Source organism: Ochotona princeps, chromosome 27 (genome assembly GCF_030435755.1).
Source record: "Ochotona princeps isolate mOchPri1 chromosome 27, mOchPri1.hap1, whole genome shotgun sequence".
Lineage (NCBI taxonomy): Eukaryota > Metazoa > Chordata > Mammalia > Lagomorpha > Ochotonidae > Ochotona > Ochotona princeps.
Window position 1 is genome coordinate 1,520,279 of NC_080858.1, and position 132,208 is coordinate 1,652,486.

Sequence of the window (132,208 nt, forward strand, 5' to 3'; positions counted from 1 at the left end):
TGGCACTCACACACACTCTCTACACCTATCTCTCAAGCATTTTAGCCAGGCTCTGAAAAGCCTGAATTGGGCGGTGCCAACAAGCTAGAATCGTAGGACTGTAGAGATGTAACCGTCTTCACCAATCAGAGCTACGGTCCCTCATTTTGCCAATGGAGAAACCAAGGTCCAGGAAAGCTAAGCTGAGTTGAGTGATACACAAGTAGTGTAAACTTGAGCCAAATGTTTGACCAAAAATATCAGTATAAGGCATAAAGATGACCAAGTAGATGAAAGAATAATAACAGAGAAATCAAAGAATAGTTTCATATTGCAGGTATTTAATTCCGTAAGAATCCAGTGGGGAAAGGAAAGAATGAATTCCTTCCTTCCTTCCTTCCTTCCTTCCTTCCTTCCTTCCTTCCTTCCCCCTACCCCCTTCTCTTCCTGGCACTGGTTAGAGTCCTGACTGCTCCATTTCCAATCTAGCTCCCTGCTAATGTGCCTGAAAAAGCAGCAAGATACAATCCAAGACCTTGGGCCCCTGCACCACATGGGAGACCTGGAAGAAGCTCCTGGCTTTGGCCTGGTCCTGCCTTGATTAATGTAACCCCTTGGAGGGTGAGCCAGCAGATAAAAGACTGTCCTCTCTCTAGCTCCCTCTCTTCTGTCACTCTTTCAAATGGGGAAAAGAAAAAAAAAACTCCTTAAAAAAATGAAAGAAACTAATGTGGAAAAGCTACACACTGTGTGGTTCTAACTGTATACCATTCTGTGAAAAGTAAAAATTATGAAGAGTAAAAGATCCGGGAAGTGGGGAAGGAAAGAATGAATGAGCACAAGAGAGTTTTAAGACAGAGAAACGATTCTATATTGGTAGATATAATGGGTGCTGTAATGGTGGATAAAGGGCCTGGTACATTATTTGTACTAACAGAGGCCTATCAAAAGGGAACCTTCCAAGTGGGCAGTGAGTCTAGCAATTAAGTCACCAGTTAAGCATCCTGATAGCTCAATGACTAAATCCTCACCTTACAAGCACTGGGATCCCATGTGGGAGGCAGTTCATATCCCAACTGCCCCATTTCCCATCCAGTTCCCTGTTTGTGGCCTGGGAAAGCAGTTGAGGATGGCCCAAAAGCCTTGGGACCCTGCACCTATGTGGGAAACCCAGGAGAAGCTCCTGGCTCCTGGTTTCAGATCGCCTCAGCTCTGACTATTGGGGACATTTGGGGAGTGAACCAGCAGATGGAAGATCATTCTATCTCTCCTTCTCAGCAAATCTTATCTGCCTTTCCAATAAAAATAAATAAATATTTTAAAATAAATAATTAAGAGGAAAACTTTTTTAAAAGACACCAGTTAAGATGGTTGGGTCTGGGCCCGGCGTCATGGCCTAGCGGCTAAAGTCCTCATCTTGAACGCCCCGGGATCCCATATGGGCGCCGGTTCTGATCCCGGCAGCTCCACTTGCCATCCAGCTTTCCCTGCTTGTGGCCTGGGAAAGCAGTCGAGGATGGCCCAAAGATTTGGGACCCTGCACCCGCGTGGGAGACCCGAAAGAGGTTCCTGGTTCCTGGCTTCGGATCGGCACAGAACTGGCCATTGTGCTCACTTGGGGAGTGAATCATCGGATGGAAGATCTTCTTCTCTGTCTCTCCTCCTCTCTGTATATCTGACTTTGTAATAAAAATTAAAAAAAAATCTTAGAAAAAAAAAAAGATTTTAGAGCATGTTAAGCACCCACACAGATAAGATGTAATAGGGTTTGTGTTTGCCTGACTTCTGCCTTCCCTGGACCTCCTTAACAGTTTCATCAACTTCATCCTTGAGTCATAACTTACTTAATCAACAAGACAAGATCACCAACAAGAAAGCTGAAAGAATATAAATGGTTGGTGTGCACAAGAGCAAGATATTTTGCAATTCCATTGGCTAAGGGAGACATGAAGAGCATGACGAAGAGGAGTACCCCTGAACGATCATGGCGTGGTAAACAGGATGACAGATGGAGTGTGCGTCTGCTGAAGCTCAGCCTGCAGCACTCTCCTGTGACACTGGGTAACAGGTGCAGCGGGCAAACCTGCTTGGCCCGTTGATTCAGTAATGGAGGGTGGTGAGATAGCACAGAGCAAAAGGCTGTGTACAAACTGCTGTTCATCTTGATAGAGGCTTCCCTGTGGCTCAACTGAAAAACCAGAGGGCAACCATTCTTGAATTGTTCCAAGCTTTTTGTTTGTTTTTGGGTTTTTACAACAAATATAATACTTCTAGCTCCTCCGTCTCCCCCCCCCCCCCCACACTTCCTCTGTAGGCAATTGCTTAGATTAGGTTATTTTGTATCTAGGCAAGTGTTCTACTGCTGGAAGAAACGCAACCAGTAGCTGGTGGGCACTCTGGGCCTGGTTGGTGCAAAACCTGTGTTAACTATGCCAGCATAGTTGCCTGTTCTATTTTTCTTTTCCTATTGCTTAAAGATTTCTTTCTTTTTTTTTTTAAAGATTTATTCATTTTTTATTACAGCCAGATATACACAGAGGAGGAGAGACAGAGAGGAAGATCTTCTGTCCGAAGATTCACTCCCCAAGTGAGCCGCAACGGGCCGGTGCGCACCAATCCGAAGCCAGGAACCTGGAACCTCTTCTGGGTCTCCCACGCGGGTGCAGGGTTCCAATGCCTTGGGCCGTCCTTGACTGCTTTCCCAGGCCACAAGCAGGGAACTGGATGGGAAGTGGAGCTGCCGGGATTAGAACCGGCGCCCATGTGGGATCCCGGGGCTTTCAAGGCAAGGACTTTAGCCGCTAGGCCACGCCATCGGGCCCCGATTTACTTATTTTTATTAGAAGGTCAGAAAAAGAGAAAGGAGGCGAGCCAGAGAGGAAGATCTCCATCCGTAGGTTCACTCCCCAAGCAACTGCAATGGCTGATCTGAAGCCAGGAGCCCAGAGCCTTTTCTGGGTCTCCCACGTGGATGCAGGGTCCCAAGGTTTCGGGCCATCCTACTGCTTTCCCAGGCCACAAACAGGGAGCTGGATGGGAAACAGGGCTGCCGGGAATAGAATTGGTGCCCATATGGGATCCCAGTGCATTCGAGCTGAGGACTTTAGCTGTTAGGCCACTGAGCTGGGCCTGAGAATTCAAATTTATCAAGACCAGTTTGAGATGGCTTAATTTTTTTTTATCAATGTGATACATATTTACATCAAAAACTAGAAAAGTAGAATCATAGTCACTCTTTTGTTTAAATTTAAATAGCATTTTCCTATTACAAAAGTGATTTATGCTTCTTAGGAATAATCTGGAAAACAGAAAATTACAGAGGAACAATGGGAGTGACAATTATTTTTCATCAATTTATTGCAGCATTTCTTTGCTTTCTAGCCTCCGTTTCCTCTTATATCCTTATACAGATCAGAATACCACACCCATACTGGCAGGTTTGAGTCCTGGCTCTGTCTGCTGACTCTATCTCCCTCCTAATGCAATGGCTGATGAGCAGCAATAATGGACAATGGACAATGAGCAGCAATAATGTCAGCTTGCATAGCTGGATCCTTGCCACACTCATGGGAGACCCGGTCTGAGTTCCCAGCTCCCAGCTTCAGTTAGGCCCAGCCAAGCTATCACAGTATTTGAAGAATGCGCCAACACAGCTTCCTCTGTATCTGTGTGTCTGTCTCTCAAATAAATACATAACAACATAAAAAAAAATACATGGTCAACTCTTTTTTTTTTAAAGATTTTTTTTTTATTACAAAGTCAGATATACAGAGAGGAGGAGAGACAGAGAGGAAGATCTTCCGTCTGATGAATCACTCCCCAAGTAGGCCGCAACGGGCTGGTGCGCGCCAATCCGATGCCGGGAACCTGGAACCTCTTCCGGGTCTCCCACGCGGGTGCAGGGTCCCAAAGCCTTGGGCCGTCCTCGACTGCTTTCCCAGGCCACAAGCAGGGAGCTGGATGGGAAGTGGAGCTGCAGGGATTAGAACCGGCGCCCATATGGGATCCAGGCACGTTCAAGGTGAGGACTTTAGCCGCTAGGCCATGCCGCCGGGCCCCATGATCAACTCTTATGGAAGGCATCTTTTCATGATCAACTACATTTTATTTTTTTTTTAAAGATTTATTCATTTTTATTGGAAAGGCGGATATACAGAGAGGAGGCGAGACAGAGAGGAAGATCTTCCATCCGATGATTCACTCCCCAAGTGAGCGCAACGGCCGGTGCTGCGCCGATCCAAAGCCAGGAACCTGGAACCTCCTCCAGGAGGTCTCCCACGCGGGTGCAGGAACCGAAGGCTTTGGGCCGTCCCCGACTGCTTTCCCAGGCCACAAGCAGGGAGCTGGATGAGAAGTGGAGCTGCTGGGATTAGAACCAGCGCCCATAGGGGATCCAGGCGCGTTCAGGGCGAGGACTTTAGCCACTAGGCCACGCCGCCGGGCCCTCAACTACATTTTAAAAAGAGCCATGGGGTGGGCAGCACAATGCCTCGGTGGTTAAATCCTCCTTTGCCTGCGCCAGGATCCCGTATGGATGCTGCTTCGTGTCCTGGCTGCTCCACTTCCCATCCAGCTCCCTGCTCGTGACCTGGGAGGACAGTAGAGGATGACCCAAAGTCTTAGGACTCTGCACCCACATGGGAGACCTGGAAGAAGCTCCTGGCTCCTGCTTCAAACCAGCTCAGCCCCAGCCATCACGGTCATTTGGTGGCCAGGAGGTAGAATATCTTTCTCAGTATCTCCTTCTCTCTGTAAATCTGCCTTTCCAACAAAAGCAAATAACAAAATCTGAAAAAAAGAAAAGAAAAAGGTAGGTTAAAAACAACTCATGAAATAATATTGTCAGCTCTGGTTTTAACATATTGCTAGCTTCCATCTTCTTACTCAAGTAACGGTTAGAGTAGGTCCAGGTTCTGAATCACTCCCCTGTGCTAAGGGAGTGGAGTTGCTATGCAACCACCTTCCTGACCCATGTCCTGGGTCACTGACAGGCTGATGCTGAGAGCCTGCTGAGGGAGACAGAAACAGGCTGAGGTCGTAGGGTGTCCTTGCACGAGGTGAACTTCTCCTAAGTGGCACCCCTTGGGGCCAGCTGCACACCACTGCTTCTGGTTGCCGGGTAGGCTGCAGCAGGGAGGCTCTGTACCTATGAGAACTGGGCTCCTGCTCATCTCCCTCAGGCCCAGGGTGGAAAACATCTAGTCTCCCTCCTTCCACTGCTGGGCATGGCTGAGGACCAGTGGGACTTCGCCAAAGGAACTTTTCCTAAAAGTGAAGGGAAGGCCCCACAGAAAAACAGAGGCCAGCAAAAGACATGCGCAACGCCCAGGGCTTCTGAGCTCGAGCCAGGGAAGGTGCTGGTCCCACCATTCCCTGCTTTCTGAGAAACCTCCCAGGACACCTGCCTTTGCAGCTAGGGGCTATTCCTCCATGAGGGGCAGGATTGGGAGGCATGCTCCAAGCTCTATTGGGAGGCAGCATGAGGTAATGAGCAGTGCCATGCCCTTGGGTTCTCCTGGCCCCGTCTGAATATAAGCTTTCATGCTTACATTCGCTGGGACTTTTTTTTTTTTCTAGACACTTTATGAATTACATACGACGCAATTCACCCACTGAAGTGCACAATTAAATGTTCTTTACTCGATTCACGGAGTTGAACAGCCATCATCACAATGGCTTTTAGAATGTAGTTGAGGGCCCGGCGGCGTGGCCTAGCGGCTAAAGTCCTCGCCTTGAAAGCCCCGGGATCCCATATGGGCGCCGGTTCTAATCCCGGCAGCTCCACTTCCCATCCAGCTCCCTGCTTGTGGCCTGGGAAAGCAGTGGAGGATGGCCCAAAGCTTTGGGACCCTGCACCCGCGTGGGAGACCCGGAAGAGGTTCCTGGTTCCCGGCATCGGATTGGCGCGTACGGGCCATTGGGCTCACTTGGGGAGTGAAACATCGGATGGAAGATCTTCCTCTCTGTATATCCGGCTTTCCAATAATAATAATAATTAATAAAAAAAAAAGAACATTTGCATCGTTCCTAGAAGAAGTCGCTCACCTATTCAGTCACTCCGTCTTCCCCAGCTCCCCCATCCCCCTAGGTAAGCAGTCTCCTTTTTGAAGATACAGTGTTCCGTGACTGTCTGCATTGTCCTATGCCAACCAGAGCTGAGAATGCCCACACTATTCACACATGTGTAGCACACAGGAGATGTTCCGTAGAGTGTGCAACTGTCTATCTCATTTTGTTTTCATGATTCTCCTGTACTGAAACAGGGTCCAGCATCATGCTATAACTTTAAAAATCAGGATTCAAATCTCTGAGATCTGAGCTGATGTTGTTTTTTTTTTTTTGTGTTGTTCTTCTTTTTTTACTTCTTTTTATTATTATCATTTTTTTAAAGATTTATTTATTTTATTACAGCCAGATATACACAGAGGAGGAGAGACAGAGAGGAAGATCTTCCGTCCAATGATTCACTCCCCAAGTGAGCCGCAACGGCCAGTGCGCCGATCCGAAGCCGGGAACCAGGAACCTCTTCCGGGTCTCCCACACGGGTGCAGGGTCCCAATGCATTGGGCCGTCCTCAACTGCTTTCCCAGGCCACAAGCAGGGAGCTGGATGGGAAGTGGAGCTGCTGGGATTAGAACCGGCGCCCATATGGGATCCCGAGGCGTTCAAGGCGAGGACTTTAGCCGCTAGGCCACGCCGCTGGGCCCTATTATTATCATTTTGTGACACAGTACCATAGGTCCTGGGATTTCCCCCATCCCCAATTCCCTCCCCCCTCACTGAGTTCCCCTATATCATTACTACGACATAGTTCTTCATACACAGTCATATGTCTATCATTGCGGGCATGGACAATGGCAGAGAGTCCAGCATCCTATTGTCAAGATAGTTAACGGTTTCATTGGGACCCCATCTTTGTCTGGAAGTAGAAATGCATACCACATTGTGTCCTCACATCTGGATGTTAGTCTCCATTTCACAGCTACTGTACATCCCCGCAAATGAAAAGTCAGAATACAAAATCAACAACAGGAAGGAAAAAGGTTTTAACAACACCACGACGTTAAATGACATGCTACGAAATGGCTAATGTGCGGCTGAAGAAATGAAATAGAAAATCAAGACCCTTGTTGAGGAAAATGATGCCACGATATGATCTAGGAGTCACTGAAGAATTTCATGAGAAGAAAGTGTTTTGAAGCTGAGCATTCTTGCAGTAACCCATGCGATGTGCCCAGCACCCTAAGAAATAAGTGCTCCCACTGTTCTTGTTCTGTGGATAAGGTGGGGCAGAGAGGGGTTAAGCAACTTGCTCCAGTGGCAGTGGTGGAACCATGCTGTGACCCAGGTGGCTTGATTGCAGGTTTAATTACCGCCACCACCACCCCCCTACCTTTGCAGTACAGATCTTCTTTTGTCAACAACAACAGAATGGCCTGACCAAGGCAATCCCCACTTGTCAACAACCAGAATGGCCAGAGCGAGGCCTGCAAGGGCTCAGTGTTTTTCCATTCCTGGGCCTCTACTGATCAGATCCGTTCCACGGTCATGGAGTCCAGGTCACACAGAAAACATGTCATTCCCACGTGAGAGGGTAGGGGAGCTGGTAACTGTATGGAAACTTCAGCGAAGCTCTGTGGACAGGAGTCTATATCATTGTCAAGTCAGTGAGCAAACGACTCATTCTGGTGGAAAACTCTCTTGGCAAAGCACCTGCTGTGTTGCTGCCCAGGCTCACTGAGCATGTTTAAAAATTCATTTCTTGAGGGCCCGGCAGCATGGCCTAGCAGCTAACGTCCTCGCCTTGAACGCCCCAGGATCCCATATGGGCGCCGGTTCTGATCCCGGCAGCTCCACTTCCCATCCAGCTCCCTGCTTGTGGCCTGGGAAAGCAGTCGAGGACGGCCCAAGGCTTTGGGACCCTGCACCCGCGTGGGAGACCTGGAAGAGGTTCCTGGTTCCCGGCTTTGGATCGGCGTGCACCGGCCCGTTGCGGCTCACTTGGGGAGTGAATCATCAGATGGAAGATCTTCCTCTCTGTCTCTCCTCCTCTCTGTATATCTGACTTTGAAAAAAAAATAATAGTAAATACATAAAAGTCAAAAAAAAAAAAATCACCACATACCAGGAATGCTTCACTCATGTAACCCACACAACAAATTATGAAGCATTATTTCACCCATTTTATTGAGTAGTAAATAAAAATGTTCAAAGGTTCAAAAATTAGCTCAAACCAGAAAGATTGCAAGTGGTCAAATGGGACATTGTATTATTATTTTTTTATTTTATTTTTTAAAAGATATACAGAAAGGAGGAGAGATAGAGAGGAAAATCTTCCACCCGATGATTCACTCCCCAAGCGCCCACAAAAGCCTGTGATGCACCGATCCAAAGCCAGGAGTCAGGAACTTTCCTCCAGGCCTCCCACATGGGTACAGGGTCCCAAAGCTTTGTGCTGTCCTCTGCTGCTTTCCCAGGCCACAAGCAGGGAGCTGGATGGGAAGTGGAGCTGCCGGGACTAGAACCGGAGCCTGTATGGGATCCTGGCGCATCCAAGGCGAGGACTTTAGCTGCTAGGCCACCATGCCAGGCCCTTTGCCAGGCATATTAACAAGGGGCTGGATCAGAAGCGGAACAGCAAGAACTTGAACAGGTGCCCAAATGAGATACTGGCATTACAAGTGGTGGTACCACAAAGCCAGCCACTGATGAATCTTCTAATTATACAATATTATCTTCCTGTCCCCTTCTTTCCATCTGCTCCATTAGGATCTCATTTCTTCCTGCCACACAGTTACGAATTGTCTTCAGTGTATTTTCTATCTAGACTTCTCACCATTGGCTTCTTCAAGTCATTTTCTGTACTTCTGCCCATTTTGCTCATAAACACTAATTTGTATACTGCTCTTGCATAATATCTTGCAACGGCTTACCCAAACGTTTTAGCACAAAGCTTCGACTCTGAACTTAGGAACACCCGTGGATGTGTGTACCCTCCTTCCTAAGCCACAAACCTCTCCCTGTCAGGTGCTCTGAAGCGCTCGGCTCATTTATGCTACCGTCATGCTTGCTCCCCTGCCCCGATGAGTTAAGAGGGTGCCCTCTTCCTCCAGCCAGGCATCGCTTTGCTCAAGAGGCCTACCTTGGACCTCTAATCCTTGATTTATATGTTTGGCATCCTCTGCAGACTTGAATTGCTGAAGCGCATGGACCCTGGTTTATTGAACTTCATAAATCTAGATCTGGAGCCAAATGCCACACAAGCCACGGAAAAGGCCTTCAACAAATCATTTTGAGTTGGATTTTGGTTTGATATACTGGGACTAAGCCTTACGCTAGGTGCAAGGAATACAGTAATTAGCAATTCAGACCTGCGACGTATGCTGAATCAATGAAGAAATACATATCAAATGTGAGAGTGGTAAGCACAGCCATCATGCAGCTCATGGGGGGGAGAAAAGGAACACTTTTTAAAAATCTTTGCTGTTAAACTAAGGATCAAGGAGTTAAATTTATAGAGAGGCACATTCTATGTCACCACAAAAGACTCCTTCAGTAATTAGAATTGACTGCAACCACCTGGTTGAGACATCGCTTAGGGATGGCTCAGGGGGCCTTCCTCAGTGGAGAGGAGGTTGACCCTGATGCCCCATAAGGCATCTTTGGACCATGAAATCATACTGTGGTTCCAAGTTCCATTCTAGCCTGTGCTCCATCTTGTTAGCCACCTTCTATACAGCAATACTGTTTACTTCACTGGCACCTTAATTTGAAAGATTTAATGAATGTCATTTTTTCCTTCCATTTTATTTTGTTTTCTTCCATAACCTATTCCAATTATTGGCAAGTATATCTAAAAAAAAAATCACTTATACTTAGGGCCCAGCGCAGTAACCTAGTGGCTAAAGTCCTTGCCTTGCACACGCCGGAATCCCATACGGGCACCAGTTCATATTGCTGCTGCTCCACTTCTCATCCAGCTCCCTGCTTGCAGCCTGGGAAAGCAGTCGAGGAAGGCCCAAAGCCTTGGGACCCTGCACCCGTGTGGGAGAGCTGGAGAAAGCTGTTGGCTCCTGGCTTCGGATCAGTTCAGCATTGGCCATTGTAAACCAGCAGATGGAAGATCTTTCCTCCCTGCCTCTCCTTCTCTCTGTAAATCTTATACTCTTACAGGAAGATAAAGAGATCTGCCCTCTGATGCCTCACTGCCCAGATCCTGAAAACGACCAGAGCTGGGTCACGCAATGTCAGGCACCTGGAATTCAAGCTGGATTCGTTCAAGCTTTCATTCTTTCTACCAGTGCTGATTAAGCACAGAGCGTGTTGTGATTATCTACCTTAAGTATTTCTGTCCTCTTCATTTTAGCCTCAGAGATGCCAGTGTTCTGCTCTGGGGCTCACACTGTTGTGTCATGAGTTAAGTAGCCATCTATAATGCTAGTTTGAGCTCCGGCTGTATCACTTCCAAACCAGCTCCCTTCTATACGCCCAGAAAAGTAGAAGGCCGCTGAAGTGCTTAGGCCACTGCACCCTCGTGGAAGACCTGGACGAAGCTGCTGACTTTAGCGTGGGTCACCCCTGGCCATCGTGCACATTTGGGGAGTGAAGCAGGAGGTGACAGATTCTCTCTCTGTAACTCTGCCCTTCAAATAAATGAATCTTTTAAAAAGATGCTCTACGGGCCCGGCACTGTGGCCTAGCGGCTAAAGTCCTTCCCTTGAAAGCCCCGGGATCCCATATGGGCACCAGTTCTAATCCCGGCAGCTCCACTTCCCATCCAGCTCCCTGCTTGTCGCCTGGGAAAGCAGTTGACGACGGCCCAAACCTTTGGGACCCTGCACCCGCGTGGGAGACCCAGAGGAGGTTCCAGTTTCCTGGCTTCAGATCGGCGCAGCACTGGCCCGTTGCGGCTCACTTGGGGAGCGAATCATCGGGTGGAAGATCTTCCTCTCTGTCTCTCCTCCTCTCTGTATATCTGACTTTGTAATAAAAAAAGTAAATAAATCTTTAAAGAAAAATTATGTATACTTTTAAACTCTGGATAAAGATAGTCAGTTATATTCTCACCAATTCTAGACTCTTTTTCCTGGGTGAGAGCTTGACCTAGCAATTAACACGCTAGTTAAAATGACCACGTTCCCTTTCAGAGTACCTGGGGTCAGTGGGCAGCCCCAGCTGCTGCCTTAAGCTTCCTGCATAAACTGAGTTCTTAGCTCCTGGCTTCAACCCAGCTTGGTCCTGGCAGCTGCAGGAAGTTCGGGACTACACCAGCTGTTGGAAGCTCTCCTTCCCGAAGCCTCTCCCAAGCATTCTAGCTCATGCTAATTTTTTTTGTCTTCTCTGAACTCATATCTATAAAAGGAGCAATTAGACTAGACCATATCCAACACCTCTTTTTTTTTTTTAATTTACCATGATACAGTTTTGTAAGTACAGGGAGTCCCCTCTCCACCTACCTCCCCCACTTCTCCATTCTCTTCCCCCCCCATATAGCCAACAATTCTTTTTTTTTTAAAAAGATTTATTTTTATTACAAAGTCAGATATACAGAGAGGAGGAGAGACAGAGAGGAAGATCTTCCGTCCGATGATTCACTCCCCAAGTGAGCCGCAACAGGTCAGTGCGCGCTGATCTGATGCCAGGAACCTGGAACCTCTTCCAGGTCTCCCACGCGGGTGCAGGGTCCCAAAGCTTTTGGGCCATCCTCTCCTGCTTTCCCAGGCCACAAGCAGGGAACTGGAAGGGAAGTGGAGCTGCCGGGATTAGAACTGGTGCCCATATGGGATCCCAGGGCGTTCAAGGGAAGGACTTTAGCCGCTAGGCCACGCCGCTGGGCCCAGCCAACAATTCTTTAGAACATTTAGCACCATATAGAATATTTATTGTCTCTATTACACGGACAAACTATTTTCCCAGTTGCATTAGAAACATCTTGAAGCCAGAGACTAGATTTTCCACCTCAATGTCTATTTCTATGCTGAGTGAAATAAATTGGAGAGGTAGCTCAGATCCAGCTGGGCAGTGTGAGGCCGCATGTATGCAGCAATCTTGGGCACTTGGTCAAGCAAAATAATGTGACCTGTAAGCAGAGTAGAGACAAAAAAAAAAAATCCACAAGAATGACATAAGGAACTAAAATAACTAAAAAGAAAGTGAGAGAAATTAAGGATAGTAGCCCCTTTGAAAAGAGATTAAGGGACGAACTCATTAAGATTCACCATTTTCTGAATGGCACTGAGAATTGAGATGCTCCAAAGCTATTTGACCTGGTGTCAAGAACAAGAGGAGATGCCACAATAAGATAAGCCAGGGCTGGACTCTCCAGGAATTCAGAGAGGAATTTGGGAACAACCCAGGGGCAGTGAGAGCGTTGATTCTTAGGCGCTGCTGTGGGCTGGAATTGAACAAGCGCTCTTCAGCAGGCGCTGAAATTAAGCAGTCTAGTTCTAGAGTATGATCCAAACGGCTCCCTCCTATCCTTTTTGATTTTCACCCATGGAGTATTAAATAACATTTGCATTCATCTCCCTTCAGGCTGAAGGCTCTGTTAGCACAGGGTGTGTTCCCACGCAGCCGGCGGCATGCAGCTCTGGTCTTCGCTGGCGGAAGCAGGTACACAGCGGCCAGCCAACTCCCTGCTCAGGGCTAATACTCTGTGAGCTCCAGGCCCTTTCCCCACCTGGGGCAGGGGAACAGAGCATCCGTCTAAGGGCCAAAGAGAGAGCGGCTCACGTAGCAGCCTTGAGCTGTGATGAAGGTACAAACCTACAACTCGGCAGTAATGACAGACCCTGTTCCAGGGGGAGCACGGGTGGATAGCAACCATCACTCTAAGTGTGTTTCTATTCAATCTGGGCTTTCCAGGAGATTCTAGGAAAAAGGCCTATGGAAATCTCTGGAGACCTGCGGGCAGGTATATATGACAAGGAGAACACTTCATACATGGCGCAATCCCTTTCTTTCTTTTTTTTAAAGATTTATTCATTTTATTACAGCCAGATATACAGAGAGGAGGAGAGACAGAGAGGAAAATCTTCCGTCCGATGATTCGCTCCCCAAGTGAGCTGCAACAGCTGGTGCTGCGCCGATCCGAAGCTGGGAACCTGGAACCTCTTCCAGGTCTCCCATGCGGGTGCAGGGTCCCGATGCATTGGGCCGTCCTCTCCTGCTTTCCCAGACCACAAGCAGGGAGCTGGATGGGAAGTAGAGCTGTTGGGATTAGAACCGGTACCCACATGGGATCCTGGCACGTTCAAGCCTAGGACTTCAGCTACTAGGCCACGGTGCCAGGCCCAACACATAATTTATTAAGAAAGGGATTGGAGGCCCAACACATAATTTATTAAGAAAGGGATTGGAGGGCCCAGCGGCGTGGCCTAGCGGCTAAAGTCCTAGGCTTGAACGTGCCAGGATCCCATGTGGGTACCGGTTCTAATCCCAACAGCTCTACTTCCCATCCAGCTCCCTGCTTGTTGTCTGGGAAAGCGAATGGGAGACCTACAAGAGGCTCCAGGCTCCTGGCTTGGGATCGGCGCAACTCTGACTGTTGCCGGCACCTGGGGAGTGTATCAGAGGACAGAAGATCTTCCTCTCTCTCTCTCCTCCTCTCTGTATATCCACCTTTCCAATAAAAATAAAAATAAATCTTTAATAAAGAAAAGAAATAAATTTCTGTAAAGTGGAGATATTAAGGAGAAATAGAAAATCAAGTTTATGTGAAAGACTGAAGAATCATCTTAATAGTTGATAGTTAACAAGGTTACATAGTAATTAAAAAAAAGACCTGATAGTTTAAAAATGGTATTCTGCATTTTGCCAGACTTAAAAATGGTGTTTTCTGTGAATGTTAAAGAGTTATAACAAGTACACATCTATTCCACATTTTCTTAAGACCAATCGTTGGTAGGGACAGAAAGGTCGGAGCCCTGTGGATTGTTCCCAGTGGGAATCCTGGGATTTGGCCAGGGAAACAAGCAATCCTGATAAGCAGGTGAGTCGGGGGACCTCAGGCTAGAATGGTTAGGGAAATCCAAAGTGGAGCCCCAAGAGTAGGTCAAGGGGCAACCATTTGGTACATGGGTTAAAAGGTTTCGTGTGGAGTCTGGTGCAGTAGCCTATTAGCTAAAGTCCTTGCCTTGCATGTTCGGTATCCTAAGTGGGCATCAGTTCATATCCCAGCTGTTCCACTTCCCTTCCGGCTCTCTGAAAGAGGCTCCTGGCCCCTGGCTTTGGATCAGCTCGGCTCTGGCTGTTGCAGCCTCTTGGGGAATGAATCAGCAGATGGAAGAGCTTTCTATCTTTCCTTCTTTCTGTAAAAATCTGCCTTTCCAGTAAAAATAAACTAATCTTAAACAAACAAACAAACAAACAAAGAGGCTTCCTGTGCTTGAGTTCAGGTCTCCACCTGTTAATGTGTACCTAGGAGGGAAGCTGTGATGCCTCAGGTATTTGAATGAGGCCCCTGTTGCTCATGTTGAGATCTGAATTGAATTCTGAGCTCCTGACTTTGGCCTGTGGTCACGGGGCGGGGGAGTGACCCAGCTGATGCGAGACCTCTGTCCCTGTCCCTTTCTCTCCCCATGCCTTTCAAATCAAATGGAAATACATTTTTCAACAGCAGCTACTGTGGCACAGTTGGCTAAACTTTTATTTGGAACCCCTACCTCCCAGATTAGAGTGTCTTTAATTGAATCCTCCTTGCTTCCCAAGCCCAGCTTTCCACTAACACATCTGGGAGGAGCAGGTAATGACTCAAATACTTGAGTACTACCTAATAGGAGTATGAGAGCCACTGACTTTGTGGAATGAATTGAGCCCTGAAATGAGATCCCTGGATGTCCTGACAGTCTGAACTACATATCAGAGTTTCAATGATTTTCCATGTAAAAAAAGAATGTATAATAGCACATCGATTTTTTGGGGCATTGATTATATATTGAAATGATAAAATTTTGGATACATTGGGTTCCAGATTGTACCCAGGAGCGTATCCTTACACCCCCTCCAAATTAGTTCAGCAATTGACACTCTAAGTCTTACTGTATGTTTACTAAATTCCTTTTATAAATAGCCCCCTCCTTTTTATTTTTAAGATCGATTTTTATTGCAAAGGCAGATTTATGAGAAGAAGAGACAGAAAAAGATCTTCCATTTGTTACTTCATCCCCCAAATGGTCCTTCAGCCAGAGCTGAGCTGATGCAAAGCCAGAGGCCAGGAGCCAGCAGCCAGCAGCTTTTTCCAGGTCTCCCATGCAAGTGCAGGGTCCCAAGGCTTTAGGACATCTTTCATTGTTTTTCCAGGCTGCAAGCAGGAAGCTGGATGGGAAGTGGAGCAGCAGGGATATGAGCCAGAGTCCATGAGATCCTGGCATATGCTAAGCAAGGATATGGCCATTGAGTCATTGTACTGTTCCCTTTTGAAACAGGCTTTTCAAAAAAGATTTTACTTATCTGAAAGGCAGGATGACAAAGAAGGGGAGAGACAAAGAAATCTTCCATCCGTAGGCTTACTTCCCAAATGGCCATAGTAGCCAGGGCTGGGTCAGGCCAAAGTTATGGGCACACAACTCCAGCTGGGTCTCTCCAGAAGGTGGCAAGAGTTCAAGTTTCAGGCTATTTTCCATTGTCTTCTCAAGCAGATTAGCAGGGAGTTGGACTGGAAGCTGGGCAGGCCGGCCTCCAACTGCTGCTCTAATTGGGCTGGTGTGGTTGTACACATCAGCCTAACCCCTGGAACCACAACGCAGACCTGTATTAACTGTTAGTAATGAAGATTATTCAGGTTTTCCCCCCCTCCCCATTTAGCATTTTGAGTTTTAGCATGGAAAAACATCTATGTGATTTAGTGAAATGATATTGGAGCCTGGAGAGGGGATAAGCTGAAAAATACTTTTTAAAACTTTAATGGAATAATTTGGAAAATTACCAAAGAGACAGAGATTTCCTAACTGATGGTTCACTCTTTAAATGCCCACAACAGCTGGGGCTGGACCAAATTGAAAACACAAGCTGGGAACTCCCACATGGATGGCAATGACCTGAGATACATCTATTTCTTACCTCCACAGCATACATTAGTACAAACCTGAGTTGAAACTGGAGCTGGGACTCAAACCCAGAGACTCCAATTCTGCAGGATGCAGAATACTGAATAGTGGGCCTGGCGTGGCAGCTTAGTGACTAAAGTCCTCACCTTGCACACCTGGGATCCCATATGGGCAGTGGTTCATGTCTCACTGACCCCTGCTTCCCATCCAGCTCCTTGTTTGTGGCCTGGGAAAGCAGTGGCGGATGGCCCAAAGCCTTGAGACCCTGCACCCGCATGGGAGACCCAGAAGAAGCTCCTGGCTTCAGGTCGGCTCAGCTCTGGCAGCCGCTTGGGGAGTGAATCAGCGGGCAGAAGATCCTCCTCTCTGTCTCTCCTCTCTGTATATCTGACTTTCCAATGAAAATAAATAGATCTTTAAAAAACTATAATAATGAATACTGAGAAAGGCATGACTTAAAAGACTTTGAGGCCTGGATCAATATTTCAATGGCTAAACCCTCACCTTCTAAGAGCCCAGGATCCCATGTGGGCACCAGTTTGTGTCCCAGCTACTTCACTTCTCATCCAATTCCTGCTTGCAGCCCAGGAAAGCAGTAGAAGACGGCCCAAAGCCTTGAGCCCCTGCACCCATGTGCGAGACCCAGAAGAGCTCCTTGCTCCTGGCTCCTGGCTTCGAATCAGCTCAGCTCCGGTCATTGCAGCTACTTGGGGAGTGAACTAGTGATTGGAAGATCTTTCTTTCTGTGTCTCTCCTTCTCTGTGTAAATTTGATCTGCCTTTCCAATAAAAATAAAATAACAACCCCCCCCTTTTTAACAATTTTTGAAAGATCTACTGCAGGGAACTGGATGGAAAGTTCGGCAGCTGGGACACACACTGGCGCCCATACAGAATCCTGGCATTCGCAAGGAGAGGATTTAGCCATGGAGCCATCATGCTGGACCCCACATTTTGAAGTTTTAAGTTAGCCTGACGAATGGCCCTCTTTGGGAATCTCTAATGAGAAAAGCAGGATGTGTGTAAAGGGGCGTTAAAAATTTGTGAGGCACCTGGACGCCGCTGTACATATTAAACAAGCGCTCACCCAACACTGAATACTCTGTTCCAGCTTCAGCTTGATGCTGGGACCAACATGTCTCCACATCTGGCTGGCAGACTAAGGGAGAGAAAGGGCAGTAAAACAGAAGTGAAAAGCTAGAGTGGTAACTGTGATTTGGCTGGCTCATCCTGGTTAGCCAGCAATAAAAGCAGCAGCCACTTCTCCACCTCAAATCTCTGTGAAGTTCAAACCAATCAGGTCACAAGTTTTTCAGGTGACATTGTGGAACCTGCAAAGCACTTCCCAAAGAAACAATGTTGCAACTCATCCTCCAGGAAAACAATCCTGTTAGAACTGAAATTGCTCCATATTTTCCAATAGGAAATGAATTTTGCAACATTAACGAGCAATACAAAAAGAAAACCGAACTAACGGATGTGAGGTTTTTTTTTCCTAATGAAAAACATTTAATTAGTATAAAATAGAACTGAAGGTTGTGGAGAATATGAAAGAATATTTAGGCAGTTTTAAGGTCATGTGAGTTTACCATACTGGCACACAAAAGAAAAAAAAAAGGCAAGAAAAACAAAACAGAAATAGCCCAAGCTGTGTGTGTGTTTCTGAGGAAGGCGATACAACTAAAGCTTTAGAGGGTAAGAATGGGTCATGCTGGAAGAAGCCACGAGTGCACTACTACTCTGAATCAAAGAGAGAAGGGAGGAAGGGCGAGTGTCCAACCTCCAGGTGCAAGTGCCATTCGTCCAAATCCTAAGAGATCAGGCTGAAAATGAGTCCAGAAAACAGATACAAGGCTGCTAAGTCCAAGGGGAAAGGGGAGGCAAATGTTCAGATAGGGGGCAAATGTTCGATCTTGGGGTTGATAGGATGCACCCCCCATCAGTGTCTGATTTCCATTCTCAGTTCTGGCTCCCTGACTGCAGCTCGGCAGGCTCAAGTCATAGAGTTCCTGCCACCTGCCAGGGAGACCTGGATTGATTTTCCGAGTCTGACTTCAGCCTGGCCTAGCCCCAGTTAGTAAACAGAAATGCCTTCTTGTCGTCTCTCAAATTAAGATTCAGGACATTAACTGCGACAGAAGCAGAGACATGAGGCCCCCCCTCCCCCAGGATGCGCAGTTACAGCCACACCCAGCAGGGTCAGCTCCAGGGACTGGGATGGTCCCAGAGGGTAGGCAAAGACTACAGTGGGAAGGCGGGTGGAGAGTAGCTAAGTCCAAACAAAAACTATGGAGGTTCAGGTAGCATCAGAGTGATGCAAGGAGACAGATGTGTCAAGGGATGCCACAGGTGTGCGAAGGGATGTCCAGAGGCAGAGCGAGAGACCCTCAAAAGAGAACGGAGCACAGAGCACGAAACACGCCGAAGGAAGTGAGCAGGAGCCAAATCTGCCACCAGGGGGCACCTGCAGGTCCAGGACAGCTTTGTTGATCTCCAGGACCTTCAGGTGCTGGAGGCAAAGCAAAAGGACAATGGCGCAGGCTTCGCAGGCGGCCGGTGGGTGTGGGGACAAACACTACAGCAGCTGCTCTGCCTCCCACTTAGCTTGGCTAGCAGTGACAACTGCGAGGCTAGCTAAGCCTACATGGTGACAAAGGGCCAAAGGATGTGGGACGAGAACCCGCGGGCAACCAGAAAAACTGGCAAACAAAGAGTCAGAGGAGGGGTCACACTCAGATTGAGAACGTGGGAGACCAAAACTCCCCATTATAAATGATGACAGACCCAAGTCCCAACATCTAAATCCTCAGTGCTCAGACACTCACCCGTTTCACATCATGGTTATTAGTAGCTGGGTTTTATTTTGTAATTTACTTATTTTTATTGCAAAGGCAGAGAAAAGGAGAGATAGACAGAGGTTTTCAGTCTACTGGTTCTTTCTACAATGGCTGGAGCTGAGCTGATCTGAAGCCAGGAGCCAGGAGCCAGGAGCTTCCTCTGGGTCTCACATACATGGGTGCAGGATCCCAAGCAATGGGCCATCCTCTACTACTCTCCCAGGCCACAAGTAGGAAGTGGGTTGAGGAGTGGAGCAGCCAGGATAGGAACTGGCACCCATATGGGAAGCCTGTGCTTGGAGGTGGAGGATTAGCCATTTTCTTTCCCTTAGGATTTTTTTTTATTAGAAAGGTAAATATATACCAAAGAGAAGAAGGAAAAAGATATTTAGTCTGCTGGTTCACTCCCCAAGTGGCTGCAACAGCCAGAGCTGAGCCAATCCAAAGCCAGGAGCCAGGAGCCTCTTCCAGGTCTCCCATGTGGGCAGGTGCAGGGTCCCAAGGCTTTGAGCCCTCCTTTCTGCTTTCCCAGGCCACAAGCAGGGAGCTGGATGGGAATTGGAGCTGCAGGGATTAGAACATTAGAACCAGCACCCATATGGGATCCCAGTGTATGCCAGGCAATGATTTAGCCACTAAGCTATTACGCCGGGCCCAGGCACTTTGTTTTTTAAACATACAAAAATCATCCTCAGTAAGATTATAAAAAAAATAAATAAAGTAAAATGACAAAAAATCACAGCTATTTACTCGCGGGTAGCATTTAGCTATGCATGCACGCTGTGAAAGAATAAAACACGTGGTATAACTTGAGGATGAATTTCAAATCAATGAGTTCCAAGAACTAACTCTGTCGCTGTTTCTATGCCGAGGAGAGAGACAGAGGCGCTGGAAAATGCTGAATTGAGATTCCTCCATTCACAAGATACTCAGACACTTTGAGAATTTTAAGTATTTCTAAATGCTGCCTTATAAAAGTACGCCAGGCTTTATTTTTTTAAGAATAATAAAAAAGAGTATATCAGGCTGTTAGAATGATCAGAGTCCTGGGTGGGGGTGGGGACCAACCCCTTCAGAATTTGCCTCGAAGGTGCTTGCCCCTGTCCCCGCGTCTACACTGCTCACGGTCAGTCACTCCACACCGCGACCGTGTTCCTGCGGGGGCAGCGTGGCCGGGGCCCCGGGAAGAACCGGGTCTAGGCACCCAAGGCGGTTTTCCTGGCGGTGGAGGTGAATTTTTTTTTTTTTTTTGTCCTCTGGGGACATTCCAACGTCCCGCAGCAGTTAGCATTTCTAAAGCACACACCTGGAGCCGCAGCTGCCGGAGCCCAGCCCCTCGGCCACCCCGGGCCCCGGAACAGGGCTGCACCCCCTGCAGACCCCAGCCCCCTCCCGCCCTAACCGCGGGGCGCGCCCCTCCAGGCCGCGGGCACTGGCTGGGCTCCCAGCCCGGCTTCCTCTCCCTGGGGGCTGGGGGGTGTCGCCCTGCCCGCCCGGCTGCTGATTGGTGCCTCCCCCCTGCACCACCCTTCCCGCCGCACTCCAGCCCTGCACGGCTGCAGGCCAGCCGGCCCCTCCGCCCTCGTCGCGAGAGGGGCACAACAGCCACTTTCGGGGCGCCTCTCGTGCGGAATGAAAGCGCTCCAGCGCGGGTGGAAGCCGCCGCCGCCGCCTCTCCGGCGCTCCTGCGGCTGGCACGGACCCCCGCGCGACCCCCGGGCGCTCCCCTCCACGCCACGAGAGCTCCAACACGTGCACGTTGCCGCGTCGAGCCCCGGTCGCAAGCACCACCCAGCGGGCCCTTTAAAAGGACGCGACCACTAAGGCCAGCGTACGGGGGGGGGGGGTCGGGAGAGACCCTGGCCCGCGTCCTCCCTTCCAGAGCGCGCCCACTCCGCTGCGCCCGAGGCGAGAGGAAGGCTCCCGGGCGCCCGCGAGGCGACGACGCGCCGCGCTCCCTCTCCGGCCGCGGCAGCAGCCCTCGGGGTCGGGGGTTCGAGTCTCCTCAGCGCCACCCCCGCGGGCGGGCTCCGGTGCGGCCGTCCGGGGCGGGGGAGGGGGGCGGGGTTGTTGTTGTGGTGCGCGGCGGCCCCGCCCCCTCCTCGTGGGCGGCCCCTCCCCCCGCCCGGCCCCATCTGTTTTCTCCGGCCGCGGAGTCCATTATATTGTACGGGACTGGGCGTGTGTGGGGTGGGGGTGGGGGCGGCCGCGCCGCCGCCGCCGCAGCCGCGGGACGGGACCGGCTCGCCCGCCCCGAGCCGCCGACGCCACAGTGACTCGGGCCCCCGCCCCGCCCGCCCTCGGCCCCGGGGCTCCCGGCGAGCAGCGGCCGCGCCGCGGGAGGAGCTGCTGCTGAGGCGGCGCGGAGGCGCTGAGGAGGCGGCGCTGAGGCGCTTTGGAGGCGGGAGCCCGAGCCGAGCGCGGGCGGCGCGGGGCTCCCGGAGGGCGCGCGGCTCCCGGAGGGCGCGCGTCGGGCAGCTCGGGGTGGGGGGGGGTCGCCGCCTCCGCCACCGCCGCCACCGCCACCGCCACCGCCACCGCCACCGCCGCGGCCGGGAGATGTGCCCGGAGGAGGGCGGCGCGGCCGGGCTGGGCGAGCTCCGCTCCTGGTGGGAAGTGCCGGCCATCGCGCACTTCTGCTCGCTCTTTCGCACCGCGTTCCGCCTGCCGGACTTCGAGATCGAGGTGAGCGGCGAGGGGAGAGAGGGCGCGGGGGGCGCACTCGGCTGGCTCTTCTCCTCTCCCTCTTGTGCCCCCCGTTCTCTGGGGGGTTGCCGGCCTGGAGGGTGCTGGCGGGGGGTGGGGGGAGTCCCGAGCCGAGCGAAGGGGCTCGGAGGTGCCGGGCGCGCGTCGTGCGGGGCCGCTCGGGCTCAGCTGCGGGCTGCGGGCTCCGGGCTCCGGGCTGCGGGCTCCGCGCTCCGCCGGACGCCGGGCTTGGGGACATCGGTTTGTGGCGCTCGCGCTGCTTGCCCGCGCGGCTCCCGGCGGGGCCGAGGCGGGCGGCCCGGAGCGAGGGAGGCGGACGACTGAGCGCTTTTGTAGGAGCGGGACCGGGCGGCTCTCCCGGGACTTGTCGGGAGGCTGGTGGCGAGCGAGCGAGCGCGCGCTCCCTTCCCGGGGCCATGGAGGAGCCGAGCCAGCTGCCCCCGGCGGGGGACGCGGGTGCGGGAGCCGGACGGGCGCGTGCAGGGCGATCGCGCTCCAGCGACTCTCGGGGGCCGCTTTGGGCTGACTTGGCTGCGGCGGAGTGGGGGGCGCCGAGTCCTCGCAGGCGGCGGCGGAGGGAGAAACTTTGGGACTCCGTTATTCTCTCCCGGGAGCCCCCTTTTCCCTGAAGCCGCACAGCCCTCTTTTATCCCGGCAAGCTCCGGCAACTGTTTTGAGTTGGCCTCGCCACCATTATGCCGCCCTCCAGCCCCGGGGGAGAGCGTGTGGAGGGAAGGGATGGCTTTTCGGGCCAGGCTGAAGGTGCTTTCAGACGGGGGCTTTGTGATAAGGAGCTTAAAATTGGAGGGTCCCCTGTGGCAGGGGTGGTGGCGGGAGTGTGTAGACCGGAAGGCATGCGATGACCACGGCGAGCGGCCAGCAGCAGGAGCATCCTTTTATTTTGGTTTTTGGAAGGAGGGCGAAATGGTTGATGGGTTGGCAGGTCGTGGGTAGTGACTTGCCACCTTTTGCCTTTGGACAAAGGTACCTGGGAACTCTTGGCCGGTTTTTGTTTCAAGTTCTGCCGGATAGAGGGCTTGGTGCTGGAGTGATCCAACCGAGGGTCTCGTGGAGGACCTCATCTCGGGTTTTTGCCTCCCCACCCCCTACTTATGTTACTTTCTGCCATTTTCAGGTTAATTTTCGTTGGCTTATTTCCAAGCCCTTTGCTTCACTGTTACGTTTTTAGGTCCCATCGTGTTTCCTTGAAATACTCGATTCTCATGAAGTGTGAGACCGTGCTCTTAGAGGGTTAATCAAATCGGTAAAATGAAAAGATCAAAGGGGTTGGGATGAAAGAGTGAGGAGGAATGTAGACTGATAAAGTAGGGCCACTCTGGAGTGCCGGTTCCTTGAGCTGATTAAAACAACGCGATCCGTAGGCTCCTCCGGTTGGTAGGGTTGTAATGACCCAGGCATTGTGCGCTACACCGCTGCGTTTGTTTTCAAAGTTGGGAGCGTGATTTTAGCAGGCGTGATTTGGTGTAATAAAAATGTTCGCGTGACAACAGTTTGATGTTGACTGAAGCAGAGGAGCAGGCCCGCGAAATGAAAAGGACGCTTAAGATGCTTTCCCGGGATTCAGTTGTTGTGCCTTTTTTTTTCACTTGGTATAAAAGTGTGAATATATCCTGCTGCTCAAAATGGTGGCTGCCTTGAGAGGTGTTGTGTGACAGTGCCATTTTGGGTGCTGGCCAACCTGTCCCCTAGCTGTTGTTTCTTCCTTGGAAGATGGTGAAGTTTAAATGATGCTGGGTTTTACAAGTTTCTAAAAATGCTATTGGCTCCCCCCCCCCAAAAAAAAAAAAACACAAAACAAACAAACTCTCAAAATCCACGTATTCCCATTTTGTTGATGGAAAGTAGAGGCAAATCATTTTTCTTGAAGTACTTACGGCATACCTAGAATGTCCTATAAAAGAAAACTTGCGTTCTGTTTCCAAAGAGGAAATTGTTAGTATCTGTTAGCTGGTTTGTTTCCCAGAGAAAAGGTAGGCTGAATAACAGAAATGGAAAGAATCACTCTACGTAGTGAATAACTACAGCTGTTTGAAATGATTTTTGGTTCTTAGAAAAGTTTCTTTTGCTATAAGAAATATGTGCGATAAGAGCAAATATTTGGATTCCAGCACTGTACACGTTTTAGGAACCCGCCTAATTTGTTTTTATTTGAACTGAATAAAAAATAAAAGTTGTTCACAGCTCCTCCCCTACCCCTCCCTGCAGATACTACGTAATTGTTCATGTTGAACGTGTTTTGATGTGACTAACATAAGCTTCACTTAAAATTTTAGGTCTCATAAAAAAGTGGACATTTTAAAATTCTTTTCTAGACTTAAGAAGTTTGGCTCATTGACGGTACAGAATTCACTGAAAAGGCTGATAATTTTGATGATCTAAAATATGACTTCTATTTTCCCAGGTGATTTAAAAAATTACGGTCATTTGAGAAATAACTTCTTGGTTGAACTTGATGATGTAGTACAAGTCCCTCCCAGAGAAACGGCAGCAGTTGTGATGCTGAGGTGAACGGACAGTGTGCACAGACAGGCCTCCAAGCTGAGCCTGCTACACCCGGGAGGTACAAAGGATGAGTCCTGACAAGTGACAGAGGCTGGGTATCAGTGATGTTGCAGGCAGCTAGTTCTCAGCTCTGGGAAAGAGCTCATCTCACCCTTGACCGGTTGGATGAGCCATGGATTTATAGAAGCTAGGAAGGAAGCAGGAGCCTCAAGGACTTGGCTCGTGTTTATGTAATGGGAGTCCACCTCTCAGAGAGGTGCTGAGCCCGGAGGATTACTGTCCAGTTCTGTGAGAGGCCAAGACTTCCCATTTAGAGAACCTGTCCCCAAAGCAGGAGTTTCTTTGTTTTATTTTTATATATTAAAAAAAAACAAGGGCAGCTTTTTTTTTTTTTTCACTCAGCGGGACAGTCAGCATGCTTGGTTTTTGATTTAGGAGGTGTTTAAGGATTTGTGTAGACACCCCCCCCCATAAGAAGTTCTCCCAAATAGCGATCTTTTTTTTTTTTTTTAAAGATTTATTTATTTTGATTACAAAGTCAGATATACAGAGAGGAGGAGAGACAGAGAGGAAGATCTTCCGTCCAATGTTCACTCCCCAAGGGACTGCAACCGCCGGTGCTGTGCCAATCCGAAGCCAGGAACCAGGAACCTCTTCCGGGTCGCCCACGCGGGTGCAGGGTCCCAAAGCTCTGGGCCGTCCTCGACTGCTTTCCCAGGCCACAAGCAGGGAGCTGGATGGGAAGTGGAGCTGCTGGGATTGGAACCGGCACCCGTATGGGATCCAGGCGCGTTCAAGGCGAGGACTTTAGCCGCTAGGCCACGCTGCGGGGCCCATCCCAAATAGTGTTTCAATAATCATTGGACCAGAGATCATATAAATGTATAGCAGTAATTCTTTACGTTATTCAAAATTATCAGTTTTAAAAGTAGTATGCACATATTTTGTAAAAGAAAATTACAGCAAAATATACATAAAAATTAAAATCTCTCTGTCATCATCGAAGTGGTTAACACTGTATCCTGCCAGTCCGGGATAAAAACTGTTAACATATTTAGAAATTTGCAAATTTTCCCAAAAGGTTATCTGTGCAGTGGATTGGGTGGTGGTTTCATTTTTCCGATGAGGAGATTGAAGTAGAGAGAAGCAGTATTCACTCTCCGGTACTTAGCATCATTAAGCACCTATTGTGCTTAAGGTGGGACTGGGAGGGGACATTTATCAAATTCACAGTTGTTTTTTTCTCAGAAGATTATCTGTTCATATTCAGAACCAGCAATTTCTTGCGACTTAATTTAAATCAAGTATTTTATAATTGTTTAATGTTCTAGTGGGTTAGGTTGACTTAATTTTGTCTAGCTTTGAGAACCAAAGAATAGTTGATTAACCTCCCCCAAGGATTTAACACTGGGTTTTGCCCTAGCCAGGCTGGCATAGAATGCTCTCTTGCTGTGTGGTTGGATGGTAAGTACATGATGGGTCCACACTGGCGGAGAGGACTCTAGGTCGCTATTTGAGAACAGCCACGTAGAATTACTGGAGTGATTTGCGTGAGGATGTCGGTCCCACCATTCCTACCTTCCTGGTTGATGGTCAGGTCTCTGCAGGATCACGTGATGGGATCAGTATCCAGATGGTCCACTGCTCCTGGATCCAGTCCCTTCATCACGACCATCGAAGCAAGCGTTAGTGAAAAACAATCAAAACAGAGAGTTAACATTGTGAGACGTGTGTGTGCGCGCATCGTATCAGCAGTTCCTACCCTGACGCCTGGCATCTGCTCCAGGAGGCTGTGTGATGGGTTGTGTGTGCTTGTGTGTGTGCACTTGGCTGGGAGAGAGGGCCTTTCAGGAAGAGGGTGGCAGCCATGTGAAGGTGTAGAGGCCTGGTGAGCGGAGTCAGCCTGGACTCGGGGTGCCCTGGAATAGATTTGAAAATTATCCCACTGACTTCACGACTTTGGAAAGGCACAAAAGTAACCAAGTGATAAATGACATTTGTATCATATTTTGTGTATCTTCAGAATGTTGTTTGATCTCTTTAGCCATGGTTAACCGTGACCGTGACGGAGGTTTATCCTTGTGGAGGCTGAAGTTGAAGGAAGCTAAGGAGCTGGTACAGCACCTGTGCCTTGGGTCTGTGCTTGCTGCAACATCAGCTTGCTTGTATTCAGGCTACATTGTTTAAAGTGTAGTATTGGCTGGGTCACACAGTGCAAGGCTAGTTCGGGTACATATTGGGAGGCACAGAGGAGCTGTTTTCTGCTTGAAATTTCATTTGTTAGTTATTTGAGAGACAGACAGAGCATTGTCCAGGTTCCCACAAAGGCAGGAGCTGGGAACTCAAAGTTCAGATCTCCAGTGGGGGTGGCTGCGACCCAGGGTGCCCGCCTGCACTAGTGCGAAGCTGCCGTCAGGAGCTGGAGCTGAACATTGAAGTCAAACATTCTGCTAGGGGACATGGCAGTTAGGAGTAGTGTCTTAGCAGTTCTTAACTTCCCATACCTTAAAACCTGTCCTGAGGTACGTGCGGAACAAGAAGTTAGCATTCTCAACATAGCAGGAGAATGCCCACTTTGGTGAAATGAAACAGCAAATTGGTAAGAAACAGGGCACAGTGGAGGCAAGGAGGACCACGTTGAGGGGTTGGGTTATTGAAATTTTAAAGTAGAGCGGTGAGGTATGGCTTCACAGAGAGGATGGCATTGAATCTATCCAAATGCATGCTTTTTGTTTCTTTAAGGCTATGTGCATATCTTTTGAAAGGCAAAGTTACAAAGGAGGAGAGACAAATCTACTTGCTGTTTTACTTTTTCCAAATGGCTGCGATGGCCAGGCCAGCTGAATTCCCGGAGCCAGGAGCTTCCTCGGGGTCTCCCACATGGTTTGAGAGTCCCAAGTACTTTCTGCAGATTTGCCAGAACATTACCAGGGAGCTGGGTCGGAAGTGGAGCGGCCTGGGCCTCAGCTGACATCCGCCTGGGATGCCCACATTGCAGGCTGGGGCCCAGCGGGTTATACCACAGTGATTTGAAATGAACTAAACGCTGAGGTGATGGTGCTGCTCTGTTTCTTGCAAGATCCCAGGTGACCAGGCAGCTGAGCAGGGTCTGCTTCTCTTTGGAGTAGGAGAGGGACAGGTGCTGGACTCCAGGCAGCTCCAGATCCTCCAAGGGGAGTGCTAGTGTAGGATGGGACTCTGCCAGTCCCCAGGCCCCTTTCCGTTTATACCAACATCCTCAGAGGGACACTTCTTCCTGCCTTCTGCATGGAGTGCCCAGGGTGCAGTTGGGACCTGCTAAAGAGTTGTGGAAGGGACAGTACTTTGTCCTCTCTGAAGGACAGACTGTGTTGGCATCTGGCTTGCTTTACAACGGAAGTCCAGCCTTGCTTCATTTTCTGGAACACAGTTAGGAAAGCCTAAAATACAGCTTGGCAGCTTTCATGGCCACTGACCGTCTGCCCTTTGATCAGGAGTGGCTGAGGGCTGGAGTCTAGCGGTTAGACATCTGGAACGAGGAGCACTTTCGGCCGCCGGGCCTTGTGCCTGGTTTCTGTGATTAAGGTCGTTTTTTTCAAGAGGGAGCCTGTGTCCTTCACTAAAGTAGGGATCGTGGGTAGATCACTACAGGTTTCAGATGACCCATTCCTAAAAAAGAATTTGCGACTCCGAGTTCCCAGGTATTGTCAACGTCATGGCACTGTTGTCATTGAGAAAAGTCGCTTGGGTTAGATTGTGTGTCTGACAGACAATTTTCTACAGAGTAAAAGCTACCCACATAGCCATACTCGGTGTATTTGTGTATTTTTTTTGTTGTTGTTGTTTTTGCGGAATCTTGCTGCCAAAAAGTGACCTGGGAAGCAGGCTTTGAGGCTAGAAGACTGGGATTTTTACCATCTGTAGTGTCCTCAGATTGACCTGAGATTTTGAGAAATTCTGGCAGATGAAATTATGTTCTTCTATCACTTTATATCTAACATTCATAGTTAGAATAAGACTAAATCCACTTCAGTCTTCCAGCTTGGGACTAACATTTTGTTGGTTACTGTAACATTTTCAGATAGCTACAGTGTCTACCTCTTACGGGTTTTAATCCAGGTTTATTGAAAAATTTGGCCTTCCCTCCAGCTCCCCCAAATTCTCTTGGCTGCTGCAGAAATGTCCAGGGGGCTGCAGGTTCAGGTTGCTTCACTTCCGGTTTAGCTCCCTGCTGCTGTGTGTGGGAAGGCAGCCAGGTCCTGGGGGCAGTGCGGAATGCCAGGTGGAGCGCCTGGCTCGGCGTCTGCCATTGGGCCATCTGGGGAGGGCATCAGTGATGCCAGGTCGCCCCCACTGAGGCTGCGTGAAACTACTTTTGGAGCAAGTTACTGGATGTTGGGTAAGAATGCAGAACTCAGGATTCCGTGGGTTCTTTCCTCGCCAAGGCTCCCTCCGCCTCAGCACTGGTTCTATATTTAGGGCTGGGTAGTCCTTGTTGTGGGGGTTTGTATTTCTACCGTCTGGGTGCCAGGAACTCACTGTAATGAAGTAGATGAGTTTATCCTCCAAGCGCAAACCTTTACAAATTTGTGTTTATTGGAAACTGAAGTTGCGCCCAAAAGTCCATGTCATCAGAATGACATATGTCAGAAATGTGGGAAACAGATGTTTTATTATTTTATTTTATTTTTTTTTTACCTTTCGGGGGGAGTCATTTAAGGAAAGCTGGTTGTAGGAAGGGTGTCCTTGGCTGACTGAGTTTGATAAAGAAAGGCCTCCCTCGGACGGCCTGCTTGCCTGGCGGTGCTGTGGAGGAGGGGAGGCCTCTGTGCCGCAGCCTCAGGCTGGCGTCGGCCGCTGCTATTGCCTGTCAGGGCAGTAGTGTCTTCTTGACAGATCTCTTGACCGGAGGCCCAGTGGTGGACTCTGGCAGGCCCCCAAGGAGGGCGCTGGGGGGAGCGGGGAGGGTTGTCGCTAGCCATGACCAGGTCAAAAGTTCAGAGGGACGTGCGCGTGTGTGGGTGCACACACATGTGCGTGTCCAGAATGTGCAGTGCCTTGGTCCACTAGAATTTTCAAGTTAGTGTACATAACCAGAGAGCCCTTCTTGAGGATGCTGTAGATGTGTTTCAGGATTCTCCTGTTGGAGTTTGCTTTCAGGCAGTTATGTCTGGCTGTTTTGTATGTTGACTTGGTTTTGTTTGTTTGTTTGATCAGGCAGCTGAAATTTCATGGTGGACTGTGAAAGGGCTTTGGACTTCTGGGAAGAAAGACGCTGTAGAAATTCAAGGGAAGCTTATCACTTCTGTGGTCTGTGGTTTGAATGTGTCTTTCCCCTGAAAGTGTCCAGTGCCAACTCTCTCTTCAATCTTGGGCAGCCCAGCATCTGACTTTTTTTTCTTATCTTTTTGGGTGCAAACTAAGTAAGGCCTCACCACCCTTTTCTTCTCTATTCTACTTTCGTGCTTGCCTCCTGATGCGCTTAGTTTGTTTAATGCATTGGTGGAAGGTGGATGGAATTTCTGGCCTCTATCAAGGTGTTAAACCCCAGATTTTGTGCAAATAAGTTGGTGTAAAGTCAGTCACATTGGCAGCCAACAGCATTTTTCTCTTTGGTTAGAAGGAATGTGACTGCTCTGTTGTGTCCTAAGGTGTCCACCTGCCGGAGTGAAGTGTAACATGGTTTCTATAATGTGTAGAAGAAAGTATTTTATTCCCTTATTGAAAGTCCCTGACCGTATAGGGCCCTTGTCAAAGATGCTGGGTGGGGTTAAGTGGTGTCCTGTTGTTTAAGTCTCACAGGAGCATGATCAGTTCTTAGTGGAGGCTCCAGTCCACACTGTTGAGGCTTGGAGTTGGGTCTCCCTTTGTCCAGGGTAGGTTTGCTGGAGTGCTGGCTGGCTTGGCAGGACGTCCCCAGCCAAGTGGCCACCTAAGTCAGTTGTCACAGCAGAGTAGATGTGCTTGCTCTGTGAGTGCTCCCACCCCACCTCATAACCTTCAAAGTAAGGGGCAGTAGAGCAAGCCCTGGGGCCGCCATGACCCAACCTTGTCCAGTTTGCAGAGTTGAACTTGTAAACAACCTTTCATTAACACCTCCTGAATGGTTGAGAAGCTGGGAAGCAGTCTTGTTTATGCCATGGTGCTTTCCTCTGGTCAGTTTCTTCTTGTAAGCAAAACCTCTTCTTTGAGTGTCCAGTGTTTCCATAACAATAGTTCTAAGGCCACTTGATTTGCTTGACAGAAAATGTGTTAAATTAATAGATCTTCAGTAAATCCTTCCTCTCCTTCATTTTCCTGTGTGTTTCCTTTTCCTGAAAGAAATTTTATGGGGGATTATTTGTAGCAGTGTTCTGGACTTCTTTTGGGGAGCAAAAACTGAAGAAAGGTGATTTAAAGAAAAATCTCACCTTCCTCATTGAAAGATTTACTGGCATAGTCACGAACTCACGAACTCAATTCTTTGAGTTAGTATCCTTATTATTTCCTCAAAGACTTACCTTTTGTCCTTTTTCTAGAGGATGGCAGAAGGCAGATCAGATGTACAGGACTTAGAGTTTTACATTTGGTTCCCTCCCCAGATGGCCCCAACAGCCAGAGCTGAGCTGATCTGAAGCCACGGTACCGGACCCAAAACAAATAAATCTTAAGAAAAAAAAAATCTACTTCTTTTATAAAAAATTTAAAAAGAGATAAGGGAAAGGCTAATGCTACAAGCAAGTGTGTTTTCCTGGAAGGAGAGAAAAAGCTTTTGATGTTTGACATAGTTAGGACATAGTTATAACAAATTCAGATTAGCCTCAAACCTACACACAGAGCATTTTGTTATTGTATTGAAATGATCAGTGTTCGCAGCCCCGCTCTTTAAGGAACATCACCTGATTTCCAGGTTTTCCATGTTTTGTACCTTAAACCCTCTTTCTATTCTGCTTGCTAGGGAGCGGTTACTGCTTATCCTTAAATTGTTGGTTGTTCAATATTTTAGCTTCCTGTTGACTGAAGTGGAAGTAAAAATCTAGACCCAGAAATGTATGTTTCTGTCATTGTAATTTTGGATTAACCCTTCCTATAGTTAAGGTATTTGAAATACTGCTTTCTTTTTTTTTTTAAGATTTATTTATTTGTTTTTATTGGAAAGACAGCTATACAGACAGGAAGAGAGACAGAGAAAGATCTTCCATCCACTGGTTCACTCTACAATGGCCAGGGCTGAGCCAATCTGAAGCCAGGAGCCAGGAGCTTCTTCCAGGTCTCCCACGCAGGTGCAGGGTTCCAAGGTTTTGGGCCATCTTCAACTGCTTTCCCAGGCCACAAGCAGGGAGCTGCCAGGATTAGAACCGATGCCCATCTGAGGTGGCTAGACAGAGAGGTACTCAGCAACATCCGTGAGGGCTGGATGGTTGAGTTGGTTAGATGGAACTAAGCTTTAATACCCATTGACAAGTACAAGAGCCAAATGGGATGGGGGACAGACTGGTCTACTGCTACACATACTGGCAAACCAGGGTAGGGCGTGGGCCTGATGGGAGTTATTGTGGGCCGCCCCGACTAGGCTGCAGCTCCCACTGGTTGATGTAAGGGCCGAGTATGTGCTGGGCAGAACCAGACTGGACTGCAACACCCATTGGTTCCAGTGCAACTCGGAACTGAAAACAGAACCAACCCAGCAAATGCAACCACCAGCTGATCGGGGTGATGGACTGTGCCGGGCCCTGTGCTTGCTAGAACATACAAGAATCTGGTCTGGGAATACCTCAAGGTTTCTTTGGAGATCTCTCCAATCGAACTGCTGGACTCAGAACTCTAACCAAGAAAAGACAGAAGACAGAACAGGTCAATCATTCATCTCAGCTATATGTTGGCAGCGAAATATGGGGCAAACGGTGACTTTATGATGGACCATATCAATCATTGGTCGACCTCATCGAACGAAACTGGCAGCGATTCATAACTGGAGAACTATTAAAACCACTTGAGCAAATATCTCAGAGCATGCCCCACATCCGGGACTTGGGGTGGGCGGGAAACCGGGTGGGGCTTCTCCCTCAATATCCTCCTTTACCTCAGATACATGATGGAAACAATATGGACATAATAGTATTACCCACTTCCCTATACCCTCTGAACCTTTTTTTTTCTTTTTCCTTTAACTGTAATTAACTATGTAAAGATTGTCAAGAACAATACAAAAAAAAAAGAACCGATGCCCATATGGGATCCCAGTGCATTCAAGGCATCCCAGTGCGTTCAAGGCGAGATCTTTAACCACTATGCTATCGTGTCGGGCCCAGTATTTGTTTTCAAATCCTATAGTTCCTTTTATTAGTTTGCATTCATTTTTCATTCAGAGATTTTCAGTGTTTGATTAAAAGCTGTTTTTCTATCCCCTGAGTATATTAATTTATAAAAGCTTTTTGGAAAACTCATTTGAAACATATGGATCTGGCATAACTATATTGAGAAAGTCTATTTTTAAAGTTTAGTTATTTATTTACTTGTTTATTTGAAAATGAGGCGGGTAGGGAGAGAAATCTTCCATCTCCTGGTTTGCTCCCCATGCGGCCCCAGCATCCAGAGGTGGGCTGGTCTCAGGTCAGGAGCCTCTTCCAGGTTGCCCACATGGCGGGGAGGGGAACTGAAACACCTGAGGCATCCTCGGTTGTTTTTCTCAAGCCACGTATGGGGAATTGGATGGGAAGTAGAGCAGTTGGGACATCAGCTGGCACCCACATGGGATACGGGCCTAATAGGCAGACTTCACCTGCTAAGCCACAAAGCTGACCTAGTATCCTTTTAATTCACTAATTCCTAATTGCCGTTTGTCATATTAGCTTAGTTTTCTTTTCTGTTGAAACGTTTGAAAGTAAGTTGGTGACGTAACACTTTATCCCTTAGTACTTTGACATGCACCAAAAGTAAATGCCCACTGCAGTATGACCATGGTAGTATGCGCACATTTAGCAAAGTTAACACTTTTGCTGCTGCTTCTCCTTTTTTTAAATGGCAGATCAGATTTACAGAGAGGCAAGATCTTCCATCCACTGATTCACTTCCCAAATGACCACAACTGCCAGAGCAGAGCCTGTCAGGAGCCCCGTCTCCCAGGTGGGTGCAGGGTCCCAAGCCTTTGGACCACCCCCTGCTGCTTTCCCAGGTTGCAAGCAGGGAGCTGGATGGGAAGTGAAGCCGCCAGGGCACAGTCACAGCACATATGGTACTTTTCCAATTATAAGTTTTTTGTTTTGCAGGAATTTGCACTCCAATATCCTTTTTCTTTTCTTTTTTTAATTGTGAGTGTTTTTTATGAAAGGACAGTGGAAGCAAGGGCCTTGCATTGTGAGCTAGCAGGTACAGATGTGGCTGGAATGCTGACAGTCCACATGGTACCCATTCAACTCCCGTAAGTCTACTCTGATCCAGCTCCTTGCTACTGGCTGAGATAGCCTAAGGACCTGGGCCCTTTCTTTTCTTTTCTTTTTTTTTTTTTTTTAAGATTTATTTTTATTACAAAGTCAGATATACAGAGGAGGAGAGACAGAGAGGAAGATCTTCCGTCCGATGATTCACTCCCCAAGTGAGCCGCAACGGGCCGGTGCGCACCGATCCGATGCCGGGAACCAGGAACCTCTTCCGGGTCTCCCACGCGGGTGCAGGGTCCCAATGCATTGGGCCGTCCTCGACTGCTTTCCCAGGCCACAAGCAGGGAGCTGGATGGGAAGTGGAGCTGCCGGGCTTAGAACCGGCGCCCATATGGGATCCCGGGGCGTTCAAGGTGAGGACTTTAGCCGCTAGGCCATGCTGCCATCCTGGGCCCCTTCTACCCTGTGGGAGACCTAGGTGAAGTAATGGGGAGTGAGCCAACTCTGCTTCTCCCTCTCGGTATAACTCTTTGAAATAAGCACATCTCCCGTTAGTGTCTGCAGTGGCAGAAACAGTTAATCCTATCAGAGGGTTTGGATTCTGAGAAGGTCTCTGGGTTCAGCAGAGCTAAGAGCGCTGGGTGCCAACTGACAGGTGGGTAGACTTGGGAAGGGGAGTTGTTGCTAAGGGGGTTTCTCAGGAGGAGCTAGCAGCTTGAGTGGCAACTTGCCAGAGGTAAGAGGCAATGTCAGCTAGTTCTGGAGTTTACTTGGAAGATGGATGGAAGAAGATGGATAAAGTTTATTCGGAAGATAGATAAAGACATTAGGCTATTTTTTAAAAGATTCATTGATTTTTATTGGAAAGTCAAATACACAGAGAGGAGGAGAGGCAGAGAAGATCTTCCATCTAATGTTTCACTCCCCAAGCGGAAGCAGCAGCCCAGAGCTGAGCTGATCCAAAGGCAGGAGCCCAGATCTTCTTCCAGGTCTCCCGTGCAGGTCCAGGATCCCAAGGCTTTGGGCCGTCCTTGACTGCTTTCCCAGGCCAGAAGCAGGGAGCTGGATGGGAAGCAGGGCTCCCGGGATTAGAACCGGTGTCCATAAGGGGTCCTGGTGCGTTCAAGGCGAGGCCTTTAGCTGCGAGGCCACTGTGCCAGACCCCACGATGAGCTTTTTATAAAACCATTTTTTTTATATTAAATCATCTTCATAACTTATCAAACTGCTTATACAACACTGTACTTGAACCTTGAATTTTGTTCATTTGGGAGTTATTATTTATTTTGTCTTGGGATTATCCCTAAACCTTTACATTTTGAAATGCATTTTTAAAGTTTCTTGCTAAGTCTCCTTTTGATTACAGTTAACATTCATGGATGTATAAGAAGTTTTACTAAGAATTTCATTTCAACATGGAAAATAGAAGTTGCAATCAATACTTTATAATGAAGAGAGCATTGCGTCTAGAAAGTTGTAAGAGTGACTTGATATTCTGACTTTGTGAGACACCTAGATGCTATTACTGTTTTTTGAGATGAGAAAAATTGAAAGAGGGTTGTGTCTGAGGGACATGTTAAGTTTGTGGTGTACATGGAATTTTAAATTAGAGTTGTATAGTAGGCATTTGTGAATGGAGATGTGGTGTTCCGGAGAAGTTCTTGAACTTCTATGGAGAGGAAAGGGGGGTCAGGAATCCGGATTCTGGGGTCAGACTGGGCTTGTTGCCTGGTGTGAGGCTCTGGATCTGTGTGATGGTGGACAGCTTTCTTAAACAGCCCTTGCACTCAGTTTTCTCATCCTTAAAGATTGGGCAACAGTATCCATTCAGTGTGCTTATGTGAGAGTTAAGTACTTTAAAGCTTTTTTAAAAAAATATTTATTTATTTATTTATTTATTTTTTTTAAAGATTTATTTTATTTTTATTACAAAGTCAGATATACTGAGAGGAGGAGAGATAGAGAGGAAGTGGAGCTGCCAGGATTAGAACCACATGGGATCAAGGCGAGGACCCTAGCCACCAGGCCACGCTGCCGAGCCCTATTTATTTATTTTTATTGGAAAAGTGGATATACAGAGAAGAGGAGAGACAGAGAGGAAGATCTTCCATCTGATGGTTCACTCCCCAAGTGATCACAACAGCCAGAGATGGACCAATCCGAAGTCAGGAGCCAGGAGCCACCACCTCCAGGTCTCCCACGTGGGTGGAGTTCCAAGGCTTTGGCCATCCTCTACTGCTTTGCCAGGCTAGAAACAGGGAGCTGGATTGGGTGGGAAGCAGGACTTCCAGGATTAAAACCTGCGCCCATATGGGGTCCTGGCGCTGAGACTTCAGCCACTAGGCTACCACGCAGGGCCCACTTTTTTTTAAAGCAGCTTTGAGTTTAGATTTGGCTTCCCTTTTTTGGTGAGTTTCCTTGTTCTTTATATTTCTGAAGGACAGTAGTACTTACCAGGAGGGACATTGTCTAAAATAAACATTTCAGTGCGATTTACATGATGTCTTCTTTTGTATTCGTTTACATGATACTAGTTTTTTGAACACACAAAAAAAAAATCCTTCAATGTTGTTGCTGTGTATTTTTAGAAATATCCTCAATTTTTATGGGTGAAAGGGAGGAGGCAGTTACGGCTAACCTTTGAGATGATGTGGAGTGAGTGTGCTGTTGTGGATGAACATCTTGTGGGTGAGCTCAGCAAGTGTCCTGACTGTGTTTTGTGCCCCGGAGTCTTGTTGGAGAGGCCCTTTCCACCCAGCTGCCTGCTGATGCGCCTGGGAAGGCAGCAGAAGGTGGCCCGAGTACCGGAGACTGCCACCCGTTGGGGATGTCTTCCTAGAGTTCCTGGTTCCTGAATTCAGCCTGGCGCATCCCTGGCAATTGTGGCCATTTAGGGATGGAGCCAGGCGGTTGAAGAAACCCCACCTCTCCTCCTCACTCTGCCTTTCAGGTGTATCTTAGTTTTTTTTTTTTTTCCCCTCTCCTTAAATTTTAGAATCATTTTAGATTTATAGACACTTCAGAGAGAGAGTGCATCAGAGCTCCACAAGGGTGAGCTTTCTGAGGCTGATAGTATTTTAAGCTGTCTTGATGGCGTTGCTTAAGCAGCCATAGAATGAATGGGCATGGCTCTGTAGCAATAACATTTTATTTATAAAATTAGGTGGTATGGGCTGGGTGTGGTGGCCTAGCGGTTAAAGTCCTCGTCCTGAACACCCTGGGATCCCATATGGGCACCGGTTCTGATCCCGGCAGCCCTGATTCCCATCCAGCTCCCTGCTTGTGACCTGGGAAAGCAGTAGAGGACGGCCCAAAGCCTGGGCACCCTGCACCTGTGTGGGAGACCTGGAGGAGGTTCCTCATTTTAGGAAAAAACATGCGTTTACTGTGGGCACGTTCCATTCTTTCTGAATTCATAGTTTTCATAGAAATAGGAATGTATTGGAAGTGTGAAGGGTATTAATTCTAAAATATCTCAGTACTTTTCAGGCAGCTTTCTACTGATTTCCGAGATAAGCCGCACCCCCCCCCCCCCCCCCCCCCCCCCGCCGGTTTTGGTCAGGAAACGTACTTTGTGTGACTGGCATCCTTTTAGATTTGTTGAGACTTGTGTTGCTGAGCATATGTGGTCTACTTGGGCGAGTGTGACATTTACCGTGAATAAGGTACATCCTATTGCTACTGGCTGGAGGGCTCTGAATGCTAATTCAGAGTTTTTACCTGTTACTACGGAACAGGTGAAATGAGCTCAGTTGCCCGCTTGCTGGAATTCACACGTGAGGCTTGAACATCCTGCCAGCTCGCTCTTGTAACTGAAGCGCAGTCTGCAGATTAGACTGACAGCTTTGAACTGGAGGACATTATTTCATTAGTGCTCTAATCAACCCCGGAGATTACCTGATTGGCTACTTAATCATTAAATGAAGTTGTTTGTAATTCTTTGAGCATACTCAGAACTAATTAAATTAACCCTTTGCTGCCCGGCCTGCCTGGAATTTTATCATGTGAAAATGAGGCGCCTAAAGTCCTTGTTGAGAACTCTGGTGAAGTGAACCAGCGGATATTTGTGTCCTTTTCCAAGAAAGCAGCTTAGTGGATACAGATGAATCAACACAGAGTGCAGGGTCAGATCCTGTGGCGTTGAAGGCTTTTATACCGACTTGTCTCCTGGATAGCACCTTACACGCAACCCACATGGAGATTTTTACTGCCTTGTAGGAGATTTCAGTGCTAAATCATTTCTGTAGAATGACTTCAGCATGGTCTTTGTAATATCCTGGTGGGATGTGAGGCAGGTCAAGGACAAGGCTGTATTAGATCATAAATCAGAAGATGATCCAAATTTGGACTCAAAATAGAGAATCAAAAGCATCTTGCATAAGAACTTGTTTCAGTATCTACTTTCTCTGTGGCGGAGCTAACAGTTGAAGAAATTAAGACCCAGAGATGTTAGATGGTTTGTCCAAAACAGTCGACCTCAGTGAGAGGTGACTTGCTTTCTCCGGGGCTTGTGTCTGGAGATGGCTCCCCTGTCTCCTCAAGAGGCTAGTCTGAAAGAGCAGCAGAGCCGTAGCATCTGTCTGCTGTTTGACTGCCAGGTCTGGGTGAGGCTGGAGCCAGCGGCCCGCCCAGGTACGTTAGCAGGGAGCTGGTTTGGGAGCAAGGTAACTAGGATTCCTATATGGGATGCTGTTATATCAGTTAACCCACTAGAACGCAAGGGACCATATTGGAAAGGCAGATATACAGAGAGGAGGAGAGACAGAGAGGAAGATCTTTCGTCCAGTGAGTCGCTCCCAAAGTGACCACAATGGCTGGAGCTGAGCCAATCTGAAGTCAGGAGCCAGGAGCTCTTTCAGGTCTCCCACGCAGATGCAGGGTCCCCAGGCTTTGGGCCATCCTCTACTGCTGTCCCAGGTCACAAGCAGGGAGCTGGATGGGAAGCAGGGCCACTGGGATTAGAACTGGCGACCATATGGGATCCCAGGATGCAAGGCAAGGACTTTAACCACTATGCTATCTCGTGGGCCTGAGTCCCACATATTGTTACCTCTGCATCCTTGTTCAGTATTTGTAACAATTTTTCATCTTACACTGATTTTTCTCTGACCAAGCTTGTATCTGAACCACCTTTCCAGGTTCTGAATTAGTGTTCTTAGTTAATGTGCTTGGTCGTAGAAATGGATGTTACTGTCGGCTCACACAAAACAACAGGAGCAAGTAAAAGAGGCAGCTAAAATATTTTTTTTAAAGATTTAGGTATTTGGATCCTGTGTGATGGCTCGATGGTTAAATCCTCACCTTGCAACCTCTGGGATCTCATAGGGGTGCTGGTTCATGTCCTGGCTGCTCCACTTTCCATCTGGCTCCCTGCTTGTGGCCTAGGAAAAGTAGTGGAGACAGCCCAAAACCTTGGCACCCTGCACCTGCGTGGGAGACCCAGAAGAAGAGGCTCCTGGCCTCAGATCACCTCAGCTCTGAGTATTTGTGGCCATTTGGGGAGTGAACTAGTAGTGGATGGAAGATCTTTCTATCTCTTCTATCTCTCCTTGCTGTAAATCTGATCTGTCTTTCCAGTAAGTTTATGTATTTGCTTGAAAGTCAGATTTACGGAGAAAGCGAGGGAAAATCGGAGAGACAGAGATGTTCCATGTTGTTCAGTCCTCTGGGCGGATCTGACACTGGGATCCAGGAGCTTCTTCCAGGTCTCCCATGTGAGTGCGGGGGTCCAAGGGCTGGGCTCATCATCTGCTGCTTTCCCAGGCCATGAGGGAGCTGGATCACGAAGTGGAGTGCCCCCGTGGGATGCCAGCCCTTCTACAGGGTGGAACATGAGCTTACTTTACCACCTACATCAGCTCCTGTTGTTGCATAATTTTTGAGTTCTGTTCTGTCTGTTGGACTCTTCTTTCTCTCTTTTTCATGGAAAGGTAGATTTACAGAGAGAAGGAAATACAGAGAGAAAGATCCTTTGCCCACTGGTTCACTCCATAAGTGGCTGCCATTGCTCCTGGCCCATATCTGTTGGACTCTAAGTTATTTGTGATTCATCTGTATTATACTATTAGAGTAGTTTGCATGGTTTTTTGCACTGGGTACATAGTAATATTTCGATTGAAAGTATATTGTGAAGGCATTTCTTTCTATGTGGATAGCTTAATTCTCTATTTCATTTCTACCTACCGTATGGGGAGACCTGGAGGGCAAATGTTGATTACGTTGCAGTGGGTCTATAAGAAGTGGGGATGGCGTAACTGAGATGCAGAGAATTAGCGGAAGGCTGCAGATGGTGGCTTGGCACTTTGGAACGAGTCCATCAGTTCCTGCTGTCCAATCCAGCGTGAAAAACCCATCTGGGCTTTCCCTGAGTGCAAGAATGTGACACAATGGACATGGGATGTGAAAGCTGAGTTTTAAAGAAAATGATTATCAGTGCCAAGCATAGAGACAAGACAAGAAGAACTGAATACTTCCATTAGGTAGCTCTTTAATAAATGACTTTCCATTTATCTGGTAAGATACATGGCACTTGAGTTCTTCACTTTTTATTCAATTTTAAATACATGTTAAAATTTAAAATGTTCTTTTTTTGCAAGGAAGGTTATTATAAAAACTTCAGGTGGTTGAGATAAGCAAAAGGAAAAAATGAAATTATATTTACATTTTAATGAATGATATCGTTATACTTATTTGCATGTGATATAAAATATCTGATTGAGTGCCTGTGTTTGAGTTCCTCTTACATCCTGGTTCAGTCTTATTACTAATATAGTCCCTTATAGGTGCAAGTAGTTACGTCTGCGTCCTCTGAAGCTTTCCCAAGACGTTAGAAGGAAGCTGAACCAGAAGTAGAGCAATTGGGTCTCAAACTGGCGTCCCTATAGGATACTAGGCTTCACCTGCTACACCATGGTGCTGGCCCAGTATGCAGCTTTACATTGTCGTACTATTTCAGATGTGGCTATGCTATCACTTAATCATTTCCCAGTGTTGATTGCTGAAGTGGCGTCTGTATATGCACATACATTATTCTCCCTTAGGGAAAAAAATGTATTACAATGAAATTTTTATTGTCCAGGCTGTAAATTAATTGATTTTTAAAAATGGTGTTTTATTTTGTGTTTGAATAATTTGAGAGGGAGAGGAGACATAGCTCATAGTTCACTTCTCCAGTGTGTGCAAGAACTGGGGTCCAAAGCTGGGAGCTTGGGATGCACTCCAATGTTCCACGAAGGCGTCCGGAACCTGATGATGTGGGCAGGAGAGGAGAGTGAGGAACCTGAGCCAGGAATCAAACCCAGGCACTTCAGTGTGGGACACGGGCATCTTAACTAACACTTGCCCTTGAAGCTGGTTCTGGGTCTTCTTGTTTGTTTGTTTGTTTTAAAGATTTATTGATTTTTATTGAAAAGGCAGATGTACAGGGAGGAGGAAAGACAGAGAGGAAGATCTTCCGTCCAATGATTCACTCCCCAAGCGGCCGCAATGGCTGAAGCTGAGTCAATCCGGAGCCAGGAGCCAGGAGCCAGGAGCTTCTTCCTGGTCTCCCACGCGGGTGCAGGGTCCCCAGGCTTTGGGCTGTCCTCCTGCTTTCCCAGGCCGCAAGCAGGGAGCTGGATGGGAAGCAGGGCCGCCAGGACTAGAACCAGCGCCCATATGGGATCTCAAGCGCATTCAAGGCGAGGACTTTAACCACTACACCATCACAGCAGCCCGGTTCTGGGTCTTCTAAATGGGGGTCAGGGGCTGAGGTTCAGTCATCATCATCTGCTCTCCCCCCCAGGGGCTCATTAGCAGGGAGTGGAGCCTCGTAGGGATCGAAATGGGATACAAGTGTCTGAGACTGTGGATTAATCATCCCACCACAGTACCTGCCTCTAAACTAATGTTTCTGATTGTTATGGCTGATTTTCTAATAATTTGCCGGATTCTCAAAAAAAAAAAATGATGATCTAGTGCTTTGCCTGCAGTTCTTGTGTTCTTTTATGTTAGCTATAACTAGGAGAATGGATCATTTGTATTTATTTAAGCTTCCCAAGGTACACAGTGGTAGAAATTGTCATCATTGTGCCTTTTCTAATTAATGTATTTGTGTATTGGAAACGTAGAGCTGTTAATACAGTGGCAGAGAGAGAAAGACATGTTCTATCCCAGTGTGGCTGCTCCTGCCCAAGCAAAAGCTAGGAGCCAGGCGGCTGCAAACACTTGAGCTGTCTTCGGTTGCTATCACAGCCACATGAAGCTGGGTTGGAAAGAGAGCAGTTAGGACCCAAAATGTTGCTCTAAGATGGTATGCTGATTTTTTTTTTTTAAAGATTTATTTTATTTTTATTACAGAGTCAGATATACTGAGAGGAGGAGAGATAGAGAGAGGAAGTGAAGCTGCCGGGATTAGAACCAGCGGCCATATGGGGTCAAGGCGAGGACCTTAGCCACTAGGCCACGCTGCCGAGCCCGGTATGCTGATTTTGCAGGTTGTTGCACCACAGTGCTGGTCCCATCATTGTGTCTACGCCCATCTTTGTGTGTTGATGTGATTAAGTTCAGTTGGTGACATCTTTCTGTTCCTTGAGGCTACCCTGTGCCAAGCTTGCTTTGCCCTGCCACCTTTCTCTCCAGCCTCCATAGACACAAACTAATCTTCCTTGGAGGTCGAGATTTCAATATTTATTAGCTCTGGGTTTGGCTTACTCTCATTCTTCAGGGCTAACTGGTCTCATGGCTCCCAGCTCAACCTTCCGTGGCATTTGTACTTTGAACAAGAGAAATGAGAGCTTTCTACCTTCTGCTCCCCTCAACAAAAGCTCTGTTGTGCAGGACAGAGAAGGTAGAAAAATTAATTTTCCAGAGACTCTGCTAAAAGAACTGAGGTTGAGGAAGTTGTGCCGGAAGTTCTTTCAGTTGCCCGTAAAAACTTGAACTTGAGTGTCATCAGTGGTGTGCTTGGTCTTAGTGTAGAAACATTGTTTCTTTTTTTTTTTTTTAAGATTTTTTTTTTTTACTATTGGAAGGATATACAGAGAGGAGGAGAGACAGAGAGGAAGATCTTCCATCCGATGATTCACTCCCCAACTGAACTGCAACAGGCCAGTGTGCGCCGATCCGATGCCGGGAACCTGGAACCTCTTCGGGGTCTCCCACGCGGGTGCAGTGTCCCAAAGCTTTGGGCCGTCCTCGACTGCTTTCCCAGGCCACAAGCAGGGAGCTGGATGGGAAGTGGAGCTGCCGGGCTTAGAACCGGCGCCCATATGGGATCCCGGGGCTTTCAAGGTGAGGCCTTTAGCTGCTAGGCCACGCCGCTGGACCCGAAACATTGTTTCTTGATCCAAAAGGAACAGACACTCCGGGAGCCCCATCCAGAGCTGTCCTCCTGTCTGTGGTGTTCTGGGTGCGGCCAGTCTGTTTGTGTATCTACATTCTGTCTTCGAAGTTGTTCTCTTGGAGGCCAGTGGGTTACTTTCTGACTTTGGATCAGCATTATTAAAATCATCTCCAGCGAATGCTTGACAGCCTTCTAAAAGTTTTGTCTGAGTTTGAATGTGTGTGGCAGTACCCTCTGCCTTAGGGCGCGGACACTTGGCGTGGTTGGAGATTTTTTGTTTGTCAGTGCTTCCATCTTGCTGTTGTTGGCGGCTGTGAGGCTGGTTTTAGATGCAGGGTATCTGACGGCCTGGAGAACAAGATCAGCAAGTTGATAGTTCTGACCTTGAGAACTACAGTTCTGACCTTGAGAACTACGGTGTGGGGGGAAGTAAGGCAGGACACAGGTTGACCACAAACAGCAGAAGCCGTGACTTACTCTTTTACAGTGTTTCTGTTTCCAGGCAGATATCCTTAAAGATTTAGGATGTATTTTGGTGGCTTATAATGACTTCAGTGTGATGCTTTCTGACGTAGTTGCGATGGCTCACTTAATCAAGCTGACTGTATACCTGCGTGGCTTGGCAACGTACGAGCAGTGAGAATCCTCTTTGCTGTCTCTACCCTTCCGTTTGGTATTTTCAGGTTTATTTGCGAAGCGGAGTGACCGGGAGGGAGCAAGATCTCTTATCTGCTGATCCACTCCCCAAGTTGGCACAAGCCAGGTCTAGGCGAGTTCAAAGCCAGGAGCCAGGAACTCCATCGAGGTCTCCCCACATGGATGGTAGGAGCCTAACACTTAGGGCACCTTCCTCTGCCTTCCTGGGTGCTTTAGCAGGCAGCTAGATTGGAAGCTGAGTACCTGGAAGGAAGGAAGGCACTCCTGTGCGGGATGTTGTCATTACTAGCGCTGGTTTAGCGACTCCAGGCCCCCATTTGGTGTTTAGTCAGATGTTATGGACACGCTGTCCCACCTGATCTGTAAGATGTGGTCTGGAGTTAGTACAGATCGCACGTGCATTTGAAAGAAGAGTAGTTTATCATTTTAGGTCTCTTGGAGCACACATTCTTAAAATTTATTTATTTTCATCAGAAAGGTAGATCTACAGAGAAGGAACTAGAGAAAGAAAGGTCTTCTGTAGGCTGATTTACTCCCCAAGTGGCTACAACGGTTGGAGCTGAGCAAGAGCTTCCTATACCTTGGGCCGTCCTCGACTGCTTTCCCAGGCCACAAGCAGGGAGCTGGATGGGAAGCAGGGCCGCCGGGATCAGAACCGGTGCCCATATGGGATCCTGGCGCATTCAAGGCGAGGACTTTAGCCGCTGTGCTATCGCACCGGGCCCACCATTAAGGTATTTTTGTCTTCCGTGTAGGGTGTACATAGCATAAATGTGTGTGTGAATGAGCAGTTCATTTATTTAGAAGCTATTTTTATTAGTGCCTACAGTGCCAAGCAGAGTTTTCCAGTGTATGAATACGTAAGCGTGTTTTTCCCTTGATGTGTTTAGGGTTTGGGCTGTATGATTTCTCTTCCGTCTTGGTTTCAGCCATCTTTCCCTGACCTTAGGCCCAGCACTTTGATTCCATACAGCTGTTGCAGCAGGAGCACCAGGTGGACTGCTTATTTAGCCACGGATTCCTAATGAGGAACTGTGCAGTGTAGCGGATTAATTCAAGTGTAAACTGGCATCTTCGGTATAATTTATTGAGCCCTGGCAGTGAAACATGGCTTTAGGTTTTTTCCAAATATTTTGTATGTTGGGCTTGGCAGCGTGGCCTAGTGGCTAAGGTCCTTGCCTTGATCCCATATGGCTGCTGGTTCTAATCCCGGCAGCTCCACTTCCTCTCTATCTCTCCTCCTCTCAGTATATCTGACTTTGTAATAAAAATAAAATAAATCTTTAAAAAAATATATATTTTGTATGTTTCTCCAGAGAAACCCATAGACAAAAGAACATTTTCTGAATAGTTCTAAGACAATGATTTATTGTCCTCAATTGTATAAAATATTATGGGCTTCTCTGATTAGCGTATGATGGAGTGGAATTCAGGGCAATCATGGTAAAGTTTCATGTGACTTTGTATGTTGTCTGTCTGTCTGAGTGGCTGGCTATCCGGCTAAAGGTCCAGAGTGCCATTGAGACTCTTTCCTTTGCTGGTTCACTTGCCAGCTGTCCCCAACAGGCAGATGTGGACCAGGCGGAAGGCAGGAGCCAGAGACTCCATTCTGGTCTCCACATGAGTGACATAGACCCAAGAACTTGGGGCATCTTCCTCTGCGTTCCCAAATACATTAGCAGAACACTGGGTGGAATTGAACCGGAAGTCTCATAGGAGATGCCAGCATGATAAATGATGGCTCAAGCCACTGGGCCACAACACGGCCCTAATCTTAAACCATTTTTTGATATATTTCCATTTTGTGTAATACAGTTTGGAAGTCACGTACTAATCTTATGACTCAAATCTTAAAAAGTATTGACTTCTTATTTTGTATAAACATGATCTCTTGAATAGAAACCAAGTTTTCCTAATGCTGGTATGGGGTCGTCTCACTGCTACACTACTAAAAGGGACATTTTACTAAGGTGACTTGAATGAGGTAAGAGGAAACGTGGTCCCCTACATTGCATGATACTTTCATTGTATGTTAAATAGGAAAAGTGTTCTTTGTAAGTACATAATCTAATACGTTTACAATTGTTATTTCAAACAGACTTACATGGTAAATTAAGAGTTAAAAAGAAAAAGCTTTGTTTTTATTTGAAAGATATACAGAAAGGAGTGAAAAGAGAGAGATCTTTGATCTGATGATCTGATGGTTCACTTCTCAGATAGCAGAATGGCCAGAGCTGAGCCAATGAGGAACCAGGAGCTTCAGGTCTCTCCCGGTCTCCCTTGCAGGTCCATGATCCCAAGGTCTTGGGCTGTCTTCCACTGCCTTCCCAGGCCACAAGCAAGAAACTGGATGGGAAATGGAGCAGCTGGAACACAAACACACCCAGATGGTATCCTGATGCTTGCAAGGGGAGGGTTAGCCAGTTGAGCCGAGGTGCCAAGGGCCCAATTTGAGTCAATTCTTTTCAAGTATTTTTTGGGTTCTTTCTCCTCCTCCTGGTATTTCCATTAAATGTATGTTACACTTCTTGTAGTTGCTCTACAATTGTTGGCCATTCTGTTCTGTGCTTTTACCCCCTCCCTCCCTCTTTGGCTTTGATTTTCTCAAATGTAGCAGTTCTTTGTCCTGTCTGTGGATGAGCCATCGTTTCTGTTCCCGTGTTGCTGAGGACTAGCATTTCTCTCTGCTCCGTAGTCAGAGCCTCCGTCTCTGCTGTTGCTGTCCGTCGTCCATTCGTATTCATTCTGCTTCTGATTGCTTGTTGGATGCTCCCAGCATCCCTGCCACGTTCGGGACTGATTGTGGTCCCTGTTGTGTCTTGTCTTCGGTGTGCCTTGTACTTCTTCTTAAGAGTTGGACCTGATGCGCTGGGTTGAAGGAACTGCTGTGAAGAGGCCTTTTAGTCTGTGATGGTGATGGTGGCAGGGGAGAGGGGAGGGCAAGAATTCTGTGGTCCCATGTTAGGGTTTAGTCTGTGTGAGCCTGTGCCCTGGGCTCAGTTTCACATGCCCTTGCCCCCTACCCCACCCCCGCTGCCTTTCCCAAGGAACAGTGGATTAGGTTGGGCATTCCTGTTCCCCTGTTTAGGCTCCGATAATATCCCACTGGCTGTTAGGCTGTGGTTAAACAGTCTCTCTAGGGTCAGACCTTGCTAAGACCCCAGGGCTGCGGCACATTTTATTTAAATGGTCTCTTTGGAAGCACCTGGAGGTTTTTCAGCCTGTCATGGAAAAGACCTACCCCCTCTCACCCTAGAAGTGTAGTTCCCCTGGACTTGGAAGATCCCGTTTCTCCACCGTGAGCCAACTACAGTTTGTGGTTCAGCGATGCTTGTCTGCATTCTCCAGCTCCCTCCCCGTGCTGAAGACAGCAGATCTCAGTATCTCACTCTTCTACTGACTCGAATTGAGCTTTTTATTTGTTGTTTGGTGGGTGGAAGGTTGGGCTCCAGGTCTTTTCTTTTTTTCCTAAAGATATATTTGCTTATTGGAAGGGCATGGTTACAGATAGAGAAGGAGAGACAGAGAGAGAAATCTTTCCAAATGGCCTCAGCAGGTGGCTTGAGCTGGTCTGACGCCAGAAACTTCTTCCAGATCTCCCTTGTGGATGTCTTGGGCTTTTTTTTTTTTTTTTCTTTTCACTACTTCTGGTTTGTTATTTTGGTACTATCGTTAAAAAAAAAAAGTGAATGTAGTTGCTTCTGCTGTTACAGTTCCGATGTAGTGATATGATCTTTACATATTTTACAAAGGAACTTAATCTTATACGAACACAGTCGAACATGGCAAAACTCTTTTTTAAAAGATTTATTTATTTTTATTGGAAATTCAGATGTTTAGAGAGAAGGAGAGACCTTCTATCTGCTGGTTCACTCCCCAAGCGGCCACAACGGCAGAGCTGAGCCAGTCTGAAGCCAGGAACCAGGAGCTTGTGCTGGGTCTCCCAGGTGGGTGCAGAGTCCCAAGACTTTGGGGCTGTCCTTGACTGCTTTCCCAGGCCACAAGCTGGAAGGGAAGTGGGACAGCTGGGACATGAACCAGCACCCATGTGGGATCCCAGGTAGTCAAGGCAAGGACTTTAGCCACTAGGCTACTGCGCTGGGTCCATCTCTATTTATTCTTGACATGAGAACAACTATTTTCTAGAACAGTAAAGTTCTTTTCCACACTGTACCAATTCGCATAACTTTTACAGGATTTATTTATTTAAAGGCAGAGTTACAGTTGAGGGGGTAGGATGTTCTGTGTGCTGGTTTATTCTCCACATGGTTGCAGGGACCAGGGCTGCCTGAGGCTGCAGCCAGGATCCTGCAGTCCATTCAGATTTCCCAGGGTGGGTGATAAATACTTGGCCCATCCTTCATTGTTTTTTTTTTTTTGTTTTTGTTTTTTGTTTTCCAGGCACATTAGCCAGGTTGCCAGATCAGAAATGGAACCACTGGGTCTTGACTCTTGAGAGGCCTGTGGAGCCAGCAGTTGCTTAGCATGCTGTGGCACAGTGCTGGCTTCTGGCCCATTCTTTTTGATTTTATATCCTATCTGATTTATTTTGATACATGTTGAGCTTGCAACATTAAGATAATATGAAGACTTGGGCCCGGCGCCGTGGCCTAGCTGCTAAAGTCCTCACCTTGAACGCCCCGGGATCCCATATGGGCGCCGGTTCTAATCCCGGCAGCTCCACTTCCCATCCAGCTCCCTGCTTGTGGCCTGGGAAAGCAGTTGAGGACGGCCCAAAGCTTTGGGACCCTGCACCCGTGTGGGAGACCCGGAAGAGGTCCCTGGTTCCCGGCTTGGGATTGGTGCGTACCGGCCGTTGTGGCTCACTTCGGGAGTGAATTATCGGAGGGAAGATCTTCCTCTCTGTCTCTTCTCCTCTGTGTATATCTGGCTGTAATAAAAAATGAATAAATCTTTAAAAAAAAAAAAAGATAATATGAAGACCCAAGCGTTGATTTGAGACCTGGCTGCTTCACTTCCATTCTAGCTCCCTGCTGAACCAGCTGGGAAAACAGCAAAAGATGGATGCAGTGTTTGTGGCCATGCACCCCTAAAGGAGACCCAGAAGAAGCTCCTGGCTCCTGGCTCTGAACTGCCGCGCTCTGGCCATTGCAGCCATTTTGGTAAGGCTGGCAAGAATGTGGATAAAAAGGATCCTTGGGGCAGGTAGCATTGTGCAAATGGGCTCCATTAATTTATTTTTGTTGGAAATTCAGATTTGCTGAGAAGGAGGAGAGACAAAGATTTTCCATCCACTGATTCACTCCCCAAGTGGCTGCAACGGCCAGAGCTGCTCCGGTCTGAAGCCAGGAGCTTCTGCCGGGTCTCCCATGCAGGGAGCTGGATGGGAAGCAGGACTCCCAGGAGACAAACAGATGCCTATTGGGGATCCCCAGCGCATGCAAGGTGAGAACTCCAGCTGCTGGGCTACCACGTTAGGCTCCATTTTTTTAAAGATTCATTTGAAAGGCAGAGTTAGTGACAGAGGGAAAGAGAACCATCTTCCATCTGCTGATTCAGTCTCCAGAGGGCTGCAACAGCTAGTGCCGGACGAAGCCTAGGCCGGAAACCAGGGCCTGTATTGGGGTCTACTGGGTGGGAACAGGGGCCCAGGGCTTGCACTGTTTTCTGTTGCTTCCCCAGTTACATTAAGAGGGAGCTGGGTTGGAAGTGAAACAGCCAGAGCTTGAACCAATGCCATTTGGAATGCCTAACCCATTGCCCCACAGCACTGGCCCATAGGTATATTTTTCAGAAATTTTTAAAAGGCAGAAATCAGTATATCAGGCATCTGCACTTTGATGTTCACTATAGCATTCTCCCCAGATAGCCAAGAGGATGAAAGAAATGTATTTTTAGATGCAATAGCATACCATTTAGATATAGATAGCAAGTGTGAAATCCCGTGAGCACAACAACATGCATGGGACTGGAGTGATCAAGTGAAGTAGAGGAACACACAAGGACGATCGTTATGGAGTTGTGAAATGTAAAGAAAAAGACACAGTTGATCTTAACAAGAGTAGGATACTGCGTAGCAGAGGCTCGGCAGAAGTAGACGGTGAAAAATTGGGAGGAAACACATCGTAGTATTGAATTTCACATTAGCTTGACTGTCGAGCAATGTACTGCCCATTTCAGACGCTGAGAGTACCGGAGGGAGGCGGAGTACCAGGCGCTCACCCCGTGAGCAGGTGTACACATGTATCGAATGTGGTGCCTCCTGACAAGTACAATTTTTGTTTCAATTTAAAGACAGTAACAGTAAAAGGGCTAAATGGCTGTTTCAGCTTCAGGGTGTTATCTTTGTTGTCGGTTTTAGTTATGCTTTATTCCAGTCAGAACTTCAGTCAAGCTTTGTGCATAATCGTGCAATACATGGTATTTTTTTTAATTATAGCAACATTGACCTGTGAGTGGTTCTCCAAGTAAAAAGTTGGAGTGATGCAGGAAGACTTGGGTTAATTACGGATTCTTTCCATGCTGCCTGTCTGTTCCTACCTCTGACATGTGTTTTAGTAAGCTTGCTTAATGGGCTTTCATCAAATGCTTAAGCTACAACACTGATCCTTTTGAATTAATTAGCTGCTGTGTGGGTAACTGATTTTGAAGAAGTGGCATTTGTGTTAATTCTGACAACTCTTTTCTCGCTCTGTGATGCCTTCTGGGCCTGCCTTTGACCTGCTGGTGCGCTGTTGACGGGGGCCTGCCACCGGAGGCTCCTCACACGGGCTCAGCACCCATCCTGGATTAGGAAGAGGTTGTATAAATAAATGGCGTTCACTCTCTAAAGGAGGGAAAGGAGAATTTGAATGTTGGGCCCCACGTGTGCACTCCTGTTTTTGTTTGAGGGTAATTAATGTTTCCCTAAGTCGAGCCTTGCGTCAGGCTCTGGCACTTCTTGCTTCCGGTTCCGACTCGGCAATCTTGAGGTTGTAGGCTGAGGGGCGAGAGTTTGTATTTCATGTCATCTCCACATGAGTGAAGTAACCTAAGAGCAGCCTTGGACTTGAGGCTAGAGAATGGGGTTGTGGAAGGTGAAAACATTCCCACTACAATCCCAGTGACTTGAGCAATGTGTCTTTGTGTTCCAGGGTTTGGGGCTGTCAGCCTCTAGGTTCTCGGGCTCAGTGTGTGTGATCAGATGGTCCTGTCCCCTGCCGACGACCATTCCCCTATCCTGGCTCTGCCCCCTTCCCCCTTGGCCTCCTAAATTAGATACATTCCCTCTCTGCTCCCCGACGTCTCCATCTCTTCTTCCCCTGACAGAGCAATCATTTATCAAGTTGTTTCACGCGTTGTCGGGAGGGGGCTCTGGGGACTTGAGTTTGTTTCGCCCCTTTGTTGAAGCTCCACAGGGTCGCCCAGCTTAGTCTCCAGCCAACTGCTGAGCGTCTCTGGACTCCGGGAGGAAGTGTTAAAGGGGCCGCCTTTCATCTACTGGCTGCTACTGTAGCCTTTTATTTGATAAATAAAGTTCCGGCTTGTTGGGGCTCAGATAATTTTGGACTCACACCCCGTACAGTTTCTTCATATGTATGTAATACCTGAGATTTGTTTTTCATTCCAAAATTTTCCCACATACCCAATCAATGAGGATATGGACATAGATTTTTAAGTATTGTTTCTTGTCCGTCTTCTGTTCTTCCTGCATCACTATCCTATCTCTTCCAATTAGGAGGTTACTATAAATCTCCTTAGCAAGTGAGAGTGCCTGCTTTTTTTTTTTTTTTTTTTTTTTTACCACATCTTGGATGTTGGATATGCTTGAATTTACTGAGGTATCTTTTCTCGTGGTGTTACACTGTTTCTAGTCCTAGGGATAGATAGCTGAATAGTAGAGAGTTATCACTGAGAACTACATGCAATAACGTACCTAAAGCCCTCGAACACTACCTTGTGCATAGGAACTTTTTAAAAAATAAGCGGTAATTATCTTTATTAACAGTATGTCGTGCTATGAAACGTCAGTAGGTGGTCTTCTGTCTTCATCCATTGCTGTTTCCATTTATCTAGCTAAGTCTGTTGAAAAAGATTTCCTAATTGACAAATCAAGTTGATATTCCCTCCATCCTGATTTTCCAATTCTGCCCTCCTAGTACTACTTTTAATCTTTGCCTCTTTCAAAACCCTCCATTTAAATGTTAATGTCCTCTAGGTGGTAGAACTTAACTTTGAAACTGTAGCTTAAGTATGGACTGCACCTTGGCTGGCTTTGTTTTGTCCTCGCTCCTGTCTGGTTAACTAGGGCCACCATCCCCCTCTCCCCAAGCCTTAGGAATTTTCGCATTTCCTCATTGCCACGCATCAGATCCGGTAACTGTTTGCCACGTTTTAACATTTTTTTCAATCATTCCTTGTTGAACCCTTCAGGATCTCTTGCCTTGAACAACTGTTCTGTAAGCTTCTCCTAGCTGCAGTGTCAACAGCCTCAGTCTCTGTCCACATTACTCCCAAAGATGTTTCATTCATTCGGTGTAGTGTTAATTTCATCACAGTTGCTGATGTGCGCAGCCACATTCCTGCTCTCAGGAATGCCCTCAGATATGGGCATTGGGTTGAAGCAGCATCAGCGTTTGCCCGGAAGCAGTGAGAACTTCAGGAGGTAGGATCCTTTGACCTTGATCTCTTAGGCTTCTGGATTTGGTTTTTTTTTGATGCAGACATTTGAGTTTCTTAATCTTTAGAATAAGTGAAAATTATTTAGATTTCATGGAAAAAAGTAATGGTGAATGGTGTGTTTTTTCAATTAAACATCTATTTAAAATTAGTTTTTGATGGGAATGCATGGCATATTAGCTCAATTCTTAAAATACTGAATACAAAAACCTATGTAGTGGAAATATTAACCATTATTAAGGCTATTTTTCAAAAACAGTTTTGTATATATATCATCATTTTTTTCTATTTAAAATTTGCTCTGTAAACTTGATTTCCTAATTGTAATAGACTTTTATCCATTATAATAAATGACATCATTATTCACTGAATTTTTCTTACACTAAGAACAGGCCTCTTCCTAACTTTCTGCTTTGACTTGGCCTTGAACCTTCCACCTATCCAAACCTGTTGGCTTTGCCGGGAGCCTAGACCTGGAGTCTTGGGCCTTGCTGACTCTCCATCCCAAACCACCACTGTCCAGGTGATAGCCATTCCCTTGAAAATGGTCTCCCTGCTCATCTGTACACCTTGGGATTCTGTACTGTCAGCAACGAGACTCAAACATATCCAGGTCCTGTCATTTTCTTATTGAGAAGCTTTTCCAGTGCCAGTGTGAGGGCTCAACTGGCTAATAATCTACTCCCAAGTGCCAGCATTCCATAGGGGTGCCGGCTCGGGTCCCGCTGCTCCACTTCCTGTTCAATTCCCTGTTTATGGCCTGGAAAAGCAGTGGAGGCTGGCCTGAAGCCTTGGGACCCTTCTACCTGTGTGGGAGACCCAAAAGAGACTCCTGACTCCTGGCTTCAGATCTGCTCAGTTTCGGCCATTGAGGCCCTTTGGGAAGTGAACCAGTGGATGGGAGATCTTTCTCATTCTCCGTAAATGTGCTTTTCCAATAAAAATGAATGAATTTTAAAAAATAAATAAAACTTTTCCAATCCGTGTTAAAAAAAATAGTCTTTGTGTTCTGTTTTTTGCGCGCTGTTGCCTGTGGGTTTCTTGTGGCACTGTGTGGTCCAACCTCACAGGAGTCCCCACAGTTCCACAGACCACAGCTTAGCTTCTTGGGTTCCATGCTGGGCGTGTCAGGCTACCGACATCCCAGAAGGGCTCCCACCTCGCATACTCAAGACCCAACCTTGGAACCACTTTGCTTCCTGGATTGGGGTCTTCTGGGGAGTGAACCTACTGGTGGGAGATAGCTCCCGGCCGTTCCTTATCTCTGTAACTTTGCCTTTTAAGTAAAAATGAAAATAATAATAATAAAACCTAGGCTACCCAACTGCAGTTTGTTTAGCTTGCAAAGTCCTAATAGTCTTTTCTTCTCCTTTAGTGCTTGGCTGTTTCATATCCTCAGGTTTTCAGATTAAATGTTAGCAAGATTTCCTTCTCCAGTTACTGTATTCGCGTTGTTTGCATGAAAAGATTTGGGATACAGCAGTGGAAACAGACTTTGTATCCTCTGTGTGTAAAAACAACTTGGTGTTCCCTACCAATCTTGGATAGTTCTCAAAGAGAGTAGTTAATGCACATGCCTGAAAATGAAGGAAGGTTTTTTAGCCCTGAAGCCAGCCAGCAAAGGCTTGGCCTGTTAATGAGCCAGCAGGAAGTCTGGGAGGCTGCTATGTAAGTCCTGAAGTCTATGGCAAAAATTGTGGGGCCACGGATCATTTAGAATTTTTGTAAGCAGCAGGAGAAGTTTGCCTTTTATTCTGACTGAATGTTTAGAAAATAGACCCTAAGGTCTAAGGAGGAGGAGGGGGAGAAAATGGTGTTGTGGTGGTAGTAAGAAGTGATCTGTTGGAAGCAGGGATGGTTTGTGTGTGTGTGTTTATATGTATGTATGTGTGTATTACATATAGAGAGAGAGTTTGTGTGTGTGAGAGAAAAGAGTTTAGGATTACGTTAAGTTTTGGCTGTGCAGATGAAAAAATGGAAGTAAACCTTTCGTAAGATGAGGACAGTGCTAGGTGATGTATACTTTTGCAATGGGTGATGTCTGTATTCAGTTTGTTCAGACATCAAGTTTGAAATGTTAATCAGATGTTGGTGGTTGAATAAGAAATAACCTGTAAAAAGTTAGAAGGAGAGAGAGAGAAAGGTCTTTTGCATCTGCTGGTTCACTCCCCTCGTGGCCACAAAGGCCAGGACTGTGGCAGGCCAAAGTCGGGAGCCAGGAACCTCCCACGGGGGCTGCACGGGCTCTGCAGTTGGGCTACCCTGTGCTGTGTTGCCTGGTACATTAGAAGGAAGCTGGATCAGAACTGGAGCAGAGCAGCCAGAACCCATATAGAATGTCAGTAACGGAACTGTCTGCTTCATTCACTGTGCCGTGGCGCTGTCTACATAAAGGTAGGGGTTGACTGTGTTTCTCACCAACAATAATCAGTCTGGAAGTAGGAGACTCTGATTTAGGGATTGTCAGTCGCCTGTGATGCTTACAGAATATGGAAATCTTCCTTCAGGCCTCAAGACTGCTTTGTGGACGTACCATGATATGTATTTAGGTCTTTTCTGTTGACCATAAGTGAGTACGTTTCTAGAAGTAGTGTATGCGTTTAGAAGATTGCCAACCTTATTAAAATTTTATACCATCTATGAGATTACTTCCTTGACATTTGGTCAATAGTCTATTACCCGGGTTTTCATGTAGAATAGTTTACTATTGTATGCAGAAAAAGATAACTCAACCTTAAATTCTCTTAAAGGCTGTCAAGACAACTGGTGTTAAGCATTTTGATTTTAGGGAATGAATGTTCAGCCTAGCAGTTATGGCATGCGCTCATTGGCCGCACCTCCTGGCTCCTGGGGCAATCCTAGGAGGCAGTGGAGACAGCTCCAGTAATTGGAAGAGAAGTTTGAGGTGCTTTGCTAGCTGCTTGCTCAGGCTTCCTCTATTTTTCTTTCTCTGCCTCAAAAGTAAATGATAGAACATTTTTTAAAGATTTATTTTTATTGGAAAGTCAGATTTACATAGAGAAGGAGAAAGAGAGAGAAAGATCTTCCATCCACTGGTTCATTCCCCCAAATGGCTGAAAGGTGGGAAAATTGAAAGGAAGGCATTTATTTTAAGAATGAAAGAAACAAAAAGTATTTGGGTCCCAGCAGCCCCACTTCCGATCTAGCTCCCAGCTGAGGGCCTGTGACGGCAGAGGAGGCGGGTTCAAGTTCTTGGGTCCCTGCACCTGCGTGGGGAGCTGCAAGAAGCACCAGTCTCCTGCCCAGTTCCTGCCTTTAAAGCCTCTGGGAGAGTAAACTAGGGGTGGGGGGTCTCCCCTTATCCCCACTCCCGTTTTGCCTTCTGTCTTTGCAACTCTGCTTTCTCAAATACAGATTTAAAAAGTAGAATATACGCTAGCCACCCTCTAAGGTGTGGTTCCCAGTGATCCCGATGTCCTGGCTTTCAAACCACACCAAATGGGGCTGACTGGAGCTCTGTGAAAGGGACAGTGAGCATGCGACCCTCAAGGCATTGTCCTTGGTTTTCTGGATCCTTTGCTATGAAGCATCACAGATATGAGTCAGCCAGGTAACCCCTGCAGAGGCCCATGTGAAGAAGAATGTTAAGTCCAGCCAGTACCCAGTGCGAGTTGGCAGCCGCCAGCACGTGGCTGTGTCGTGCCAGGCCTTCCTTCAGAACGAGCTGAGCCTCACATGACACTCATGGCAAGTGTCTCCCATAAAAACTCAACTCGTAAAAATAAAGAGTAAGCTTTTGTTGCTGTTCTTGTTCCGTATCAGTAAATTTTGTGGTAATGTGTTACACAGAAACAGATTCACAGAATGATGTGATTTGTTTAATGTGTAGAAAATTCAAAAAAAAATTTTTTTTAAGATTTATTTCTTTTTATTGCCAAGTCAGATATACAGAGAGGAGGAGAGACAGAAAGATCTTCTGTCCGATGATTCACTCTCCAAGTGAGCCGCAACGGCCGATACTGAGCTAGTCCGGAGCTTCTTCCAGGTCTCCCACACGCGTGCAGGGTCCCAAGGCTTTCCACTGCTTTCCCAGGCCACAGGCAGGGAGCTGGATGGGATTTGGGGCCGCCAGGATTAGAACCGGTGCCCATATGGGATCCTGGCACATACAAGGCGAGGACTAACTGCTAGGCCACCAAGCCAGGCCCGAAACTTCCAAAATTTAAGAGAAATAATCTGTTATTCCACTAGCTCCATTTATATTTAATAGACTTAGGCTGGGGTCTCTGTAATTTCTTTGCCATATCTTCCTGTCAAAATTAAGCTCTTCTAACTTTTTTAAGTTTTTTTCTCTTTAAGTATTTGTTCCTCCAGTGGAAAAAAGTGTGAATCCATATGCCTAGGTTTTAGTGATTCTCAAAAAGCGACAGGCACTTGTCGTTGGGGGGACTTTTAGAGATGTGTGGTATGATTTTAACCAGTGACGGCATTTAAGTGCAGGGTGAATCTGCTGTTTAGGAAACCAGGGATGTCAACTGTTTCTCCCTCTCTCCTGTTTCCACTCTGGCACTGAGAAAGAAAGTTGTAGCATGCCACCATATTCCTGAGTTGAGACTTGTGTCCCCGGGAGAAGTGTTGGCAGGGCAGAGATCAGGAGAGCTGCATCTCACACTGGCACTTCCTGCTAAGGTATGTGCTGGAAACAGCTGGCGGGGGCTCAGGTGCTTGGGTTCCTGGCCCCGACTTCCGGGGCCAGGGTGGTGTGAAGCAAGCAGGAAAGATCTCGGTTTCTGTCATATCATTTACAAGACTCCAGCCTCTTCAGTGTTTCCATTTCAGATACACCCTCAGCATTATTACTGTCCCTGTCCTAGTATTGACTCCAGCTCCATCAACTCCCCTGAACCCACTCACACTTGAGTCTTCACTTTTTGTCTCTGTACTCAGCGAATTCAGTGATTTCAGAAAAATGTATAAGTAAGTTGAAATTTTTTTTTATCAGTAAACACTTGGATTTATTTATTTATTTATTTATTATTTTTTAAAAATTTATTCATTTTATTACAGCCAGATATACACAGAGGAGGAGAGACAGAGAGGAAGATCTTCCGTCCGATGATTCACTCCCCAAGTGAGCCGCAACAGGCCGATGCGCGCCGATCCGATGCCGGGAACCTGGAACCTCTTCCAGGTCTCCCACGTGGGTGCAGGGTCCCAAAGCATTGGGCCGTCCTCGACTGCTTTCCCAGGCCACAAGCAGGGAGCTGGATGGGAAGTGGAGCTGCCGGGATTAGAACCGGCGCCCATATGGGATCCCGGGGCTTTCAAGGCGAGGACTTTAGCCGCTAGACCACGCCGCCGGGCCCGGATTTATTTATTCTGAAGACATGAGTTGGGGGTTAGATCTTTCACCCACCAATTTCATTCGCTAAATGATTACACTGGAAAGAATTGATCCTGACTCTGGAGCTGGGCCCTGGCTGTGGAGCTCTACGTAGGCTGCACCTTGGCTGCATGGAGTTGGGCCTGTGCTGGGGTCCGTGCAGTGGGTGTGGATGACACGAAGGTGTGAAGAGAACAGCTCCCCTGCTTGGCAGGGCCAGGGGGAGCTTCCAGCTGTTTGGCAGGGCCCTGCGGATTTCTCTCTGACCACCTTGACGGCAGTCTCACCACCTTTTGGCATGGACACTCAAGCACCCCACGAAGAATTCTGTAATCTATTGAGGCATTGTTTGCCCCCGTGAGATGGCTTTTGCCACCAACGTGAGCTTGAGAGTTAATGTCACTGATAATGTCTTGGTGAGTGGACCTTTGACAATTTACCCACAGGAGCACAATTAAGCCCATGCCATTTTTGGACACCTTATTGGGTACTTAACCATTGCCTCAGAATTTGGTCCAGACATACAGCACTCCTTCTGGGAGGGGGGGGCTTGAAAATATCCTAAATATTAATGCAGGTGATGGGAGTGAGAGCTGAAATTGCTGTGGCAATAAATATAGTTACTGTTATCTCAAAGGCTAGCCTGTCTTTGCAGTTTTTTGGAGCATAGAAAATGTAACTTTTAGCCACTTTTGTAATTTTTAGCTAGAGGAATTAAGGATGCTTTTATTAAAGAAAAATGCTTTTGGTTACTGTTTCATTGTTTATGGGGTTGTAGAGTCTATAGTTGTAGGGGGATTTAACATTTGAAATTTTTGTTTTTAGATTTTATATTTTTTTCCCTTGTAACCTATTTTCCCATTAAATGATGGGTAAATTGTAGAAGTAGAAATGTGGTGGGAATGTACTACTAATTAGCAGGTAATCGCATGTGCCTTGGCCTTGGCTGTTGCTCCGTGACTACTGTTGAAGAATGAATAATGGCTTGCTTTGAAGAATATGAATACAGTGTTTTAAAGAATTATCTCTAGGGGCACCTGCTTAGCCCTGAAGTGCAGACGGAATGACCAAATGTCTGTACATGCCCCCTTAGTCTTGAAGTAAAAAATAGAACAATTAGTTGCTTGTGCAAAAGCTGTGAGGTGTCTGAGTAAATAAAAAGGACAGCTTTTTCTTGGGCTGTTGTGAGAACGCACCAAGTGTCAGTGTCTGTGTCTTTCTTTATCGCCAGCTCCACGCACCCTTCCCGAGCTCCGAACTCTCGGCTGGAGCTGGACTCCGGCAGGCCGGGGCTGTGGAGTTGATCCTAGACTGTGGAGCTGGGTCCGGGCTGTGGAGCTGGGTCCGGGCTGTGGAGCTCTGCGTAGGCTGCACCCAGGCTGTGCAGCTGGTCCTGAGCCATGGAGCTGGGTCTGGGCAGTGGAGCTGATCTTGCCTGAAAGCAGATGGAGATGGGGACAGGAACTTCCATTTGGTTCTCGCCTTTGGGTGGCAAAAGCTCAGGTACCCTGTCCAACCCTGCTTCCCAGGCCACATTAACAAGGGGTTGGACCGGATGCAGAGTAGCCAGGTTTTAACAGACGGCTTTTATGAGGTGTTTCCTTAACCTGGTGAACTATATAGTGCTCAAATCCTCAGGAAATATTTTGAACCATCCCCTTAAAAACCAAGTAACCAGCTTTCCCCAACAGTTTTTCCTTAGTAAGAAAGCTAGCTTGTTCTGTCCTGGCCTTGAGGTGAAAGTGTGTGTGCTCTTTACAGCAGCAACGTGGAGACAGACTCACATTCATCTCATGACAGATACTGTTTGACTCTCTAATGAGTCCACACGTGATAGCTTTGTGGCCAAAATCCTTGCCTTGCATGTGCTGGGATCCCATATGGGCGCTGGTTCATGTCCCGGCTCCTCTACTTCCCTTCCAGCTCCCTGCTTGTGTTTGGGGAAAGCAGTCGAGGACGGCCCAAAGCCTTGGGACCCTGTACCCATGTGGGAGACCCAGAAGAGGCTCCTGGTTCGTGGCTCCGAATCAGCTCAGTTCCAGCCATTGGGACCACTTACAGAGGGAACCAGCAGATGGAAGATCTATCTCCTTCTCTCCCTGTAAATCTGCCTTTCCAATAAAAATAAATAACTCTTAGAAAAGAGAAATACTTAATGTATCTGAGGCCAGTGCTGTTGATAGGGAAAAAAGTTAAGTGGCACCCTGATATAAACAAAAATGAGCAAAATTGTTTCTGGCACGTTTGGAATAACAGGTAATACTGAGAATAAGGTAATATGGATTTATGCTTTTAATCCTTAACATCTGTTTCCTATCTGATCAAGCTACTTGATTGGAACATACTATTTTTAAATTTTAACTTGTTCTCTCTAGCTATTTCTGAACTAGTGAACAGCTCAGTTCATTTTGTTGTACAGTTTTTGGTAGTTCATACTATGCTATGATTTTGTCAAGTTTTAAAATCTCGTTTCTTTCTATGGCCTGAGCTGTTCACTGTCGCGTAAGTATTACAGGGCTGGGGTTTGGCTGTCTTGTCTATTATATCCTCATCATCTGTGCCTTGCTGTGGGAGTTTTCAATACGTATTCATTTAAAGATTTATTTATTTTTATTGTAAAGTCAGATACACAGAGAAGAGAAGAGACAGAGAGGAAGATCTTCCATCCAATGATTCACTCCCCAAGTGGCCAACAGCGGCTGAGCTGAGACAGTCTGAAGCCAGGAGCCCAGAGCTTCCTCCGGATCTCCCACATGGGTACAGGGTCCCAAGGGCCTGGGCCGTCCTCAGCCATCCTCAAGCCACGAGCAGGGTACTGGATGCGAAGCCACACTGCTGCGACTAGAACCCACGCTTATATGGGATCCTGGCAAGTTCAAGGCCAGGACTAGCCACTAGGCTTCTGCACCAGGCCCTCAATATTTGTTAAAAGGACAAACAGAAGTGCACATTCACTGTATGACACAGCAGTTAAACTCGTTAGGTCTTCATCTCAGAGAAAAATGTCCTTCTGTGTGTTTTACTGACGTTGACACAGCCAGTCTATGGAATGTTACACAGCAGTTAAAAGGAAAGTGCTATTGATGAACACAACTTAGATCTCAAGGCAATTGTGCTAAGGAAAGGAAATCCAATATTAAAACCTTATATACCAATTTTACTGGTCACTAAAGTAGTATTGTAAAGATGGACAACATTGGACTCACGGTTGCAAAAGATTTGGAATGGGGCAGGAAGAAAGTAGAGAGCCTTGTGGTAATAAAAGTTTTTTTTCATCATGATTGTGTTAGCTTCAGGAATGAATATATCTAAAAAAATGATTTAGAAAAGAAGTTAATACATCAAGTAATACTACCTGGAACTCCTCACACACAGGTGAGCTGGCGACATTGGATACAATGGGTGACGTAGTATCGATCGGTGTGTTGACTTTGACAGTCTACTCTAGTTAGGTAAGATGTTGCTTATTGAGGGCTTGGCGGCGTGGCCTAGTGGCTAAGGTCCTCGCCTTGATCCCATATGGCCTCTGGTTCTATTCCAGGCAGCTCCACTTCCTCTCTGTCTCTCCTCCTCTCAGTACATCTGACTTTGTAACAAAAATAAAATAGATCTTAAAAAAAAAAAAGATGTTGCTTATTGAGGAAAAGTAGGTTTAGAATATGCGGGACCTCCTCCAGCAGTTTTTTTTTTTTTTACAGCTTTCTATAAATGTATCGTTATTTCATAATTAACCCTAATAGCTCTTAGTAACACATTGATGATGTTCAGTGAATCAAAGCTATAGGGTTATCGTTGGTAATTTTTTGAAGGCACTGGTTTCAAGCTATAATAATTGGCATTTATGAAAAATGGGTTTCCTGAGTTTACTGATTGCGTTTCTTAATATGTCAAATTTAATTTCTAGGTGCTTAGTTTTGGTTTTTTATTTTTTAAGATTTATTCACCTTTATTTGAAAGGCAGACTTAGAGAGAGAGAAAGTGGTCTTCCATCTGCTGATTTATTCTCCAAATGGCTACGGTGGATGAAATTGAACCGATCGGGAGTGTCTCCCGCGTGGGTGCAGGGGTCCAAGGCTTGAGCCATGTGCCACTGCTTTCTCAGGCCTAAGCAGGGAGGATCGGGGTGGGACGCTGATGCACCATGCATTACCTTCTCTGTCGACTTTCAGGGAAGCTGGCTTTGTATTGTGATATGATATGTCAGATTGCAATAATAAATAATGGATTAATGTTGTGGCTTATCATGTCAGCATGCCATGTAGGCACTGGTTCGAATCTTGGCTGATGCACTTCCAATCTAGCGCCCTCCTAATGTGCCTGTAAAAACAGCAGAAGATGGCCTAAATGTTTGGGTCCCTGCCTCATCCCTCCCTCGTGTGGGAGACCTGGAAGAGGATCCTGGCCCCTGACCGGGGACCAGCCCCACTCTGGCCTTTGTAGCCATTTACTGAATGAGCAGACCATCTCCCTCTGTCTCTCTTTGTCTTAATTCTACCGTTCAAAACCCATAAACCTTTAAAAAAAAAAGACCCAAAAAAAGACGGTTGTTTATCCCTAAGAGGTTCTGGAATTTTCTTTGAAAAAATAAAAAAGGATTCATAGCATAGGTGTAATTCATATGTAATACCAAAAATTAAGAGACGTGGGGGTAGAGGAAGAGAACACCAAACATCACTTGTGTTCAAAATGCTCATGATTGTAACCGTTACTTAGTAGTCTTTAGTTTTATTCCTACTTTCTGAAACTCTTGATCACTGCAAAGCAGCTCTCTCCCCTGAATGAAGCACACTCTCTGGGTGCCTCCCTTTCAGCTCCTTAACGTGAGCTTAAACTTGACAAGTCGTCCTGGTGAATTCACGATGGTATCAGCTGTCTGTGCTCTTCCCACAAGTAATGGAAACAAGCAAGCGCAGTGCTCAGTCACACACTCTGGCAGCCCGTACGTGCTTTGGATGCAACTTCCTGGGAAGGCAGCCAGTGGTGGTCCAGAATACCCTAGCTCCTGCCACCTGTGTGGGAGACCAGCAGGGGTTCTTGGCTGCTGGCTTAAGCCTGGTCCAGACTTTGCAACTGTTGAGGCTGTTTGGGGAGTGAACTAGCACGTGGAAGAATGATTTACCCCACCTTTTAAAATAAGCAATAAATCTTAGGAAAAAAAGATCTATGCTGCAGGGATGTAGTGTTCTCATTAATGCATATTTCCTAAATCAATGGCAACCTTCTTTACCCCAGGTTGGATTGTTATTGCCTCCGTTTACCCTTTATCTATAAATTCCCTAACAGTGTGAAACTTGGCTCCTACTGTTGGCTAGTCATTTGCTTAATTTTAATCATTTACTTTGAGAATTTTTGCATATTTAGTAGTATGGGCATTATTACTACAGTCTCTGTGTCTGTGCAGTGTTTTACGTCTTCCTAGATTTACAGATTGTGTTATTTCCCAGCACGTTTAGGTAGGACACACCTTTCCTTCCCACTGACCCTTCTAGTTTCCTGGGTACTTCCTCTTCCATCTCAAGGTAGGTGGTCTAATGTCTCCAGTAGACCCTTACCTTTGGCTATTGTAACATGGAGTCGCTTCTGAGGTTTTGCGTTCTTGAGAAAGAATGAAGGTTGTTTATTTGCGATTTATGTAGTCACATTTGTGACAATGCAGTGTGGTTTATGTAGTCACACATGCCAGTGATTCTGGAGTTTCAGTTCCTCGTCCAATCTGTTCTCTTGCTCCCTTCTTATTTTAGTTCAGAGCTTCAGGTTAGCCAGTCTGGGTAGCAGTTCTATTCTAATCATGATTCTGTCACTTTTAAGATCCTAATCTGTCTTACTAGTTTAATCACATTCTTCAGCAGCATGGTCTACAGTTACATATTTCACATTCTGTCTTTCTCTTCCACAAAAGTAAGATTTTATCTTTGCTGGGATAAGACCTCACTTTGCTTTGTCTTTCTGAAAGGCAGTTACAGAGAGCAAGAAATCTTCCACTTGCTGGTTCCCTCCCCAGATGGCCACAACAGCTAACGCAGGTCCAGCCCAAAACTTCATCCTGGTCCCCCTGGCACATTAGCGGGGAGTTGGATCATAAGTGGAGCAGCTGGAACCTACATGGGTGCCATATGGAATGCCAGTGTCCGCCACTGAGGCAGGTTAACCCACTGTTTCACTTCATCTCTGTGACAACCAGTTGAGGGGCTTGACAGGTTTAGTGAGGCCTGCTGAGAAGATGGTGCTCGCTGCTTTCTGGACCTGACACGCCTTGTGGTGGCGTCCTTTTTTCCCAGCATCTGTGTGGCTTTTCCCTGCTGCAAGCAGTAGCTGAGCTGCTCCTCTGGCAGCGAGGAGAGCAGTTCCCTGCAGTGCTGGTCTTACTCATGTGAGAAAAGCCTCTATTTTCTTTATCTACTGTTGCAGAGTTGCTTTAATATTTGTTTGTTTGTTGGAGTGTGGTCGAGAGCTGGTTCACTCCCCGGGTGACCTCAACAGTAAGGGACTGGGCCAGGCTGATGGCAGGAAGTAGGAATTCCATACTAGGTCTCTCACATGGGTGGCAGAAACGCAGTTATCTGAGCCATAAGGCTATCTTTTATTTCCATTTTGCCTGCTTCCCAGAGGTACTGGCATTCAAGTATGGGACGCCGGTGTTCCACTCATGCCAGCTGTTCCCCAGTCTGTGCACCCCGAATTTACCCAAAGCAGCAGCTTCTGGTGGACAATTTAATACTACAGGTTTTGTGTTATATTAAAAGGGAAAGATTTTCTTGGTCCTCTTCCAAGCCCTTTTTTCAAGCATTACATTCTGATAGGTGCTTGTGGCAGACAAAAAAAGAATGGCACATTCCCTGCGGATGCTTCACTCCCACCTGTAATTCCTCTTTGGGGTCAGGACTAGGACTCTGAGAATTTCTGATCATTCTAGAGATGTACTATCCAGAAGTTCCTTCCTACTGCAAGTGGATGGCTTTCCGTATCTCCACTGATTTATTCAGGTGAACACAGTGGGCGTTCTCCAATCAGGTCGAGTCTGCTCGGGGTGCTGGCGGTGAAGAAGGAAGAAAGTCTTCTCACAGGCATTTTCCTGGGAACCAGTCTTTGCAGATGTTTTATATTTGTGTCCCCTTTGATAGGATTGGGTGCAAGTGAAGGAATGAGGTTCATTAAACAGAATACCTGTTTTGATTTCTACAAATGGCCAGTTCACTAACTGGTCTCCATCCACATCTGAGATAGTGTTGGAAAAGTAGGTTGAGTTCTCTGGGGAAGGCATTGAATGTTGAACCGGGAAGTGTGAGCACATCCTCACATCAGTGCAGTGTAGGGAGTAGAAGTGGTAGGATCAGGAATTGTTTTGAGCAAAGGCAGTCATTCATACTGGATATGGGAGACCAAGTTATAGATCAAATGAAAAGTTCTGATCAACAGAGGCTCCTTACCCATTCCTCCAGCCATAACAAATACTGTGGTCTTGGTAATTTATTAAGAATGGGAATTTATTTCACCATTTCTGGCACTTACAAGTTCAGGACAAGGGCTGATGAGGGTCTGTTCCACTTATGTTTTTGTGTTCTTTCTTGGCAGAAGAGATGGAGGGACCGGGCAATGCTGGTCTCTACAAAGGCGTTGACCCCACGGGGCAAGACTGCAGAGCCCTTGTGACTTAATCACTGCCCTGACGGGCACAGCTCCTAATTCCACCACAGTGGGATTAAGCTTCAGAAGGATTTTGGAGGCACACAGACATCCAAGCAGTAGCACTGTCTGTCTTCAAGCACTGACAACAGTAATAGAAAGGAATTCTCTAATATTTTGTGAAGATTTAGGGAGATATCTTCCATATATTGGTTATTTCCCCAGACGACCACAGCAGCCAAGGCTAGGTGAGGCAAAGTCAAGGTGGAAACTCAAGTATCTGAACCGTCATCTCCCTGCTGCTTCCTGCACGCTGGCAGGATGTTGGATCCGAAGCAGAGCAGCAGGAGCTCAAGCTGACACTCCAGTAAGGGAAGCGAGCACCCCAACTGGCTTAACCCAGTATGCCACAGCGCCAGCGTCTTCTTAAATATCATAAATGAGTGTCTCACTCATCATCCAGTGCTGTTTAGCACGGCTCAGACAGCAAAGCGCTAGATCCCATGGCCTGTCCAAATCCCAGCGTTAAATTTAATTCATGCTCACGACACCTTCATTGGCTTCGTTAGTGACTAGAGACTTTAGCTTTTAGAGAAAACCCTTTTCGTGAATCTTAAAAATTTTGAAACTATCTTAGGTTACTTCTGTCAAAATGTTTCAGATGCTTTATTCTCATTGCTTGTTTTTCAGCAGTGTCAATATTTGACTTACTGTCCTTAGAATAGCTAGAATTTAGAGTTCTTTTTGTGTTCTGAAGTTCAGAAGCTTGGATTATGGCTTGACATTTATTAAAAGCTCACTTCAGTATTGTAGCACCGTGAGTTAAGCCACTCCTTGGTGCCAGCACCCCATATAGGAGTTCTCATTAGGGCCTGGCTGCTTAGCTTCCTGCTGATGTGCCTGGGAGAACACTGGAGGACACCCCAAGTGCTTGGGGGTTCTGCCCCCATGTAGAATTCTGACTCCCAACTCCTGCATGTCACAGCCCTGGATATTGTCACTGTTTGGTCAGTGAACCAGCCAGTGGAAGGCCTCTTCCCTTCTCTTCTGTCTCTACCTTTCAAATAAAAATAAACCCTGGGGAACAACAGAAATGAGAGTTCCTCTCGTGGACATCATGGACAGAACTAATGCAAAGGCCTTGAGGCTGGAACATTTTTGAGGATTATTTGGGGCCCGGGCAATAGATTGACGTGGTTGAAATGAGTAATCCAAGATGAGAGTAAGTAATAGATACTGTTAGAGGTCAGCAGAAGACGGTACAGGGTCCTGAGGACTGTAGGGGCATGGTGTTTTACATACATTTATATATGTAGCCTTACTGTGTGTTGCATGCACCCATATGGGAGACCCACGTGGGTTGAATGATTTTCTTTTGAAGTTTCATTTATGTTTATTTGAAAGACAGAATTAGAGAGAGAGAGACACAGACAGAGAGACAAAGATGCTTCATCTGCTGGTTTACTCTCCAAAAGGCCTGAATGGCCAGAGCTGAGCCAATTGGAAACCAGGAGCTAGGAACTTGCTCTGGGTCTCTCACGTGGTTGCAGGGGTCTAAGGACATAGGCCACCCTCCACTGCTTTCCTATTAAAGATCAGAAATGGAACAGTTGGGGTAATGCCGGTACTGCAGAGAGAAGATTAGCAGGCTATGCCACTGCACCGGCCCACTGAATTCTAATCTGGCTTTGATCTGGCTCTACTTTGGCTGTTGGAGGCGTTTGGGGAATATGGAAAACTCTTATTGCTCTGCCTTCCAAATAAATAAAAGCTTGATAAAATTTTAAGAGATCATAGTGTGAGTTTCATTTTTCATTCTGAAGCAGGCTTTCATGCAAAAGGGTGATTTGTTCTAAATTAAATTTAGAGGGTTCACAGGCTATTAATTAATAAGAAGACACAAAGATAGAAGTAGAGAGTTGAAAAGAGTCAGGGTTCCTGCTGGAGACAGTTGTGAAAGAACAGACTGTTTACTCGTGGTTGGGGAAGTTAGTTGGTGGAGCACTTCTTTTAAGTCATTGTTTGTTTCGAAAAGCATGGTTAGAGAGAGAAGGCCACACAGAGAAAGTCGTCTTCTATCCCCAAATAGCCACAAAGGTCAGAGCTTAGCTGATCCTGGCTAGGAGACTCAAGGACTCAAGCCATCCATGCAGGCCACAAACCGAGCTGGATCCAGAGTGCAGCAGCCAGGACTTGAATCAGCAACCACATGGATGCCAGCACCAGAGGCAGAAGTGCAGCTTACAACGCCACAGCCCTGGTCCTGGGTTTGGTAGAGCAGTCTTAGATGAAAATCAGAAATTGTGTTTGATTATTAAGTGATAATGTGTTTGTTGTAGTGTTTGGAATTCAGGTGTCATGGTATTGATCAGAATACTTAGATTTAATATCTGGTTCTCCTGCTGCCAGCTTCCTTCTCCCACTCCTCCCCCCACCCCCACCCCCAAGATTTATTTTTATTGGGAAGGCAGATTTACAGAGAGAAGGAGGGACAGAGAGAAGGAGGGACAGAGAGAAAGATCTTCAGTCCTCTGGTTCATTCCCCAAGTGGCTGTAATGGTCAGAGCTGAGCTTCTCCCATGTCTCCCACACGGATGCAGAGTCCCAGGGCTTTCCCAGCCACAAGCAGGGAGCTGGATGGGAAATGGAGCAGCCGGGACATGAACTGGTGTCCGTATGGGATCCCCACATATGCGTGGTGAGGTTTTAGCCACTAGGCCATGGCTCTGGACTCCTCCAGCTTCCTTCTGAAACACCCCGGGGAAGCAGTGGGGCCAGCCATGTAGAAGACCTGCATTGGGTTCCCGGCTCTGGACTCCTGGCCTCAGCCTGACTCAGCCTAGCCTTTCCTGGGTATTTTGTGGAATGAACCGAAAGGTAGATCTTTATCTTCTGTCCCGTGTTTATTTGCTCTTAAAGTACAACAAAGAAAAATACAGTAGAACTTGATGAAGACATCAAAGGAGTATAGAACGAAAGCTGAACAAGAGGTGAGATCTGGAAGTTACAGAGACACCTTCTGGGGTAGGGCCCCCTGGGGGAGAAGGCTGCTAGGTCGGGTGTTGTGTGGTGTGGTGTGGTGTGGTGTGGTGTGGTGTGGTGTGGTGTGGTGTGGGTTGTGTTTCTGGAAACAGGGTGAAGAATATAGATCCAGTTAGGCTGTTTTTAAAAGAACTGCGGTTTTGATAAAATATTAATATCCTCTCCTCATTTCAAACTGTTAGAATCTCTTCCTTTGTTAAAGGTCTAATTTCTTTTGGTAAAATAGAAAGCACATTGGCTTTACCACAGCATCCACTGGCAAGTGGCAAAACAGGGTGCAAGCCACGTCAGACTGAACTGCAGTACTCATTGACAAGCGCAAGATCCGGGGCTGGGAGTGGGTCCAGGAGGGAAACTGTGGGCTCTTCTCTGCTGCCCTGCAGCTCCTGCTGGAATGCATGAGAGCCAGGACTGGGACAAACCAACAGCACTTGTCAGCATTCGTGTAGATTGCTCTCTCCTGCGTGGGAGCCCTGGAAGAAGCTCTTGGCTTTGATCGGCTGAGCCCTAGCTGTTTGCGGTCACTTGGAGAGCGAATCAGTGAGTGGAAAAATCTTCCTCTCTGTACATCTGACTTTCCAATAAAAAGAAATAAATATGTTTAAACATGTATTTATTTTGATTTGAAAGGCCTAGGTACAGCAGATGGCCTCAATGGCCGGTGCTGGGCAAATCCGAAACCAGGAAGCAGGAAGCTCTAATGAGTCTTCCATGTGCAAAACTTGGGCCGACCTTTGCTGCCTTTGCACGCCCGCATCCAGGGAAGTTGGGTCAGAAGTGAAGCAGCTGGGATAACAGGACACAACCTGTTAATACCAAAATGTTGGCCCATTTGGGGATTCAGAAAGATATTTTCGGACATTATTAAAATGTAGTTAAAACTTCCTTAGACTCTAAATTCTAGTCTGTGCTTCTGAAGTCCTTTTCTACTGTCAGTCCTGTGGCATTGCCCCGTTAGCTCTTCCCAGGACTGGAGCATGAAGCTTTTTGTCCTGTGTGCGCTCTATTGATACATCCTGACGAATTCATCCAGCTTAACCTTCCGTTACAGTCTTGAGTGGTTCTCCAGTGCCTAAAACAGCTGACCCCACAGTGAACTCCTGTGATGATTCTGGAACTTGGTGGTCCATCCCAGTAGCTCCTAACAAGTCTTTCGGTATTGTCCTTAAAATTCATGCAGATGTTTGCATTAAAGACACCTTTCCAAACAGCAGCAAAAACAATAAATCTGACTCTAGGAGCCCAGCATGATAGCTTAGCGGCTAAAGTCCTCGCCTTGCCCATGCCAGGATCTCTTATGGGCGCCGGATCTAGTCCCAGTGGCCCTGCTTCCCATCCAGCTCCCTGCTTGTGTCCCGGGAAAGCAGTCAAGGACAGCCCAAAACCTTGGGACCCTGCACATGTATGGGAGACCTAGAAGAAGCTCCTGGCTCCTGGCTTCAGATTGGCTCAACTCCAGCCATTGCAGCCACTTGGGGAGTAAATCATTTGGACAGAAGATCTTCCTCTCTGTCTCTCCTCTCTGTATATCTGATTTTCCAATAAAAGTAAAGCTTCGAAGAATACCCAACCCTAGAAAGCTGTGCGTTTTAACTTGTTTCCTACATTAGGATGACACTCCGTAATGCAGGAACACACATGCCCTAATTGGAAACCCTGGTCCCCATGATGCAATGAATGATGCAATTCAGAGCAGTGAAACTGGAGTGCAACCTTCATATGGTCTGCCGGGGGCGTTACTGTCCATCATCCTTGCCTCAGAGAACAGATTGGGAAGGATTCCAAGCAAGGATATTTTCTGTAGCCAAAAACCCTTGAATTGAATGGCCATCTCATTCCCCCCTTTGGAGACAGTCTTAGTAATTTGCATGTTACTTACACTTTCTCAGAAAGCCGTGGTAATATTTTCTGCATTTTTCACGTTTATTGATGAAATGAGTAGTATCCATTTTACCTAATGGTTTAGGACTGCCCTCATGTTTAAAGGGAGGCGCTAGCTTGGTTTCCTTTCCGCATCCCTCCCCACCCCACAGCCAGAGACGCATCTGTTTCATGGGAGGTTGAGAGGAATTCTGTGGTTGCGGCAGAACAGCAGCCTCCTGGGATAGATCTTTGGGCCATCTGAAAGGGTTATGGAGCAGGTTTCAGGTCTCTCACCATTATACCCACTTGAGTTGATTTATACTTTACAGCCTAAATTGGCATGGGGTATGCCTTTGGGATTAAATTAATTTATACCAAGTTAGAAAGCATCAGCTGCCCAAGTCAGGGGTGCCTTCTGGAGGCTGGTGTGCATTCTGAGCCCACACTCCAGGCACTCTGTCTTGTACAGCAGCTGGGATGGTCCTTCAAGAGGACCTGCTTTGCATGTCTTTTGTGTGAGCTCTGTTCTGGTCCCCTACAGAAGCCAGATCTCTGAGATACCACATTCTAGTTTAGTCCTTGTGCAAATTAGAAAGATTTGTAATCCCCTAAAATCAAATACAATAAACATGACTTTTATTTGGGCATTTCCCTACCCTTTAATAAACAAAAAGGTGCTATTGTTTCTAAATGCAGTGCAAATCTATGGTCTTAATCCCTACTCAGAAGTGGGAGAAAAGGGTGTTTTTCTAAGACCAAAATTTGAACAAAACTTTTTGTATTATTAGTAACATCAAATAAGAAAAAAATAGTTTTAGTTTTATTTAAGAAAGAGTTGCTAAGTGTATTTTGTGGTTCTATTACAGAAATGTAGTAATATTCCGTTATTTGACTGTCTTGGATCTGGAAATACTTTACTAAACATGCGGGATTTCTGAGAGTGAATTTTCGACTCTTTCCTTGGGTCTGTGGCATTGAACCTCTTCCCTCGGTTCCGAGTGCTTTCCCCGGCAGCCACTGTGTGTCTTTGAGCTTGTTCTTGAGGGTGGGAAGGTGGGCCAGCGTTGGACAGACTTCTCACTAATGAGCTGTGACGCCAGCTGCACGCGGGTCCCGTCCTGTCCCTCCCCTCAGCTACTCTGTGGAGCAGCAGAGGCGGGAGTAAGCGGGGTCTCCCTTCCCAAGGCTGATTTGCTGCCTTTTCTCTGAGCATCCTGGCAAAGCTCACATTTCTGTGCTCACAGCTCAGTGTTCACAATGAAAAGAAAACACAAGGGGAGGAGAGAAAGAAAGAAGGAAAGAAAGTGATTGAGGTAGAGCTCCTTAAGAGGATCTTAGTCTTGTGTTTTTTTTTTAATTCTGGGTTGAGATCTTTACGTTGTAAAACTTTAATGACTTTGGATTTCCAGATAGTTCAATTGGTGCACGTACATATATTTAAATACTTTGCACTTCTGCCCCAAAGCCTTTTGGGTTTTGAATTGTTTAGTGTCAGTTTAGCGTTTACTGCTTTTCGCAAGCTGAGTGTTAGGAAGCTGGAGTGATCAATACGAACCATTGGAACAGCACCACCTGTGTGTCAGGCGCGGCATTGCCGTTTTAATCATCGGAACAAGTCCTTGAAGATACATCCAGCTCCCGGCTTGTGGCCTGGGAAAGCAGTCGAGGGCGGCCCCAAACCTTGGGACCCTGCACATGCGTAGGAGACCTGGAAGAGCTGCCGGCTCCTGGCTTCGGATCAGCTCCTGGCTCAGAGGCTCTGGGCATTGCAGCCGTTTGGGGAGTGAATCATGGGACGGAAGATCTTCCTCTGTCTCTCTTCCTCTGTATATCTGACTTTGCAATAAAAATAAATAGATCTTAAAAAAAGAAACGGAGAAGCCGGGACTCCAGAGATGCCAGTCTCACATGCCTTGGCTTTGCCCACTGTACTACAGTGCTGGCCTTGGCAGTACATTCAGCTGTTTGAGCAAATGACTCACTTCTCCCATGAGTGACAACTAATCTTGTACTTGACCTATTTACTTAATTTGAAAGAGAGTGCTCCCTCCAGTGGTTCATTTCCCAAATGCCTCCGATTTCTGGAGCTGAGCCAGGCCGATTCCAGGAGCTTGGAACTCTGGATTTCACCCATAGGGGACAAGGACCTAGTTACTTCAGCCATCACCACGACCTTCCAGGGGGAACATGAGCAGGAGGGTGGGCAAGCATCAAACCCAAATAGGTCAGTATGTGACGTGGCCCACTCCCTGGCCACCGGCAAAGAGCTGGATCAGAAGTGGAAGACAGCCTACTGGACCCCCATGTCATCCCTAATGGTTTACTTTTATATCTGGATTATACTTCTTCCATACATTCAGGTTTCAGAGCTTAGAGTCAGGACCTCTATAAATTCCGCAAGTTTTATTAAACTTTCTCTGCCTGATTTAATGATATTTCTACACTAATCCAGTGCCTCTGAATGGCTTTCGTTTTTGATTTCTTTGAGTGTGTTTGGCGTTGAAATAAAGGTATGATCCAGAGTCCTTGTATTAGAAATTAAGTGGATTTGCAGATTCTATCATCAGTGCATTTTAGGTCCAGAGGTTCACCCACAGCTGTTAGTCATACTGTTTGTCCTACATTAAATTACTATTTATCCATTCTTTCAATAATTTTCAAAATATTCCCTTCTCTTGTCACAGTGCTAGACTCTGGAGAACTGTAACCTTCTGCCCTGGCACCGTCTGATCAGAATCTGTGTAAGGGTCTTGGGGCATCTGTTCGAACCCAGGTTCCTGCTCCAACCGAGACCTGAGCTGCTGCCAGCATTGTTGTTGCATGATGCCGTTGCTCAGAGGACTCCACCTCCAGTTCCGTTAGCAAAAGTCAGAACTTTAAGTCTGAATTAGAAATCTGACCTTGTCCGAGATGAGCAGGGGATCAGCTCTGTCTGCCCTTCCATCCTCATTTGTTAGTGCCGTCGCCAGCTCCACTCGGAGACAGCCCTTGACACTTACCACGCTGCTCCTGAACTTTCCCAAGTTCTTTCTCAGTGTTCACCTAGCTGGTGCACTTCAAGCCTCATGCAAGTCATGCCTTCCTGATAGTTTTATTTTGTATTTTCTTAGTTTCTCTAGTTTTTTCCCCATGTGACCTTATGTTCTTAATGCAGGATTTATTGTACTTTATTTTTAAAAAATAAGAATTTATTTATTTATTTGGAATGGCAGAGTTACAGAGATTTCCCACAGCAGCCAACGTTGGGCCAGGCTGAAGCCGAAAGCCTGGAGTTTGATCCAGGTCTCTCATGAGGATGACAAGAGCCCCAAGCACTCGGGCCATCTCTGGTTGCTCTTCCCAACCGTTAGCATGGAGCTCGATGGGAAGTGGAGTAACCTAGACCAGAAGTGTGCCCATATGGAGTGCTAGCATGATAGCCCCTGACTTTACCCATGATGCCCCTATACCAGCACCATCAAAATGTTTTGTTTCATTTTAAAGATTTATTTATTTTTATTGCAAAGTCAGATAAACAGAGAGGAGGAGAGACAGAGAGGAAGATCTTCCGTCCGATGATTCACTCCCCAAGTGGCCGTAACAGCCGGTGCTGCACCGATCTGAAGCTAGGAGCCAGGAACTTCCTCCAGGTCTCCCACATGCGTGCAGGGTCCCAAGGCTTTGGGCCATCCTTGACTGCTTTCCCAGGCCACAAGCAGGGAGCTGGATGGGAAGTGGTGCTGCTGGGATTAGAACCGGAGCCTATGTGGGATCCTGGGGCATTCAAGGCGAGGACTTTAGCTGCTAGACCCCCTTGCTGGACCCCAAAATGTTTTATGATTGATTATTTTCTACAATTTTAGTCAAGGAAAGGTTTGAGTTCTGTCTACATCAGGTATGATTCTAATTACCAGGTACACAGCAGTGAACATAATTTTTTTACGAAACAGACTTTCCCCATGTTGGGATTTCTGTATGTAGCCTCCCCTTCTTTCCTAAGCATGCTCAGACGTCTCACATGTAGTGCGCAGCATGTGATGGGTGATGTTCCTGTTTTTATTGAATATTTAAAGCATCTTCTAAGGTAAGAATCGTATTACAACAAGGGCTACAGAAAATATAGCACATGCGTCTTTTCCGTAAGCAGTCTAACAGAGTAGATGACTGAATAGCACTAATACTCTTCAGTTCACACTAGCCAGTGTAAGGAGCAGAGTAGCGCTTGTGGCAGTGCTCCAACACAGAAGACGCTCTGCTTTTGCCCGCCTCGGCGAGAACTGGCCGCTGCTGCAAGCGACTGTGGCTCGAAGGGAAGCCAGAAAGCAGATGCCGCCATCTGCTGCATGGTTGCTTGTTTGATGAAGTCAGTGCTCTTAATCATTATCTAAAGAGTAAGAGTGGTGCTGTGTGTGTGCTTAGGCTGACTCCTCAGAGTTCTTGGGTGTGACCTCACAGTCCTCACCTCACCTCACATGGGGCCTTTCTTCTTTTTATTATATTTTTGACAATCTTTACATAGTTAGAGTAAAAAGGTTCAAGGGCTATAGGAAAGTGGGTAAGACTATTGTTTCCATATTGCTTCCTTCATGTATCTGAGGTAAAGGGGGATATTGAGGGAGAAGCCCCACCCAGTCTCCCATCCACCCCAGGTCCCAGATGTGGGGCATGCTCTGAGATACTTGCTCAAGTGGTTTTGATAGTTCATCAGTTATGAATCGCTGCCAATCTCGCCAATCCAAGCACGATGAGGTTGTTGAAGAATCCACTGATTGATATAGTCCATCATAGAGTCTCCGTTTGCCCAGTATTTCGCTGCCAACATGTGGCTAAGGTGGTGATTGACTTTTTCTGTCTTCTGTCTTTTCTTGGTTAGGGTTCTGAGTCCGGCATTTCGACTCGGGGGATCCCCAAAGAAACTTTGTCTGAGGTGTTCCCAGTTCAGATTCTTGTGTGTTCTAGCAAGCACAGGGCCCGGCACAGTCTATCGCCCCAATCAGCTGGTGGTTTGCGATTGCTGGGTTGTTTCTGTTTTCAGCCCCAACTTCCACTGGAACCAGTGGGTGTTGCAGTCCAGCCTGGTTCTGCCCAGCACACACTCGGCCCTCGCATAAACCAATGGGAGCTGCAGCCTAGTCGGTGTACTCCCTTGATTTAACCTGTGCTAGCAGCAGTTCACCGTGCTGGAGATGTGGCCGGATCTGCACTGGTCATGTGTGATGCGAGACCAGCGGGGTGTGACTCAGCCAGGAAGGCTTCCTAGATGGCTTTTCACATCCTGGAGTACGGTGTAGTTTGACAGAAGGATCCAAGTGGTTGTTGCAGTTGTTGAATGTGTTGGGCCCGCCTAGGATGGGGGGGGGAGCATTGGCTGTTTGGGACTAGGACTGGAGTGGGTGGCTCAGGTTTTCTTTATCTGTGATTTATCCTGCAGCTCTAGCATTCATAATTCTGACATGCGTACCAAAACAAAATAGCCTGTGACTTTCTGCTTCAATAATTTTTTGTTTAGCAGTTTGCCTTGAGTTCTTACCCAGTGACCAGGCTATGATACAAGCTGTCCAGGTCTTCCCTTGTCTGTTTTTGTATGATTTTGAATTTCCTTTTCTATGCTCTGTTTGTTCACTAAGTCCTTAAGCATCTTCTTCCTGCCCTGTTGCTGCTGCCACCATTTCACCCTCCACCCCTGGAATTTGCTTGACACGGCCACTGTGCCTCCAGAAACTAGTGCATTGCCATTGTCTTCCCAAGAAAGGGTGAGTGTCACCTGTCAGTCTTGGCTCACATTACTTGCTTACATAAGCTTGAGAATAGTTAACCGACAGCAGTGTCCTCCGTTGGGCTTTGCTCATGTTGTTCCGTGCGCTTGCTTAAGCCTCTCCCTCCATTGTCACAGTCTCCCCAACTTAGGAGCTTCTGTCATGAAAGCAGCCTTCTCAAAGCACCGGTGGCCCTTTTGGGGGGAGATAATAATGATTACATTTCTTTCTGTAACATCTTCCCTCCTGATTAAACTGTGTTAGTACCTAAAAATTGCTACATTATCTTAGAATGGTGCTCTGTAAATATTTGTTGAGTGAATGTACTGTAAATACACCTTATAGGGTTTCTTTTAAGTACTAACTAGAAGGTAGAGGTGGGCAGGGGGTAATATGCCCACAGGAATTGATGAGGTGGTATCAAAATGAGAACTGTTGCCACGTGTGTGTTAACAATGTCCATGTTTGCACTTGAGGCAAGCACAATGTTTTCAAGCTGGCTCCTTGCCTTTGGATCTGAGGTTGGTCTACCTGGGTTCTCAAGGCAGGACAGGATACCTCTCTGGTTGTACTGCTTCAGATGCTTTGTGGTTCTTTGTGTACCAGGACAATGTGCAGTTTTTTTGTCTTGCGACTTTTTTTTTTTTAACTTTAAAGAGTTAGAAAAAACAGACCTTCCATCTGCTTGTTCACTCACCAAATAATCAAAGCAGCTGGAGCTGTGCTGATCTGAAACTGGGAGCCAAGAGCTTCTTCCAGGTCTCTCACGTGGTGCAGGGAACTGGATCGGCAGCGAGGCGGCAGGGCCTTGAACCAGCGCCCATACGGATAATGGTGCTGTGAGTGGAGGACTAGCGCACTGTGCTACCTCGGTGGCCCAAAGCAGTTTTTTAGAGGAAACATTTCAAAGAGTAAAGTGAAACAATTAAAATAGTTCACATGCTGTATTCATTTGTTGTGTCAGTAAAGTCACAGCTCGGGATGCTCCCCGACATATCAAGAGTGCCTGGTTTGAGTCCCAGCCCCTCCTCTCTGATGCTGATGCCTTCGCCTTGGAAGGCGGTAGTGAAGGCCCTGTAAGCCACCTGGGAGAGCAGCTGCTGTTCCGGCCTGCAGGCTTCCTGCCAACCAGGCCCTCTCAGTTTCAGGGGTCTGGGGGAGTGAAGTTAGTGACCGGAAGAACTCTCCATCTGTCAGGCTGGCTGGCTGGCTGTCTCTGTAAAATTGTTTATAAATGCTTATTATTTGGATACTAAATATGGACTGCTTGGATCTTTACACTGAGATGAGAAATTGCGTCTTGCGCACATCTCTTTATTTTCAGCATCATAAATAAAAGCCGAAAGTTAAGCACCAAGTGAACGACAGGTGGGGCTTTGGGAAGTGACTGGTTGGAATGCAGGTGAATGTCATACAGTAGACAGTGAGCTGAAGATATTTTATCATCTCAGAAAAATGTTCGTTTCGGGTGGTTGAGAAATAAATCATCCTGACTTTTCTGGGGGCGGGGGGGGGGTGGTGTACGAGGGGGAGAAAGGACCCAGTAGCATCCTTGAGCTAATTCAAGTTTTGAGTGCTTTGCTGACGGACTGAATCCCAAGCAAAGCAAATCCATCTCACATAGAATTACACCATTAACATCGACTCCTTTCTCTCCAAATGTTAATGTTATTTCTTTTTTTTTTTTTTAAGATTTATTCATTTTATTACAGCCAGATAGAGAGGAGGAGAGACAGAGAGGAAGATCTTCCTTCCGATGATTCACTCCCCAAGTGAGCCGCAACGGCCGGTACTGCGCCGGTCTGAAGCCAGGAACCAAGAACCTCTTCTGGGTCTCCCACACGGGTGCAGCGTCCCAAGGCTTTAGGCCGTCCTCTCCTGCTTTCCCAGGCCACAAGCAGGGAGCTGGATGGGAAGTGGAGCTGCCGGGATCAGAACCGGCGCCCATATGGGATCCCGGGGCATTCAAGGCGAGGACTTTAGCCACTGGGCCACGCCGCCGGGCCTATGCAGTAGTTTTAATAAGAGCCACCCAGCCTTGACTTAAATAGCACCAACATCGGATGGAAGATCTTCCTCTCTGTCTCTCCTCCTCTCTGTATATCTGATTTTGTAATAAAAATTAAAAAAAAAAAAAACTTTAAAAAAAAAAAAAGAAAGAATCAGTGGGGCAAGTGAATTACAAGGGAAAAACAGAAGCTGAAACTCTAGGTCCTCTTCAAGCAGTGTATGGGAAGAAGGGCGTGGGTCACAAGCGCTTCCTGAAGGCAGTTCCTTGCAGCTGCTGTGGTGCTGTGTAAAGAAATCCCTGTGAATGTTTTCAATCTCCATCTCCCTTCTCGTCCCCAGGAGTTAGAAGCTGCTCTTCACAGAGATGACGTGGAGTTCATCAGTGACCTGATTGCCTGTCTGCTTCAAGGCTGCTATCAGCGAAGGGATATCACGTGAGTAGCTCTGACCTGCCTGAGGATTTCTTGCACAGGGATCTAATGAAGCCGTCACAGTGCTGTTGGCTTTCTCCTGTAATAAGCCAGAGCCAACTATTAGCCAACGTGTAACTGTGTAGACTGAGTATAGATGAGTTCCCAGGGCCCCGATGCGAAGGCTCAGTGGCCTGATCCTTGCCTTGCATGAGCCGGGATCCCACATGGGCACCGGTTCGTGCCCTGAATGCCCTGTTTCGCATCCAGCTCCCTGTATGTTACCTGGGAAAGCAGTTGAGGATGGTCCACAGCCTTGGCACCCTGCACTCGCATAGGAGACCTGGAAGAAGCTCCTGGCTCCTGGTTTCAGATCACCTCAGCTCCAGTTGTTACAGCCTCTTGAGGGAGTGAACCAGTGGCTGGGAAGATCTTCATCGCTCCCTCTTTCTATAAAACTGCTGTAACAGGTTTATCCTACTGTGCCCCTCTGCTATGCCTATACAGAACATAACCACAAAGCAAACTTTAAAAATTTTTTCTATTTTATTTTTGGGTTCGTTTACACGATTGACAAGGAAGCACACCCGTGAGAACCACTGCTTGGGGGTGGGGAGAGTTGAGGCGTGGGAGAAGGTTGGGGAGGTGACGTTGCAGGCAGTGATTTAGCCTGCTATGCCACAACAACACCCACTCTACTAAGACTTTCAGATGATCCAATATGGCAGTCTTAGAGAAAACCTAAATGCCATGCCTCCACCCCAAAAATTTAGTCATTTACTCCAAAATCTGTTCATCTCACAGTTCGTATAGGTCTAGCTCAGATTGCTTTATACGGCCATGTGATCAAGGTACCAGCTGTGACACTGTCTCCTTGAAACCTGTGTGACACACACATACAAAAGGTGCACATTTCCTGATGACACGTACAGCTCAGTGGCTCCTCACACTGAGATCCCTGGGGCCATTCCCTTCCCGTGCTTTCCCCCAGGCTAGCTGCAGCTTTGGAGGGAACGCCTGGAGTTCTAATCCCGCCCAGGTCTGCCCTTGCAGCCTTGTAGGGAGCGAACCAGCAGATAGAAGGTCTGTGTTCCTCTGTAACTGCTATTCAAATAGAAAAATAAATAACCCTTTTACAAAAGTGAATGGACATTCTGATGTATGCTTCTTTATTACTTCATTAAATACTCAATAGGAAGTCTGATCTTAAGATCACTGTCTCCAATCCTTTTTCGAGCTGTCCGCAGTATCCGTCATAGGATATCAAGATTTGACTTGTGTTGAAAAACACACTAAGTTCATGGTGGTCTTGTTGTCCACAGTCGTTATTTGCAAGGTAGAATTAGTTAGAAAGGGAGAGACAAAGAAGTCTCCACACCTACTGGTTGACTCCTTACATGGCTAACAGCCAGTACTGCCCCAGTGTGAAGCAGGAGCTCCGTGCAGAGCCCAGACAAAGTGGGCCATCCTGCAGTGCTGTTGCAGCTCTAATACCAGGGAGCTGGATTGAAAGTGTAGCTGCTGAAACTCAAACCAAGGCCCATATGGGATGGCAGCACAGCAGGCGGTGTCTTTAACCACTATTGTCAGCTCAAGTCCAGTGCTTGGTCCCCCCCCCCCCCTTTGAAAGGCAAGAATTACACAGAGGACGAAGTCCTCCACCTGTTGGTTCACTCCCCACATGAACCCAGCCTGTCACCCATGTGGGAAAACCTGATGGTGTAATCTCATGCTTATGACTTTAGGCTGTCCAAGCCTTGACTTCGGCAGGCATTTAGAGAATGAACCCATGGATGGTAGTTCTCTCCAAGGGTTACTCTCTCTGTCATTCATAGAGAATGAAAGTAATTGAAACCTTCAGAAATGATTGAAACCAAGAAGGGGGGTGGGTCATGCCAGGCTGAGCTAGGCTGGAACAGCTGCTGGCAAGAGCCAAGACTAAGGGAGAAGCGATGCCAGGCTAGGTCGAAGCACCAGGGCTGGGAAAGGGCCTGGTAAGTAACATTGCAGACTCTTCTACTAGGCTACAGCTGCCGTTTGTGAGCACAAAGACAAGGGTTGGGAGTGGATCTGGGTGGCCTGGACTGCAGTAGCCACTGTTGAGACCTAGGACTCGGGGCTTGCCAAGTCAGGCTAGGCTGCAGCAGTCACCAACACACAGGATATCCAGGGCTGGAGACGGGCCTTGTACAAAAACTTGAGAAACTCTTGCTGGGCCACAATTTCAGCTGGTGAGCACGAGACCCAAAACCAGGTGCAGGCCAGGCTTGGCTAGGCTGCAATACCTGCTGGTAAGTGTTGAGCCTGCAAGTGGGCCATGCCAGACAGGGCTGCAGCACCCACTGGCAAGTGCTAGGACAGGGTGAGTCAAAATCAGAATGGACCATGGTACCCTCCTGGAAGCGCATCTAGGGTTGGGAGCTGGAATGGTAGGGAAACTGTGAGAACATCCCTATTGGGCCGTAGCTGCTGTTGGTAAGCGTTAAGAGCCAGGGCTAGGGGCGGGCCAGGCTGGACGAGGTAGCAGCATCCATGGGCATGTATGTGGGGTCAGTCTGGGGCAGGATAGTCTGAGCTAAGCCATTTCACCTATGGGTGTGCATAAGAGCCAGGTGGGATGCTGGATGGGCTGCACTAGGCTGCAGCACCTGCCAGCACACACAGCTACTGGTGCTGGTGGCAGGCCTCAGGTGGGGGTCACCGGGGTCACCCCAGCTAGGCCACATCACCTGTTGATCTACGTGAGGACTGGGCCTGAGTGGGGCTGGGCTGGGCTGTTCACAGCACCCATTGATTTTTGTGAGTTGGGATTGGGTGGGAATCGACCAGCCAGTTGCATGCACTGCTATGTGCATTGACTGGGGCAAGTGACAGACTGCACCTGCACCTGACCATGCATTGGCTGGCAGGCACAAGAGTCAGGTCTGACGTCACTTCAGCAACGTTTCTTGGAGGACTCCCCAACCAGATCCCTGGACTCAAATCCTGGCCACAGGAAAATCACAAGTGGTCCGAGCTTAAAGTGCTCATATCAGGACTGGGCCTCTGCAATTGCTGATGTCTGTGCAGTGGATAACATGCCAATATGCAATGGAGGACATGACAGCAACTCGTCTTGGCCAGCAGAGGATGTTGAGTGCCTTGTAAGAGGAAGGAAAGCAAAACGGGTTGGACAGCTCTCCTAACCAAGCTTTGCAGGAAATGTCTGGGTCTGTGGATGTGCCAAGGTCAGGTAGATTTGGTCAGCCAGTAGACCTTGAAAAGATGTTATCAAGCCTGGTAGGTTGTAGAGAAGCATAGAGAGACATCTTCCATCCACTGGTTCACACCCCAAATGGCTTCAACAGCTTGGACTGTCCCAGGCCAAAGCCAGGAGTCCAGAGATTCTTCTGGGTCTCCCAGTTGGTTGTAGGGCCTATGCACTTCAGCTCTTGTCTGCTACTTTCCCAGGTGTATTATCCGGTTCCTGGCTTGGAAGTTCAGCAGCCAGATTCAACCATCGCCCATGTGGGATAGTGACAGTACTGGTTAGCAGCTTTGACCCCTGTGTGACATAACCTTCTCATTTACCGTTATCTTTATTCATAAAAGCGTGGCATAGTTGAGCCCTGGATTGGATATTAGGAATTTCTGCTTTGCTGTTAGCTGTAAAAGGGATAAGACTGATAAACCATGTCTTGAACAATTTACGCATTTAATTTTGCAACCAAATTTTTTTCCTTTTATCAGCTCTCATCTTTTGTAGAAGGAGTAAGTTTTCTTTAACCTAGAATGGTTCATGCTTTCATGTGGTGTATCCTCACTTTCTGTTGGTTTATTTTCATTTTTTTTTTAAGATTTATTTTTATTACAAAGTCAGATATACAGAGGAGGAGAGACAGGATTGGTTTACTTTCTCGCTGAAAATTTCTCAAAATTGGAAATTTAATTTCTCAGTTAATTTGGCATCCAGCATTGTTTTGTTATATAATGGTTCCTAGTTGAGGCCACTGAAAAATAAATATAGCTCAGTGTTTTGGTTTTACTTTTGTTCTTCAAATCATTTATCTTTTTGTGACTTATAGTACCTTTGCTGAATGTTTATTTGAATTTACCTTTATTCATATAATTAAGACACTGTAACATTTGCACATTTTAAGTGTTCAGGCAGATTTTTTTTTTTTAAAAGATTTATTTTATTTTCATTACAAAGTCAGATGTACTGAGAGGAGGAGAGATAGAGAGGAAGTGGAGCTGCCGGGATTAGAACCAGCGGCCATATGGGATCAAGGCGAGGACCCTAGCCACTAGGCCACGCTGCCGAGCCCAGGCAGATTTTTTTTATGTATTAATTTTTAAAATAATGATTACATAGTTGATCGGGGGGAAGGGTCAAGGTTTAGGGAAAATTGGGTGAATTGATTACTTCCAAATTTGCTATTTCTTCTGTTCCTGGGGCAACAGGAGAAGCAGAGGGAGAAACCACTCACAACTTTCCGTATGTCCCTGTACCCAGGGGTGAGGACCTGCCACGTCATATCAACCTGGAGGTTCTGTGCAAGTGGTATGGACAGTTCTGAAATGCTACCGATTTCACCGACCAAGGATGATGTCACTCTCCCCATGTCCATTGGCTCCATTCACTGAAATTTGCTGCCATCATTGTTTGTTTGTAGTTGTTGTCCAGTTAGATCTGTTCTTCAGTTTCAGCACCAAATGTGCTGCCATATTCAACAGAGGCTGTGTCCACTGCTCCGCCTTTTTTGTTAAGTAGGGCATGTTCTTGCAGGCTGTCCAAGTAGCTGGGCCAGGTGTCCCAAGCATTGCTGAATCCTGCTCCACTGGGGCCCACGAACCTGGCACCCACCTAGTAGGAGGGCCCTGGTACCCTGGCCAGGTTCGTGAGCCCCACTGGATTTTCTCCCCGCCCCCCAGGGTTCACAAAACCAACATCCCCTGGAAGGCGAGCCCCAGGATCAGGGCCAAGTGACCCACACCCCATCAGTTCCCCTGGCCCTGGGATTCATGTACCTGGCCCCCGCTTGGTCCCGGGCTGGCATGACTCATCTCACCTTACAGTCTTATTGCGCCACCTGGCCTAGTCTAGTCAGGCTGACTCTTTTTCATGCAAATGCAGTTAGCACCTGCTCAGGAAAGCAGAGCATTTTCATCGGCTTTGTAGGTTCTTTTTGTTGTTCATCTCCATTGTGTTAACAATTCATACCAGGCAGCCACTCACTAAGTGTTTGGATTTTCAAAATTGTCTTTTCATATCTATTACACAGGTGAGAGTGTTATAGACGGATGTGGGTCCCCAATTAGGGTGCAGAGGGTTGGGTAGAGGTGAGTTAATTGCCGTTTTCCCTCCTGTGTCCATGGTGGAGTGGAGGGCACAGGGCGTGCCGCTGCTTCCTGTCCTGCTCCAGAGATGGAGAGTTGTTGGAGGTTGTCTTTATGGTCCCAGTGTCAGCAAGAATGTTCGAGGGCACTACTTCAGCAGTCTTTACTGTTCGAAGAAGTTATTACACCAGAGGTGAGAAATTCATTCTAAGGCATGTTGGCTATCTACTTCAGTGTGCCCACAGACCTCACTTCCTATTGTAGAACCTGGCATGGAGTGTTCAACCTGTCCTTTCCATCTTATGATCAGGTGCTCAAAGACTTCTGTCGGCTTAGATGAGTTGGCTGACTTGTCTTTCATGTTCCTCTGGGAATGCTCTCCACTCTAGTACAAGGGTCAGCTGCTGAGGTGGCCCAGTCCTGCATGCACATGAGCTGCAAGATCAGACCATGTGTCTTTTTTCCTGCGGTTGGGCTGGGCCACGACACTAGCCAGCAAACTAGAGAACCTGGTCTGAGGACAGATTTTGTAAGGGATTGTGGGCTCACTCTATGGAACTGCATTATCCACTGGTTTGCTCAAGAGCAGGGGGTGGTGACGGGCTGAGCTAGGCTGAGCTAGGCATAACCGTGGAACCCCGCCAACAGTCATGGGTACTTGGGTTGGGAACAGGCCAGACTAGTCCTGGCCGCAGCACATGCTAGGCACACCCAGGAATAGGGTGTGGGGTAAGATGGGCCACAACATCCATCAGGTCATTAAAAGACTGGGACGGAGTGTGCAGACTGCGTCGGGTAAGGGCCTAGCACTAGCTGGCACATGTGAGATTTGGGTCTGGGAGTCAATCTGATTGGGGAACTTGGGGAACTCCCCTGATGGGCCATAATTCCCAGTGGAGAGCATGTGAATCAAGATTGTGGATTGGCTTGGGGGGGCTGACCAGGCAGGGCCAGGACAAACCATAGCACACTGGCATGCATGGGAGCCAGGATGTGGTCGAGCCATGCTGGGCTAGTCTAGGCTACCACACCTACCAGTTTGTATAAAAGATTGGGCAAACTGGGCAGCGCTAGGCTGCAGCATCCAGTGGCAAAGACCAAGACGTGGATGGGCTATGCTGGGCTGGGTCTGAGTAACCAACAGCATCCACAGCATCTGTGGCTGGGAGCAGGCCTGGTCAGGGGGCTAAGTAGACACCCCAGCTGGGTTGTGGTTCCTGCTGGTTAGTGTGAGAGCCATAGTGAAGTGGGCTGGGCTAGGTCTCAGCAACCACTGAGCCACGTGAGAGCTGGGTCTGGGATGGAGCAGGTATGGATGCTACACCACAGGCTAGACCAAGGCCCCACTGTGTGTACAAGATGTGCTACTGGGAGGTGACCTGATAGGGGAACTTGGGAAACTCCTGTGCAAGGACACAGTCTCTGCAGGTGAGCACAGGAACCTGGGAAGGGAGCAGCCCAGACCAGGCCAGGTTACATATCCACCAGCTTACATGTGCATCAGGTCCGAGGTTGGGCTTGGCTGAGCCACTTTATAAACACCCACTGGCAGCTGTGAGAACCAGGACAGCGTTAGGACAGACCAGGTTGGGCCACAACACCGGTAAGTTCACGTTAGGGCTAAGAGTAGGGGCAGTCCAGGCTGGCTAGGCTGCAGCACCCACCAGCATGAGTTAGAACCGTTCACAGGTCAGGCTGAACCAGCAAATGCCAAGGTGAGACAGACCATGGAGTGCATGTGCCAGACCTGGGCCGCCTCAGCTGCTGAAGCCTGTTCGGTGGACAGCATGCCCAGGTGCACACGGGAAATACGGCAGTTCACTGGGGCCTGCTGAGGACATCTAGTGCCATAGCAGAAGATGGAGGGCAGAATGGACTGGACAGCTGTCCCAGCCAAGTGTTGACAGGAAGTACTGGGTGAATGGAGACTAAGGTGGACTGTGTCAGCCAGTGGACCTTAGAGCAACAAAGTCCACAGCATTTCAGAACTCGGGAAACCATTTGAACAGTGCCTTTGGAGCGTGTTCCACGTCAGTGACTCTGCCCCATCCCCGGGTACGGATGCGGTTAGGATGCAGGGTGCAGATTCTCCCTTTCTGTACCCGCTCCCATGAGATGCTAGAAGAAGGAACGGAGTATTAGAAGCACTAGTATCATGCTTTCTCCTGTTCCTCGACCCTTCTCACCATAATTAGTGGCCCACATAGAAAAACGTGTGTGTGTATATACACACGGAGGCGGGGACCAAGAGGTCTTCTATCCATTGATCATTGACTTGCGTTGTTTTTTTCTTTAATTTACTTTTGTCTACTCAGAGTCTGATCTCTGGTTTTGTTTTTGTTTGTTTGTTTGTTTGTTTGTTTAATGTTTACATAGTTGAGGGATACATGCCATGTTGGCCTGTGATTAGGGTGGGAAGGGTCAGGCCTAGAGGTAGATGGATAAACACATATTTCAGGTTTTTCTTCTTCTGTGTCTGCAGAGGAGGCGGGAGAGCGGGCCACTCCTTACTGTCAGACTACCTCAGTACCTCGGGATGAGGAACGGGCTTTATTTTTTTCACATTCTGGAAACCCCAACGTGGAAGAATATTCCAGGGGTGTTGCGTGGCTGGTTTTGATCGCCCTGAGAGGTTCTCGTTCTTGTGGCTCTTATTCATGTATATTTAAAATGGTTGCAAAGAAAATTATATGACTGTTAAAATTACTGTTAGAAACTCTTCCTAATGCTCACTGTGTATCTCTCTACCTTACACGTGACAGTTCCAACTTCCCACATGATACAAAGTGTTTAGGCTTCCATTTGGGGAAAAATTGTCAATTGTCTTCCGTTTTAAAGAGCATTCCATGTTCTTTATTATTTTTTGACCTTGATTGCCCAGCATAAATCTCTATAAGCACATGTAAAATCTGTGTAGAATGCATGTTTTTTCTGCTGGAAGATACACAGTGTATTCATTTTGCTCTGATTACAAGCAGTCATGACTTCTACCCTGTCATTGCTTTCTTGTTATTTTGGGTGTACTGACAATGATAGCTGCTACACAGTACCACTAAAGAGGTTTTGTTTGGGTGTGGGTGTTTTATGATCTTGAAGAATAAATACTTTGTCATTTTTTTGCAAAGTCTTTTTTAATTTCATTTGATTATCATTTAGTTTCTGTTCTGCTAAGCTTGATTGTCGTGCCTTTTTCAAGGACCACGTGCCTCAGAGAACTCAGGAGCCCTTCTTTTTTTTTTTCTTTTAAGATTTATTTTATTTTTTGTTGTTGGAAAGGTAGATATACAGAGAGGAGAGACAGAGAGGAAGATCTTCCATCCGATGATTCACTCCCCAAGTGAGCACAACAGCCGTACTGCGCCAGTCCGAAGCCAGAAGCCTGCAGTTCTTCTGGGTCTCCCTTGTGAATGCAGGGTCCCAGGACTTTGGGCATTCTTCAACTGCTTTCCCAGGCCACAAGCAGGGAGCTGGACAGGAAATGGAGCTGCCAGGATTAGAACCGGCACCCATATGGGATCCCAGCACATTCAAGGCAAAGACTTTAGCTGCTAGGCCACTGTGCCGGGCCCAGGAGCCCTTCTTTCTATCTGCGAACTTCAGATATTGCATTGACATACATGGTAGTGAATTCTGCCAGTCTCTGCCAGCTGAGACTTAACTGAGGCCATGGCATTCTCTATTTCATGTTTGGATATTGCCAAAGCCGAGTGCCATTAGCCAAGAACTTCTTCCAGGTCTACTACCACGTGGGTGCAGGGTCCCAAGGCTTTGGGTCATCCTCTTCTGCTTTTGCAGGCTATAAACAGAGTTGGATGGGAAGTGGAGCAGCCAGGATGCGAACCAGCAACCATATGGGATCCCTGTGCTTTTAAGGTGAAAATGTAGCCATTGAAGCATTGCACCAGACCGCTGCTGGGGTTCTGAGTCATGACTAATAGGAAACCTGGAAAAGTGGCTGTTTTGTCTTTATTATCATGTTGTCTCTCTCTGTCTCTCTCTCTTATAAGAGTTAATTAGGAACTAATCTAACATCTTCCATCACAGGACACTTGCTGACAGCTGTAGCAGTCCTGCTATTTTGTAACACAAAGGAGAACGCAGGTCATTTAAGAGTGTTGGAGGAGGCATTCCTAATGACAGTTGAGAAACTTTCGAGCCAGTGTTTTGACATAGTAGAAAAAGCCACTGACTGCTCTAGTGTAAATCCAGTTTCCTGCTAATGGCGTGGGAGAAGTGGAGGATGGCCCAGGCGTTTGCGGCCCTGCCACCCCTGTGAGATTCGAGCTGTGTGATTGTGAACAGTGTTTATGAAGCTCATGGGTTTTGGTGGAACACGAGCCCAGCGCTATGAACAAGCATCTGGGGAGTGGGCCAGCAAGATAGCACATCACTCTCTCTGGCCCTCTCTTTTTTCTCCCTTCCCTCTTGGCCTCCCTCTCCATATTTCCCTTCCTCTCAAACAGTTTAAGAACCTTTTTGGAAAGCACTTTGGAATTTATCAAACAATAAAGAAAAGTAGCCCTGGTTGTTGTTGAAACTAATTGTTTTGATTTTTTTTTTTTTTGTTACCATATTTCCATGGTGTGGTATTTTAAATAATGAAAAGATGTTTATATCCTTTGCAACCCTTAAGGACTCCTAAGGAGGTGTGTTGGGCAGCTTTTTACCTTCTGGAAGCCTTTTCATTTCAGATTAATCATGGGTTTCAGGGTTTCACCTTCTTTGTTTTCTGCTGTTAAGAAGCAAGAGATGAGGACCTGAATTATAACTTCTTAACAGAGGACCTTAAGAAAATCTTGAGCAAAAGTGGTTTAGTTGAATCTGAGCTGGGTAATGGCACTGTTAGAAAAGAACCCCGAGCATGTGGTACCCGGAGAAGCGCTCCTCAGGATCCTAGCGTTTCCTGTGCTGCTCTGCCTCCTGCTGGAGTAACAAGCCTGCACGGCAAGGGTCGCCTGTCACATGGAGCACCCTTCAGTTTAGCAAAGTCGCCACTCTGAAATGCTCCCCATAGCACAGATTCAATGTTACAGTTTTCTACAGGTAAAACAAACCTTTTTGTCTGGAGAACTTTATATTTAAAAAAAACCTTGTCTGCGTGGTAGACAAGGGGACCTATTACCAAGGTGTTCTAAAATTTTATTTACATCTGGTCCAGGCGCAGTAGACTAGTGGCTAAAATCCTCACCTTGCAGGCACCAAGATCCCATATGGCCACGGGTTTGTATCCCAGCGACGCCGCTTCCCATCCAGCTGCCTGCTTGTGGTCTGGGAAAGCAGTTGAGGATGCCCAAAAGCCTAAAGCCTTGGGACCCTGCACCCGCACAGGAGACCCGAAAGGGGCTCCTGGCTCCTAGCTTCAGATTGGCTCAGCTGCAGCCATTGCAGCCACTTTAGGAGTGAATCTGGGAAGGAAGATCTTCCTCGCTGTCTCTTCTCTCTGTTTATCTGACTTCGCAATCAAAATGTTAAAATATATTTATGGAATTGCCATTTAGATTCTTGCCAGAAAATTATTTAGCTGCCATCTAGCTGTGTTCAATGTTTTCTATAGAAAAACTTTCTTCGGGAGCCTGCATGGTGGTGCTGTGGGTCACGCTGCCTGCAATGCCCATATCCCACATGGGCCCCTTTGAAGTCCCAGCCGCTCTACTTCCTTTCTAGCTTCATGCTAATGACCTGGGAAAGGCAACGTAAGTTGACCCAAGTACTTTGGCCCCCACTCCCACAGGGAAGACTGCAAAGAGGTTCCTGCCCCAGCCCCAGCCATTGTAACTCTGCTTTTCAAATAAGCAAATGGGCAGTGCACAGACTCAGCTGGCTAGCATGCTAATCATCCGCCTTTGGCACCAGCTGCCCTGCTTCCAGTCCTGAGCCCTGCTAATGGCCTGGGAAGGCTATAGAAAATGGCCTAGGCCTTGTACTCCACAGCCCATATGAGAGAATTTTGAAGCTCCTGGCTCCCAGTTCACTTGCTCTGTCTCTGTAACTCTTTAAGTTAAATAATAGATCATTTTCATTTTAATAGTATGTAGTAGCTAAGAGGGTTGTGTGCCCATCTGGATCTCTGATTGGGGAATCGAGGGTTGGGGGAAGGTGAGTGGGACAAATTTTTCCTTCCTCTTTCTCCTGTTTTCTGCAAGGAAGGAAGGGGAGACGGCACTCCCTGCTGTCCTCAGGGTAGGGACAGCCACATGATGACACCTTAGAGACCCTGCTGTGGAGGAGAGGTACCGAGTGCTTTGGTAGTTCTGAGATGACATGGGCTTTGTTGCACCAGAGTAAGAAAGTCTTCTCCAAGGTCTGTTAGCTCACCAGGTCCACCTCAGAAACATGTCGCAAAGCGTGGTCAGGAGAATTGACCAATCTGTTCTGCTTCCCAACCTCAGACAAGGCAGTTGACGTCCCCTGCTGCTCTGGGTGAGCTGGCTGTCCTGTCCCCCATGTGCATTTGGACCTATAATCCACTACACAGACATCACAACCTGAGAAGACCCAGTCCCAATACATGGACTCTAAGCTCAGACAGTATGTTTTGTGATTTTCATGTGGTCAGAGTTTGAGTCCAAGAATCTAGCTGGGGAGTCCCCCAAGAAACCTTGTCAGGGTTGACGTCAGACTTGTCTTTTGTGCATACCAGCCAGTCGGATTCAGTTTGTCACTTGCACCAGTCAGCGTATTCAAGTGGGTGCAGGTGTCTGGTCAGTTCCAATTCAGCCCCATACCTCATGCGAAGTGACAGGTGCTACCGACCAGGCCAGCCAGCCTACCAGAGGCCCTTACCTACTGCTGGTCTTTACGGAGAACCCATCTGGCTCTTGTGCACACCCATGAGTGCTACAGCTTAGCTCAGCCAACTAGCCCCCAGACCTGGTTTCCATGTATATGCCAACAAGTGCTGCTATCTTGACCAGCCTTGCCCTCCCCCAGCCCTAGCTCTCATGCCTACCAACAGAAGCTGCAGCCCAAAATCATGCCCCTTCCCAAGCCCCAGATCTCACTCCTGCTAATGGGTACAGCCTGACATGACTTATATTCATTCCCAGCACTTTCCAATAGGTCCAGCAGCCTGTTTCCACCTGGCCCGCAGGGATTGAGAAAAATCTGTTGCCTTGACCAGACCAGTCTACCCCAGTCCCAGCTCTCATGCTTACCAATGGAATCAGCAGCCCAGCACCGAAGTCCCTGAAGTTCCCCTACCAGGCCTGTTCCTAGCCCCCAGATCTTGCGCATGCTGACAGATGCTGCGACACAGTCTGAGATGGCCTACCTCCAGTATCAGCACTCATCAGCGGGTGCTACACAGCCTAGCTGAACCCAGTCCAACCCAGCTCTCACTGGTGGGTGCAGCAGTCTAGCCCAGGCTGGTCCAACCCCAGCCTTCTTGTGAACTGGCAGGTGCTGTGATCTAACCCAGCCTGGCCTGCATCCCATCCTGGCTTTTGGTCATGCCAACATGTGCTGTGGATTGGCCCAGTTGGTCTAGCCTGCTTCCAGCTCCAGCCCTTGCACTCACCAGTAGGGAAGTTCCCCAAGTTCCCCTACCAGGCCCACGTCCAGACCTAGATCTCACACATGCTGGCTACTGCCACAGCCCTACTTACATGTTCTGCCCTTGCTGCTGGGCTGTGCATGTGCCCCTGGCTGCTGCAGTCCCACAGAGGCCAGCCCACAAGTCCCCTGTAGAATCTGCCTGTAGATCTGAATCTCACATTCAGGTGGGCGCCCCAGCCTGACATGGCCTACCCCTTGCTCTGAAACTTGCAGGTGTTTGCTCTGGTCTAGCCCAGCCAGGCATAGTCCCCAGTCTGAGCTTTTGCACGTGTCAGCAGGTGGTGGATGACACTATTTAGGCCAGACCAGCTCTTCCACATGTGCAGGTGCCTCTGCCAGACCCAGGCTTGGTGGCCTGTTTTCCCCCTCTACCTCAGTCTGCTTGAGCTCTCTCACCTGCCTTAGAGTACAGTGGCCCATTCCTGAAAGCCGCAGTGTAATACTGCCTTGGTACGAGGAAACTTGGATCGTTGCCTACAACTGGGGGATAAATAAATAGATCTTTAAAAATAAACAAATAAATAGGTGATGTTGCTGTCATGTAGTAGGTTAAGCCTCCCTCCTGCAGTGCCAGCTTTGCATATGGCCACTGATTTGGGTCCCAGCTGCCTCATTTCCTGTTCAGCTCCCTGCTGATAGCCTAGGAAAGTAGTGAAAGGTGGCCCAAGTCTTTGGGACCCTGCACCCATGTGGGTGAGTGGGAAAAGGCTCCTGGCTCCTGGCTCCTGAGGAGTGAACCACTGGATAGAAGATATCGCTGTCATTCGTTTCCTCTGTTAAGTTAACCTATCAAACAAAAACAATTATCTAAATAAATATTTCCGATTGGAAAACTATCTTCAGAATTTAAAATACAGTGTGTTCTGTAACATGCTCCAATATTTATGTGTAATAACATATAAAGTTAAGCCTGCCAATTAGAATAGTTACTTGTAGATAAGTTCTCTCTTTTTATGAGCCTGCCCATCTATACGAATGGCGTAACCTCTGCGAAGGGAAAGGATATTGTGTCAGACCGTGTTATTTTGTGGGTTGAAGCAAAGACGATGTATTCCAACGTGTGCTTTGATGGCGTTTGGCACAGCCTCCAGGATGGCTGTCCTTGTGTGCTTTCTGTTCAGCCTTTGCCACTGTCCAAACACTAGTTCTGTTTCCCCTATTCCCATTTGCTGCTTTTCATTAATGAGCTTTTGTGGCGGGGGGTGCCGTTGGGTTAGGCCTCAGACGTTCCACAGCTACCTGGAGGACATCATCAACTACCGCTGGGAGCTGGAGGAAGGGAAGCCCAATCCTCTGCGTGAAGCCAGTTTCCAGGAGCTGCCCCTCCGCACGCGCGTGGAGATCCTGCACCGCCTCTGCGACTATCGGCTTGATGCGGACGACGTCTTCGACCTGCTCAAGGTGTGTGCGCCCACAGCGCGTGCTCTGCAGCAGTGAGCCCACATTCAGACACTGAGAGGAGCCAGAGCTGAGCTGCTGTCACTGTCCCCTGGACTCTGCCCGACCGTGACATTGTGTACAGCACTGTGACCGCTGCAGCAAAGGGAGTCCATGACCTACAATATATACGAAAGCATATATTATCTATATTATTGAGATAGCAAAGACTGAGTCATCTCTTTGTGCCCCTTTCATCAGCCAAAACGAGAAAAACTAAGCCACTGATTTTTTTTTTTTTGTAAATTTTCCTAGGATTTGAGTGTAATTAAAATATTTATTGAAATCTGCCAGTGACTTGAAACTATGTACTTGTGAGGTTGTCGTATATGCACACACATTCCAAAGAAAGCGTGTCAAGAGGAAGGTTGAGGTGTCTCTTCCCACTTCCTTTCTTCTGAAAAGTACTTACGGCTCAGATATGGCCTTCACTCGTGGGGACGTCAGATTGTAACCTTTGTCAAACATCAGTGATTAAATGTATTGGTGATTTCTCAGTTCAGCTTCCTATAGGGACACGTTACGAAAATCATTGGGTGAGTAAGTGTGAGAACTTAGCAAGTCTTCACCAAGATTCCTTTTTTTTTTTTTTGTACACTGAGAGCAAGAGTGGGAATTGGAAACTTACGAAAATTTTTCATATTGTGCTTTTCAGAAGAAGGTACCCTCGTTTTCATGTGTTTTATTTGAAAATTACATACAGTGCTTTGCTTTTTCTGAATATGAGTGTTGAATCTTCATTTTAGATTTTTATTTTGTTCCTTGTTTCCCCAACCCCCCGTTTTCCTTCTGTCCTAGGGTTTGGACGCGGATAGTCTTCGCGTGGAACCGTTGGGTGAAGACAACTCCGGGGCACTCTATTGGTATTTTTACGGAACACGGATGTACAAAGAGGATCCAGTGCATGGGAAACCTAACGGAGAACCCTCTCTGAGCAGGTGATTTCTGAATCTCTGCACTGCTGTAGCTACTGTATAAAAAATACATCCGAATTTTATTTTTTTTCTAATGGAGAAATTGACTGTACTTGCACACCTTTACAGAGATAGCAAGGAGTTTTAAAAGGTCTCATCCTGTAATCTCTGCTACTAAGATAGTGGAAAATGAAGTCTTTTCAATATGAAATTCTTGACAGGAGGTTCCAAAAGGGTACAGCAGGTGTTTTCTCAGTACAGTCGTAGCACTATAACGGTTTCCATCATCTATGAAAAACGTCCTTTCCTAGTCGAATAAACAATCCGCTCTGTGAACTTTGTGGTCCAGCAGAGGGCTCTAAATGCTGGTAGAAATTTGAAGTTTACTGATTAAGTGCTTTCTCAATAAGGAAGAGGCCTCATTTCTGAAGCTTCAGAGTGACAAAAAGCCACTGTGCCCTTTTCTGTGTGACTACCGCGTTGAATCCTTTTAGATAGCCTCCCAGCCAGAACTAATAATGTAATCGGTTATTTAAGATTCAAATGTAACGTTTTTATTTAGTAATACTGTTTCTTAGGGAAGTTGAAGGTCATAAGAATGTCTCAAATGTCCCTGGCAAAACTGGAAAAAGAAGAGGAAGACCCCCCAAACGGAAGAAACCGCAAGAGGAAATTGCAGTGAGGTAAAGCCTCCTCTTGTTAGTCTTCGGGCCTCAGACCTCATGCTGGAAGGGACTTGTCCTTGGTCCTCGACTTCCGTTTGTGCTTGTTGTAGGACATGAGTCTCACATCCTGGAAACCTGAATTGGATCCTCATTAAAATTCTGACTGGGATCTGTCCGCATGACCTCTAATAATTTACATACCCTCAGGAAATATGGTTTTCTTTCTGACATTCATTGAATGAGCATTCAGGTGGCGAGGACAGTGTGTGGGATGTAAGAAGGTGTCAGGGTTTAGTGTTCCAGTGGAAAGCTTCCCCTTGTGATGCTGCTGCCAGACGTGGCATCACTCACTCAAGTCCCAGCTGCTTTCCTTCTGATCCAGCTCCGTGCTGAAGCAGTGGAAACAGCCCAGGTACTGAGACCCCTGCTCCCCTCATGGGAGACCTGGATGGAAACCTGCGCTGGATGGAGACCTGGATGGTCCTGCCTGGACCATCCCTGGATGGTGCTCATGGTTAAGGAATGAAGCAATGAGTGGAATACCTTGCTCGGTCTCTAAATGAACCTTTTTATTTATTTTTTATTATTATTTTATTTTGACAGTCTTTACATAGTTGATTAGGGCAAAAAGGGTCAAGGGCTTTGGGAAACTGTGCAAAACCATTGTTTCCACATCATTTTATTTATTTATTTTTTTCTTCCTAGAACTGGGGTTAGGGGAGAAATAAAAGGAGAAGCCCCACCCAGCCTCCCACCCACCCCAGGTCCCCGACATGGGACATGCTCTGAGGGTCCTGCTCAAGTAGTTTTGATAGTCCAGCAGTTCCGAAATGCTTCAATTTTGCCATTCAAAGCATGATGAAATCTCTCCTGAATCCACTGGCTGACACAGTCTACCTTGGGGCTGGGGTAGATATGGAACCTGCACATGGAGCTCTGCACAGGCAGAGTTACAGAGAAGGAGGAACTTAGACAGAGATCTCCTATCACTGGTTGATTCGCCAAACGGCTATGACCCCTGGAGGTGGTGCAATCCAAAGCCAGGAGCCTCTTCTGGGTCTCCCAAGTTAATGCAGGGGCCCAAACACGTAGGCCATCCTCTGTTGCTTTCATCCTATATTTTAGGTCATTGAACCACGTGAATCTTGGTGAGAATTTTTAGATTCTACCCTGTGTAAATATGCAAAGAAATTAAGTTTTCATTGGAAAGACCAAATAACAGACCCAGAGATAGGTACAAAATATCACATGCCATTTCTGTTTTCCCTATCAAATAATCTCTTTGGGGGTTTTATTTTCAGAAAAATGTTTAGTATCTCAATTTTTCCAGGCAATTCCAATAGTTAAAGAACCTGTGTTACGAATAGAGACATTTTGACAAGCACATATGGACTTGTGCCACCCTCTACTAGTGGCATTGTACCATTAGAGCAGTGTGTCTGAGATGACTTAAGTATTTTAAAATAAAAATTAAAAGAATACAGTTTAAAGTATTTGAAACACACTTGTCAAATAGTATTCCCATTTTTTAGGAAGGTTAGTTAACTCCCAGTATCAGCCAGTACACCTTGCAGATTTTCTCAGCCCTGGTACAACGAAGCCTTCAATGTCTAAGAACTATTAAAACCACTCAGGTTGTACCCTCAGAACATTCTGCTACACTTTGGGATCTGTAAGGTGTCATCAAATGATCGTCCTTTATCCCCAGCTGCTGATGTAGTTCAACAGCAAGCAGCAGCCCCCTCACCTCCCTCCCAACGGAAACAGGAAAAAAGAACTGAACTGAAACATTTGTCCCACCCGCCTGAACCCTGATCAGAGGCCTGCATGGGCATGCATCCCTTTTGACCATAACAATATTAGAAATACATACGTACATACATGGGTAGCCTAGCGGCTAAAGTCCTTGCATTGAACACGCCATGATCCCATATGGGCGCCGGTTCTAATCCCGGCAGCTCCACTTCCCATCCAGCTCCCTGCTTGTGGCCTGGGAAAGCAGTTGAGGACGACCCAAAGCCCTGGGACCCTGCACTTGCGTGGGAGACCTGGAGAAAGTTCCTGGCTCCTGGCTTCAGATCGGTGCAACACCAGCCATTGTGGTCACTTGGGGGAGTGACTCATTGGATGAACGATCTTCCTCTCTCTCTCTCCTCTTCTCTGTACATCTGACTTTTCAATGCAAGTAAACAAATCTTAAAAAGCAAAAGAATAACACCATCTTCAGTGTAGCTCTGCATCAGACATGAGGACATTGAAATTCTTAATACTTCCTTTTTTGTAGGACTTAACAGCTTAGCACTCAACTTGGTAAAATTGGTTTGCTATGCACTGATGTTGCCGTAATATTGAGCACCTGTGTGTCAGTATTTTCCCGTCTTGCAACATGCTGACAGCCCAGTGTCTTCGCGTTCCTAAACTCATGCCCTTGAAACATACACAGAACTTTCTGCAGGAGGCATGGAACAGTTTTGGAAATAGAATTGTTTTTAATTGGTCCCTTCTTTTTCTTGTGTTTCAGCGAAAAAAAGGAAGAAAATTCCTTGGCATCTGAGCCCCAGGCACGACATGGTAATGATCTTCGCTGGAGCTTAGCAAGGGTGGTTCAGTGATGAGAGGGCTTCAGAAAGTGTGCATTCTCTTTTACTGAACTCTTCTGTCTGCCTGTGTGTCCCTTTGCACCTGCGCTTTACCCACTGTCTGGACAGGGTAGGATTAGGGCTAGGTGTTTCACTAGCGCCCTTTCAGTTGGCCACAGTGTGATGGACTCCCAAGCTGCACTGAATCCATCTCTTTGATTTGCAGGGTCTCAAGGACCAGGCCAAGGTACCTGGTGGCTCCTGTGCCAAACAGAACAAGAATGGAGACAGGTCACTGAGAGTTTTCGAGAGAGGACCTCCCTTCGAGAACGGCAGCTCTATAAGCTCCTCAGTGAAGACTTTCTGCCTGAGATTTGCAACATGATTGCCCAGAAGGTATACAGACACTGAGGAGTATTCATCCTTTCCTCCTTGGCGAATGTCATGCAGCATTGTGTATTATTCGTTAGAACTGTTGAATTCACTGCGCCTTCTTGGAAGTAGTACAGACTTTCTGGTACTCTGAACCAGGAGTATTAATATGGAATCTTGTGTCAACCACTTTCCCTCACTGGGGTTCTGTAACATTCTCGACCTTCCAGGGAGGCCTCAGTGCCCACCACCCAACAAGCCTTTACATTTCTCGGTGTTCCCTCATGGGAAGGTTGTGGCATGGAGAATTAAGCTTCGGGTAATACTGCCCGGTAAGAAGCAGATGATGACCGCAGTTCTGGGCGTCTGGCGTCAGCCTGCCCCAGCCCTGGCTAGTGCAGGCACTGGGGAGTGAACTAGCAGGTGGACGTGCACATTCCTTCTCTCATTCACACACAGTCTTAGCAGGCCAGCAATTATAGGGATGCGTTGCCACAAAAGGGTCATCACTTGCTACATAATTAGGTTGATTCACAGATAAAAGTTTCCTTTTGAAAACTTTTATTTCTCTCTTGCTATTGTTTGCTTAGTTGATAAGGATGTAGGCCCATGGGGACCAACAAATAGGGTGGGGAGGATTAAGGTATAGGGGCTGTTGGGTGGGACACATGCTTTCAATTTTCCTTCCATGTTTTCCTCTGTAGGGAAGGGAGGGTGAGGAAGAGGGAAGGAGCCATTCAAGCTGCCAGACTCCATCAGTACTCCAAGATAGGGGTTGTCCATTTGATGTCACCTTAGAAATCCTGATGTGGAGGACAGCGTTCCATTGGTATTGCTTGAGTGGTTTTTGAAAGTTCCAAGACGCTGTTGGTTTTGCTACTCCAAGGTTGAGAAAATCCTTCCGACGTCCATTGGCTGGCAGTTCACCCTAGTGCATCTATTCATCCAGATACTTGCTGCCCAGACTTGGCCAGGAGAGTTCGTCCAACCTGTTCTGCTCCCTGTCTTCTTGCATGGCACCTAATGTCCTCTGTAAGCCCAAATGAGCCGTCCACCATGTCCCCTTTAGGCACCTGGGGATCAGCAATTGAGGAAGCCTAGTCATGTCACATGCATTCCAAGATTAGACCACAAATCCAGTAATTCTTAACTGTGGCTGGAGTTTTGAGTCCTAGCTCAGCCATCCGCAAAACCCAGCTCACACATAGGCCAAAGGTTATTGCAGCCCTGCCAGGGTCTGTTGTAGCCCAGTCTGCCCTCCAACTCCAGCTCTCATGCTCACCGCTGGAAGCAGTGGCCCCTCCACCCACGTTTGTCCCTGGCCTGGGGTCTTGCGTGTGCTGTGGGTGCTATGGCCCAGACTGGCATGTCCCATCTCACCTTGGCATTCATCAGCAAGTGCTGCAGCCTAGCCTGGCCAGCCCCCAGTCCCAGGCCTAATGTGAACTGGCAGGTGTTGCATCCTGGCCTGGCCTGACCTGCATATTATCCTGACTCTTGCACCTGCCAGTTGGTGTTGCAGACTGGTCCAACCCAGCCCACCTCCAGACCTGACCTGTATGTATGCCAGCAGGTACTGAAGCCCAGCCTAGGCTCGACTGCACTCAGCCAGGGAGAAGCCCACAAACCCTGATTCGCTTGCATCCCTGTTAATGTCAAAGCACAGCCTAACATGGCCCTCCCTAGCCCTAGCTTTTCTGTTTACCAGTGTCCAATGGCAGTACCAGCTTGGGTGTCTTTTACGTGAGCGGATAAGTGATCTGCCCAAGAAAGGTGCTCCAGTTTCCCTCCTCCAAACCACCCTGTCTCAGCCCCCGCGCTTACCTGCAAGTGCAATGGCCTGGTCCCCCAAGAGTCATTGCTCATCTGTACTCTTCTCTCATTGGTCCTTCCTCCCATCTATCCCTATACCCCATTCTCTGAATAATCCACAGCCCCCATGCCTGCAAGCACACAGGTCCCCAAACCCTGTCTGCCCTGGTGTCTGCCAATATCTGTGTTTTCCCCTCTACGCACCCTCGTCTTAGAAAAGGCAACTATTCTGGCACACTGCAGGAGTCACAAAAATTTGGCATTAACCAGACCCAGAATGCCCACCAGATATTAACTGCTTTTCTCCTAGCGGTGTAACACTTGCCTGGATACGAGAACAGCTATGTATCTCCCTACAGCTAGGGGAAAACTTCCTAAACTTTACAGGCATGGGGAATAAACAGGGGCCAGCATCTCTTACAAGCACCACTTCTATTCCTGGGTGCTTCTGATTTTGCTTCCTACGATTGTGCCTGGGAAGATAGTAAGAAGATGGCCCAACTGCTTTGCCCCTTGCCACCCACATGGGCGACCAGGGTGGCATCTCGGGCTCCCAGCTTTGGCCTGCCCCAATCCCTGCAATTTGAGGTCCAGTGGTGAAAGATGTTTTTCTCTCCCTCTGGTCTGAGATATCTTTCTGCTTTTTTAAAGTTCATTTATTTATTTGTTCTGAATGATTTGTTTAGTTTGCTTGAAGATCTGAATTACAGAGAGAGGGAGAGACAGAAAGAGATATCTTTCATCCACTGGTTCATTCCCCAAATGGCTGCAATGGCCAGGTCTGGGTAGTCCACAGTTCGGAGCTAGAAATTTCTTCCTGGTCTCCAATGTGGGTGCAGGGGCCTAAGCACTTGGTACAACCTCCACTGCTTTCCCAGGATATTGAATCAGAAACAGAGCAACTGGGGCACAAATTGGTGTCCATATGGGATGCCAGCACCACAGGCTGAGGCTTAAAGTACTATTGTGCAATGAATGCATTGAAAGTGTTAGAGGTGGTATCTGTTACCTTAACAGCTATAGTATGCTTCCAGTTGACTTTTATAAACTCGGTGAAACTAAGGCAAACTTTACATGATGGTACTAGTGTGTTGGAGCAGTGACATGACTGCCCTACCATAGATCTTCATGAAGTCAGCATATTGGAAGCAGTCCAAATGATCCTTATTTAGTATATGAATGATTTCTTCATGTCTGTGGAGTTTTGTCAGCTCCTGGTGATCTTCCGTATTTAGCATTCAGCATTTGAGTAATATGCTGTTCTAGTTGCATCTTCACATGCGTATTTGTGCCATTGTACTTTTTATTATAATTAAGCATATAAATGCCATGAAACCAATAAAACATGGCAATAAAATCTTACCCAGATAGATTATATTCTTGGCGTGTGGTGGAAGAAAATGCTTCCGTAGTCAGAGGAGAAGTTGTCATCGCATCTTTGTTTTTAGGAAGACTTTGTCCACCTCATGGCAGATGATTGAGGAACAGCAAGTTGCTTCCCGCCATAGCAATAGATGGCTGCTATTAGAAATACTGGAGAAGTAGATTTCAACGTTGTTTTCTGCATAAAATGTCAGTATTGAGGTCAGGCTGCAAAAGAGGGGATGAATTTAAAAAAAAAAAAAAAACAAAAAAAAACAGGCAGTCCTGACATGGTACCCTAGCTGCCAAAGTCCTCGCCTTGAACACACCAGGATCCCATAAGGGTGCCAATTCTTTCTTTTTTTTTTTTTTTTGTAAGATTTATTTTTGTTACAAAGTCAGATATACAGAGAGGAGAGACAGAGAGGAAGATCTTCCATCCGATGATTCACTCCCCAAGTGAGCCGCAATGGCCCATGCTGCACCGATCCGAAGCCGGTAACTTGGAACCTCTTCCGGGTCTCCCACGCGGGTGCAGGGTCCCAAGGCTTTGGGCCGTCCTCGACTGCTTTCCCAGGCCACAAGCAGGGAGCTGGATGGGAAGTGGAGCTGCCGGGATTAGAACTGGCGCCCATATGGGATCCCGCGCGTTCAAGGGGAGGACTTTAGCTGCTAGGCCATGCCGCCGGGCCCAAGATTTATTTATTTTTATTGCTAAGTCAGATATACAGAGAGGAGGAGAGACAGAAAGGAAGAACATCCGTTCAATGATTCATTCCCCAAGTGAGCGCAATGGCCGGTGCTGCACCAATCCAAAGCCAGGATCCAGGAACCTCCTCCGGTATCCCACATGGGTGCAGGGGCCCAAGGCTTTGGGCCGTGCTTGACTGCTTTCCCAGGCCACAAGCAGGGAGCTGGACGGGAAGCGGGGCTGCCGGGATTAGAACCGGTACCCATATGGGTTCTCGGCACGCTCAGGCAAGGAGTTTATCCACTAGGGCACTGTGCCGGGGCCTCTGTCCTCTTTCTATTGTCCAATCAGGAGTACATACTAATCTGAATCCCACCGAAAGGCTCTGCATTGATCTACAAATAGCATAATAACACTGACATTTCTTGTTTGATTCTAAGGTTGGGGGTCGGGGTGTGGATGTGTACCTGGAAAGCGTGCAGGCAGGGTTTCTGGCATCTGCTTACCACCTGGGAATCCAGTGTTATGCCTCAGAAAGTCTTTTAATTGTTATTCCTGGGGAAGATATTAGTGACAGGATATTGCAGGTGAACTCAGGGTTAGGACTCAGTGGTTGTTTCTGCTGGGAAACAGGTTGTTTCTGGCAAGCTGCTTAGGGAGGTCAGGGTTTTTTCTATTTTATTTGTTATATAAATATGTAAGCATATATATTCATACATAGTTGATCGGGATGGGAAGGAGCAAGGGCCAGGGCCAGTCATTGTCAACCCAGAGTCCCCAAAGTGCAGCATCTTCTGAGGGTTCTGCTTACGTGGGTTGAAAATTTCTAAAAATGCAGTCGATCTCGCTCATCCGAGGATGAGGAAATTCTCCCAACCTCAGTTGGCTGACATGGGGTTCATTTTAGATTGTCCATTTGCCCAAGCGCTTGCTTTGATTGCTTGGCTGAAGTAGTTGTCCAGTTTGTTCTACCCTCCATTGTTTGCCATGGCACCAGATGTCCTCTGCAGGCCCCAGTGGGCTGTCCGACTGGGTATGCCGTCCCCTGCTCCGTCTTTTCCACTGAGGAGACCCAGTTGTGACACATGACTCTGGACTTGAGCTCTCAGGTTCCCGCACAGCCTACCTGTGCCATCCCCCAGGCCTCTTGCAAGCCTCTCCCCACCCCACCGCACATACGAGGAATGAACCATTTAGTATCTACTTTCCCTTTCCCACAGCTCTCATGGTTCCAATTATCCATCAATGAAAAGTAACCTCATGGCATCTTATCGGAGAACCTCACCGGATGTGCTCTCCCAGCCCCGCCCCCTAGTGTCCCCCCCCACCCCCCACCCCGCACACCTACCAGTTACCTGTGATAATCTCAGTCCCAGGGACCCACCCGCAGCCCCTCCCAACCATTTCCCCACACACCTTCCAGGCCCACCTGGGTACTATAAAGTGAGCCTTCATGTGTGCCCTTTTCTTCCCCCTTGCCCTGGCTTTCCCCCATCTTCCATCTTACCCCCTTTCCTGCCCTGGCAGCCCCCATCCTGCCACCATGGCAGGAGAGATTTCCCATCTGGTTCCCTGCCTGCCCCCTCTTCCCACACATACTCACTTTCCTACCCTGCTGGAATGAAGAACCTCCCAACACCTCGTTGCATCTGGTATTTCGGCTCGAGTAAACTCATGAAAAGAGGGCTTGGCTGCCCGTAAGAACTTAACTGCATTTCAAACTAACACCCAAGCCCTCCTGAGTGCACTTGCAGCCCATGGGCTTTACCCAGCGCCATTGGCACCTCTGGCCACCCAACCTGAGCCGCTCCTGACACGCTCTGCGGCAAACCTTCCTGACTGCCACCACGCAGGGCGGACAAAGGATCCAGGCCCGCCTGGCAGGGGTGCACTCTGAATAGAACCAGTCAGCATTGGCCATGGTGCCAGCCAGTCATGACTTTCCCGAAGTGTAGTGCTCAGACCAGAGATTCTGAGAACTTCTAACATTTCCTAACTTGTGTTTCCTATTAGCATCTCATTAAAACCCTCCCTTGATTCTAGCAGACCTCTTGTTTTATTCCATGAAGCACTTAAATATTAAACCTTGTCCCATTTACTGCCGACCAAGAAAGGCGAGCTTGTTTTAAACTTGTTTTTTTTAACTGTACTGATTGCTTGGTGGTTAAACACTTTCCTGAGCTGTCTTCAGGTAGTAAGTCTTGAACTTTAAAGTGGCACTATCTTGAGATGCCATGATACTGACAATTAGTACCAAGATTTTCCATTGGACCCAGCATGTATAATTTTCTTCAGATGTGTGTTATATCATGACGTAAGAGGAAAGGCTATTGGAGCTGATTCAGAGTGGAAAGCTACGTGGTGGTGTCTTCAGGTAACAGCAGTGCTGAGTTGCTGGTAATTCTGGAGAAAGAAGTTTTCACAGACTTCAGTGAAGCATTAAGTTTATTTTTCAAGATGTTGTAAATTCAAGTTTAATTATGAATTATTAATTATTAATTATTTTTACATTGTATGGTGCTACTCGTGACATGTACAGGAGAAATCTAGAAAAAGGGCAGATTGGTTGCCTGGGCCAGGGGGAGAAGAACAGGGAATTGCGCCTTCATGTGTGTGGTTTTTTTTTTTGAGGGTATCAGGGTGTGTGAATTTAATATGGTTGGTAGTTTCATAGTAGTTATGAGTAATAAGTACCACTAAATGTATATTTTAAATGGTTTATTTTTATGTGAATTTCACCTCAGAAAAGAGACAGTACAAGGATAATCTTTACATATTTACAGTGACACAACCTTTATATATATATATATATACATATGTAAGATTTATTACTTTCTGTGTGAAAGGCAGGAATTATAGAAAGGAAGAAAGGAAAGAGAGAGGGGTCTTGGTGTACTCTCCTGCTGGTGTACTCTCCAAATGGCGGCAGGCAGGACCAGTTTGATGCCAAGAGTCAGGAGCTGACTCAGAAAGCGTGCTGTGGGGCCAGCTGTGATAATGCAGTGGCTAAAGCCTCGCCTTGCAAGCACCAGGAACGCATATGGGCGCTGCCCGTGTCCTGGCTGCTGCACTTCCTTCCAGCTCCCTGCTTATGGCCCAAAGCCCTGGGACCCTGCACCCACCTGGGAGATCCAGAAAAAGCTCCTGGCTTCGGATCAGCTCAGCTCATCTCAGCTCCAGTTTTTGAGGCCACTTTGCAAGTGAACCAGCAGACTGAAGATCTTTCTCTCTCAGGCTTTCTGTAGATCTGTTTTTCCAATAAAAATTTAAAACCTTTTTTAAAAAGTTTTACAGGAAAATCACCCTGTATTTACATCTGCTCTTTGTGGGAGAGTAACAGAACACACACGTTATAAATTAGGAGTAGGAGGAATAATCATTTTAAATGCTGTTTTTCTAATTTGCTTTTAAAAACAACCAACCAAACAGGTTTTCCATCTGCTGGTTCAGTTCTTGTATGCCTGCCATAAGCAGGGCTGAGCCAGCCTACAGCCAGGTCTTCCGCCTAGCTAGCAAAGGCTAGTATATTTGGGCCTTGACCTCCTGACCCGTAGGGCCCGTGTGAGCTGGGATCTGGGTAGGAAGCAGAGCAGCCGCCCCATCCCAAGTGCTGCAAGGCTAGCCTTAGTCCTCTCCACCATGATTCTGTGTATTGGCTCCCTGCAACCTACAGGTTGCGGGAATTAAAACCGGTGCGTTTATAAGAGCTGGCTTTCAGAGCCAGCATTGTGCCATAGAAGGTGAGACCACTACTGCCAGTGCTGCCATCTCAAACGGGCACCGGAGCAGGTAACCCAGCAACGTGAGAGTGTCCAAGTGCTTGGACCCCTGCCACCCATGTGGGAGACCCGGAAGAAGCTCCTGACTCGTGCCTGGCTCTACCCTGGCTGTAAGAGCCACTTGGGAAGTGAACCAGCGGATGGAGCGAAGACCTGCTTGTCCTCTTTCTGTAACTCTTTCAAATAAATACATTTTTTTTTAAGGTTCTTTCATATCAGGACAGAAGTTAAGGAAAGAAATTTAAAGAAGCACTTGAGTGTCCTGAACTAGGAAATGTTTCCGTAAAAGTTTGTTTTTGTCTTATGATTTACTTACTTATTTGTTCAGAGTATCTTTGATCCTCAAACTATATGTCATCAATTTCTAAATTAAAGAGAATGATTTTTCTGAATTACCTCAATTACTGTTCTGTCCAACATATTATCTGCAAGGTTATTTCCTAAAGACTTGCTGTTGTGACCCAAATGTGTCATGCTGTAAATAAATCTCCATCGTGTAGTGGTTGGTTTATTGCTTATCTCATTTCTAAGAGTCACAGAGATGTTATTCATTCACTCTCTAAATTCGCTCCCCAGATGACTGCATCAGCCAGGGTGAGGCCAGGCAGAGGCCAGGAGTTTGACCCGGTCTCCCATGTGGCAGAGTTGGGCTATCCTCCCCTGCCTCTCCCAGGCCATTAGCTGGATTGAAAGTGGAACAGCCAGGCCAGGGTGGCTTTACCTGATAGTCCAACATGCGCACCTCTCCACTGTTTTCATATTGGTATTCTTGCTTAACATAAATATTTATTTTATGTTACATCTGTATTTGTGTTATTCATGTGTGTATTTATAAATTTTCCAGCTTATGTTGCCTGTCCAATACAGGTAGATATGAATATTAACCCAGAGCAAAGAATTAGTGTTACATTGTCGCGTCCTGGCTTAACATTCCTGGTTTCTCCCAGGAGACCCCTGTGCTTACCAGACTAGAAAAACAGAAGCGCAGGGAGGAGGAGGAAGAGCGCCAGATCCTTCTAGCAGTGCAGAAGAAGGAACAAGAACAAATGTTGAAAGAAGAAAGGAAGCGGGAGTTGGAGGAAAAGGTCAAGGCAGTGGAAGGTAGGTGGGCCTTGGTGCTGTCTGGAGCCAGATCCCAGTCGGGCTGGGGCCCTTCCTCACCCGGGCTGCTCTGGCATCGTGCTCAACCCCACGGGCAGAGAGAGTAAGACGTAGCTCTGCCGAGGGACAGCCGCTGTCTCGATGTTTTCTTAAGGTTCAGGTAATATTTATAAGCTGCTAGACTGTGTGACGATAGCTGATTGGCGTGACTGGCTGTAAGCCAAGGTTTGTTTTCTCTGCTAGGCGAGTGTGTTGAACCCTTTTAAACTTCTTTAATCGGATGGCATCGTATTTGGATTTGACTTTTTTGAATGCACTCTTTCAGTGCAAAGTTCAAGTAAATCTTGGCCATGTGCCCTTCCAGTCCTAAATTGTACTTTCTGCTGCTTGAGAGAATTAATCTTCGTACCTAAATAATTTCTTCATTCATTCACGAGTGCTCAGTGCTCAGAATCGGATCTAATCTGTCATTAAACACAAGGTGTATTGTGAAAGCCTGCCTGCACAGGTTCTGTTTTCTCTAGATACTAACTGGTTTTTATCTTTGTGTATGTTTTGAATGGAATATCTTTTTCAGATGGTTTATTATTGGGGACACGATGGACATTTTAATTTTTTCAGCCGGCTAATCATTTTTGAACACCAGTTTTGTGTGAGGCTATATAATTACATCTGTGGTAATGAACTAAATAATTTATTCTGTCATGGCTTTTACATTTTGATTGTGAGATGATTGAGTTATGTACAAATAATTTTATGAATAATGGTAAGAGTTAAAGAAAAAGCAGGAATACAGATAAGACCATAATATTGAACTGATATTTTAAATAACATTTTCATAAAGGATTTCTCTGGGGCTCCGGTGCAATGGCTCAGTGACTGGGTCCCTTGCCTTACAAGCGCCAGAATCCCATGTGGGCTCTGGTTCATGTACTCGCTGCCTCACTTCCCATCCATCTCCCTACTTATGGCCTGAGAAAGCGACCTGGGATGACTCAAAGGCTTGGGACCCTGTGCCCACATGGGAGACCCGGAAGAAGCTCCTTGATGCTGGCTTTGGATTGGCTCAGCTCTGGCTGTTGGCAGCCACTTGGGGAGTGAACCAGTGGGCAGAAGATCTTTCTCTCTGTAGACCTGCTTTTCCAGAAACGTTTTCTCTGAGTATGTGAGTGTGCGGGGAAGGTGGTTGTAGTCAGCGGAGCAGATGAAGAGGCTCACTTGTCCCGTGGCATTTTGTGTCGACTGTAGATCGAGCCAAGAGGAGAAAGCTCAGGGAAGAAAGGGCATGGCTTCTGGCTCAAGGGAAGGAGCTCCCCCCGGAACTTTCCCATTTGGATCCCAACTCGCCCACGAGGGAGGAGAAAAAGACCAAGGACCTGTGAGTATTAAGTGACTTCCACGGTAGCAACCGATAATGTGCTGCAACACCTCATGGCAGGTAATAGTGTCACCCTTTCAAATTGAGAAGACAGAAGCTGTCCGAGGCAGCTGTGAGCTCTTCCCACATAGACAGCGGGCCCTCCCTCCTCCTCCCCATCCTTGCTTTAGGTATGTTGTAGATAGGCCTATGCAAGGGTCTTTTTCTCTCTTTTCTCCAGCTCTTTAATACAAATGTTACATATTTCCTGTGAAGTTGCCAGGCACTGTGTATGTACCTACTACTGAAAATCAAGGCATGAATGTTTAGTATTCATGAGAGCAAAATCTAGTTGAGCATTACGCTATAAAAAAGTTCTAGATCATCTAGTCTTACCGTTTATAGATGAAGAAAAATACGTTCTCATCCTTGATTCACTTTGCTGTTGTTCTCATGGGTGTTACTAGTTTTAGAGGCTGAGCTGAAGCCAATCACACTGTTTGAGATCTCGGTCTAAAAGGAGAAAGTACTCCGTATTCATTTCTCGCTTTGTGATTACAGCTTTGAGTTGGACGATGATTTCACTGCTATGTATAAAGGTTAGTTTACATCTTCAGCTGTTTGTTCCTGACAGATACATTCCCGTGTGAAAGTGTTCACTAAATTGTCTTATTTGGCTCTTAGTTGTAGACGTGGTCAAGGCTCACAAGGATTCCTGGCCCTTTTTGGAACCTGTGGATGAATCTTATGCTCCTAATTATTATCAGATTATTAAGGTAGAGGCTATCTTTGACATTCTACTTAATATAGATTGTCTTTTTTTTTGAGTTTTGGTGTTTGGTTTTTGTTTTGTTTTGTTTTGTTTTGTTTTGTTTCACTGGGTCCAGCATATTTTAATGAAAAACTTCACGTGTCCTCTCTTAGGTTCCCATGGATATTTCAAGTATGGAAAAGAAATTGAATGGAGGTTTATACTGTACCAAGGAGGAGTTCGTAAATGATATGAAGACAATGTTTAGGAACTGTCGGAAGTATAACGGGGAAAGCAGTGGTAAGTCGAGAAGAATTGGTGCTAGATACATGTCTGTTGAACACCATGAGGAGGAATCAAATACTATCTGTCTCCATCTTCTCTTGAAGACTCTCATGAAGGGCCAGCGTGATAGTGTAACGGTTAAAGTCCTCACCGGGATCCCATATGGGCGCCGGTTCTAATCCCGGCAGCTCCACTTCCCATCCAGCTCCCTGCTTGTGGCCTGGGAAAGCAGTCAAGGATGGCCCAAAGCCTTGGGCCCCTGCACCCGCGTGGGAGACCTGGAATCGGCTCCTGGCTTCGGATTGGCTCAGCTCTGGCCGTTGCGCCCACTTGGGGAGTGAATCATCGAACAGATGATCTTCCTCTGTCTCTTCTACTCTCTGTATATCTGCCTTTCCAATAAAAATAAATAAATCTTTAAAAAAAAAAAACCCTCTAATGAAACATAGAAGTATTAGAAGCCGTGGGATGTCTTATCATTGTCACCATGTGTGGCCGGGACACTTGTTCCCACAGGATGTAAGAAGAGCCCAGCTCCAGGCCAACTGGCCTCAGGTTCTTTCTCATCCTAGAAGTCTGTCTGGGTCTGGCTTGGGTGGCTTAGGAGGGAACCTGGATGGAGCTGGTGGGAAGCACCCCAAGTAGTCATCATAGTATTCTGCGAGTGGCCCCAGGTACTGAAATGTGGGGCTACTCGGGATAACACTCAAAACATATTAGTGTGGAAACCAAAAATTCAGCGAGAACATTTGCCATTTCTGCATTTAGACTGCAAGGATTTTTACTGTTCACTGGTTTGATATAATGCTGAGTCAGTACAAGCTTGGGTTCTCAAATGCACAACTTTGTCTCCCTCTGGTGTCCAGCATGGGGTTTACCACAGTTGTGTTTTTGGTTTGTTTTTGGGTTTTTTGGGGTTTTTTTCACCTTTGTTTTGAATGTCAGAGAGAGATTTATTCACTACTTCACTCCCCAAGTATGTGTGATAATAACTGGGGCTGGACCAGGCAGGAACTCCCATCTTGATCTCTGGCTTGAATTCATGATCTGCCAGAAAACAGACAGGACTCCATCCCAGGCATACCAGTGTGGGATGTTGGCTCCCAGGTGGCAGCTTGGCTCACTGTGCTGTAACACCCACACCCCCTAGTTGCATTCTTCCGTGTGTGCTGTCGGGAATTTTCGATCTTAGGCCTAGAAGTCAGTCCCTGTGTCTTCGTACAGAGTACACCAAGATGGCTGACAATTTGGAGAGATGTTTCCATCGGGCAATGGCAAAACATTTTCCTGGTGAAGATGGAGACACGGACGAAGAGTTCTGGATCCGAGAGGATGAAAAACGAGAGAAGAAACGGAATCGGGGTGCGCGAAGTAGTGGGAGCCATGTTTGGACCCGCTCCAGGGACTCGGAAGGACCTGGCAAGAAACAACAGGCTGTAGAAAATGGGGGGAAATCGTTGCCCCCTACCCGCAGGCCCCCCGCTTCCGGAAATGACCAGAACAGCAGTTCCACACAGCCCCCTCAGGAGGTGGGCACGTCCAATGGCCGTGGCTTTTCTCAGCCTCTGCAGTATGGCGGAACACCCAACCAAGCACCCCTTATTAGCCAGATGGTAAGAAGTGGATTGAAATCTGTTTTACTTCCCCACCCACCCCCCCCCATTAGTGAATTGATGGGGAAATAAAGGCTATTAAGTTGGCATTGTTCAAATACTTTTATGTATGAGTTCTTTCCCCCATTAATTATTTACTAATGAGTCCTCAATTATTTAAGTCCTCCCTTCTCGATGGAAGCTGAAACTGAAATGACAGGTGTGATCTTTCTGTATATGAAGCATGCCGATAGACAGTGCCTGAAACATACACTTTATCCTCAAGTACTACACAGTAGGATATGGTTGTCACAAGGCTTGGTGGCGGTAGTGACAGCAAGGACATCTGAGAGGCTGCTTTGATTTTATTCTTGACTCCCCTAGCGAGGGGAAACGCCTTCAGTTCTTTAGGAGTAAGTTCCACACCTGGGTGAGTTCTGTGTCGGCGTCTTGCTTCTCCTGGCACTGGATACCTGGTGGTTGGCACCTGTAGTCCCAGCAGCATGTCTGCAGGACAGCCTGGCTGCTCACCTAATGTCTGCTCTACCCTGCAGAGACCAGCAGTCCCAGGAGCATTTGGCCCTCTACGAGCTTTAGATTCTAGCAACGTGTTTGGTGCCTCTCGAGTCCCAGAACCACACCCTGGAGAGCCTGTCCAGCAGCAGCAGCCTTTCGCCCTACAGGTAAGGAACCTACTCTGCAGGAGGAGGCATTAAGGGACCCTGCAGGTACATTTCAGAAATATCATCTCTCTCTCTCCCTCTCCCTCTCTCTCTCTCTCTCCTCAAGATTTATTTATTTTTATTTGAAAGGCAGATATTTTTACAGAGAAGGAGACAGAGAGAGAGAGGTTTTCTATCCTCTGATTCACTCAACTGAGTTGACCCAAAGCTGGGAGCCAGGAGCTTCTTCCCAGCCTCCCACGTGGTGCAGGGGCCCAAGGACTTGGGCTGTCCTCCACTGCTTTGAGCAGAGAGCTGATCATAGTGGAGCAACCCCCTGTAGCCCCCCAGTGTCTTCCCAAGTTATATTTATTGCCTCATGTTCTAAAAAATCATTTCCAATAGGTGAAACACATAAGGTCTGCCTTATTCTGAGATTCTGGTTAATTCTTCTGCCATGTCTTATTGCCAGCCTCCAGTTGGAATTAACAACCACCGAGGACCCAGGCTGGGTGCACCTGAAGAGAAGCCAATATGTGGGGGACTAACACACCTTTCTAACATGGGATCGCATCCTGGATCCTTACAACTTGGACAGATGAGTGGCCCCAATCAGGATGGAAGCGTGTATACCCCAGCTCAGTTCCAGCCAGGATTCGTTCCTCCCAGGCATGGTGGTGTTCCAGCCCGATCCGCTAACTTTCCTGAGAGCCCAGAGATTCCTGCTGGCCACATGTATCGATCGTACAAGTACATGAATCGAGTACACTCTGCGGTCTGGAATGGGAACCATGGTGCTACAAACCCAGGACCCTTGGGGCCCGATGAAAAGGGCCACTTGGGGCCAGGACCCTCTCCGCAGCCTCGCGCCCTTGGTCACATGATGGATTCCCGGATGATGAGACCTCCCGTTCCCCCAAACCAGTGGACTGAACAATCAAGCTTTCTACCTCATGGAGTTCCTTCTTCAGGGTACATACGACCACCCTGTAAGCCTGCTGGACATCGCCTACACCCACCTCCAGCCCCAGCGCCAGGCTCTCTGTTTGGAGCTCCTTCACAGGCTCTGCGGGGTGCGCAAGGAGGGGACTCCATGATGGACAGTCCCGAGATGATTGCCATGCAGCAGCTCTCCTCCCGTGTGTGCCCACCAGGTGTGCCTCGCCACCCCTCCCCCTACTTCCCTGGCCCTACCTAGCCACAGGCAGCTCACTCAGTGTCCGTGAGTGTGTCAGCTCCCAGGCCTGCCTTGGGCAACCCAGGAAGGACGCAGGGTAACAGCCAGACACAGCCGCGTGACGGTGATGAGGAAATTGACATTGTCATTTTTCATCCGACAGTTGGCCCTTCAAGTTATTTAGACTAAGTCAGAATTGGTTTCCAGCCACTTTCTCTTGAGCTGCTCCGTTTTGGACCAATCATAATACTTGGGTCTATAAATCCTGAGTTACTATACAGACTTTTACCTCTGATGAGACTTTTTATCCAAGGCATACAAATATTAGATTATTTGGTAATAAGTAGAGGTGAAATTTCAATCCATGCACATACTAGGCCCAGGATCCTTGCTCTTAACCACTATGTATCATATTGCCTGTATTATTTTTTTTCTAGATCTTTTTTTAGAAAGGCAAATTTTCCAAAGAGAATGAGTGGCAAAGAAAGATCATCCATCTGCTTGTTTGCCCCCAGATGGCCGCAACAGCCAGGGCTGGGCCGTGCCAGAGAGCCCAAGGGCACGAGCAGGGCTCCGGCTCAGGAGTGGAAGCAGCCAGTTCTGGAACCAGTTCCTTTTAAAAGAAGTGAACACCCGCAGTGCCAGGATCCCATATGGGCACCAGTTCATGTCCTGGCTACTCCACTTTCCATCTAGATATCCCTGCTTGTGGCCTGGGAAAGCAGTGGAGAATGACCCAGGTTCTTGGGACACCGCACCTGCATGGGAAACCTGGAAGAAACTCCTGGCTCCTGGCTTTGGGTTAGCTCAGCTGTGGCTGTTGCAGTGAACCAGCAAATGGAAGATCTTTTTCTAGTCTCTCCTTCGCTCCATATATCTGATCTGCCGTTCTAATTAGAAAGTAAATCTTTTTTTTTTTTAAGAGTGAGCATTAAACCGGAAGGGATAAATGTTCCTGCTGGGATGTATGTCTAGTATGTGTTGTGCATGATTTTCGTCACTGCACAAGTAAAAGATAAGAGGCACTTGCACTTTTTGTTTTGATCTTGAGATTTATTTAAAAGGCAGAGTTGTTGGTTGAGGATCGGCAGGTAGAGAGAGAGATTTTCAATCCATTGCTTTACTCTCCCACGTGGCTACATGGCCAGGGCTGGAGCAGACTGAAGGCAGGTCTCCTGTGTTGGCAGATGGAGATTGGAAGTGGAGCAGTTAGAACCGAAACCAGCACTCTGCTAAGATGCTGCCATCTTAGGTGGTGGGTTAACCCACTGCACCCCTGGGGACTTTAGCAATGAAGAGTCTAGCTAAACTTAACGGCATTAGAGCTTACACTTGGAGGGAGTGTCCTTTGTAAATCTGCCTCTCTGGTAAAAATAAACAGTATTTTTTTTTTAATAGCTCGTAATGTTCATTGTGATTTCTGCTTTTGACCTGTAAATCCAGTTACATTCACATATAGTCTGAGAGTAGTCATTCTTTCAGATTGGTTGATGACTCTTTAATCTTATCCTTTCTGTCCAGATTCATATTTTAATGACATCCAGGTAGCTCTGCCCTTCTGAAAATACTCTAGAAAGGTGATTTCAAAGAATCTGAAATGTTAATCAAGAATCAGAATTGAGGGTTTAATCTGTTAAATTGGAGGCATGTGTTGTAGCATCTTGTTTTCCAAGACGTCTAAATAAGATCGATACATTTGGTCACTAGACAGATACTTATTGAGACCCTAATTTGTGCAGCTTGTTTTCTTCTGCAAAAAAAAAGAGCCCTTCTGTCTTCTAATTCCCTAAATGACCATCAAAACCCAAGCTGGGCAGGGCTGGACTGGAGTTGAGATTCCCCATGTGACTTGACAGGAATTCAGCTCCCTGAGCTAGAGACAGGAACTCGAAGTGTTGAAGTTGGGCACTTAGGAGATGCTGGCATCTTCACTACTAAGCATACAGGCCCGTCCCTCGAGTTTATATTCTAGTGTGATAAAAATCAGACATATGTCCATCCTACACGGGTCCTTGTCATTGTGTCAATTTTCCAAACTTTCCGGCTTGGCCAACAGCTGTAATAATAGCCATACTCTCATGCTAGGTTTTACCCTGCAGTTTACCATGAAACATGAATCCGATTGCCACAACACTGAAAAGGGAAGCCAAGGACATGTCTACCTTTTGGCAGATCTTAGGAGTAGCAATTGAATTGCTGTTTTGCCACTGGGCCTGTCAAAGGGAACCTGCAGGGCCCCCCCCCAACATTGTGGTCCTGTAAGAACTCTGTTTAGTTAAGGTTTAAATTGCCACATATCAACCCCCGGCACCTGCGTGTCCTGTTTTCATTGCTATGTCTGTTAATGCTGTCATTTTGTTTTCCGTTGTTCTTTGCAGCAGAGCCTGTGCAAGGATTGGATGAGAAAGCAGCAAGTGTCGGCGCTTCCGAGGGCGTGTACCTCACCCCACTACCTCACCCCACACCTCCCCTGCAGACTGGCTGCTCCAGGCAGGATTCACCTCAGCAAAGGGACACAGAGGGTCTGGAGCTCAAAAGCAACTCCTCCGACTCCGTGGACAACTGTAAAGCAACCAAGGGCAAGAGCGCCTGGCCTACTGACAGCATCTACAGTCAACCAGCCACCCCAGGGTGTAGGAGAGACCTCCCTGAGAATGGAGTCCTGGGCGAAGCGTCTCCTTGTGGGTCTGAAGGGAAAGGCCATGGGGGCAGTGGGTCTGAAAAGCCCCTTTGCCCCAGAGGCAAAACGGGCCAGGAGACCCTGCCGTGCTCAGGACACAATGCGACCACACCTCCCAACACAGACAGCAATTTGATGGGCAGCTCTGTCAGCCAGTTCCCTCCCCTGTACGTGCCTAGCCTGGAATACCCAAATTCAGGCACCCATTACCACCTCAGCTCAGGCCTGCAGGGTTTGGGTCCCCTGATGGGAGGGACAAGCTCGGCCTCACACCCTCAGCATTTCCCCCCTGGGGGCTTTCAGTCTAACAGCCCTCATGCTGGCGTCTTTCCCCGGTACCGTGCCCCCCATGGCATGCGCTACTCCTACCAGCCACCACCTCAACCTGCCTACCATCACTACCAACGAACTCCTTACTACGTCTGTCCCCAGGGCTTCTCTGACTGGCAGAGACCTCTCCATCCCCAGGGAAGCCCAGGTGGCCCCCCAGCCAGAGAGCCTCCCCCAGCCCGCTCCCTCTTCTCAGATAAGAGTGCCATGCCTCATCTGCAAGGTTGTGAGACATTGAATGCTGCCTTAACTTCCCCAACTCCAATGGATGCAGTAGCTGCTAAAGTTGTCCCAAATGATGGGCAGAGTCTTGGTCCAGAGGAAGAAAAGCTGGATGAATCTATGGAGGGGCCAGAGAGTCCCAAAGAATTTTTAGACCTAGACAACCACAACGCAGCTACCAAACGACAGAATTCATTATCAACCAGCGAATATCTTTACGGAACTGCCCCTCCACCTTTGGGTTCAGGGATTGGTTTTGGTCCCTCGGCTTTCCCAGCCCAGGGTATGATGCTACAGACAGCGCCTTCCTATACACCTCAGCGCCCAGCCAGTCACTTTCAGCCCAGGGTGTACTCTTCCCCTGTAGCCACTGCCCCACCTCACCAGCCTGCGGTTGCCCAACCCAATGGCCTCTCTCAGGAAAGACCCCTCTTTCGATGTCAGGAAGAGGGCCTACCGGGTCACTTTCAAGCTGTAATGATGGAACCAGTCGGCACTGGAGGTGGAGTGAGGGGACCTTTCCAGGAAGTGTACAGACCATCAGGGTAGGAAGATTTTGTGGGGTTTTTGGTGTATGCTGGTGGTGGGGGGAGGTTGGGGAGCTATAGACACATTATTTGTGACAAAAGTGGCCCTTAGGAATGAAGGGAAGCTTCGTTTATCTTCTAAGATTTATTGATGTAAAAGGCAGAGTTAGAATAAGCAACCACTGCTGTTGGGGCTGGAGCAGGTCAAGTCAGGAGCCTGGATGCAGAGGCCCAAGGACGCGGACCGCTTCCCACCGCCTGTTCAGGCACATCTGTGTGGAACTGGATTCAATTTTTATTTAGATTTTGGTACCTGGCGTTTGAAAGCTGTAGCCAGAGGCTGTCGCCCTTGCTGCCGAATTCAGACACACTGACCACAGTAGATGGGTCTGCTCAAAGCGGCCGAGGAGAGCATGTGTAATGTTGAAGTTTCTTTCCCCGACAGTGAAGACTAGATTTATCTAGAAGTAAATAAATAACCCCACGGGTGGGAGGCTGGGTGGGGCTTCTCCCTTTGTTTCTCCCTTGACCCCAGATACAGGGGGAAAAAATGATGATATTAGTGTGGAAACAGTGGTATTACCCACTTTCGTGTAGCCCTTGACCCTTTGTACCCTAATCAACTAAGTAAGATTTTTTTTTTTTTTTTGAATTTAAAAAAATCCTCAAGGCTTCTAATATTTAGTGAGGTGATGTGACATGTGGAACATTTTCAAACAGTAAACCAGCAAATGGGCTGTGTGTGTGTGTGTGTGTGTGTGTGTGTGTGTGTGTACACGCATGTGCCTGTCACCTGCCTTACAAATAAAGAGGCAAATATCGTTGCTTGCATTGTAGTTAAACAGTCTCCTCATGGAATCAGTCCTGTTCAGCAGATTCCCGGGAGGCCTCCGCATCATGCCACTTGGCATCTCTCCATCAAATCCTTTTCCCTGCCCAACATGTCTCCTGCTATCCTTTGTCTTTCTCTTTAAACCATTGAGAAAGAAATCACAGGACTTGGGTGACCCTTCAGCCCTCCTCTGCAAGTACTGGTGGTTCCTACTAATAATCCCCTTCATTGTCACTAACATGTTGTAGAGCTTTCTTTGTTCTTTGCTTCTGATCTCAGCTCAGGTATTTGCATGTGTTAATTGTCCGCTTAGTCTCTTTTTTTTAATAACAATCTGTAAAAGCAGTCCAGGTTTTCCTCTGACACTTTGGTCAAGAACAAATGCAGGCACCCCGTGGGCTCTCGGGAGACCACGTCAGTTTATTGCAGTAGTGATGCGGCTAGCTTCGATCAGCCAGATAATTCATGCGTGTGTTTACCTCCCTTGTGGTTGTTGGTCTACGTAATTTGTAACTGCTGCTTTCCTCTGCTCGTAGAATGCAGATGTACCCAGCCCAGTCACAGTCCTCATTCCCAAAGAGCCCGGCCCAGGAAGAGCTGCCCCCACACAAGCCCGCCACACTTCCTCTGGATCAGGTGAGTGCTTGGAAAGAGCTGTGTTCAGATTTGGGAATTTCTGTATGCGAGGAAGTAGAGAAAGAGAACGACCCTTATTTCACTCACTCCTCACATGCCCCACAACAACCACCGCGAGGCCAGAGCCAGGAGCTCATCCCTGTGTGTCGCGTGTGGCGCAAGCCCAAGTGTCCGAGTCATCACCCGGTGCTTCTCACGGCGCACACTGGCAGGAAGCCAGAGTCGGAACAGAGCCGAGATTCAAATCCTGGCAGTCCCGTACAGAATGCCAATGTCCTGAGCGACATTCACACCACTGTGCCAGGCTCTGCTGTAGGATCTTGGCAGACTTCACCCGTGTGTATCCCTAAGGAGCATCAGGGGGCAGTGCATACAAGATCTCCAGTTGAACTCCTGTGTGACCTTACTGCTCTGCTCAGGATGTGGTGTCCTGTTAACTCAGGGACTTTTCCTCAGAAGTGCTTCAGGTAAGGTAGGCAGTGAGGTACAGTGAGTCACGAAGGCCCTCTGCTTCCGGTCCCCTTCGTGCTGGGGAGGTCATTTGTCATGCACTGTTCCCGTGCTTTCCTTGTTGCTGTTTGTAAGTGGCAAACAGCGGTTTTCCAAACTCTCCACCGTCTCTCGTTTGCTGTGGTCGGTCCTCCCAAGTGTTCCCTTGCACTCGGGTCTTGGGGTACGTGGGGTTCCTCCTCCGTGCTGCTTCGCTTGTTTCTGCCTCCCGACTCTCACCTGCTTCCTTCCCCGGGACTCTGAGCTGGTGTGCCAGATGCCCAACAGCTGCCGTGTCCAGGCCTGGTGGCAGAGGGCGGGGAGATTGTGTCGAGCGGTGCACACAGCTCTCTTTGGTATTTGATGATTTTCAACAATACGATGTGTAAGATTTGTTTAAAATTCCTTTATTTGGTCTGTCTCAGAGCTAGTCCAAGGAGGAAGCGACCCCCAAGCCAATGAAAAGCTGCACATGAAGACTGAATGTGGAGATTCCAGGGGAGTGAGCGATTCTGGCCCAGCTCTGGCCCTGTCCATCGCCCTTCCACAGTGAGTCGCCGCATGCCCTCAGGAGCTGGAGCCACTCCCCGGGCCTTGACAAGCACACACTTAGAGACAGCGCCTCCCGAGAGATGGCCTGCAGAGCTGCCGTGCACGGCCAGGAAGAACAGGTGGACCCGGAACTGCTTGCTGCTGGCTTCTCCGCAGCTCGAGACTTTTGTTCAGGGAAAATCGTTTGTGGCTTGGGGGGAGGGACTTACAGAAGAGTGGCGTGGTGTTTCTTAAATGTTCATGAGCAGCTAAACTCAGGTAATCTATTTGGGGAAGGGGACTATGCGTAGTATTAATATTTTTCAAGCTGGGTCCAGTTTACAGAATTTTCATGTTGCCTTTTAAACTAATTTCTGTTGGAGGTGAATGTATTGTACATAAAGTCGGGGGAGGGGCTTGGAAGAAATGGGATTCCTGACCCTGGGGGTCACACAGAGCACTGGAGTGATCTTTCACTTGTTTACAATCACATCACAAAACATACACCCTGGGAGCTGGAGAAAAGGGTAGGAAAGGTTTAGCCTTGCGCCTCACTGTGCTTTCCTTAGTGGCCAACCAGCCTTTCGTCCACTGGAGACCTTTGCAGTGAGCTCGGCAGACTGTAGTTAGGCCTGTCCCCCAGCTGGCTTGCTGCTCCCTGGGGAGGCTGCGTGCCTGCAGGTGAGCCGCCCGGCGCTTCCTCCACCAGACAGTCGTAACCAGGATGGGGACCTGGCTCACTGTGACACTTCAGTGATCACATTGACAACGTCCTTCACAGGCCTGTCGCGGCTGTGACCCGGGCGACGGCACACCAGGCTTTCTGGCACCAACCACACTTCGGGTGTGACTACTCAGGTTTGTGCATGTTAGCGTCAAGGAACAAATTGCACAAGTTCAAATAGGAAAATGATTCTGTAGACTTACAATTTGAATTTAGGAATATGCCATTATATATAGTTTTTATTCGTTTTAAAGGAATCATAGTAAAAACCAGTTGTGATTTGAAATAGCTCTCAAGAACAGTTCTTGGAAATCATTTGTTGTTATCTGTGATAGGAGACGTTTTTCAGTATTACTTTATTACCGTTTCGGAAGTGAGTTAACACTGGATTCTCCCTGCTTAGCACTCTGTGTTTTAGTTCAGGTGACGTCACCAAAGGTAGGCCCCATGTTGTAACTGTTGAATAGCCAACAAAGAAGGTGACGGGGACAAAGGAAACGAAGGGATATGTTCTAAAAGTACAAGATTCTTGTAGAGACGTACTTGGAAGCATGCTTTTGGGATCATAGAAATGCCTTAATGATACCAACCTGCCCCGATTTCTTTGAAGTTCACCTGCAAGAAGGGGTCAGTTGGAAGCTTTCCCTCTGGGTCTCTTGTCCCTGATGAAACATACATCTGTCATGCTCGCCACATCCTGCCGGTGAGCAAGGAAACATCAGAAGCAACCACATGAGAGATATGGGCCCCAAGGCACCGCTCCATTGGGATGGGGAGCCCTGGCAGAGTGGGCCCCAAGGCACCAGCTTCATTGCGATGGAGACGCTCGGCAGGAAGCGGATGCTTTTTAAATGTCATGTTGGTGCTAAGGGTAGACAACACTGATGGCTGAGTGATGGGATGAACAGAAATAGAAAATTTTCTCTTGAGATTCCCATGCTAAGTTTGTTGTTCGCAGATGGGTTGAGCTTGGGAGTCTCCGTTCTCCTTTGGAATTCTTGATCGAAAGCTGTCATGGGCACAGTGTGGGTTAGGGAAGTGAAAAAGTCAGATTTATAGATAGGTCTCTACCCGCCTTTGGGTCAGAGCTTTGGTTCTTGAGTTTCTATGCTGCTGCAGAAGCAGGGGACAGAAGAAAATCGGCTAGTTTGGGGACCAGGTAGACCTGGCCTGGGCCCGGAGCATCTGGCCACCTAACCTTTTGTCTTTCTGTGTTGAAATCGGTTTGAGCGAGAGCCCTCTTAACTTCTTCAGGAAAGTAACCACAGGGCCTCTCCCCAAGGTGCTACAGTGATAGCAGGGTGTGTGTGCCTGCTCCAGGGAACCCTGGCTCCTCCCTCTCCCAGCCCCTTCCACCACTGCCCTGTTACTGTTTCTTTAGATGCTATAAACAGTAGGGGGTGGGGAGTATCTGATTTCCTTTTAATTTCCATTTGTAAACATGAGAAAATACTAGGGACAAGCAACAGGGAACTGAACTACTGTATTAAATGATAACACTGTGAACAACAGCAACAGCGTCCTCTGTGGGTGAGGTCGTTCATTGCAGGTCCATTGCTCCCTCCCCAGGCCTCGCCTGTCTGGGAAGAGCAGAGCTGAACCCATGGCCCGAAGCGACTGTGAACCTCTGACCTGCTTCCCCCCCACCCCCAAGCAGTCTGTCTTGCCTCCTCTTCCTCCTCCTCCTGTAGCACTTCTTTTTTCCAAGTGTCTTAAAGCAGAGGCAAATGCATTCGCCATCTTTTCATTAGGGAATTGGTGGTTGTGCGTTAGGCTTAGGAAGCAGCAAGTAAGGATATTCCTGAAATTGTCTGCTCTCAGGGTGGAAAGACATCTTCCATTGTAGGTCGTCACTGTCCCCTTGTCCCTGGTGCCAGCTTCTCAGTGTTCCCCAGAAGGGGGAGGCTGAGCTCCAGGGACGCCTAGGAACGTGTCACACCTGTTGACGCCGTAGCCAGGTGCTTAGCGAGGTCCTTGCTTGGAGGCCCAAGGAAAGAGAATCTGCGGGAAGAGTTCTGACTTTCATTTCTTGCACATCAGAATCTGCTTATTTCAAAAGTAACGAGAGCTACTGTCAGAACAATGATGGAAGCGTATGAAGGATAAATTATCAGGATTTTTGTTTTCACAACCCAGCCACCCCATTTCTTCAACAGGTTGGCTTCCTTCTTGTGGCAGCGCACGCGCCGTGATGAACAGTACTTTGATTCTTGCGGAGCCATATCAGAAAGCAGCCCTCTTCACAATCGTGTATTTTTATATGTTCTGAAGACCTATGCCCCTCCTTTTAATCAAACTTTGCTAATACGGCCTAGGCCCTTGAAAGTGCTCCTCGTGGCCAGCCGTTCATTATCGTTATGCCACATTTATCTGCTGTGTTGTCGTCATTACTTATGCCAGTTCCTACTGGCATCAAGAAATGTACCACCCAGACACACCCAGTCCCGGTGTTGTCACCACAACCGTCAGAAGTAAGGTCTGAATGCACACTGCTTGGTGGACTTATTTTTCACTGCTCCTGTGGCCTCGCTGGAAATGTCACGGGGCTACTGAACCGCACATCCCCGCGCTATCTGAATCTTGACGTGACTCCAGAGCACCCCACCTTGTAGAGGCGAGAGATGACAGCAGGGCTTGGACTTTTCCAGCGTTATTGCCCCTTTGTGTTTGTTGATCCGGTCCCGTTTTTTCATTGTCCCTCAGGCAGATGCGTTCCATGGGTTAGAGTTTTCCAGTGCGAGGTCCTGGGGGAACTCTGCCATGCTGTGGCAGGAGGAACCAGGCGCCTTTTCTCTTCCAGCGGGTTGGACTGCCTTACAACACTGAGCTTGCTGCACTTGCCCTCTGGAAAAAATGGAGGTGGATGAACAGGGCCCCTTCCCTTCTCAGAGCGAGGTCGAGCGTTGGTTCTGTCTGCTAGGTTGGAATGCAGCAGGACTGTCCTTGGACGTGGCTTGAACTCTGCCCCTTGCCCTAATCCTAACTCTTTCACTAGAAACGCCTGCTAGCCTGATGATTGTCCTGCGTGGGTTTGAAAAGGGGTAGACGCAGTAGGAGCCGGCCACAGACATGGCCAGAGGGACCGGGATCCTGGCCCCTGTGCCGGGACTGTGGGAGCCCTTGCCTTCCTTCCCTGGGGCTCAGGTACCTCACTCTGCTGCCTTCTTACAGCTCCTGGGAGCCCGGGGAGTCTGCTCTTGCTGCAGAGGCTCTGCGCCTTGTGGAACGTTCCCGGCCGCTCTGGAAGGGGGGTGCTATTTATTTTTGTAGTGTGTCTATTTTGTCGTGCTCTGCTGATTTCCCGCTTTACCGAGAGCGACACGTACCTCAATAGTTAGTTCAATATTGTGCGTTGGATAATTTTTGTTTTTTTAAGAGAACTTTTTAAAAAGCTTTTTGATCCTTGGAGGTCTGTAGATTTATTTCCATATGAACTGGTTATTTTGTATAAAGTACAATCTTAAAATAGCAAGGCTGTGGTGTGTGTGTGTGTGTGTGTCTGTGTGTCACTTTTATCATCAAGACGAATCCAGGTTCCTGTGTGAACAAAGGCTTTGAAGTAAGCCACCCCATCATCACTCGGGGAAGCCTGATTCCAGTTCATCAAGAATCCATGAGGATTGGAGGGGCGCGGGGCGGCACTGCACCCGGTACTGCTGCTGCTGGTTCATACCGTGTGGAGAAAGGCAAAAGATTTGCAGAACTGGCCCTCGCGATGCTGCCACAAGTCAGGGACACATCATTCTGCCAACCCCTTCCCACCGTGTCCTTGCCACGTGACTCGTACAGGTTTCTGCCTTCAGAAAGTTGGGATTGTATGGTGCATTAAGTTTTCGTCTTTCTCTAGCGTCTGGGGTAGACTGGGGGTGGAGGAGGCAGGTGAGAGTCCAGTCAAGGCAATGGCGGGGTGGGTGGGACCACTCCAGCCTGCCACTGGTTGCAGGTGGTTAGAAACAGGTGGTAGTTTACACTTGCCTGAACTGCAAATTACAAATGATCATTTTGTTAAGAGACCAGAGAGGACAGGTACCAAGCACCTACATTTGTAACAGTTAGCTGTAATCTTAACACACCAGGGGGCCCGGCGGTGTGGCCTAACGGCTAAAGTCCTCGCCTTGAAAGCCCCGGGATCCCATATGGGCGCCGGTTCTAATCCCAGCAGCTCCACTTCCCATCCAGCTCCCTGCTTGTGGCCTGGGAAAGCAGTGGAAGACGGCCCAATGCATTGGGACCCTGCACCCGCGTGGGAGACCCGGAAGAGGGTCCAGGTTCCCGGCATCAGATCGGCGCGCATCGGCCCGTTGCGGCTCACTTGGGGAGTGAATCATTGGACGGAAGATCTTCCTCTCTGTCTTTCCTCCTCTGTGTATATCTGGCTGTAATAAAAATGAATAAATCTTTAAAAAAAAAATCTTAACACGCCAGGACTCCTGTCGTGTGTACCCCTTTAAAAATTGACCTTTAGGAATTCCTCCATCATCATCAGTTAGCCAAGTTGATCACCCTAGAGGATCCTCTCAAGGTTTGAGTGCCGATCGTTCAGTGTCCGGTTACGATTGTTACTGGCTAACACGTAGGCATTTTTGAGATCTTCCTGCTCCTTTAGAACTATATGCACAGTCCCATATTCATGTAACCATTTTAGCAGTTGCATTTCCATATAGTTTCTGAAACGGTTTGAAGTAGAAAGCATCACTGAGCCCCGGCATGATGTTTGTCAAATGGACTGTCTCGGTCCCAGCACGGTAGCCTGTCAGCTAAAGTTCTTGCTTTGAAAGAGCCAGGATCCCATATGGTCGCCGGTTCTGATCCCAGCGGCCCCACTTCCCATCCAGCTCCCTCCTTGTGGCCTGGGAAAGCAGTCAAGGACGGCCCAAAGCCTTGGGACCCTGCACCCGCGTGGGAGACCCAGAAGAGGTTCCAGGTTCCTGGTTTCAGATCGGCGCAGCTCTGACCACTGTGGTCACTTGGGGAGTGAAACAGCAGATAGAAGATCTTCCTCTCTCCTCTCTATCTGCCTTTCCAATAAAAAACAAATACATCTTTTTAAAAAATGGGCTGCATTGATTCGCTGTCGGGCCACGCCTTGTCCCTGGACCTGATGACACCAGCCCTCCTCTGTATGAGTAATTATCACACACTTCACTGAGATATGATTTCCTCACTACACTGAGGCCAGCTTTTTTTTCCCCCCTTCATGCTCAGCTTTATTTTTTTAAAGGAGCTTTGTTCGTAACGGTGCTATTTGCAGTGTCTCTAGATTTCCTGGAACAAAAAATTACCACCGCCAAAACATGGTAGAAGTTAGTGTCTTCTAATTGGCTCACTTTGTGTTAAAATTAGTACAATGGGGCCAGTGTTGCGACATGCCGGATAAACCTCTTCCTGTGGTGCCAGCATCCCATATGGGAGCCAATTGCTCCACTTCCCACTCAGCTTCCTGCTTGTGGCCTGGGCAGCCAGCAGAAGAGGGCCCCCGCCCCCACATGGGACACATAGAAGATTCTCTTACAGCCAATGAGGGAGTAGACTAATAACCCGAGCTTTCTCTGTATCTCCCTGTCTGTGTAAATCTGCCTTTCCAACAAAAAATAAATCTGAAAAAGTTTTTAGGCTCCTGGGTTCTTCCTGATCAAACTCTAAGCAGTAGTGGCCATTTGGAAAATGAACCATTCGATGGAAGATGTTAACTCGGCTTTTCAAATGAAAAAGTTTGTTAACAATACAAGAAAGTGAGCCTGGTACTATCCTAACCTTGCACACACCAGGATCACACTGGGCACTGGTTCATGTCCCGCCAGCTCCACTTCCCATCCAGCTCCCTGCTTGTGGCCTGGGAAAGCAGTTGAGGATGGCCCAAAGCCTTGAGACCCTGCACTCAACGTGGGAGACCTAGAGGAAGTTCCTGGCTCCTGGCTTCAGATCAGTGCAGCTCCAGCTATTGCAATCACTTGGGGAGTGAATCATCAGGTGGACGATCTTCCTGTCTTATTCTCTCCTCTCTGTATCTAACTTTAAAAAAAAAAAAAAACTTTAAAAAAATAGAACATTCAAAGAAACTGGTAAGGCAGGATTTAGGGGAACCATGTAGCCTTACTGAATCTTGCCCTGAAATTATGATCAACTTTTCATTTTGTGGCTTTTCAGAGAGATCTGGAAGTACTTTTTGTCTCGATCAATTCCTGTTGGGTGAATTGCAAATTATAAACAAGTGTCCCACCTGGGGCCAGGCCTGGTTTTTTTTTCTTCCATATTCTGTGCATTTGAGAGTCCTAGTTGCCACATTGAAAAAACCACCCAGAAGGGCTTTCAGGAGGCCCAACTTTGCCCTGGAATTTTCCAGAGGAGATGAATGGCCCTCAGGAACTTGTTATGCAGGAAGTGCTTTTGAAAGAAAACCTATTGGGCCGGGGCTGCTGGGTGGTGGGATCCTCTGCCAGCCAGGGAAGAGCAGAGCCCAATGTCTGCTCCCCCTTCCGGATCTATAGATCTCACCCTGCAGAACTGTCTCCCTCGCCTGAGGCTTTTCCCTTGGGTTTGCAGAAAAACAACATGGATGCATTTACTTCAGCCCCCCCCCCCCTTGCAACCCCCTTTCTTATAGGAAGCCTAAGCCTGGTTTCCTAGGAAATTTTGGCAAAAACCTTCAGTTGCAAAATGAACTGTGACAAACTAGCCAAGAAGGCAGCTGGCAAAGCCCCAGATGGGCTATTGTGTGCTGAAATTGCAACTGCCTGTGCCTGTACACCATGCATACCAATTCAGGTGCCCTGGAGAAATCTTCCAGGTTTGCAAGAGTGCAACCTGTTAACCAGAATTCATTTCGGGCAGCTTATGACCAGGACAAGTAGCTCCATTCCAGCCGCTTAGAAAGCAGTGGAGCTAATTCCTTGGATTATATCCAGAGATTCGGCTTTGGGAAAGAATTGAGTCAGTAACAGGCAAAGGAAGATGCGAGTGGAGTTTGGCCTGTCATTGTCCCAAGGACTGAGATGAGGAGGAACTAAGTCACGTCTTCGGTAAGTATTAAATACTGGCTTTGTGCTTAACGTCCGTCCTACCTGGATGACTGGAAATACAAACAGATGAGAAATTGCTTTGTCTGCTCAGGACTTGTAAACCCATAGCACAGAGAAGCTGAACTATGGTGGGAGTGCATTGCTTAGGTGAAGTAGTAGATAATGAAAGGATTTTTCTGTTGTCTTTCTGCGGTTGAGCCACCCGTAAGTAAGGTGATGGCGTCCTCGGTTCAATAAATTCCAAACAGACTTAGCGCCGAGAGCTGGGGCCACCTTGTTTGGAGCCTGTGCTTGGGGCTTGTTGCGTGCAGCAGTCTGCACCCCATGCTCTCGCCAGGCTCGATGGATGGAGTCCGGGGCGACAGGTGGGGAAAGTCGGCTATCAGAAATTGCATCCGGTGCAAAGGCACCTCTCCTGGAGAAAGGCGGAGGAGGTGCGCATGTGCAGCCTCGCCGCGTCAGCCTCACGCTGTGGTTTGCATGATCTGCCGCGGCGGTTGTGTGGCAGCCGGGACACCATGGGGGGACCTGCTGCCCGTGCCGAGGGTGGGAGCAGCATGTCGCCTCAGAGCTGCTTGGCTGCGGGAAGGGTTCAGTCGTCTGGTGCCAGGTGGGGGAGTACGTCCTTCCACATCTGAGGGGCAGCATACCTGGAAGGACCTCGGCCCCACTGTTGGTTACCGTGGTGTCCTAAAGGATGTCCCTCTGCTGTAAGATGGGGAAGAAGCCGTGTGCTGATCTCAGCAGCCGCACGCTGGCCTGCCCTCCTGGCTATGACTCGCGTACTCTGCTGGTGCATGGGCACAGGCCACGATCCCGATGCTGCTGTGGACTTGTTCAAACGTTAGTGATCTTGGCTTGCCTTAGCAATAGCTAACCCTCTGGTTGCCAATCTCGGCTGCTCTGGCTACAGGTTAGATGTTACTTAGTCACTAAAGCAACCTGGGGACCAGCATTTTTTTTTTTTTTTTTTTTTTTTTTTTAGCTTCCCCATAATCTTATCCTGTAGGTGCCTATGGCAAGAGAACCTGGAGGTCACATTGTATTTTCCAGGCCATCGGGGTGAAATGGGTTTGGGGCTCCAGAGTCTGCCGTGGGACCCCGATAGTCCGAGTTTCACCAGAGTGCTGTTTGCGGTCTCTGCTCTGTAGTGGTTGAGGGTTCCTTATTCCATACGTTTCCCCCATCAGAATTCCCCGAACCCATCACCTCTCGTTTTTTCCTTGGAGCCTTGCCTCCTTGTGATTGCAGCACGACCTGCCTCTAAGGAGGATGCTCACGTGTCTCCTTAGCATAGAACCTGTCATCAGCCGTGCTGTGACGTCCACGCGCCTCATCAGGGCATCCCCCAGCCCGCCCGCATCGGTCCTCGCCCAGGCCCCAGTGCCACACTCTCCAGGTTTCTCTCCCAACCTAGTCTCCAGTTTGACCTGTTGCTTTCCAAATGCTGGCGTTTGTCAAGACTTCTGTCCATTTCTTTTTCTTTTTAAGATTTAGTTATTTTTATTGGAAAGGCGGATATACATAGAGGAGGAGAGACAGAGAGGAAGATCTTCCATCCGATGATTCACTCCCCAAGTGAGCCGCAACGGGCCAGTGCTGCACCAATCCGGAGCCAGGAACCAGGAACCTCTTCCTGGTCTCCCACGCGGGTGCAGGGTCCCAAGGCTTTGGGCCGTCCTCAACTGCTTTCCCAGGCCACAAGCAGGGAGCTGGATGGGAAGTGGAGAGCATTCAGGGCGAGGACTTTAGCTGCTAGGCCATGCCGCCAGGCCCTGTCCATTTCTTGTTTATGCTTCTGCAACTAAATGACTTTTATTTTTACCTGCAACTTCATTCATCATTCTCTGCACTCTCAAATTTCTATCTTTTGGGGTGGGGGGAGGAAGCAGGGAGGAGGGAAAAAATGCACTTTAGGCTCACTCCCCAAAATCCGCAGCAGCCAGGCCAAGGTCAGGGACTCGGGATTCAGTGCATGGGACCCCCGTGGGTGACAGGGAGAGTATGTCAGTGATCATCCAGTACCTCCCAGAGTGTGTGCATCGCCAGGAGGCTGGAATGGGAAGCTGGGGAGCAGAGCCCAGATGGGAACCCAGGTACCCCAATAGGGCATGTGCATGTTGCAAGTGGTATCTTTGCCACTTTGCCATGTACTGGTCACCCATTCCAAAAATTCCCATTGGAAATCCACCAGCATGTTCTGTCCTCGTTTTAAAAAGTTTTTGTGACTTTTAAAATTTAGCTTTCAGGCTTCACTATAGCTTGACTGCTCTTCTTAAAATCTTTTCTTAGGGGTGGCATCCTGACATTGGGGTAAGGCACCGTCTGTGATGCCAGCATTCCATATAGGCACTGGTTCGTGTCCCAGCTGCTCTGTTTCCAAACCAGTGTCTGCTGGTGCTTCTGGGAAAGCAGTGAGATGATGGAAGTGCTTGGGCTCCTGCTCCCCATGTGGGAGATCAAAAAAGAGCTCCTGGCTCCTGGCCTCAGCCTGACCCAGCCCTGGCTAGAGTGACCCATTTGGGAAATGAGCTAGCAAATTCTTCACGGTAATAACACCTGCCCCTCTCCCTGCTCAGTGCCGTTACTTCATACTTCAATGAAACCTAGCTTTCTTGCTCACCTGTTTTCCTGTGTTCCTGATTCTCTATGTTGGTAAAACACCCATAACACAAAATTTAGCCTTTTAAAAAAGATCATCATTTGAAAGAGTTACAGACCGGGGAAGGCAGAGTGAGAGAAAGATTCCCTCCACTGGCTCACTCTCCAAGTGGCTGCAACAGCCAGGGCTGTGCCAGCCCAGAGTTCAGTCTTCATCCTGGTCTCCCACGTGGGTGCAGAGGTCCTGGTGCTTGGGCCAGCTCCTGGTGGCTGCCCAGGCACATTAGCAGGGAGCTGGATTGGATATGGTGCAGCGGGGATTGGAACCAGCACCCATATAGGATGCCAGCGCTGCGGGTGGCAGCTTAACCTATTGTGTCACAGTGATGGCCCCTGTGTTGAATTTTTTTGTCATTGCCACTTGCGTTTTCCATGGCAACTGCAAAGCCTAATGGTTCTAGTTTCTCCACATCCTGGCCCAAAATTGGCCTTTTGTGTGGGTATCAATAACGGTCATCCCGGTCAGTGTGAGGTGATGCCACTTCTTGCCCTCTCTTCACTGCCACTCTGCACTGGCAGCTGCGTCCACACCCTCCTCCCTCCTCTCCTTCTCTGCCCTCAGGAAGGAGTGATTGGAACATGCCCTCTTGGACCCTGCGCCATTTCCTACAGCTCACAAAATCCACGCCGTTCTTTCTGGGTATCCACCAATCAGAAAGTAACCTGGCACCTTACCTAAGAATCTTACCCCCAATCCCTCCCGGCCCCTCCCCCAATCCCACCCATTTACCAATCATCCTTAGGCGATCACCTGTGACAATCTGGGACCTGCCCTCAGTCCCCGCCCCAAAACTTGTGGGATCTGCCTGACATAAAGGGCCCCCTAGGCATCTCTCTCTCTCTCTCTCTCTCTCTCTCTCTCTCTCTCTCTCTCTCTCTCTCTCTCGGATCTGCCTGACATAAAGGGCCCCCTAGGCATCTCTCTCTCTCTCTCTCTCTCTCTCTCTCTCTCTCGGATCTGCCTGACATAAAGGGCCCCCTAGGCATCTCTCTCTCTCTCTCTCTCTCTCTCTCTCTCTCTCTCTCTGTGGGATCTGCCTGACATAAAGGGCCCCCTAGGCATCTCTCTCTCTCTCTCTCTCTCTCTCTCTCTCTCTCTCTCTCTCTCTCTCTCTCCCCTCCCCCCTTGCCCCCTCCACTTTTCCACCAATCCTGTCCCGTTCCTGCCCTGTTGGAATAAACCCTCTAAAGTACCCGCTGCGTCTGGTGTTTTCGGCTTAAGGGAAAAGAACCAGGCTGCGGGAATTAGCTGCGCATAACAAGGTAAGAACTTCAAGCACGCCCAATACCTGACGCCGGCCGCTTCCGGCGTCCCTGGCTGGGTGCAGACGCGCTCCGTTGAGTCCACCGCTAAGCCCTATGGGTAAGAGGAATGGCCGCTACAGCTTTCTCTCACCTAGATGACTGTCGTTTCCCTAGCCCGTCCAACCCAGGTAACACTGCCCTCACGCTGAACTCTGCTCTCCAGGCCCCTACTCACTAACACCTTGTATCAGCTTTTCCGTTGCCCAAGGGAAAATGGAGAGCGAATTGCCATTTCGTGAACTCCTTTTCTGTGCCTGGTCCTGCGCGAAGTGTTCTGTTTGAGCCGCTTGCAGAAATGTTGCATGGCTGGATAAGGTCACACAGCAGGATTCAAACCAGGACCCAAACAGGACAACGCCAGGTGCCATTCACCCGAACCGGGTGACCACCCCCTCGCAATAAACCTACTGCCCCTTTTGATGGCAGTGAATGTGGCTTGAGGGCTGGGCTTTTAAGCTGAGTTGTGGCTCCAGAGTCCAGCCGATGGCTCATCTCTCTCTCACCTGCGGCCTGGCCTCAAGCCCTTGCCCTGAGCCACTCTGCAATTTGCCACTAATGAGAAGCTGGGTTTCAGTGTCAATTCTGTGCCCTTGCTGTTAGCCCTCCAGAACTAACACAGTTCCAAGTTCACTGTTCAGTGGCAACGCTGTTGCACAAAGGAGCGCTGGTTCCCCCGGAAGGGACCCTGCATGAGGAGTCGCAGAGACAGCCATCCGTCGGGCTTGCAGGAGCGTTTGCCTCACATCCATTAGCCTTGCTTGCCTCTTCCTGACTTCCGGGTCTCTGGGTGGCTGCGAGGCCCCCTCAACCCTCCAGCCTTTTTGCTTGTCATCTTGGCTTAGCACCTGCTTGCCACACGAGGAGGCGAGGGGGCTCCGTTGGGTTCTGGGAGCAGGAGAAGCCTGGTGATCCTGTCCCCATCCCCTGCCACCCACACTGTGACAGGGCTGCTATGGGGAGGAGAAAGGAGGCTCACGGAAGAAATACCCACCGAGACAGCGCCCCCTGGCGCCCTATTGTTGAGCCACCCTGGAGTCCCCTGGCCTCTGCTTGGACCCCAGAAAAGGCAGTTTTCTAGTGAAAGCAAGTGAGTGTCCATCCTGTCTGTCAGGCTGGGACTTGGGTGGGGGAGGGAAGGAGCAGCAAGAATCTTCTGTCTCCTTTGCCTGCCCCAAATAGGAAGAGGGGTAGGAAAACGGCAGGAAACGACTGCTCACTCGCTCCAGGGCCTCTGGGCACTTCCCTCCATGCGAGGCATGTGTTGGGGAGAACTCTGCCATGCTGATACTCAGAGCAGGTGGGTCCTTCCCTGAGTCCGCCAGCCCCCAACCCAGCTGCTGACCGTAGGACTGTGCTGCTTAGAGCAGGAGGGGTTGGCCCTCACCGCCCCTCTGCCCAAGGGTGCGGGACTGTCTCAGCTTTCACACAATAGAACATCTTTTTTTTTTTTTAAAGATTTATTTTTATTACAAAGTCAGATATACACAGAGGAGCAGAGAGAGAGGAAGATCTTCCGTCCGATGATTCACTCCCCAAGTGAGCCGCAACGGGCCGGTGCGTGCCGATCCGATGCTGGGAACCTGGAACCTCTTCTGGGTCTCCCACGCAGGTGCAGTGTCCCAATGCATTGGGCCGTCCTCCACTGCTTTCCCAGGGCACAAACAGGGAGCTGGATGGGAAGTGGAGCTGCCGGGATTAGAACCGGCGCCCATATGGGATCCCGGGGCGTCCAAGGCGAGGATTTTAGCCGCTAGGCCACGCCACCGGGCCCAACAATAGAGCATCTTGGCAGGGTTCAACATCGGCAGAAAGTGGGGTTATACAGCTTGGTGGCTGCTGCAGCTTGGTCTCTCAGAGGATGAGCGAGGAGGCTGCTAGCCGAGATCAGAGGACTTCAGACAGCCTTGCAGGAGGAACTGGCATCCACGCTGATGCCCAAAGCACACTTTCTCAACCATCCAGGCAGGAAGGCTGGGGCGAAAGGAACAGTGCATACCAGACAGAGGTGCGCAGGGAAACGGGAGATGTTTAAGGCGGCAGGGAGATGCCCGTTAACCAGGGCCAGGAGCAGGCAGGAGCAGAGAGGGGCACCAGGGGCAGAGAGGCTGAGAACCGTGGTGAGACTGGGCCCTCCATCCATGCTTGCACAGTCATTTCCTCCTGCTGTATTCTACAGAGGTTGCTTCCTCAGGGTCTCCAGGACTGAAGGAAGCCAGGGCTGGGTCTTCCTGGCGCATGGCACAGACCATCGAGCTGAGTCATCACTTGCCACCTCGCAGTGTGATTTAGCAGAAGTCGGCGGCAGAGTGGGGGGTCCAAACCCAGGCAGTCCCAGAGCGGATGGCACGTCCCACGCGGCAGCTCAACTGCTACAGCGATGCAGTCAGTACAGGCTACCTCCCAGAGCCCTCTGCTTGTTTGAACTGTCCCTGGGCTGTATTCTAACTGCTCCTTCAAGCCAGCATATAATGACCACGCAGAACTCACAGTCTAGGCCAACCAACTACAGAATAGTTTGACTTTGTTGGTTCATTGGCTTTTAGTTTTTAAAAGATGTATTGGGCCTGGCGCTGTAGCCTAGTGACTAAAGTCCTCATCTTGAACGCAGCAGGACCCATAAGGGGACTGGTTCTGATCCTGGCAGCCCTGTTTGTTTGTGGACTGAGAAAGTAGTGGAGGACGACCCAAAGCCTTGGGATCTGCACCCGTGTGGGAGACCCGGAAGAGGCCCCTGGCTCCTGGCTTCAGATTGGCTCAGCTCCGGCCATTGAGGCCACTTGGGGAGTGAAT

At 47.8% G+C, this 132,208-nt stretch overlaps 1 protein-coding gene across 2 annotated transcripts; it reads left to right on the forward strand.

Moving 5' to 3' along the window:
- Positions 1-21,379: 21,379 nt before the first annotated feature.
- LOC101530942 (chromatin remodeling regulator CECR2) lies at positions 21,380-117,711 on the forward strand. 2 transcript variants are annotated; one of them, XM_058656130.1, is made up of 18 exons: positions 21,380-21,546; positions 77,983-78,077; positions 92,144-92,327; positions 93,162-93,301; positions 93,856-93,960; positions 96,464-96,513; positions 96,748-96,917; positions 105,485-105,638; positions 106,887-107,016; positions 107,557-107,594; positions 107,680-107,771; positions 107,920-108,046; positions 109,256-109,644; positions 110,178-110,306; positions 110,758-111,439; positions 113,841-115,239; positions 116,590-116,689; positions 117,604-117,711. In XM_058656130.1, the coding sequence occupies exons 1-18, from the start codon at positions 21,421-21,423 to the stop codon at positions 117,607-117,609; spliced, it is 4,116 nt and encodes a 1,371-aa protein (XP_058512113.1). In that variant the 5' UTR covers positions 21,380-21,420; the 3' UTR covers positions 117,610-117,711. The 2 variants fall into 2 exon arrangements, with proteins under 2 accessions (XP_058512113.1, XP_058512114.1); XM_058656131.1 differs by having other exon boundaries at positions 113,844-115,239.
- The last annotated feature ends 14,497 nt before the right edge of the window (positions 117,712-132,208 follow it).

Bases quoted from the DNA above. Each gene is read 5' to 3' on its own strand.
- LOC101530942 (XM_058656130.1), top strand. From the start codon at position 21,421: ATGTGCCCGGAGGAGGGCGGCGCGGCCGGGCTGGGCGAGCTCCGCTCC. The intron at 96,918-105,484 runs GTATACAGACAC...GGTTTCTCCCAG, and splicing joins GCAACATGATTGCCCAGAAG to GAGACCCCTGTGCTTACCAG. The intron at 109,645-110,177 runs GTAAGAAGTGGA...TCTACCCTGCAG, and splicing joins CACCCCTTATTAGCCAGATG to AGACCAGCAGTCCCAGGAGC.